This window comes from Rhinatrema bivittatum, chromosome 8 (assembly GCF_901001135.1).
Source record: "Rhinatrema bivittatum chromosome 8, aRhiBiv1.1, whole genome shotgun sequence".
NCBI lineage: Eukaryota > Metazoa > Chordata > Amphibia > Gymnophiona > Rhinatrematidae > Rhinatrema > Rhinatrema bivittatum.
The window spans coordinates 18,556,755-18,698,046 of NC_042622.1; the positions used below are offsets into that span (position 1 = coordinate 18,556,755).

Consider the following 141,292-nt stretch of genomic DNA (forward strand, 5'->3'; position numbering starts at 1 on the left):
TCACAGTCCATTTGTGATTTAACTACTCTGAATAATTTTGTATCATCTGCAAATTTGATAACCTCACTCATCGTATTCCTTTCCAGATCATTTATAAATATATTGAAAAGCACTGGTCCAAGTACAGATCCCTGAGGCACTCCACTGTTTACCCTTTTCCACTGAGAAAATTGTCCATTTAATCCTACTCTCTGTTTCCTGACTTTTAACCAGTTTTTAATCCATGAAAAGTCATCACCTCTTATCCCATGACTTTTTGGTTTCTTTAGAAGCCTCTCATGAGGGACTTTATCAAATGTCTTTTAAAATTCCAAATACACTACATCTACCTTTATCCACATGTTTATTAATCCCTTCAAAAAATGAAGCAAATTTGTGAGGCAAGATTCTTAGTAGAGACCCAGTAGTGCTCTCTCTATATATTTACATATTTATCTATATCTATAGATAGAGTTAAAGAGAGATAGAGAGATATTCAGAGCAGTAAAATGTAATAGCATTGCGAGAAAATCTTGGATTAGTGCTCACCAGTCCTGGCACTTTGATATGCTTAAGTTAGATGGATTCAGAGTGTATGGTTGTGAGACTAAAAATGAAACCTCAATAGCACATTTTGAAGTTGACATGCATATTCCTCTAGCTTCAAAAATGTTATTGATGTTGCCTCTTGCCCTGCTTTGAGTTAGGCTGCAGGACGTCTCCAGTCTCACCTTTCCTAAGGATCAACAGCTGAGTCGCATCCATCTATCTGCAGAGCTGACTCTAGTGGCTGCTTGCCCGACCTTCCTTCCTTCCTTCATATACTATAATCTATCTCCCTAAGGCGAAGAGGCTTTCAGATTGAAGTAAACAAGTGTCTGCTAATAATCCCAGGTCAAAGATAAAAGATACTAATGGAATGGACTTTATTTATTACTTAAACAGATCAACATGACAAATTAGGTCTGCCCTCCACATGGATCCCCATACACAATCGCCTGTTTGCTTATCGGCTCTTATTAAATTAGAATCTTTTGTTCTTTCTCTGCCATGAATTCTCAAGAGATGTAGTTATTTATTTTAGTGTGGTTTTTTTTTTTCAAATCTTTTTTCTATACCGTTCCTCTGAAAGTTCACACTTGTGTATCCGATGTATTAACGTACTCCTGTAGTCCCCAGATAACTATGAAATCTCTAACCTCACAGGTGCAAGGGTGCCAGTCAGCGTGTAGATCTTAGCACCTCATATATCACTTGTTCCTAATCAATTTTGATAGCTTGACATAAGAGGATTCCTGCTCCAATACTTCTTTAAATGCACCATGTGAGAGTGTAAGGCCTAAGAAGAAGCCTCTTTTTCCTTAGCGTCTGGTAAACACAGACCTTCTTTAGACAGAACTGAGGAGGAAGAGCATAGGCTCAGGCTGGATGTCCTACGCTCATAGACAAATGTTTCCAGCTAAATGGAGAAGTTGCCAGTGGTCAATCACTGCAACATGTAAGCCCGAGCATTGCAGATCATCTGCAGATTCGGATTTCTGCACGATTCCCGGGACTCAAGGCTAGCCCATTTTGACGTGAGTTATTCATTTTTAAAGTCAATTATTAAACAGTCGGTAAGCACGCCGGGTGTGGTTTGATGATATCGTCCTGATTTCTGACTGTGATCATTTCAGGTTAACCGTGTTTCTTCAACATCCCATTTTTCCACGGATGAAGAATTAGGTGGCGCCTATGAAGAAATGATAGGATAGCGTTTGGATAGGAAAAAGTCCAGTTCTATTTGATTGCACCTTGTTCAAAAGATGCCGTCGATTCCCGGGTTGAGTCTTTCACTCCCCAAGTCAGCTGGGGCCTGCTGCAGAACAGGCCCCGTGGTAGGGGAGGGAGTCACAGTCATTGCTTACGGGCGACCCCTAGTGGCCGGATTCAGGAGGGTTCTGGAAGGAGCTCTGGTGCATGGCCCCCTGATCCGGAACTGTCACTGCAATGGCCAGCCCAGTGTGCTGGGAGGGCAGGAGAGAAAGAGTATAAAACAGGAGAAACATCCTAGTTCAGTCCAGCCGGCTTTTTCAGGGAGCACTTTCAGCCGGTGCAGCTTGGGGTTCTATTCGTTTATACATTTTTATGTATTTTGTGATTTATTTTTTTTTTTTCAACCTCTCCCCAAAAATCACAGATGACACTTTCATCAGACATTATGACGAGATTTCTGAAACGTATTTGTATTATATTAACAAAGCTTAATATTTCAAAGTATGGGGAGCAGCTTTCCAAACCCTACCTTTTGCTTCAGAGTGGCAGATATTTTCAGCAGTGGGCCTCGCACCAGCTCTGAAAGGCAGAGTTTGAGCAGACCTGTCAGGGGCTTTCAGGATGTGCAGTTTTCTAAAAGCCCTGGGTAAAATCAGTATTGCCAAACACAAGTGACTTTTGAAAATGTCCACGTGGGTGTTTTTCCAGGATTGTTCTGGGAGAGTTGGTGGGGAGGACTGGTGGGCCTGGTGAGGCAAGGCTGCAGATTCGCCTAGGATGCCTAAACACCCTCGAAGCGGCCCTTCCACTTATCCCTCATTACTGCAGAAGCTGGCTGAAGTCTCTTCTTCCCGCAGTGACACCCTCGCACAATCCTGGCGCCAAGAGAGGAAGCAAAAGTGTGAAAGCAGACACATTTGGAAGATTTTCAGTGCCAGAGGGGTTGATGGAGAAAAAATAACCTTGCACAATTCCTGCTTTTTTTTTTTTTTTTTTTTTTGCTGCAGCCGAGTGAAGAGAGTCAGGAATATTTCCAGATTTAGTCATGGATCAAGCTGACATAAGTACATCTCATTCCAAAGAATTTACCCTTGTGGAAGAGGAAGAGGAGCTATTGACATGCACTGTGTGCTCTTTATTTTTCCCTCTGGTATCTCTGAGAAGGCCCGCTGTAGTAAACTGTGAGGGAAAACTGTGCACGTTTTCTTTATTCACAGGCTAAGAAAACAGGTTAACTCCTGATGCAATAAGCTAGCGGCATGCAACTGCGTGGGGAGTTTTAAAAAAAGCATGCTAGCCCAAAAATGTGTGTGCACTGGAGTAAAATGTGCGCTCAGTCTGGGGCACCGTATTTCTTTGGCTCCAATATGAATAGCACACATACAACGTGATTTCTGTGCATAAAACTGAAACGGCTGGCAGGAAAGGTAAATATGGGGGGGAGGGGACTTTTAGGGTGGGGGTGGGTTAGTGGATGGGTGGGTGGGGTTAGGTGGATACTGGGATTTGAATGAGTGGGTGAGGTGTGGGCAATTCAGTGAGGGGTGTTAGCAGGTAGGCGTGGGGAGGGATGCCTGGGGCAAAGTCCTTCTGACTTAGAGGACCTGGAGCAGAGAGTCTCTGGCTTGGAGGTCCTAGAGCACTCTACCTCTGACTCAGATGTCCAGACTCCGGTAAACCAGTGCATAGCCAATTTATTTTGTACTCAGAAATGTAGCTTTTAATCCATCTCTGACCCAGAAGATAAGCCGCCTTTCTGGAGGCAGTATCAGTCCAGGGTGCTGTGCCAGCATGGTCCTAAACTTAAGGTTTTCAGGTGCAGGGATCCACCTTGGGTCAGGAAGACCCGAGTGCTCCAGGTCCAGGACCACACTGTCATAGCACCAAACACTAACAGTAGCCCCAGAAGTGTGAATTAACTTTACTCCACCTCTCACCCAGGAGTTACATTTCCAACATTAAAAACACATGCATGCAAATCAGGCCATTTATCTTAAACTGAATGCAAATCAAACAACATGGCTTGCTTTAAAATTTGCAAGCTGCATTATTTGATTAAAAGTTAGCAACACCTCTCTCATCCCAGAGCTGTCCCCTGAAGTGGTCAAAGTTGGTCTAAATGTGATTGACTGTCTGAAAATGACCTTTACTGTGTGAGAAAGTCAATTTAACTGCCTGGAGTTCAAATTTAAATTGTCTTTGGGACAGCAATATTGCAACTATGTGAACTGTGGTATATGTTTCTGTTTATTGCAGTTTGATATACCACATTACTAATGAAACCAGTGTGGTTTACAATAGAAAATGCATGCACAATTTCACAATTCACAAAATAAACACAGAGAAATATCACTTAAATCACAGTATGGGATAAACTGATAGAACTATCTAATGATATCATATTAATAATATTTAAAGGATGCAGTCTACAAAAATGGGAAGACGTAATGGGGCAGAGTTGGCTGAATGGGGACTTTGTTGGCTGAATAATAATTAGCAAGCACCAATAATTGTTGAGAGGAAGAAACCTGGGATGTGTTTTTGGTTGCTTCGTGCCATCCCTGTGGGTGCCGCGCTGAATATTTTGATTCACCATATTTACTGGCATTAGGGAGCCTCACAGCTGTGAGTCATGTTTAAAGTGGGAACAAGGAGATTGAGTATTGCCAGTTCTAGGCTAACCAGCGTCCTGGGTGAAAACTGAAATTGGCATTCAAATGCTTCTGCACACCCCCACCGCCCCCCAGTGAAAAATACCAGCACCACTTGTGCCACCACTTGCAGCCTTTTCCAGGATCTCTCCCACCCAGTGCGTTCCCTACCCAGCCCTGCAGGCCGCATCTAGAGGGGGCAGGGGTCATCGGCACTCCAGGATGGGTTGAGAGGAGGGGTGGCTTCTCTCTTCCTCGGCTCTGCAGGTTGCTTTCAAGGGGGAGCAATGGTGCCCACCTCGTGCATGACACCCCGAGCAACTGCACAAGTCGCACATCCCAAAAGCCAACCCTGAATATTGCTCAGCCGCAGAGCGCAATCTGGAGCTCCTAATATCTTAGATATATGTTTAGGGCTAAATTCAATTTTAAACTAACGCAAGCCAAAAAAATCACCAAAGAGCCTGCAGGCCAGTTAGCTGGCATGATATGGAAACAGCGCATCTTTTTACGTAAGGAGATGTTTTCGCAGTTTCAGGAAAGGAAAATAATCCGCAGAATTGGCAGGGGGGAGATCCAAAGTCATTCCCCTCCCCCTCCTCCAATGCCTCCTGAAGAACTGGCTGCTTGCATGACTTTTTCTGTGGAATTTTATTCCCCTTTTGGAAGTTGCATCCTTAAACAAAGGATGCGCTGGGCTTTTCCTTTTCTTACCCCCCACCTTTGCCTAAAAATTCATACCTGGCACTTAATGTGTGCTGGGTTAGAGTTTCCTATCCCAGCCCAGTGCATCTGTTGTGCTGGCGGACCCTTGGACCAAGGGGGATGACGCTACCTGTAGGGAGGAGCCCCACTGGTGCCCACTGTCTGTAGGCGAGGCTGGTAGAAGCAGAAGCCCAGCTGGAGCTTCACCAGTACCAACCCACGTTCCCCTTAGGTTGTGCCCTCGGGTGCCGGGGCCGGCTCGACTTAGGTGGGGCCTCTGCAGAGATGGAAGTCCAGGAAGCTGGAGCGTTTGCAGGCAGCACGCCGGCGGGTCAGATGCGGAACAGCCGGGGTTCAGAGAAGAGAGAGAAGTGGTGAAACAGACCGAGGTCAGGGGTAGGCAGCAAAACTCAGGTTCAGAGACCAGGCAAAGACTGAGGCAGGCAGCGAGAAGCGAATGTCGATGTCCAGTCCAGTCCAGTGTCAAGGCAAGATCAGTCCAAAGAGAAGGAAGGAAGGAAGGAAGGCGAGGAGCATGGAAGGCAGGAATGAACTCAGGAAGCACGGCAAACCACAGCTCCAGAAGGAGAAGACCTATTGCCAAGGCAAAGGCTGAAGGCAGGAACCAGTCTTACATAGTCCCGGGGCGATGATGTCATCAGCAAGGGCCGCGGGGCTTTTCCCATCACAGGCCCTTTAAATTCTGCAGAGAGGCACGCATGCGTGCCTAGGACGTTGGGTGCAGGAGCAGGACAGCGGCGGCGTTCTCAGCCATGAAGAAAGGCAGCGGCAACAGCACCCAGAGCCGCAAGGAATCAGCAGCGGCCCGACGGCGGCAGCGGCACTCAGGGCCGCGAGGATGAGGGACAGCGGTGGCGGCTCCCAGCTGGCTTAGGCCGCAGTGGCATGGTGGCAGGTGAGTGAGGCCGCCCGCGGTGCTCCGCAGGTGGCAGACGCAGCAACATCGCATGGAAAGATCCGGAGTTTTGACTGCTTTCTCCAAGTTGCGCCCATTCCAAAAGTGACTCTTCAGTTTCCACTGAAAGCTTTTTTTAAACACATTCCTTGGCTTTGACTTTTCTGGAGGGAAGGGTGCAATATTCTCGCTTCCAGGCAGCAGGAGTCCTACCTTTGAACGTTATTTCTGCCTGAGGTCACGCTGGGTTTCCTGCTGTGCTCGTTCACTGCCAAGGTTGGAAGCTCCCCCCTTGCTATTCAGACCGCACCATCTGCCTCAGCCAGAAAAAGCAATGCAGTCCTGGCAGGGCGATAAATATAAGAAAAGAGATAAACAAAAAAAAAATGTAAAACGCCAAAAGTTTTTCACCTGACGCAAACCAGACTAGCTGCAAATGGATGGCAGATAAAGACCAAAACAGTTCATGCAGTCTGCCGCGCAGGCGTTTGGAGTTGTTACAACTTATCCCGCACAACTCCATCCCGAGGTTCAGAACCGCTGAAGATTCTGCCTTGCTCTGCCAAAATCATGACCGAGCACATAATTGAGGAGGCTGAATGAATGACCGAATCGTAAAATCTCAGGATGCTATTCCAAGACCAACGTCCATTTCAATTCATGGGGATACAATGAAAGTAAGCTCCCAGGCTCGAAACCTCGGGGTCATTATCCACTCAACTTTATTTTTTTGCCCTTCAGATGAAGGCTGCTGTAAAATCTGGTGGTGTGTGCAGTCAGCATGAACGAATGAACCCGCATCAAGCATGCCGCACACCTCCCCCTCTCAGTTCTTGGCCTGTCTCTGTCCCACGACGCTTTCCTTTCTTGCTGTCACCCAGTGATGTCTCAGGATTCAAGGGTTTATGACTCTCCCACCAAGATATTTCAGCGCACTCTCCATTTTTTGATTCAAGGTCTTACAGGCCAAAGCCCTTCACCAGTTTAGTCACTTGTCTAATCTCTGTTGGCATTTCATAGTGGATGCGCGGGAACGGGCGTTCTGGGTAGCGGCAGCTGCTTTCTGGAACTTATTGCCTCGGGAGTGAAGGATGATCAAATGCATATAAAAGCCTTTAAGCTCCATTTGAAGACTTTCCTATTTAAATAAGCTTTTCTAGACAACTGGGGGTTTGAAAGACAGTGAACACTGGAAGTCATCTTTTCTGCTTTCTGAGTTAACTTTCTTCTGTTTTAAGTATATACAGTATTTTATGTAATGTTTCTGTGTCTGTTTCACTCTAACCCACCTAGGGCGCTGAATAAATAGATAATAGTCTGACTCAGCATCCTGGTCAGGTAGAGAGTAGTACACCCCCACAACTAGACTCTTCACTATCACGTATGGAATTTCTATCTATAGAGATTTCACCGTGCATTATCCTACTCAACACCATGCCGTCCTGAACATATAGTGCCGGCCCACCACCCATTCGATCCGTCTGGTCGTTTTGATGTATTTTGTACCCTGGTATTCTTGTGTTCTCTCAGTATCCTCTTTCCACCAGGTCTCTGAGATGCCCCTGGAGGGTCATTTCCAAAGGGTCTTCTGTGTATAAAATACTGCATTCCCTGCAGCAGGGGCCCTTTAGAAAATCACTTGACCGGTACATACATGAAGGTACGGGCGTACACACTGTGTGCATGTCCTTTTGCATGCCTACGGGGTGGAGTCTGGGCAGGGTCAGGACACTTATGCATATACTTTTTGATTTAAAAAATTCTGCTCATACATTTTCTTGGCAAAGCGGTGTGCGCCAAACAGCTGCTGTAATTTTGTGTGTGTGCAGTAACCTGCCATGATGGGGTGACCCTGTGTCTCCTCTTTAACCTGTGTGGGACCAGACATTTAACCCGGTCCACCTTAAATCCTACAGAGAGAGGACCCTGCTGGGACAGGGATAAGAGTGTAAGCCCAGCTGGCATCAGGATGCCCCCCCAGGTCTCCAGGAGCCTCTCTGAGATTGTGTTGGAAGGATACTGCAAAGGCAGGCACTTATTGTTAGTGTGGGTTTCTGTTTATATTAATACACGTTGAGATCGCATTAGAAAAGGCTGGAGTCAGTGTGGTTTCCTGCTCCAGCCCAGAAGATTTGCTCGGTCATCCTCACACCTACATATGCACATATTTGCCGGCTAACTTACGTGTACTGTTACAAAATCACCCCCACTATGTCTATATTTTTACTACCATACACTCCAGTTGCCCTCTTTACACTTCGGGCATTTGCATATAGACACCTAACTCCCAATCAAAACCTGATAGTATTAAATAAAAGCTGAGTCGGGTTATTTTGAATCATTCATATTTGTCTCCTCTTTATTTAAATCTACCTGGGCTTTTTGCACCTCTTCTCTTTCCCGATATTTTGGTGGCCTTGTCGGAAGTATCCTCTGATGATACCTCAGGCCAAGTCATGTGATCCTGAGCAACGCTGGGCTCTCCGCCATGATCCACTTTAGAAAGGCAGGACGAGCCAGCACTCTTTCAGGATATTCAGCTCCGAAGGGCGGGACTCTACCCTTGTGGTATTTTTATTGCTTTCAAAGGCATTTTTTGCTTTTATCCATGCGTGGGCCCTAATTCGTGGCCGAATTGGAAGTTGCTCTGCACATCTGCCTTGCTGGTTTCATTCTGAAGTTGCAGGAGGCCTTCGGCCCATTAGCCGACCGGGTGGCTTGGCCTAGGTTAAGCTCTGCGGGCGGTCGTGCGTCGGGACGCTGTGGCCGTATTCTCCCCCCGCGCTCTGGCGCGTGTCTCTTCCACCTGCAATGAGAAAAGACCCTAAGAGGATTGTGGGGGGAACCAGGTCTGCAAAGGAACAAGGTGGTAACAGAGGGCTGTAAAGGCAGTGGCAGCTGCGAAATGGAGGAACCGGGGAGCCCTGAAGCACGAAGCGAGTGGCAGTAAATCCCTCAGAAGTGTCTGTAAAAGGAATATGGAGATTATAATGTTTTTTTTATTTTTTTTTAATGTGGTCTCCCATCTGAGATGAACGAAAAACATTCCTGGGCCTTCCCCAATTCCCTCCAGCTCTCTTGCCTCCCTGAAAAACCTTCACCCGGCAGGAGTGACCCCCCCCCACCTGTGCTGCAATTACAGACTGAAACCAGAGCCACTGGTAATTTGTGCCGTGAATCGGGGGTCCCCAAAGGCCACGTTCCACCTGCCGAGCTACTGAGAGGGCTGAGGAGTTTGCAGTGGGGGTGGGGGAGGGGGCGGGAATCCTCTTCGGGGTTTCCCATTGCGGTTTTCTGTAGAGGAGATAAATAAACCATAGGTACAATCTATTTATTTACTTCAGTTCGGCCCTTTCACTTTGGCCACTCCCGGCAATTATCTTCCCTCCGATCTCTATCGCCCCCCACCTCAGCCATTGCCCTCCATCTCATCTTCCCAACTGGCTTCCTGCCACTGGCCCCAGACCTCCTTGGTGCTCCAGTACTGGGCCCTGCGGTTCTGGTCCACGAATGTCTGAGAGGAGGGGCTCTCGGGCCTAGAACTGGGCATCTCTGCAGCCCGCCCCTCCCCCCTTCATGATTATCATTGGTGAAGCGACCAGGAGGGGAGTGGGGAAGAGGAGAACTGGGAGCAGGAGGCTTCCCCAAAGCGAGTAACGTCAGGCTCAGTGGCCTGGAAAAATGGTATCCAGGGGACCCCCCCTGCCATAAAAAATGGCAGTGATCTGGACCACAAAATAATCCGTCAGGAAAGTAATATTTTCTCATTTTAAAATATTTTGTATGCAAAAAAAGAAATTAAAAAAATATATAATGGTAGAACCTATGATTACTATTCTAAAAGGATAACTTTCAAAGATCTCCACATGACCCCATATAGGAGATCTACTATAGTATTTTATAATCTGCGCATATCTCTTCCTCCTAGATTATAAAATATGCACATATCCATCCCCCAAAATACATGCATATGTCTCAGTACACACAAATGTTTGCAAAGCATTGAAAGCATGTGCTTTCTCTTCCTATTTTATAAACATATGTGCATATATATTTTAAGTGCAAACAAAAAAATCTAAATTGTATACATAAAACTCTGATTTATATGCAGAAATTGGTATATTTTAAAATATATGCACTTACCTGAAATCACCAGTTTGCCAAAACTTCCACCAGTTCCCCAGTTTGTTTCCAATTCACTGAGACCCTCCTCCTACGTCACCTAGACCTCCCATCCAAAACAGCAGACCACAGACGAGTCTGATATCGATTGAGCTAGTTAGTTAGCAGATGTAAAATAAACCTAATGCATTCTCATCAATCTCTTGTGAAATAGCAGCTTTCGCAGGTACCTCTCGGCCTCACCCCTAGACTACACCTTTTTTGTGCAGTAAATGTGTGCACAAAACCGAAAAAATGTGCATTTTTTCTGTTTATAAAATAGCACATCTGCAAATGCAAGCTACTTGCATACATATATGTTAATTTTATGTGCATACTCTTTTGAAAATTAACTCAGAAGCAATTATAGGGTGCAAAGTCAATACCCTTTGCTTACTCTCTGTTTGTCCCTTTATAAATATTTATAATATATGAATGTGTGTATAGGTGTTCCCACTAGCTGAATCTATGTGAACCATAGTGAATACTTTCTTTTTACCATATTGGCTGTGATTATAGAAACATACAGCATGAGGGCAGATAAAGACCATATGGCTCATTCAATCTGCCTATCCACATCTGCTCGGCGTTACAGCCCCTTCCTCTGCCTCAGAGATCCTCTGTGCTCGTCCCCACGCTGGCTTGAATTCCCAGGGAGGCTGTGCCGTGTGCCCACCTCCCATTCTGTAAAGAAGTATTTCCCCAGATTATTCCTGAGTCTAACCACTTTTACCCTCATCCCATTACCCCGACCCAACCATATTCCAAAATGGCACTGACCTTTGCAGGGCAGGAGTGCTGGAGGCCCTGGGGGCGGGAGAGTGACTCTTAAATATTTAGGGAACTTTTCATTCCTTACCTGACTACCAAGGAAGGTAACTGCAAGTTCTGCATTTGATCGCTATTGTTTAAGATGTAAAGCAGAAACTGTGGTCTTCTCAGGCGTTAGGATGAAAGAACCGCTCTCTGAAATATTCTACCCATCCTTACGGATTCTTGACGGGTGACCTTTCAGTTTGGCTAAGGTTATCATCTCCAAGAGCAAGAGCAAAGTCATCCGCATAAACAAACTTAATTAACAATTTAAGGCACATCAGAGGTGTATAGTGCTACAGTGAAGGCCTCCTGGGGATCATTAGAGTACCAGGATTATTGTCTGTAGAGGCGGAGCACAGCTCCAGGGCCCTACAGGCTTAGCGAGCCACCATTCTTCACACAGGATGTTGTTCCAAGGAAAGGTTCTTTACTCAATATTATCAGGCCCGGCACTACAGGGTGTGCAAACTGTGCAATTGCACAGAGCGACACACCCAGGAGGGCGGTAGTCGGGGCCCACCAGGAGCTGCAAGAAGCCCATGCAGCCGCCGGTGAACTCCATTCCACCGGCAGAGGAAAAAGACAGAGACCCGTGCTGCCGCCAGTGGATTCCATCCTACCAGGGGCAGAAGAAGAGAGAGATCCATATGCCGGCTGAAGAAGAGAGAACTCATTTTGCGGCTCCTCCTTGAGTGCCGGACAGCTGACCCCGCGGTAAACATCAAGCTGCTAGCACTTCCTGTCTGCTCATCTTGTGCATTGCAAGATGAGAACACAGGAAGTGCTAACACCCAGAGGGACCAACCGACACGCAAGGAATAGTTGTAGAAAGGACTTCAGCAGCAGTGCAAGCACTCTTATCCCCTCCCAAGGAGTAAGACACAGGTGGTGGCGGCAGCAGAAGTGGAATAAGAGACCCCAGCAGAAGTGGAATAAGAGACCCATGGATCCTGCCTGCATAGAAGTTGCAAACAACACCAGAACCCTATTTAACATAGTAAAGAACCTAACAAGTGACAATACAAACAATCTTGTAACCCTACAAGAGAACCAATGCAATGATGTAGCCCAATTCTTCAAAGACAAAATTGAGAACCTAAGAAAAAAAATCCCTAACAATACAAAACAAGAGATTAAGATGCCCACTAGAGACGTCAGCATCTGGTCAGAATTTGATAAGGTATCTCAGTCTGAAGTCGAAAAAATGATTAATCAACTGAACCCTGTTACCCACGTAATCGACACCAAACCCATTTCAGTACTAAAAAAACTAGCCAATACAATAACCCCTATATTAACTAAAATCATCAACCTCTCACTAGATGAAGGAGTAATGCCAGATACATTGAAAGGAGCTATAATCAAACCAATCATTAAGAAAAAGAACCTCGACTCCCTATATCTGAGCAACTATAGGCCAGTCTCCAACTTACCCCTAATAGCCAAGCTAATCGAAAAAACAGTACAAAAACAACTGTCAAACCACCTTGAAAGTACAACATACTATACCCAACACAACATGGATTCCGAAAATACTACAGAACAGAAACTTTGCTATTAGCTCTATTAGATAATATCTTAAGAGGCTTTGACACAGGAACACACTACATTATGGTCTTACTGGATCTCTCCGCAGCATTTGACACAGTAAATCACAGAATACTAATCGATAGACTGAAAGAAATAGGACTCACAAATAAAACAAGAAAATGGTTCGAGTCATATTTAAACAACAGATGTTTCTAAGTACAAATCAAAAACACACTTTCAGACAAAGTCACACTGCTAACCGGTGTCCCACAAGGATCAGCCCTGTCTGTAACACTCTTTAACATTTATCTCATAGAAACATAGAAATGACGGCAGAAGAAGACCAAACGGCCCATCCAGTCTGCCCAGCAAGTTTCGCACTTTTTTTTTTTCTCATACTTATCTGTTACTCTTGGCCCTTAGTAACCCTCCCAGTATGTCACCTACTAGTGGGACTCGGAATCATACATTAAATATACGCAGATGATATGCCAATATGAATCTCGAAATAATCAAACAGCTCCTAAACCAGATTTATTTATTTACTTATTTACTTATTTAAAAGCTTTTCTATACCGTCGTTAAGTTAGATAACCATCACAATGGTTTACAGCAAGGCACGATAATGAATAAAGTAAGTGGTATAGATTACAATTAATCATGTGCCATCATAGTGCGGTAACAATTTACTTCAATAAACTATGTGTGTACATTAAGTTTGTCTGTAGGGAGCATATTAGACGGAAAGAATTTAACTTTAATGTGCATTTGTGGGTTACAAATAACAATTTCTAGTTTGGTACATCCTAATCAATCAACTGTTTTTTTCCTTCTCTTTATCTATATAAAAAGCTTGGAACTAGTAATAAATATAGATAAAACCAAATTCTTACACCTTGAACGTAAAAACATACACCATATACAACCAACATTCACAATCAAAAATATTCAACCTGTTGTGTTAGCATTAAAAGTACGGAATCTAGGAGTAATAATTGACCCTGAGCTAAACATGAAACAACACATCTCACAAAAAAATAAAAGAAGGATACACGAAACTAATGATCCTGAGAAGACTAAAACCTCTACTAACACTAAACAATTTTCGCACAGTTTTACAGGCAATGATATTCGCAAGCACAGATTATTGCAACTCCCTGCTATTAGGACTTCCTCATTCCACGATTCGGCCACTGCAAATTTTGCAAAATTCCGCTGCTAGAATTTTGACTGGCAAAAAAAAGAGTGACCACATTACAGGAACACTTGCCGAACTACACTGGCTTCCAATTGAACAAATAATACAATATAAGGCACTATGTATAATCCATAAACTAATCCATGATGAAAAGGCCGACTGGCTTAACACTGCACTGTGCGTACATGTCCTGCAGAGAAACCTGAGATCTGCAAACAAGGCTCTTCTATCTGTCCCCTCTGTCAAATCAGCACATCTCACGCAAGTAAGGGAAAGAGCACTGTCGCTGGCTGGTCCCGTACTATGGAACACCATGCCACTCAAAATAAGGCTGCAGAGAAATCTGAAAATATTCAAAACTAATCTGAAAACCTGGCTCTTTAAACAAGCTTTTTATAAAGTTAAAGAGAAGGAGAAAAACAGTTGATTGATAAGGACGCACCAAGCTAGAAGATGTTAGTTTTAACCTACACATGCATATTAATGTTAGATGGTCCAAGAAAACAAACCGGCAACCGATCCAAAACGGATGATAGCAACAACCACAAGGAGTAGAATTGGTATAAAAATGGACTTTATTGAATCTTGCCCGACTCTGGCCGAGTTTCGCTCATCGAGCTGCCTCAGGGGCTTGAGAGCCACTTGAGTTGGCTCAGATCTTTACACCATTTTGTGTTGAGCAGCGAGTAGTTTTTGTAAGTACTGAATTGCCATTGCGTTTACAGCGGTGTTGTTAAAAGTGGCTGGTTCAAAAAGAGATTCCATTGGTAAAAACAGATTCAACAGTTTATACTGCTAGTTTTTGCTGATGTTTCTTTAAAGTATGATATGAGAGATCCTTGCTAATCTGAGCCAACTCAAGTGGCTCTCAAGCCCCTGAGGCAGCTCGATGAGCGAAACTCGGCCAGAGTCGGGCAAGATTCAATAAAGTCCATTTTTATACCGATTCTACTCCTTGTGATTGTTGCTATTAATGTTAGATTCCAAACGCCGAATATGTTCCTAACAAACAGGCTCAACTTACACACTTTGTTATTATATTAACTTGTTATCGTACTATGTTGGCACATGATTAATTTGTAATCTATACCACCCATATTTTCATTATAGTGCCTTTATGTAAACCATTGTGATGGTAATCCAACTTAATGATGGTATAGAAGAGTTTTTAAATAAATAAATAAATAAATAAATAAATAAATACGTTTGAATGGGAGCTTGGGGGTGTGTGTGTGGGTGTGATTGGGAGCCTGACTGGGAGGATGAGTGCTTGTGTGTGTGTGTGAGAATGGGAGCCTGACTGGGGGGATGAGTTTTTGTGGGTGTGTGTGAGAATGGGAGCCTGACTGGGGGGATGAGTTTTTGTGTGTGTGTGTGTGTGTGTGTGTGTGTGTGTGTGTGTGTGTGTGTGTGTGAGAATGGGAGCCTTTCTGGTGGGGGGGATTCATTTATGTATTTTATTTATTAAAATACTTCTATTCCACCTATAATAACACTTGCTAAGCTATGCGGATGACAAAAGGAAAACATAAAACAATATTAAACAAAAGTAACATACAAACAATAAATTGAATTCACATAAAAGAAAAAAAGTCACTAAATAATGCTGCTTTTACAAGTTTGCAAAACATTTTAAAATCTGATAGCTCTGGAAGGGAATCAGGTAGACTATTCCAAAGTGTGACACCCGTAATCAATAGTGCCAGAAGCCTAGTATCCTGACAATGTATCTCCCTCACTAATGGCAAAGCTAATAGCTTCTTACCAGCTGAGTGCAACACTCTGGCCAGGTCTCAGTAAACAAGTCGGTTCAATACTTTGCAGCCGGACCATGAAGCACCCCATACTTAAGTGCCAAGGTTTTAAACTGAATCCGCTGATCAACAGGTAACGAATGGAGTTGATACAATAATGGAGAAATATGCTCTCGCTGCGGGGCGTGGAAAAACCAGTCTGGCTGCAGAATTCTGCAAAAGCTGTAGTGCTCGTGTCCTATTTCCTGGGAAATCCTAGCTATAAGGAATTACCATAATCCAAAATTGTCATAATAAAAGCTTGGAGCTCAATCAAAGGCTTGGGGATGGGTGTGTATGTGTGAATGAATAGGAGCCTATCAGGTGAGGATGGGGGTGTGTGTGTGAATGTGAACCTGCCGGAGGGGGGATGGGTGTGTATGTGTGAATGAATAGGAGCCTATCAGGTGAGGATGGGGGTGTGTGTGTGAATGGGAACCTGCCGGAGGGGGGATGGGTGTGTATGTGTGAATGAATAGGAGCCTATCAGGAGAGGATGGGTATGTATGTGTGAATGGGAACCTGCCGGAGGGGGGATGGGTGTGTATGTGTGAATGGGAACCTGCTGGAGGGGGGATGGGTATGTATGTGTGAATGGGAGCCTGCTGGGGGGGATGGGTGTGTATGTGTGAATGGGAACCTGCCGGAGGGGGGATGGGTGTGTATGTGTGAATGAATAGGAGCCTATCAGGTGAGGATGGGTGTGTATGTGTGAATGGGAACCTGCCGGAGGGGGGATGGGTATGTATGTGTGAATGGGAGCCTGCCTGGGGGGGATGGGTGTGTGTGTGTGAATGGGAACCTACCGGAGGGGGGATGGGTGTGTATGTGTGAATGGGAACCTGCCGGAGGGGGGATGGGTGTGTATGTGTGAATGGGAACCTGCCGGAGGTGGGATGGGTGTGTATACGTTAATGGGAACCTGCCGGAGGGGGGATGGGTGTGTATGCGTGAATGGGAACCTGCTGGGGGGGATAGGTGTGTATGTGTGAATCTGCTGGGGGGGGGGGATAGGTGTGTATGTGTGGGGGATGGGTGTGTGTGTGTGTGTGAATGAATAAGAGCCTATCAGTTGAGGATGGGTGTGTGTGTGTTTATGTGTGAATGGGAGCCTGCCTTGGGGGGGGGGGAATGTCAAAATTATGCCACGCCCACCAATCCACCACAAGCTCAGAGTGACTGGAAATCAAACGTTTTCAGGTATGCGAAGCAGGAGATTTATTCCTTCTTGTTTTAAGTATTGGGTGTTTCATGTGTCTGCTATTTTGAAATATTTTATCGCTGTTTGGAAATTTTAAAAACATTTTATATGACTTCTTAATTATTAGGTGTTATTCTATTTATCTGGCAATATTCTTTTTTATAAGTATGGTTTATTATGATTGATTTATATTTCTTGATTTTATTGCTTGATGATTTATGAGGATTGTTGATGTTTTATGATGTTTGTTCATTGCTTCATTGCATATAGAGTCTAGCTTGTTGGAGTTTCCAGTTCACTTTCTGTCTACACATTTCAATTTCTTATTTATGGACTCTTTCTTCTGTATTTGGTGAGGGTCTGTCTGTGTTCTGCATGTGTAAGTGAGGTGAGAGATTCTGCCAGCATGTGTACAGTTTCCATGTAGGAATTTAGAGCAGAATGGTTTGGTCTGCTTCCCTAATAGGAGGTGTTTAGGGCCAGGTATAATATTTACCTTTTTATAGATAGGGTTGTTCCTGTTTGCAGTTAGTACTGTTTTGGTGTGGGATTTTTATTTTGCAGGGTTTTTGGGTGGCACCATAGCAGTGCATGTTTTTCTGTACCACAAACTGGTGCCGGTAGGTGGGGGAAGGAGCACCCGGGGATCATTGCTGCGCAATATAGAAATTTTGGACCTGTAGATGAGGTAAAATAGGCTCACGGGTACCGAGCCCTAGTAGAGCCCCGATGGCTTTCCCTGTTCCCTCGGAGCGGCCTCGGAGGAATCTTTCCTTCGGCCCCCCCCCCCCATCTTCCCTTATCTAACCCGCCCCCCAGCCCTACCTAAACCCCTCACCTAACCTTTGTCTTGTAAGTTGCGCCTCCCTTTGGGCAGGCATAGGTTGTGCGCGCCAGCCAATGGCCGGCCCACAATCTCTGGCACAGCGGCCATTTGCCCCGCCCCGCCCCAGACTTCCCCGCCCACTCCCCGCCCCTTTTTTCAAGCCCCAAGGCATATGTGCATCCCGGGGCTTGCGCGCGTAGCCAGGCCTATGCAAAATAGGCTCGGCGCATGCAGGAGCGGATTCTCGGGGTTACACGCATATATTACAAGCGTAACCCTTTTAAAATCCGCCCCAAAAAGAATAATTAATTAAAAGAATATACAAAATTTCCAAAACACCAATAAAATATTTCAAAACATCTGATGAATAAAAAATCCAATAATTAAAAAATGTTCTATTCCCCCCCCCAAAAAAAAAATTTAAATATTTCCCTGCATATGATTTTCTGATTTTCAGTCACCCTGAGATTGTCGTAGATTGGGGGAGGTAGGGCCGCACAAATGTTATCTTCTCTCTCACACACATGCACAATAACACATTCATTCTCTCACACACTCCCTCTCTCTAACATACACAGGCTCCCTCTCCCTCACAGGCACATTATGTGTGTGGGTGCCTGTGAGAGCCTATATGTGACACATGGGCTTTCACAGGCATACAAACACACAAGCACACAGGCTCTCACACAGACACACACATACACAGGCTCTCATACACATACACACACACACACACATAGACTCTCATACACACACACACATGCACAAAAACAGGCTCTCAGATATACACTGGCTCTCTCTCTCACACACACACTCACAAGCTCACACACATACACACATAGCCTCCTGTTGTCTTTGGGCAGTGGTGGGATGAGCTCCACCATGGTCTACTGACATTCCTGCTTCACGGGGGGGGGAGAGCAGAAGCTGTGCATGGGTGCATGCACAATAGAAGACCTGAGCCTCTCACTTTCAGGTGCCGGCAGGTTGAGCGCCGGTGGCCTGGCAGCGTCTCTCCTTCAGCTGCCAGCAGGTTGAGCACTGGCAGCCAGCAGCCTCTCTCCTTCTTCAGCTGCCAGTGGGTTAGGTTCTCTATTGCTGCAGCCAGCCCACCACCCCCCTGTCGTGCCTCCCCATGCAACTGCACAGTATGCAGATCTGGTCGCACCAGAGTTGCTTCCATATTTATTATTGGCTGCCAGACAGTTGTGTCCGCAGGCCTGGCTATTTGGATCAAGCTCTGCATGGTTGTCCTTGGAGCGAGAGCAGGCTGATATAATCAATTTGGCTGTTCTTCCTTTTCTGACGTCTGCTTCACCGCAGTGTTGTAGGGTTCGTAGACCCAGTCCAATGTTGGTACATACGCTTCACATATGGCAGCAGGTTACCAGATTCCTAGGATTAGTTGGGGAAGACTTATCATCAGTTTCTCCTATATATAGCAATCCACTGCTGTCTGGATACATTTTCTCCCCAGTCTTCAAAGAATGGAAAGAACAGGGCTCAGGTTACACCAGCTCATTTGTGGGATGATATTGGTGTGCAGGACTATGAAGTTGAGTTGCATGCTCAATATTTGCAAATATGTCAGGCCCTGTTGATCTGAGTAAATGTGGAGAGCTCTCTACGCCCTTTAAATGGCATGGAGACATTTATTAGGGGCCCAGATGCACAGATATGTGGTGTTGCAATAATATATCATGGTATCCTTGAGGGTAAAAACAGGATCAAGGTGCTGCAAGCTCTCAAAGATGCATGGAATGCGGATTTAGGAACAACACTCGTCAGCCAGGATTGAAAAACCATATGGCCCTCTGCTCATCGTGTCTCTGTTTGTGCAAGGAGGGTTGCCCTAAGGATCGTACCAAACTCCGGTATTTTATTCTAAAATCTTTCCCACCTCTGATAGTACTTGTTGGAGGGGTTGTGGGGAGCTAGGTACGTATATGTGGTTGTACTGTCAAGGTATTCAGTACTGCTGGTCCCAAGTTACACAAGAAATTGCTGATATTATGGGCTTCCCAATCTATATCGGTCCAACAGAGCTGTAGCGTGCCTATGATCAGTTTGGCCTCGGCCATAGGCGCCGCTATCTGAAGGGTGCCATAGTGCTGCTGGTAATGCCGCCCCGAGGAGGAGCAACACCGCAGCCCTGCCAGAATCACCAGTGGGGGCCTAAAGAGGAGGAGCAATACCGTGGCCATATCGGAAATGCTGACAGGACCTGGGGAGGAGGAGGATTGGTATTACCTGCTCTGCAGGAAGGAGCTCTAGAACAAAGCTGGGTCGACCCCAAGAAGAATCCCTTTGGCTGCAAGGGATGAAGAAGTAGACTGCTGATGCTATTTTAATAGGGGAGAATGTTAGAGTGTGTTTGAGAGAGAGAAAGAGAGAGAAGGGGAGCATGTGTGTGTGGGAGTGAGAGAGAGAGCATGTGTCTGAGTGTGGGAGAATGAGAGGGAGCATGTGTGTATGTGTGAGAGAGCATGTATGAGAGAATGAGAGAGTATGTTTGTATATGTGTGCATTCGCATGTGTGAGAGAGTGTGGGCCTATGTGAGAGCATGTGTAAGAGAGAGTGAGGAAGAGCATATGCATTTGTGTGCGTGTGTGTGTGTGAGAGAGAGAGTATATGTGTGCAATAAACCTTCACTCTGTCTTCCTGCTAATCCATGGCAATCTAAGGGCATCTAGAAATCAAAAGTTCCCAGGTATGGAAAGCAAGGGATTTTTAAAAATCCTTATGTGTTTTAATTATTGGATGTTATTTGATGTGTCTGTTTTGAAATATTTTATTGGTGTTTAGAAAATATTTATATGAGTTTTTAATTTTTGGTTGCTATTCTATTTGTTAGCTGTTTTGAATTATACTCTTTATTCATGTGATTTTACTAGTATTGATGAAATGTATATTTCTTGATTTTATTGTTTTATGAGGAATGGTAATATTGGTTTTTTCCATTGTTGCACTGCATACAGATTCTGGCTTAGTTCAGTTTTTGTCAGCACATTTCCATTTATATTTTTTGGTCTCTTTATTCTGTATTTGGTGAGGGTCTATATGTGTTCTGCATGTGTGAAGGAGGTGAGGAATTCCATAAAGGCCTGATTTTAAACCCCCCCCCCCCCCGCCTCCACGCGTAAAAAACGGGGGTTATGTGTGTGGCTGGCCTTGCATGCGCTGCGCACATTTTAGAAGAAGCACAGCCGCGTGCGTAACCCCTGTTACGTTCACAAGATCCAGGCCTCTATCAAGGGGTGGGGAGGGGGTGGGGAGGGGCAGAGCTGGAGGCTGCCGCTTTAGCAGCCATTTGCTGCTGTGCTGGGGGATTGTGCGCAGGCGTAAGTTCCGAAATAAAGAAATCTACAAAAGGTAGGGCCTTCAAAGGAGTCGGGGAGGAGAGGGGAAGAGGGAGGGAGGCTAGGTAGGGGGGGAGGAAAGTTCTCTCCCAGTCCGCTCCTTAACTGGAGCGGCTGGGAGGGAACAGGCAAAGGCCCGATCTCATCGCCGCACGTAAACTTGGGAAATCTACCCCCCCTGTGCGTGCCGGCCCGGATTTTATAGCATGCACGTGCCGGCACGCACACGTTATAAAATCGCGCGTCCATGTGCGCATATTTTTTAAAAATCTACCTGTTAGTGTATAGTTTCTGTGTAGAGATCTCTAGCAGCTGGGCTTGTTATGTTTTCCTAATAGGGGGTGCATTGGTGTTTTAGGGCCTGGTGTAATGTTTGCATTGTTACCTTTCATAGGTAGGGTTGTTGCTGCTTGAGTGCTGGCAGTTAGTGCTCTTTCGATATAGAACGTTTATTGTATTGTACTTCTGTTTTCTTGTGTCTTTAAGAAGGCCAAGCCCATGCCCATGGGGTTGTATAGGAGATCCAAGTGTCTGTTTTGCTTTTTTGCAGGATTTCTGGTTGGCACCGTAGCAGTGCGTGTAAATATAATGTCCATATTGTGATATTTTATCTCAGACGGCTGTACTTTGAATATCCTTTGACATGTAAAATCTGTTATTATACATGTATAATCTTTAATTGTATGTAGGGAGGATGTGACAGGATAGGTTATGGGTGCAAGGCTGTACTGGCCTTGAGCAGTGCTGTACAAACATGTGACAGAGTCTCCTAAGTTATGGTGTCATGTGTTGTTGAATGGGTGAAGGTGCGGCTTTTCAATTGGCTATAGGCGCCCAATTGCCTGCCTACAGTTCTGCGGGCCAAAGCTGGGACTGTTAGGTAGCTGGGTTGGCTCCTCAGTGCCAGATAAACATAGGGTGTTAGTGGGGCAGTTATTTTTGGCGGCTAGATTTACCATTGCAACTTTGTGGAAAGTTAACCCAACGTTGGGACTATTGGAGGGATCAAGTACATGAAATTGCTGACATTGAAAGATTGCGCTCTGACTTGAAAAATGCGCATTTTAAAGATGAGCAAATCTGGGGCCCTTGCTTGGAATTTGTAAGCAGGTTAATTGTTAAACTACTGGATTGGGATTTTGTCTGTATTGCCGTGATGTTAATTCTTGAGATTCATGTCGCTTTAAGCTTGAGCTTTCTATAATGTTGGATACTGGGAAAAGTTGTTACATAAGGAGTAAAAAAAATAAAAATGGAGTGGGTGAGCCAGATAACCATCTGGGGAGCGAGCTCTCCTCGTACAGGGGCAGAACGCCAGCGGTAGAGCTCTTCTGAACTTTTATGTGGCTACCAGTTTGTAGCCACATCATTGGAAGGGGTTCCCTCCCGTGACCAGTACAACTTCAAAAAGGGACACCTCCCCTTGGTTGGTCCAGTGACAGGCCTGGGTGGAGGCATTGCTGAGGGTTTGCATTAAATATGGAAAGTTGTACGCTCAGCTACCCAGGATGGAAGAGAGGCAAAGAAAATGAGTGTTCTCACCAAAAATACAACACAAAAATATGTTAAAGGTATATGAAAATGCAAACATCACCCAAAAAAGAAGGGTTACCATACAAAAAACCCAATCAACAAACATATAAACACAGCTGCCTTCTTAAACAAAATCTCTTACTTCAAATAATATCACATTCAACTCCAAGAATCTTCCCCGGTCCAAATAATAAAACTTGGTAAGTTTGTTCTTTTATTATTTGGGCTGCTCTGTTGAATTGGACCGGGGAATATTCTTGAAACTGAACAGGGTAATTTTATGTGATGATATTTATTTTCTTTCATTTTCACCACTTCATAACAGATTACATGCAGGTACTGGAGGTATTTGCAGTAAGAGATTTGGTTTAAGATGGGTGATTGTGTGTATATGTTTGTTGAATGTTGTTTTGTTCTATGGTGACAATTTTTTGGGTGATATTTCTATTGTCATGTACTTTTTATATTTTTTTGTTGTATTTTTAGTGAGGACATTGATTGGGGAAGCTAATGTATACTGATACCTCTGATGACGTTTTGTCTGGCTAAACATATCACATTCATTTAAGAATTTATTTTCTGTTTCTACTACTAACTACCACCTGAATATCTCAAACATTTTATATGCTTCATCCAAGATCATTTGTGAAGATTTAATGAACTCTTTAGCATGTTACCAAGCTTGCAAGTTATTTTGGGGATATTTCTGAACCTTTATAGAAGTGGAATTTAAAGGAAGTACATGAACATTTTTTTCTTTTTCTTTTGGTTTTTCTTTTTTTCCCTTTTTGGTTGACTTTTTTTGTTTGTTCTGGTAGTGGTTTTTTTTTTAAGTTATCCTGTGAATATATGTGTGTGTGTGTTTTGGGGCCCTCATCAGCAAATATTTGTTATTTCTTGTTAATTGAATCTATTCTTTGCGTTTTTTTTGCTGGCTAACAATTTATGGTTTTGATTATTTTGTGATTTTGAATTATGTGATTGACTTTTTTTTGTTATGTATTGATGATTTAATAAAAGGTTTCTTGTATAAATTGTGATTTGGTATGGCTTTACACTTTGTGGCAGTTGCTACCTAGGGAAGCTTGTTGGGCAGACTGGATGGACCATTTTGTCTTTTTCTCCTGTCATTATTAATTTACTGTTACTATAAATAGCTATACATTGTTAGACCATTTTGTTAATTCACTAAGGAGCGTTATCCTACAAGCTTCTACAGCTTGGCAGCTGGGATATATCCTTAGCAGTGTGGATAGCAATAACTGGGCAGACTAGATGGGCTAATTGGTATGTTATCAGCTGTTGGTGTGCTGCTTTTATATATTAAAATGCAATTTTATTTTTTTATTAATTTTATTTACTGATATTCTATTTTCTTTGACTTTTAATTTTGTTTGGTTTTATATTGCTTGTATTGTTTTTAGTGATTGTTACTTAATATGATATTATTTATTTCATGACTGTTATTCTGCCTTGGGCATCTTTCTGGAAACAGGTGATTAAGAAAATAAATACATTCATCATGTTACTAGTTTTGATAAGATTTGCCATAACCGTTGTTTTATGTTTGCTCAGCTTGGAAAGTTGAGTTTGTTTGGCTAATGAGTAATGATGGACCATATTGAGACTGTCATTTTTCCCAGTTTTGGGGCTGTGTATTCTGATATCAGATCACAATCCACTGAACCCCACCTGATGGTACGCACCCAGACTATTGGCAGGGTTTATGATCACAATCACAGACTGAGGTTTTTGACTCCACCCCCATGCCCAGATGCTTCCAAAATCAATCTGCATGGAACACAATCATCTGAATGGAAATGGTGAAAATGATCCCCAGGATGCAGCCCAATCATCTGCATGGTAAGCTGCATCTGGAATCATGAACGTCCCCAACTAATGAAAATCAGTTTGTCTTGTTTCTTTCTGAATGTAGCCAACAGTCTTTTAGGGGCACCGTTGGATAGTCCTCATTGTTGTTTACAACCTAGACGGGCACTTTTAACTCATATGCACTGCAGTTAGCTTTGGAAGGGAAACCACCCACGTTGTTTCCTATTGAAAATCAGCAGCCTCAGAACACACGTGCACTAAAAGTGCCACTCTACCCCACCCCCATCCTGCTGTTTCTACAGGCAGCTGAACAGGAACAAAAAAGGTCACATACATATATATCGTTTTACTCTCCTGACCTAAATATGGCCACTGGAATGCCTCTGGAATCTGGCTAAAAGTGTGCACGCTATAGAAGTTGGCGTGGACTATTAACCGTGCGGTGGGGGAGGGCAGCAATTTACCTGGATAAGTGGCTTTGAAAATTGTCCTTCCAGCATCTTATTTCCTCTCTCTGAAGGAGAAATGCTGCAGCTCAGTAACTCAGCTGGGAAGGATGTGCAACACCTGTGGTAGTTCAGCTAAGGGAGAGGAAGAGGTGCGTTCCTGGTGTTTGCTTTCAAACTGCCCCCTCCAAGAGTGCCAGTTTGTTTAGTTATTTCCCAGCCTTTCTGCTAATAAACCCCCATATAATTGAATCTATAGAGAAGCTTGCTCTGATTAGGAAACTGAGCAGGCAAGACGCAGACCAGGTCCCTACATAAATCTGCCCAATGCATGATGTTTATTTTTTCGCGAGACAATTTATTACATCGAGTAAGAATTTTACTATGCAGAGTGGTACTGCAATTTGCAATTGCTTTTAATCATATTTAGATTCTCCTCCACTGCTCAGCCACACACTGACTCTGAGTCTCCTATTCACTCTTACCAGTGATTTCTTACAGGGTGGGAAGAGGATCATTTCTGCCGCCGTGGCATCCCTTACTGCCACAAGAGGGCGCCAGAGGGTTCTGTCATAGCCTGGGTTTCCTTCCAGCAAGGGAGTTTGTTTTGTATTAAAAAATAAAAAACACCACACAGTTTACCCATTCAGTTAGAAATAATGGATGTTTCTGTACTTAGACAAAAAAAAGATTAACCCTAAGGAAAAGGAAAATGCCTATCCCAGAGAAGCTGGATGTAATCGTACGTAGATGATTTATACATAATGCAGGTCGGTTCTCAGTAACGGCAGGATTTGCAGGTGCTCCTGCGTCCACATAAATTTTTGTGACTCTTCAAAGAGAATCTCCCTGCATTGCACCTCATTTCCTAAACTCTTCCCCGCAGACCCAGGAATTGATGAAAGACTTGGTAAAGCAGCACCACAAGTCAGATGGGGAGCTCCTTTAGAAATTTTACCCCAAGATGACAATAAAATGACGAATTCTGGGAAATGCTACATCAGTAATAATTTGCACACCAGCATGCAAAGGAGCTTTGCAATGAGGCAATCTTGTTGGTGGATCGCGGGTCTCTCCCTCTGAGTGCAAAATCTTAGGGGCAATTTCCAGCCCCGCCCACATTGCTGCAGTCATTTTTACCCCTGGGCTTCTCATGGGGGTGAGGAACGTCCCTTTAAAGATTGCCCTGTGGGTATTTGCTCCTGCTTTTTGTGTAGGTACTTTTTTTTTTTTTAATGGAAAAAGAACCCATAGCTTTGAAAATACAATCCATGCCCATTGCCTCTTCCCCTCCCCTCCCCTCTCCGCCCTGACCTGAACACACCCTCAGGAATCCCTGCCCTTCACGCGGAACCCTGCGCCGGCTTTTAGCTGCGGGTTTCAGACACCCCGGCTTCTACCCCAGTAAACGTGACATCGATGAATTCAAGTTGGCCAATTCTCCTGGGGGAGCCAAGCCCGACTTTAATCTGTCAGCGTACAGAGAGAAAAATGACCCCAGGAAATCAGTAGCCCCGGGCTACCTGGTGCGGTAATGAGGGGGCTTCAGGGCAACGGTCCCTGCCAGCAGGGCTTTCTCCTTGCTTAGACATTAACTTCATCAATTGGCTTGTACGTTTTCTTTCCCCAGTTGTCGTTGCGTCAGAGAGCCTGGGTGATGTGTAGGGTCTCTGGATGCTCACACATTGACAGGTAGAAAGGGCAGAAGCATTTCCTACTACAAAAATCACAGAAGACCTGCCGAGTCACTCTTTGAAAACCGGTTCTGTCGTTCCGCTTATTTATTTATTTCCGATTTAGCGCCCGCATTTTCGTTGGCAGCTGAAGGTGAGTTACGTTCAGGTCCTGCAGGTTTCTCTCTGTCCCCAGAGAGCTTATGATCTAAATTTGTACCTGAGGCAATGGGGGGGGGGTAATGTGATTTGCCCAATGCCAAAAGGAATGTCAGGAGGATTTGAACCCTGTTTTCTCTGGCTCTGGGGACCCCTCAGCTAGTCAGGTTTTCAGGGTCTCCACAGCGAACACGCATGAGAGAAATCTGCATATCATGGAGGCTCGGTGTATGCAAATTTACCTCATGCATATTCATTTTGGAGATCCTAAAAACCCGGCTGGCTGTGGAGTCCTCAGGACAGGTTTTGGGAAGCCCCGCCCTAGAGCACTCCTCCACTCCCACTCCCACTCCCGTGTGTCTGACTCCAGGCAGACGTCTAGTGCTTGTTGTATGGATTGTCCTGAAAACCGAGGCAGCAGTCACAGGAATTGTGATGTGAGAAATGGATTGGAGGTTAGCCTGGTTCACAAATATTATTTTCTATAAGAGAAGAAGATATGAATGAAACTCACTGGCAGATATTCCAAAGAGCAATCAAAATCTCTATGTTACAAAGTGCCTGGAAATGTTTCAGGGCCTGATTTATGAGGAAAAGTTCTGCCAGAGCTGAAAAGTTGGCTGCAAAGGTTTGTCGTGTGTAATAACTTGTGAATGATTTATTAAGTCTGTTAAAATTATAGGCATCAAACAACAAAAGTAGAACAGCCCGAGTCTACAATCCCAAATACATTATATTTTATTCAATCAAAGAAAAAAGTTTTCAAATTCAAAAAGCCTGTAAATAGGCACGACAGCAAATGTTGTATTATTTACGACGGCTGTCTGAGGAAGTCACTAGTGCTTTCCTTGGGTGCCCTGTGATAATGCTTTGGAATAGTTCGCTACATTTCTACTTTTGGGAGTAACAGGCACGCCGTCTGTCACCAGTAAGTCCTGGGTGTTTAGCATCCGTCCTCTAGTCAGAGCAGGATGGTTAATGGGAGGGTCCCTTCACATTCAGACCCTCCTCCTGTGGAGTCTGGAATGGCCGTCCCACTTGCTCTCAAGCTGCAGCTCAGGAGGCAGAGGCCTTTTTGCTTAGTACGAAGCATGGAAGTAGAGTTTTTGTTACTTTACAGGCCCTGATTGGTGGTCCTGACCAGGGTCGGGAGGGTTTCTGCCCAGCCTGCCTGGTGGGAGTTTCCCTCTCAGTGCAGTTTTTGGAATTTAACTTTTTTTAAGTGGCAGGAGTCTTACTGGAGCCCGTTCAGCTCCTGGGCCCAGGGAACGGGGAACCCTGGGTCTGGGCCTGGGCGGGTTAGGGAAGACCTGCCCTCCATACCCTCAGTGAAGAAGGAGGTGTCAGTGACCTGCTGTAAGGGTGCACTCCGGTGTTATCTTCAGCGTTTGAGAAGATTAGTTTTACCATCCAGGAGGAAGTTTTGCCTGCCCTTCCTGCCTAACCGAGGGATTCCTCCCATCAGGGATTCGAACAGAAGAGCAAAAGACTGAACAAGAACAATGAAGGTCTGAATCATCGAACAATGAGTAGAGGCAAATCCTAATATTCAAAAGAACACCCACCCTAAAAGAAACTCTGGGGGGAGAGCGAGAGTGTTTTATCTCTCTGTGCAGAGACAGTAACTTTATGTCTTTGCCAATTGGAAAGCGTAGTTATACCCGAACAAAGGATGCTCTGCCCACCTGGGGACCCTATTTTTCCAGGCTCTGGAAGGTGGGATTCTACCCGGCCTGGCACAGACTAAGGGAGAAATTATAACAAGACATCACACTGTGAGCTGCCGTGGACTTAAAGAGTTGTGCCATTTCCATACATTGTTATCGATAAAGAATTATTTCTGGACACTAAGAAAGCGACTCCAGTAATACACAGTAATATTAATTATTGCATCGCCAAAGGAAGACAGGAAGAGAGAATGAGCCACCCCGCACTGGGAACCGAGAGGACCCCCCTTTCATCCCCAAGTCTATCGAACCTGCATCCTGGGAAGGGAGGGACACAGCGCAGCTAGCCCAGGTCCCTGCCCCGAAGAGTACAAATAGGCTTATGGCCTCAGCCATGCTAGGATCGCAGACCAGGGCGGGGTTACATGGGTACAATGATTCACTTTCCGGCCTTGATCTGATGAACGAGTTCAGGATTGTTCTTCCTCTTTACTCACTAAAGACTGAGAGACCGAGCTCAGCAAGGCACGGAACTAGCCTTTGTTTTATTTTGAAAATGGGCACTTTATCGGACCTTTCAGAACCTAAGGTGCCGATCAGATGGCTACCTGGTCAAAGAAACGGAGTAGAGTAGCAACATAGTGAAGGATGGCGGATAAAGACCAAAATGGGCCATCCCGTCTGCCCAGCAAGTTGCTTAGGGGAATACCCACCACTCCGTTCAGATACTCCCACACAGAAATGCTAACTTTAGATGCATCAGAGGTTACCCCTTGGTATTACTGTTAGCAATTACGACACGTGTGAGAAACCGGAAAACAATTCATAAAGACATAATAAATGGATGGGTCTGTTGTCTATCTCAGCTACATATGAAGAGACAACGCGTTCTCATGATTCACACACAGGGACGGAAACTTTCAGACTGGTGCTCGGGCGTGCGTCCGTTCATCGGCCTTCCCCCCCCCAGGGACGCGGCCATTTTCTAACATAACGCGCGTATATGCATACATGTTATAAAATAGCCGAAACCCCTACGATTTGTCTACTTATCTTTATTTTATAGCTTGCATGTCGTCCACAGCAGAAGTAAAGGTACGCGGCAGGGGGCCCCCGACGCGCAGCCGTGCATGTAAGCATTTTCACGCGCTAATTTCAAGTTAAAATCTAGGAACGCTCTTGCCCTGCCCAGACTGGGTCAGTGCCTCGCCCCTTGTTTATTTGTGTGCACAGCAGGAGATGCGCGCATACTTGGGCGGCTTTAAAAATCCTGTTCGGTGCGCTCCGGCCCAACTTGTGCACGTATCTCCTGGTTTTGGCAGGCGACGGGCTTTTAAAATTCACCTTTAAAATGTTTCATTGTGCTTTGTAAGCTTTATACGCCTGCATGCACTCAATAAAAAAAAAAAAAGATGGAAATGGGAACAATCATATCAAGTCAAGGACATTTATATAACCATTGTTCTCTTTTAATCATAGTCCCAAAATGCATATTTTTGTGTTTAAAATTGTTTGATTATACTCCAATCTCAAGGTCAATAAAGGAATACTTCTCTCTTACTAAAAAAAAAAAAAAACCAAACCAGGAAGCCTGACATAGTCCCGTGTTTCGCTGTTCTACTTCAAGGTCGTTACCTTCACCTCATGGTGCATCGTGCTGGTTCTCTTTTCTTCTTTAGAAGCGGTGGTGAAGTAAGGAGAGCTGAGGCAATGTGTCGTGAATCTTAAAGATCTCAGTTTTCTTAATAAATAGTACTAGATTGTTACCAAGTAGCCAATATGAAATTACCGTATGCTCAGCCCTTTCTGAGGCTGGAATAAGACTGGGGAAGCATCTATCCCCAGTGGGCAGATGGTCTGAACATCATCAGCCTATGCAGTTTATGTATCTGCAAAATCCCACCAACACAAGACCTTTCTGTTGCGGGCATGGACCCTTGTGCCAAGGTGTGGAGCTGGTGCAACCTGCAGGGAGGAGCTGTGCAGGTTCCCCACTGACAGCTGGTGATGCTGGCTGCGGCAGAGTCCCAAATGGAGCCTCACCTATGCCAGCCCTCGTTCCCCTTAGGTTGAGCCCTCGGGTGCTGGGGTTGGCAGGACTTTAGGCGCAGGCTTCTGCTGTAGAGGTGAAGATCCATCGAGGAAGATGAGTCAGATGCCAGGGTCCAGGGCAGGCTGAATACAAGCAGAGGCAGGCGGTCAGGGCAGGCGGCGTTCAATCAGAGTCAAGGTCCAGGCGGTGGTCAGTGGCAGGAAGAATTCAAGCAGAGTCAAGCAGCAAGCCGAAGCTAAAACCAGCGATCCGACTGAGGGGAACTGAGGTGGAGAGGCAGGCAGGGAGATAAGGAACAGCACAGGTGGGCAGTTTTTAAACACACGTTAATTTGAATTGATACACACAAGGAGGATGGTTTAAATGCTTAAAAAATGGGACATTGCATAAAAAATGTGATATTAGTTTAAACAGACCTACAAAAACATCACCCTACCCTGATCTTTGGTTATATTATCCATAGGATTAAATTTTTGGCAATCCTACAAACATTTTTGCTAAAGCACTGATTTAAATCTAGGGATCTGCTTTATACTGGTCCGAATTTTTCCCTGGATATTTTAAATGTAATTCGGCTAACATATGAAGTTTGCCAACCCTACAGAATTTATCCCCAATACTTTATCCTGTTGTTATCTTTGTAATATGAAATTCACATGCAGCATAGGAGACAAAGCTTCCAGATATTGTTTTCTGGGTAGAAAATACCTGCGCAGTAGCAACACAGCTTGATTTACATTGTAAAGCAATAGGCTGAGCTACGTACTGGGTGTATAAGCAAGGTGCAGGTCTCCTAAGGATCATTAAGGAGGTACTTATGGTGATCTTTCTTTTGCGAAGCCTTTTTCAGCATCTCGTCGGCCATCTTATCCCACCCTGATTCCAATTCAAATGGACCTCCCTGAACCTTCAACGACCATGATTTCTCTCATACTTATTAACGTACAGACCGTTAGGAGAAAATATCAATTGATTCATGGTTTGATCCTTGAGAGACAAATAGATTTTTGTCGCATCACTGAATCTTGGCTTTTAGATTCTGATATTCTAATTTTAAATCAAATTTGTCCAGCAGGCTTTTCCTCGGTTTTCTCAACCTGGCAAAAAAGGACGAGGTGTTGGTTTACCCATTATTCATAAAGACTGTAGGAAGCTAAAGATTGAAAACCTCAATGGTAACTCCCCTTACGAAACGCTTGCAGTATCCATGCATTGTTTCTCAATATGTCTAGCCCTCCAAAGAGTTTGCAGGGCATCCTCTCACCGTTTTTTGAACAATTACTGTTATCTGAATTCAATTTAAATAATATGATAATTCTAGGTGATTTCAATATACCTGTTGATGTTGTTCCTTTCTCTACACAATGTTCTCTATTTCCTGATATCTTAAAATCTTTAGGTTGGTTTCAATTAATTCAAATTGCCACCCACAAATTAAATCACACTCTAGGTTTAGTTATTGTTAATGGAGTCCCTTATTACTGTCAGCTCCAAATCTATGTCTATCAATGAGGTCCCTTGATCTGATCATTCCCTGATCGGTTTCCAAATTCATGTTACTACAGTTCCTTTACCTGACTCTAATTCACAAATCAATTCTCTTTGCCATCGTAATATTGATGCCACACTTTTCTCTTCTTGTATTTCACCCCTGTTACCCAACATCTTGATGGCTAATACTTCAGCATCAGTTTCCAAGTGGGACTCCACTTTAGGTTCAGTTTTAGATAAACTAGCTCCATTAGACCACAACCATGGTTGACACCTGCTCTCAAATTGGTACGTCAATCTTTGAGGAAGTGCAAATGTAAATGATGGAAATATTGCACCTCAGAATCAGCAACTTTTTTTTTTTTTATTCTTTATTTATGAATTTTCAACTTACAATAAGTATCATACAAATTTTACATTATTCAAATACCTTTGAATATTCTTTAGGTATACAAGATATTCCGATACAGAAACCAAATAATAGTAAATTCACTAATTAATAACATATTAATAACATATCTTGTATCCAGTTACAAAACAAAGGGGGAGCACTGAGCAAAATATTTATAAATTAACAAGGTACTCAATATTTAACAGAATTGTAGACTTTTCATTCTTCCCAACTAATAATTAGATTACGGCATTATTTTCCTCCCTTGGGTTCCTTCGCTCTTCCAGGAATTTCTCTAAATGAAGTGGATCATAATAAACGTATCTAACTCCATCCACCCGCATGACACACTTGCATGGGAATCTTATCATTATTTGTATACCATATGTCCTTGCCATATTTGCCAAAGCAATAAATCTTTTCCTTTTTTCTTGTGTCTCCTTGGAGACATCTGGATATATCCAGATTTTCTGGCCCAAGTAGAAGGAGGATCTTTTTAACATAAAGGCTTTTAAGACCCTATCTCTATCTAGGGACTTTTCAAACTTAACCAAAAGAGTAGCTCTCGACTCCACTTGGGCTGAATAAGATGTTTCAATTAATTCAGTTAAATTCAAAGATTTATCTGCTTGATCCGGAACATTTAATTTCTTTTCATTAACAAAATACACATTAGTTATTAGTGGAAACTGATCAGGCTGCCATGACAAAATTTCCAAAAAATAATTTTGTAGTTGTTCCCTAGGTGAAACCATCTTACACTTAGGAAAATTAACCAATCTTAAGTTAGCAATATCTAACCTGATTTTCCAATACTTCAACCTTTTTACTTAAAGCAGTTTCTCCTTTAATAATTGATGATTGCAAATTGCAGAATCAGCAACTTTATTTAGAATCTTATTAAACTCCTACCAATCCCAAACCGCTGAAGCTAAAAAAGACTTTTATTCTAAACAAATGCGTGACATTGGTTATAATCCTAAGACTCTTTTCTCTTTTGCAAAAAGTTAACAAATTACACCTCCATCAACTCTTTTTCTGCTGATTTTCCTTCTGTGGAGACATTTCTTATTCATTTCAACCTAAAAGTTGAAAAATTATGTCTTAACTTTTCCAAAATCCCTGTTTGGTATACTAATCCCATCTCCACCATGCTACAATTATGGGATTCCTTCGCTTAAGTCTCCATTAGTGAAGTTAGTTAAATTATTGCCAACTTGAATGATGTTATGTGCCCTTCCATCAGTTGCTCAACTGCCTTATTCAAGGTTTCCAGAGATTTATTATCTCCCACCCTCACTCATATCATCAACCTATCTCTGGAAGAAGGTTTGGTTCCTGACTGTCTCAAAAGAGCTGCAGTTCGTCTTCTCCTAAAAAAAGAGCAACTTAGTTCCAATCCAAATAATTATAGGCCTATCTCTTCAAAATGTCCTCGAGACTGCGGTTTTAAAACAACTGACTGACCATCTAGAAAAGCATGAGTTGGTTATCCACATCAATATGGCTTTAGACGTGCCATGAGCACTGAGTCTTCTTTCAGCGGCCATCGAAACGTACTCGTTTCCCTTGACAACTCATCTGCATTTGATACAGTTGATCATGATATACTCCTTTTTCGTCTTCAGGAAATTGGTTTGGCAGGAGGGATCCTTAAATGGCTCTCTTTCTATCTCACAAATCGATTGCAATATATTAAAATCAAGAATGATGCCTCCTCTTCTTCTTTCATCAGAACTGGGATCTTCCCTCTTGTCCATTTTGTTTAACATCTGCTTGGCTCCGGTTTGTAAAATCCTTTCTAATCTACCTCATTGTTACAAAATTTATGCTGATGATGTGCAGTCTGTACTGCATTTACTTTCTACCTGGCAGAACACCGTTGAACACTGAACATTTGTTTTTCTACTATTAAAACATGGTTGCATCACAACAAAATTTCCCTGAACATGTCCAAAACAAAGTTCCTTTCTGTTCATAGTTCTTATACTTCCTTTTCGGACAATCTTATTCACCTAGAAAACTCATCCTTTTCAATTCAGAATCAAGTTAAAAGTCTTGGAGTCTTATTATATTCAAACTTTCAGATACTTGAAAGGTTTTAATGATCCAAAGACAACGACAAACCTTTTCCGTTGCAAAAAAATCAGCAGAACCAGGGGTCACGATTTAAAACTCCAGGGAGGAAGACTCAGAACCAATGTCAGGAAGTATTTCTTCACGGAGAGGGTGGTGGATGCCTAGAACGCCTTTCTGGAGGAAGTGGTGAAGACCAAAACTGTGAAGGATTTCAAAGAGGCGTGGGATAAACACTGTGGATCCATAAAGTCTAGAGGATGTGAATGAAGAGAAGAGGCACAGGGGTGGCTTGCTTGCGGGAATGACGGCTACTACCTGGAGATTAATATCCTTATTCAATAAACATACACACATAATGCAACTCCAACATTGCTCTATGCTTCAATGGCAAGAGGAAATGTGGGAAAAAAAAGGATTTGCATCCACAAAAAAAGCAGGGGCATAGCTTGCTTGTTACGGCGGTTACTACCCCAAACCAAATAAACCTGATACTTCACTTGGAATACATATCCAGCATAGCTCTCTGCTTCAACGGCATGGGGGAATGAAGTAAATATGATTTATATTCAGACAACAACCAACAAGGAATGAATTACATAGTCTGGGTAAACAAGCATGGGTGTAGCTTGCTTGTTATGGCAGTTACTACCCCGAATCAATTAAGCCTGATATTTCACTTGGAATACATATCCAGCGCAGCTCATTGCTTCAATGGCAGGGGGGAATGAAGTAAAGATGATTTATATTCAGACAACCAACAAGGACTGAATTGCACATGCAGGGTAAACAAACGGGAGTAGCTTGCTTATTACGGCGGTTACTACCCCAAACCAATTAGCTAGATACGTCACTTAGATGCAGCTCCAGCACTGCTGTCTGCATCGATGGTGGGGGTGGATGGGAATTGGAACCAAAAAGTTACAAATAAGGGCCCTGACCTCAGCGGTCAGAGTAACAGATAAGTATGAAAAAAAATAGGTGTGAAAGCTTGCTGGGCAGACTGGATGGGCCGTTTGGTCTTCTTCTGCTGTCACTTCTATGTTTCTATATTATTAGACAGTACCCCATCTTTTCATCCACGATTCAAAATGTTAGTCGGACAGGGCTTTTTCAAATTGCGTGTTTTATCTGGTCTTGAAAAGTTGTTACATGCCTCAGATTTCCACACCGTAGTAGAAGCTTCCATCTTTCCAATTATCGGTTATTGCAATGGCCTTTACCTAGGCCTTCCCAGCTCTACACTGCAACCATTACAAATGCTTATTAATTCATCTGCTCGCTTAATTGCAGGCATTAAGCTTTTGGACCACATCACTCAGGTCCTAATTGGTTTACACTGGCTTTCAATCAATGAGCAGATCACATATAAAACAGGCATGATAACATTCAAACTGATTAACAATTATTCATACCCATGGTCCAACGCCCTTTTAAAGATGTAACAACCATCCAGACCTTTGCGCTCCTCACAAAGAGGCCTTCTAGACACCCCCCTCATTAAAATCAGCACTTCTTCGTATGCCCGGTCTTTGGAATTCCTTCTCATTAGAACTACTCTTATGCGACTCTCTGAAAACATTCAGAGGACTTTTAAAAACCTTTTTATTTAAGCTGGCATATATGTGACACATTTCTTAATTTTATACATTGAAAAACAAATTTCATCCAGATGTCCACATCTCTAGCACCAGAAAGCTTGTTTGTACTGTTAGAATGTATAACACTATTACGTATTTTAATCTTGTATGTTTTTCATTTTGATTTTATTATGCATGTTTTATTGTATATCACTTAGGCCTTTTTAGTGTTAAGCGATTAACAAATATTAACAAATGTAAAATATAAACGTATTAACTTCTATTCATCCTAACCTGAGTTATACCACATCAGTCCTTAAACAAAATATCAGTGCGCATTTGAAATCAACCTGTGTCTCTTTCAATACCAGCCATCAGGTTTAAACCAAAGTAAAACCAGTAATTCTCTACTCCTAGACCTACCCCAGAAATAAATCCCAAATTTCTCTACCCCTAATCTCAACCCAGAAGGAGAAGGTCAAAATTAGTGCTAAGCACAAAAAAGGTTTCAAGATAAATTAAACTGTAAGAGTTAAGAAAATATTGTACTGTAGTCTCTCTCTCCCTGTAATGCATGCAGTAAATTCTATTCAGGAAGAGCGCCAACGCTTGGTAACATCACTAGCAAGGAGGTGTAGTGTCTCTCCCCACCATAATACACTCAGGTAGGTATTCAGAATAATAGTAGAGCAATGTGTGTCCAAGAGGAGCACCAATGCTCCAATGTAAATGATATTTTCATTGATTTTATCTTAGCATCTTTAATGCCATTTTCTTTTTTTCTTCAACAAAATATTCCAAACAAAACTGCTTCATGCACAGCATAACTTTCATATTGCGTAGACTTGTGAACCATGGTAATCTAGGGATAGGCCTGTGCGGTTGGGCAAGTACTTTCTGAATTGTATTTTTAAACTTTTGTGGACTGATCTTTAGGGATTGAAAAGACCGGGTATAAATGTAAATAGCCAAGGAAAAATAGAAATAGAAACATTTAAATAGCAGAGAGCTGTTTCAACCTATAGATTTGTGTTTGCAAAAATCTTATTATCAATTTGACTCAAAAATGCATGTTTGGTTACAGCAGATTTTACCAAATTTTCTTCATCCATATTTGTGAAAAATAAATACTCAAAACTTGATTTCCAAGACACATAAATATTTCCCCAAAGTGATAGCATGTGGTATATCCCAAGCAATGAACAGAACAGCTCACGCACTAGGCCCTTGGAGGCTCAGACTCTCACATGGCGATTTGTGATCTCACGTATTTTGAGGATAAACTCAATTGCGTATGTTACTTGTAAGGTCAGTCCTCTTCCTGTTATTTTCACATTTTCCTGCTGTTCTCCTAATTCCTGATGCAGAGGATAACACGGTTATATTGGTAGTGACATATGTATGATGATATTGGCAGTAGGGGCTCTCGCTTCCTCTCTCCTACTCTGCAGCTATTAGGACTGCAAGGCACAGAGGAACGGCGCCCCCTCCCCCACACACCAAGAGATCTGCCGTCTACTGACGATGGAAAGCAGGCGACAGATAAATCAGTGCACCTACACGCGGATGATGATTGGATAGATACTGTAGCTGAGACTGATTAAGTGATGGACTTCATCGATTGATGTAATGCTCTGTTCCAACTTCTCTAATCTAGGCGTTTTGTCTTTAGAACTCCCTTTATTAAATGCTTGATTGTCCGTTCGGTGATATACTGAATAATTAAATGTTATCATTTTCATTCTCTGATGTTTGCGGCTTTCTCCCTCTCATTCAGCTCTATTGCTGCACAAACCCATCATATGCTGTTAGCAATAGGATGTGTCACAAATGCACGGGGATGGTAACTTTTTAAAAAAGCCAGGTGGGTGTACTTGTACGTGCGAATGGCGGCCCGCACCAATGGACACGGCCATTTTATAACATATGCGCGTATGATATAAAATCAGCTGTATGTGCATACATGTGCGCGCAGTTTTGTATGGACACGTCTTTGTATGCAAATCCCAGTTATACCATGTATGTGAGGGGATTTTATTATATGTGCGCCCATGCAATTACCAGTTTACCCAGTCCTTTCCCAGTTCGCCCAGGTAAAGGCTTCCAACATTTTAACCCCCCTAATTAACCTTCCTCCCTTTTACCCTATTAACCCCGCTGACTATCCCTGATTATTTTATTTTAAAACTTATACGTCATTCATAGCACAAGTAAAGTTAAATGATGGGGGACTCCGGCGCCCCCTTGTGCGCATAAATATTTACATATACCATTCAAGTGCCCTTCTCGGAATGCTCATGTCCCGCCCATGCTCCACCCACACCCCGCCCCTTTTTAAAGTTTTTGATTTGTGTACATATGGGGAGATATGTGTGTACTCTGGCACTTCTTAAAATCTGCGTGGTGCGCATGGCCCAAGACGCAAATATCTCCCAGCTTTGGCGTGCATAGGGCTTTTAAAATTCACCTCTATGTGCTTTTCTATCTTTATTAGACATGAGAATATACAAAGGATTTTCCATGTAATTTATTTTAAATTAAAGTTCTAGTAGCTGTATTGCTCTTGGAGAAAATTGGATTGACTACAGGTTGTAAAACGTTTCATTGGCCCAATATAAGAGTTAGCCAGGGATGCTGAAGTGCAGGGCTTCCTAAACCCATCCTACTAACCCCATCACCAGTTGACTATACATGAGATAAATCTGCATATATTGGGCCTCCAAAGTACACACATGTATCTCATTCATATTCATTTTGAGTAGCCTGAAAACTCAATAGGCCAGGATTAGGAACCACATGAACTTGTGAGATCACATAAACCAGAATATCCCATGTACCACACATCTTTTGATTATTCATACTTTATTCCAGTAAAAGATCTCACAACTTGCCAAGGACTCAGTTCTAGATTAGGTGCTAATACAACTCAACATCTTGGAAATTAGAATGAAAGAAACAGACGTTGAGTCACCCCAATTATGTTTGGCGTGAAGGGGACAGAAGAAGGAACTGCGCCTCATACAAACGCTAAAGTGGGCCGTGAGTCCGTTGAGCACTATTTTCTAAGCTGTTCCAGGAGAACGAGCAACAGTCTATATATTTCCTTCATTCTTGTGCTCAAAACAAATCCATAAGTGCTTGAATGTCTGACTGGAAGGAAGAGTGGATTTTTGACTTGATGTTTTTATGTCCGTTATCTAAGGGATTAGTATTTTCGTTCATCTGTGTGTTTTTCTTCACTGTCAGAAGTTGTTCCGTCCCCTTTGTACAGCAATCTAGTCATTACATTAGATGAGAGAGTCTTCTGTACGCAGCTGTTTGCTTTTTTTCCACTTCTGACAACAGGCCTTTCAAAGAAGACTGGGTCTTCCACATTATTTTTCCTTTGCAAAGCATCTTTGGCGACAGTTAGTTCCGACTTGTATGCAACGTGCATGTGCAGCAGTCCATCAGAGAGCCTCAGCCCACTCTGACAAAGACCATGTGTGCACCCTGGCAGCGTTGCCAGAATGTTAACAAATTATTCATGGTGAATGTGAACAGATAAGGCAAAAAGCAGTTGTACATATTCTCACCAGTGGATTTAATAGAGGCTAGATTGTCAGTATTGCCGGAGCCCAGTCCACAATTAAGAAGCAGTTGACATTGTAGCAAAACAGGGCTTGAAAGCCTGAAAGACACAGAGGACGTTTCTAGTCCAAATTATCTTTTTTAACGCTGGAGCTGTGTCTTGCAATTGCCTAAACATCTGGGCGTAGCGTTACCTGTGCTCGTTTGTGTAAGAGAAGCATAAACACATTTCCCTAGTTAGGCTAGAGCCACAAGGCTTGCTCTGTTTTCTAGCGCCACGAGACAATCCTGAGAATGTCAGTCTTATTTCGCAGTGCAGCAAGTCTGCACTTGTAACAGCTGGGCAGATACCACTGGATTTACAGAACGCTAGAAACAAATCTGCACTGCTGTAAGGGAACGGCAGAATAATACGCTTTTGAAACCAATTCACTCAAATTTTGCCACCTTCATGACCGCCAATAATATTTGCATATTGTAACCATTGTGACAAAAAAAAAAAAGGTTAATTTCAAAACCTTCATGAATAACATGTTTATTCATAACGGTTTTTGTCTTTTCAGTTCTTATAATTATCACCATGATCTCCAATCACCTGAACAAGTTTATTGAAATGACACATCCATGGGTGCATTGGTAGGATCATTGACTGCTAAATCTTCTGGGTAAATTGTCATGAATTGAACCCAAATCTGCCTTCTTTTCAGTTTTGTAAAGACAGTTTACTATCCTTCACCCATTCTCCCTGTCAGGGGATACCACATGTTCCAGGTCACAATGTCTCCTCAGAGTACTTGAAGCTGGCAGTGCTCACTGCATTACTGACCACAACAGGATGAAGAGCAATCAAATTCACAAGCAAATTAGGGTTAGGCTTGTCACAATAAGTCATTGCTCCATTAAAACTTCATAAAATGTCTCCAAGTTACAATGTTTGCAGTATGATCCGTATCCTTCCAAGCAAAAGGGCAGAACAGATCACGCACTAGAACCTTGAAGGCGCAGACACTGGTGTGGTAATTTGAGATCTCACATATTTTGAGGATAAACTTAACTGCATACACGATTTGTGAGGTTAGCCCTCTTCCTGTTGCTTTAATATTTTCCTGCTGTTCTCCTTAATTCCTGATCCAAAGGACTTGTTGGTTGCAGCTTTTTGAAGATTCTGCAACTATTAGAACTGCAAAGCATGGAGAAATCGAGGCCCTCTGAGAGCAGGAACCCTCCCAGCAAGAAACCTGCTATCTACCGGCTAAGCACTGTCCACTGACTCTTAGGTGGTCAAAAATGCCAAGAAGCCTTCTAAAAATAGTGAGTGTGCATGCTAAAGCAGCCCCTTGTCACCACAAGGGCCAGGCTAAAGAGAATGTGGGCAGCGAGCTTCCAGCCTTGTGCATGCTCTGCATATCAGAATCCTCTGTACGCATTGGTCTATAGTGCAAGGGTCAGTTAACATGCAGCGTCCTCCCATCCTGCCCCACACAAAAGAAGCCCACCCAGGGTCCAGCTGCCAACCTATCTCCAATCCCCTGATTCATAGTCCAGGCCCCTCCAGGGTCCAACCAAAACCCCTTCCCTCCTACCCAATCACCCCTAAACCAACCAAGACCCTTCCAAAGACCCATCTGACCTCTCTTCCTCCCTCTCCCCTCATCTAACGAAGCCCCTCTAGGGGCCCAGGCATAACCCCCTCCTCAATCCAGCTAAGTCCCTCCAGGTGCTCGCCCGATCACCCCCTATGCCCCATCTCTCCAGAATGTGGGGGTGCCCAGCCTTTGTCAACAGGAAGAAATGGAGAACACTCCTACTAGTTCCATCACTGCATGCCCAGTGATACTTCACAATATATCAAGCTGCCATTTTTTTTAAATAATTGGTTCTTCACATGTCCTTTGGCCTGTTTATAAGAAAACCATACAATTTATAGCAAATCGTTCATAAAGCAGCCCTTACCACATTTTACCAATCTTAAGCTGAGATCACCAATGTCCAAGTTTATTCAGTTTTTCCATTAATTACAGGGAAATTCATTGCTTAGCCTTGAAAATCACATATCTTTATGCTCCCCATACAATGGCAAGATTTGGCCATTTTGCTCAGAGGGTAGGAGTAGAAGTGACAGTAAAAAGTGCTTTGTTGATGTCACTGAAATGAATGAGTAGGCGAGCCGTTCTGTGCAGACTTAAATACGTTTGAGGTCGATATTCAAAGCCTCCTAGACTGGTAACTCACAAGTTATCCATTTAACTGGCAAGTTTTGACTATTGCCCTTGCTTATCTGGCTAGAAGTCAGCCCGATAAGTCATTATTCAGCTAAGATGTAGCCACATAAGAAAGAGGCATGTTGTGGGCACTCCAGGGTGGGGTTGGAGTTAGCCAAATAAGCTTCGGGTAAATCAAGACATGCTTTCTAGCAGGTCTAAAGTTATCCATCCCCGTTTTAAGTGCCAAGCTGCATTTAAAAAAATAATGTTGTGGGCCTAGTGGCCCTGTCACTGCTCCCCACTGCCACCCCTCCCACATACACACACACAAGCACTAAATCTAGGATCCTGCCAGGCCGAGCCAGAATCCTCCCCCATCTCTCAAGGACCGGTGTGGCCTCCACACTTCTCCCCCACCAAGTCCTTAATCTAGAAGCCACAAATTATTTATTTTGAGGCATGTCTTTTGCTATACTGTAGGTTTGCTTGTGTTTATTTTAATGACTATTTTATGTATTATGTTAACTTTTATGTAACACTATGAATGCGATATTGTAAACCGCCCTGATCCAGCCTGTTTGAAAGTGCGGTATATAAACATTTTAAATACATAAATAAATCTTGCCAGGCCCCCTTTCCTCCCCGCCTACCCTGATCCATCCCAACCCTGACCCTCTCGGTACCTTAGATTTGAAAGATCTTCAGCCCAGATTGCAGTAATAGCCTTCTACGACCCAGGCCCGGCAGTTCAGTGGTTGAAGGATCGGATAACTTTAAACCTAACCAGCGATATTCAAAAGATAGCCAGCAAGGTTTAACGTTATCCAGCTACAGATAGCCGGATAACTTTAATCAGAGATATTCAGTGGGATATCCACAGCTGAAGAGCTTAACCGCTCACTGGCTTACTGAATATGGGTCTCTTTGTGTTTTAAGGGGACAATTTCAGAGAAGGCATAGGGTGGAATGCAGTCCTGAGGTTCACTAGGCAACTTCTTGCCACAGAAAATGACTGGTCATATGGATCAACACAACTTAACGGGGAAGAGCCAGCATGGATTTAGCAAAGGGAAGCCATGTCTTACTAACCTATTAGAATTATTTGACGGAGTAAATAAGCACGTGGATACAGGTGAGCCGAAGGCATTGCATATAATCTCACGTGAAAGACTCCTCAGAAAACTAAAAAGTCATGGGATAGGAGATGTCTTACATTGGATCGGAAACTGGTTAAATGTTATGAAACAGCGAATAGGACTAAATACTCAGGTCTCCTAATGGAGAAAGGTAAATAGTGGAGTGCCCCAGAGATCTGTCCTGGGACCTGAGTTCTTCAACTTATTAATAATCTGGAAAAGGGAGCGATGAGTTACCTGATCAAATCTGCAGATGACACAAAATTATTCAAAGTACTTAAAACACAGGCAGACCTGGGGAACTGCAGGAAGACCTTGCGATACTGGAGAACTGGGCATCTAAATGACCCGTGCAAACTGGTGCCCAGAGGGAAAATGAACCCCAATTTTAAATTCACAACTTTGGTCTCCACATCAGGAGTAACCACCCAGGAAAAGGATCTTGCAGTCACTATGGACAGTACATTGAAATTCTCAGTTCAGTGTGCGGCAGCAGTCAAAAAAAGCAAACAAAATGCTAGGAATTATTCAGAAAGGATCAGCAAATAAAATGGAGAATATTTTAATGCTTCTTCAAAGGTCTACAATGAGACCACACATTGAGTATTCTGTGCATTTCTGGTCACCCCATCTCACACAGTGAGGTTTGCATGTGCTGCCTACATTGTATGCAAAATCTGTCTCATGCAGAATGTAAAACGGTACAGAGAAGGGCAACAAGAATGGTGAAGGGGATGGAATGGGCTCCCTTATGAAGAAAGGCTGGAGAAGAGATGATTGGGAAGGGGATAGGACAGAGGTTTATAAAATCATGGGCAGGTGGAAAAGATAAATAGGGAACAGTTATTTACCCTTTCAATTAATACTATGACTAGGGGACACTCCTTGGTGGTACATTTAAAACAAATCTTTTCACTCAATGCACAATCAAGCTGTGGAATTTGTTGCTGGAGGATGTGGTCACAGCAACAGTGATAGCGGAGTTTGAGTAAGTTTCCTGGAGGAATAGTGCATGGACAGTTATTAACTAGGTGATTTTGGAAACCTCAGTATTTGCTTCTGGGAGTGAACAAAAAGAAATTGTATCTACTTTTTGCGATGGGCCATTGTCAGAGAACATAAGAACATGCCATACTGGGTCAGACCAGAGGTCCATCAAGGCCAGCATCCTGTTTCCAACAGAGGCCAAGCCAGGCCACAAGAACCAGACAGGATGCCGGCCTTGATGGATCTTGGCCTGACCTGGCATGGCACTTCTTATGTTCTTATCTAGCAGCACAATGTCTTAATCACTGTAAAAGTGCTCTCTCTCCCTCGCACCAGAAACCTTGAACCCAAAATGAAGCCCATCAATACAAAAGCATGCCTCATGCCCCCTCCCACCTGTGCCACAATCCACTTTACCCTCCAGTGCAGAAAACTCCTAGCCCCATCTCTGAAGTCTGAACAATACAAAAATCTTCTCCAACTTCCACCCCAACTCAGTCAATCCCCTCATCCCCAACAAGGTCAGTGCCCCTCCCCTTCACTCCCAAGATAAGCCTCCCTGGTGGCCTAGGGGAGCCAGCACAAGACCTCATAGAGGCCTCCCAGGACCCCTTCACCCACTAAACCCATCCCTTACCCTGGGCAGTTCTTTATCGAAAAGCCTGCTGCACAGAGAGAATATGTCCCTCCTACTGCTGCCAAACCTGATTTAAAAGGGCACCAGCTGACCCACAGAACAGGAAATGCACACCTTGCTATTAGAAACCGTTATTTAAAAACATAAATAAATAAATTCATTCCATTCAAAATTGGGATTTAAGTGGGACCATAAACTGTTATTAACCAGGTAGACCTGGAGAAAACTATTGCTTATCTCTAGATGTTAACAGCATGGTATATCCATCTACTGTTTGGGATCCAGCTAGGTACCTGGGAACTGGATTGGCCACTGTGTGTTGGAAGCAGGATGCTGGGCTGAAGGATCCTCGGTCTGACCCAGTATGGCAATTCCTATGTTCTTATGATCTTACCAATCAGGTGTTTGCACCGGCAATGGACCAGCATCCATTGTTTTTCCACCAGTTTTATCTGTCTTCTTCAGTGCACAGCTACAACTATCTGAAGTTCATACCACGGTTTAGGTACTGCCTTAGAATACAAGAAACAATTTGACTGGATCGTAAGCATCAAAGAAAATATTCCAAATTACTCATGTTCAATTGTATTGCCAGTGAAATAAGTCACAGCCAAACCTGTGAATGATTGAGGCCTCTGGACACCGTCAACCAACATTATCAATTCAAGATGTCTGGCAATTTGGCCAAGCATCCAGATCTAAATCTAGATCTTCAAACTATCTCAATATACTGTAGCCTTGGTGACCAAATACAAGAGAGGAAGTAAAGCTGGCATCACAGAAATTTAAAAAAGACAGATTTACATATTGAAATATTTTTGAGACTGAAATCACAGTAGGGTTTAGGATTGTGCGTAAGACACATGGCTGGGATTCCTTGCAGTTGCTTCTTGGATAACTATGAAATTAATTCAGGAATGATCCCAGGGAGGTATCCAGGTTATAAGCTAATGAAAGAAAGAGAACAGGAGAGCAGGGATGATTTGAATGTTAATGGAGTTTGCCCGAAGGAAGAGGGCGTGGTGAGAAACTATAATGGAAGAGTACACACAGCTACGAGCAAAGTGCTTCTTGTTCTGCTTTGGATAGTAGCACAGCATTCGCCATCTGATGCTAGAAAAAGAAATTCCAGAACAAGGGGTCAGGCCAGGTGAGGAGCAAGTCGTTTTATGGCCGTCAAGCAAACGTGTTTTACAGCCATAAAACGACTTGGCACCAGGCAGCCCTTGGAACAGCAACATTTTTAAAGTTCAAATGACGAGACAGGACTGCCTGGGGTTCACTCCTGCTCCTTTCTCCCTTCGAAATGCGCCAAAGATGTCTTCTGACAAATAAAGCAGGCCCACAGGCCAGAAGCTCAAATACCTAACGGGCCGATACAGTAAAAATCGCGGGAGAGCGGGTGAGTGCCCGCACTCCCGGCGCGCGCACAGGACACTCTCCTGTGCACGTGATACAGTAAATTAATTTATTTAAAATAGGGCCGGCGGTAAAAAGAGGCGTTAGGGACACTAGCGTGTCCCTAACGCCTCTTTATGGACAGGAGCAGCGGCTGTCAGCAGGTTTGACAGCTGACGCTCAATTTTGCCAGCGTCGGTTCTGGAGCCCGCTGACAGCCACGGGTTCGGAAACCGGAATCCGGTTTTCAACCCGTGAGCCGCAGGCCTATTTCGGTTTTTACTGCTTTTCTGTGCACTTTCCCGGTGCCCGGAGAAATTAACGTCTACCTTTGGGAAGGCGTTAATTTCTGAAAGTAAAATGTGCGGCTTGGCTGCACATTTTGCTTTCTGAATCGCACGGGATTACCTAATAGGCCCATCAACATGCATTTGCATGTTGCGGGCGCTATTAGGTTCGGGGGGGTTGGACTCGCGTTTTTGACGCGCTATTACCTCTTACTGAATAAGGGGTAAAGCTAGCGCGTCGAAAACATGCTCCAATCGCGGGTTAACAGTGCTCTCCGCCAGAGCACACTGTACTGTATCGGCCTGTAAGTGAATAAAAATGCTTTCAACTGTTTTCTAGTTTGCATGTGATGCCTCCATTGTGTGCAAAATCTGTCTCATGCATATTCATTGTGGATATCCTGAAAACCAATCTAGCTAAGGGTATCCTGAGAGCTGGGGTGAAAGAACCCCTGCACTAGGCAATTCACCTCGATTGTGTGCAGCGTTTGTAATACATGAGGAGTTAACAAAAGGAAAACAAATCAAAAAATGATCACAGGCAGGTGAGAGTGAATGGCCCAATATTTTAACAAGCAAAAAATCCAAATCTGCCCTACTTCATGTGTGACAGATTTAATCACCTAAATTAAAGCCAACATTGCAGTGAGAAAATCATCAGCATGAAGGTTAAAATCAGCTAAAGATAACACATTGGACTCATTCACCCCAAGAGTGGAAATCTTCTCTCTTAGCTGCAATGGATCAATGAGAATATGTCAGACAAGAAGACCAAGTTCCAGGCTGCTGTAAAAGAGCTTTGCAATCTTCAGCCAGAAAGAGGGGGTGCAGGTTAAGGCCTGAGAAGCCTTCAAGAAGGCCAAACCTCTGTCTCAGTGGAAAAGGGTAAACAGTGGAGTGCCTCAGGGATCTGTACTTGGACCGGTGCTTTTCAATATATATATATATATATAAATGATCTGGAAAGGAATACGACGAGTGAGGTTATCAAATTTGCGGATGATACAAAATTATTCAGAGTAGTTAAATCACAAGCAGACTGTGATACATTACAGGAGGACCTTGCAAGACTGGAAGATTGGGCATCCAAATGGCAGATGAAATTTAATGTGGACAAGTGCAAGGTGATGCATATAGGGAAAAATAACCCTTGCTGTAGTTACACGATGTTAGGTTCCATATTAGGAGCTATCATCCAGGAAAAAGATCTAGGCATCATAGTGGATAATACTTTAAAATTGTCGGCTCAGTGTGCTGCGGCAGTCAAAAAAGCAAACAGAATGTTAGGAATTATTAGGAAGGGAATGGTTAATAGAACAGAAAATGTCATAATGCCTCTGTATCGCTGCATGGTGAGACTGCACCTTGAATACTGTGTACAATTCTGGTTGCTGCATCTCAAAAAAGATATAGTTGCGATGGAGAAGGTACAGAGAAGGGCAACCAAAATGATAAAGGGGAAGGAACAGCTTCCCTATGAGGAAAGGCTGAAGATGTTAGGGCTGTTCAGCTTGGAGAAGAGACGGCTGAGGGGGGAAATGATAGAGGTCTTTAAAATCATGAGAGGTCTTGAACAAGTAGATGTGAATTGTTTATTTACACTTTCGGATAATAGAAGGACTAGGGAGCATTCTATGAAGTTAGCAAGTAGCACATTTAAGACTAATCGGAGAAAATTATTTTTCACTCAATGCACAATAAAGCTCTGGAATTTGTTGCCAGAGGATGTGGTTAGTGCAGTTAGTGTAGCTGGGTTCAAAAAAGGTTTGGATAAGTTCTTGGAGGAGAAGTCCATTAATGGCTATTAATCAATTTTACTTAGGGAATAGCCACTGCTATTACTTGCATCAGTAGCATGGGATCTTCTCAGTGTTTGGGTAATTGCCAGGTTCTTGTGGCCTGGTTTGGCCTCTGTTGGAAACAGGATGCTGGGCTTGATGGACCCTTGGTCTGACCCAGCATGGCAATTTCTTATGTTCTTATGTTCTCCTCTCCCCCCACTGCCTCACCGCTGCATGCTGTCTGAGACAATTCATATGCCGGCAAAGATTTGTTTTGTTTCATTTTGGTTTCTAACTGAAAGTGCGTTCATGTAAGTAATATTTAATGCAACGTCTTCAGACAGCCATCGGGGGGCAGTCTAGGGGCCATGGGTAAGACACGGCTCCGAGAAACCTGCTCCCAGGATTGTCACCTAAAACTAATATTTTAACTCCCAGGTCCTCAAACAGTACAGATTGGTTGATTTGGGTCAACAAGAACTTTGCTCCAGCACATCTCGAACAGGTATCTTCATATTCGTGAAGAAAAAACGAAAAGGACTGTTACCTTTAACAGCCCAACCCACCCAGGATCGGAGATGAGGGAAGCAGGGCTAAGGGCCATCCGGGAAACTTCCCTACCTGCGCCGAGCCAAGCAAGATATCAGAAGGAAAAAAAATGCACCACCCTGCACAGGAAGGAGCCACCTGCACTCCCTGCCTCCCTCTTCCCCCTCCCCCCCCCTCTAAGAGCTACAGTGCGGCTCCCTGCGGGAAACTTGTCAATTACCCTCCTTTGTATTTGTGCTGCCGCCTTGCAATAACTTTCTGGAACCGGAATGTCCTCTTTGTGAAAGGTGTTGGGGAAAGGCTCTGGGCAGGGGTGGAGAGAGCAGTGAGATTGATTGCTCTGTGAGATGGCTCCGGAGAAGCGCTTCCCGCCTAACCTGGCAGTGCATGAAACCGGAGCCGCAGTCCGCCCCCGGGGCACATTCTGAGCTGTCAGTCACACAGAAAGGGGGGGAGGAAAAAGAAAGGTTTTACCAGAGTAACTAAGTCTCATAATCCTATCAATTCAACCTTTTAGTTTTACTAATTGCTGCTTTTCTTTTTTTTTCCCTTTTGTTGCTTTAACGGGCCCCTAGTGTTACAGACGATGCCTCTTTTACGGTAACGCGGGTGATGGATCTGCCTCGTTTATCTGCCGCAAGTGCCCGGATGCAGGGTCCTAATCCAGCTCTTCCGGGGATGGCGGAAAACTGTCAGGCTGGCGATGTCAGCCTAGCACAGGCAAACCTGGAGATCTGAACACGGTTTACCGGGGGAGGTGGGGGCAGAGAGGGATTCACACCGTGCGCTGACTGAGCCACTCACATTTAAGCATTTTAAGTAGTATTTCCTGAAAGGTTGTCTTTTGGTGCTGCTCGTCTAAGGAGTGGGCCACCAGTACAGCTGAAGTAAGGGAACCATGACCTCTCTTAGTGCCTCCAATAAACCAGAGTGCAAGGGCATGGGGGAGGACTGACTGTCATTTTTATTCCAGTGCATTACAACTTCCACGGTGCATTAGCATGGATTTTGCCGGCATGAGTCATCTGGTCTCCCCTATACCAACTCTCCTCAGTGATTCAAACTTTAAAAAAGTGACCCTCTGACCCCTAATTCCATCTTACCCTGTCCTGGTTCCAAAATGCCTAAATGAGGCAAGGGCGATCCCCAAGTGCTCCTGTCCCGGCTGCCATGGTGCCAGTTTCCTCCATGGCCAGCACCATATGGTTGTTCAGTAAATACCTAATACAACAAAATAGCGCTGCCCATAGGACCAGCAAGCGGGGCAGAGGCACCCGGGGATCACTTCTGCCCCATTTAGGGTAAGATGGGGTCAAGAAAAGGTGAATGGATAAACGCAGGGCCTATGCAAGGATACTAGGTGCCCTATGCAAAACTTACTGCCTTGTGCTCTGCTCTCCCCTCAATGGCCTTCTCCATTCATAATTAAAAATAATGTATTTTTGACAGCAATTTTATATGACAAAGGACATTCAAAACAAAATCTTCAGAGGTAAAAAATATCACTTACAAAAACATGAATCTCATATTTACATCCATTGCTGTGATGTCAATCAAAAAAACCCTACAAAAAAAAAAAGATGCTTGGAAGCCAAATAGTATTAGGCGTATTTTAACTTGTGTTGGTTGTGAGCTTGGCCCTTAGAAAGCCATGAGTAAACTGAATTACAATATAGTGAACTTCCCAAACCAAAACACCACTAACTGCCAGCAGTGAAACACTAACAGTCTTATCTATGAAAAGGCAAATATTACACCAAGCCCTAAAATACCAATACACACCTATTTGGAAAATGGAACAAGCCAAGCTGCTATAGAACCCTACACAGAGACTGCAGGCAGGCAGAATCCCTCACCTTGGTCACACATGCAGAACACAGACACTCACCAAATACAGAATAAAGAAACCTATGGTATAAATACAAATATGCAGACAAAACCTGACCTGGAAACCGCAACCAGCCAGACTCTGTATGCAGTGCAACAATGGAAACCAGAAATGTCTCCATTTCTCATAAAATATCAAACAATAAAATCAAGAAGTATAAAATATCAATCGTAATGGTAAAATCATACTAATCGCAAATAAAAAAGAGACCAACGTGGTTCACTGTATATACAATATTATAACAGCAGAAATGAAACAATCAAGCTGTCAAAAAAGGCGCCAAGCTGTTCCACCAATCAGATGTCAGAAAACCTGAGCCAATCAAAACGCATATACGATTATGTAAATAAGTTCCACTCAATTTCCTTATTCAATCCCCGAGGGGAAATAGTATCCAGAATGTGTATCCATCTCTGCTCTTTACGCAGAAGAAATTCACACATTCTGGATACTATTCACACATTCACACATTCTGGATACTATTTCCCCTCGGGGATTGAATAAGGAAATTGAGTGGAACTTATTTACATAATCGTATATGCGTTTTGATTGGCTCAGGTTTTCTGACATCTGATTGGTGGAACAGCTTGGCGCCTTTTTTGACAGCTTTAAAGCCCCAATACTCCATTTTGACTTGCGCTCCTGTTGTTGCTAAAAGATTGGAAGTAAATGCTGTTTAAAATATTTACAGGTATGTTCCTTTTCACTTTAGAGATTTTGGATGTATCACAATGGTTTATCGGTATGTTTGGCTTCATTGCACTTAGTCCTTTTTAAAAATTTTGTGTTAACAGATGGTTCTTTGAATGGTTACGTCCCTCCCGAAGCAGCCACCGCGAAACGCGGGTCCGCGTCGGGGGACTTAAGACGTGATTTGTTTAAATACATGGAGCTGCCGCTCATTATAAAGATATATAAAATTTCACAATAAAGTCTTTTGAAGATATCTACGGACTAAGTGATATATTTTTCTACACTCCTTGTTATGAACATGTTCTTATGTTCACCACGCTCCATTTTCAAAGGTGGTTGGGCAGCGTGCTGTGCAGGCAGCATGCAGGGTGGCTGGAAGATGAAGGATTTTACTGGCACTCCTTCCCCACCCAACCCAGAGATGTAGGAGTCAGGACGCCAGTATCTCCTTCAGACATGCTGTCTGTTTTATGGCACTTTGCCAAAACAGGTTGTTGCCCACTGGTTTATAGTGAATTTCTAGATAAGATACCTCAGTAGTGCTAAATTCCAGTATCACCTAAAATGACAAATTATCTGGAAGTTTTCAGCAGGGAACATTTTACACGCGTGCTTTACCTGTATAAAAATGGCTTTTTAAATTGCCACCCCCTGATGCATGTGCTGTTTTAGCGACACGGGTGAAAAGGACATGGGGTTAGGTGGTGATTTTTGTTTGGAGATCACGGCGCAGACTCTCTGGCACATGCTTTGCACTGCGGACCTGCAAGCTGCAACCGGGGCCTGGAAATTGTCCTCTAAAGGGTCTTCTGTTTGGCCCATGGGCTATTTAGCTCTGGGCCCTGGGAATTTGCTTCCGATGCACGGTGAGAGCAGCCCATCCATGCTCCAGATACTGCACCCACAGCGAAAGTGGTTCATCCCGGAAACCTCGACTTCTCTTACCTACCAGTGAGAGCTCCTTTGATACCAACGCTGCATCCCTTCTCCCAAGATCCCTTTTATTTCAGCACCCCCCTTCTCTTCCCCTCTTCTTAATGTGCTAAATGCAGAGAGAGATCCTCCATACCTGGGACGGCAGCTTGCACAGCCAAGTAATTCCGTGCAGATGCTTAGGTGAAATCTCGATTTCCTCCTACATTGTGAACCCATGATACAGAAACACAGGCACGCAGAAGCTGCTCCTTACAAATAAGAATATTTGCATTTACTTTTTTTATTTCCAAAGTACAGTAAAAGTCATGAATATCACATCAAAATTAAGCCATAAAACTCTGCATACAGGATACCAAAATATACAAACTTTATACCTAAAGGCAAGTAAAAAATCTACAACAGTGCAAGTCAACCTAAAATATCAATAGGCCAGAATATGGCTGTGGATATGACTGAAGGGGGTGCGGTGCACTTCTGGACCAGCTGACCTCCCCCACGCCCCGGAAATCGCTAATTCAGTGTATTGGAGATGATCGAAGTGACTGTTTTCCCAGGGCACTTCAGTCCCACCAAAGGAGAGTGGCCCCCCTGGCCAAACGGACCCCGGCATTTCAGATCTCCGCCCTTTGTCGAGACAAGCTGAGCTTACTGGAAGTGCGTCGTCCCTTAACTGGCTCAGGCAGTCCGAAGCAGCATCCGCGTCGCTTCTAATATACTGCGGAGGAAAAGCCGAGAGGTCGGGCTTCAGGAATCCATCGAATGCAAATATGGCCAGATCCAGATATCTGGGCAACTTTATCCAGCAGATTCAGTAGGTCTTAGCTGGGTGAAATTATAGGGCTATATTTGGTGCACTATTTCCCCCCGACCGGCTTTACCTGGCTAGTGCCGAATAACAGTGCTAGCCGGATAAACCTAAACCCCTCCTGAAACGTTCCCCTGCCTTGCCTTTTTTTTTCATCTGGACAACATTTAAGCCAGGTAATGACCCCACCGGGAGGGAAAAATGGTGCTGGTGAGAGGGGCAGGGATTTCAAATCTTGGCTAACTTAAAAGGGGCCGGTGCAGTAAGAGGCGAGTAAAAAACCCCCGCGTCCAAAATGGGTGCCCCCTTTTTTTTTTTAACTTGCGCACAGCCACGTCTCGGGGGCACGCGGTGCAACATTTAAACGAGCCGCCGCGTTAAAAAAGGATGCATTAGGGAAGAGTTCTGCCTCCCTGGCCGCTCAAGTGCATCGGGCAACCCGGGAGACGAGGCCCCGTGCGCCCACGGTTGTGACAGCGCGGGGAACTTTCCTTCCACTCCCCCCCACCTTCCCCTTCCCCTATCTAACCCACCCCCCAGCCCTACCTAAATCCCCCCCACCTTTATTTTGTTTTTTACAGCTGCCTCTGGCAGGCGTAACTTGCGCGCGCCGGCCAGCTGCCGGCGCGCAATCCCCCGGCACAGCCGCTGTGTGGAGGCCTCGGTCCCACCCCCGAACCGGCGCCTCGGCCCCGCCCCTTTTTCAAAGCCCACGTCCCGGGGCTTGCGAACATCGTTGGGCCTATGCAAAATAGGCTCGGCGCGCGTAACCCCCCCTGCGCGCGTAACCCCCCCTGCGCGCGTAAATCCAGCCGGATTTACGCGCGCAGGGCTTTTAAAATCTGGCCCAGAGGATCTTTACTGCACAGGAAGCAAAGCAACAGCCAAAGATCAAGGAGGAAGTTAGGCAGAGAGTGGATGGGCCTTCCGGTCACCACCTGCCATCCTGCGCCGTGTTTCTATGTGAATCAGTTCATTGGTATTCTTTAGTTTTAAGCAGGGGTGTGGTGCACGGTCTGCTCTGTCTCTTTAACAGTCTTGCATAAACGGAAGGCCCTCATGTCTGCTTCTGGTAGAGGGGAGGAAGGTCTTCCGCTGGGTCCACTCTCTTTTGCTGGCATGGAAGTGCGCACTGGAGAAAAGAAATGCTCCTGCTTATTCATACGGTGGATGATTCAGTCAGTCTTTAAGGCCGGTGTCTGCGGTGCACTCCATCTAACTTCTAACCCTTTAACTTACAGCAAGAGCACTTTGGGTGGCAGTGAAGGCACTGCTGGGCCAGGGGAGGTTCGTTGCATTCCTTTTACGGATTCTTGCTGCCGTGCCTCACGGGGCTCTGAGCCAGACAGATCCACTACTGCTCTGTTCCTGCCTCTGTCCCGTTACTGAATAAATATCCCAGCAGCTCTGGGAGACACTGTGCTACTGAGAGTCGCTTTCTGTTCAGGTGCCAAACCAAGGTCCTGCCTACTTGGTGCTAGGGTGGCCCTGTCCTGTGGTTTTACCCCAATCTTAACTTCCCTACAAAAAGCAAGACGTCAGGGTCCGTGCATACGCCTGGGACCGGATCAGCGTCTTGTTAAAAAGTGGACCCAGCTCGCAATCCCACTCCCATGGAAATTCACCCTCCCTTAGAATTTCTTTTGCAAAAACAGGGCCATGGCTGGATCGACTAATCTCCCCACCCCCAATGCAAAAATAACTTAATTATTTAAAGAAAAAGGCACTGCCCCATTCTGATTTAGATTTCCTCAAGTGCCTAATTGTGCAGCATTTTGGAGAAAAGCTTTGTACTGCAGAATAAAGAAGAATAATTTGAATCCAAATGACACCATTAGGTGTTACTCCGAGTGGGTCAACACGGCACCTACTGGTTTAAAGCTAACAGCCCTGGAACTGAACTGGCATTGTCCGGCAAGTAAATGTGCAGGCAGCTGCCGGCTAAGGATGCTCTCATCCAAGCCGCTGAGGGCAAGGCCTGGAAAACTGGATCAGCAGGGTACAGGTGTGTCTGCTTTTTCAGTCTCAGAGAGAGAGGGGCTAAATTTTCACAAAACCGATCAACAAATGTTCATACTGAAGTAAGAGGGAGTCACGATTTGTGAGCCCCCGAAAAGGCACAAAGCACAAAACAGTACATGCTTGAGTCACTTTTCAACAAATAAGCGTCAACTATTTGTGCAACACGTAATGCCGGAAAGATTTCAGCAGACGCATAGGGTCAAAGTGGACGCTTAGATTTCAGAGGCTTATCACTATCAAATCATTCTTAGATAATAAATACATCCACACATGGACTTTGAAATCTGACTGGGGTCTGGTACTGCACACAACGATCATTCAAAGGCTGCGCGTTCTTTTTTCTTGGCGACACTTCAACAGCGTACTGCAAACAGCCAGTTGTAATATTTATCGATCAATGAAAAATGTGAGTGCAAAACCATTATTTGCAAAAAGCACACCAGCGTAAGAGTTCTGCAGAGCTACTCAACGGCATGTCTCAATTTTCTTTTAACCCATATCATTATTTTCATCTCTTTTGGCATCAGACTGGTGACTTCCTTGTGATGCCACAGCATATAAAGACACATCTGTGCTTCACCCGCTTAAAATGTTCCAGGATGTTCACAAGTCAGCAACTGCTCCATTAAGTTTTAGCGAAAAGCACCCCGCCCTCTGCAATCCAGGTACCCTACAGACAAAATGCAGAGAAAGCTCAGGTTGTGCCATGTGTGTAGCTGAAATCAAGAGTCAGGTGACATCATTGTATCATTCAAACTAATGGCGTCGGCTTCAGAGGAGCACATTCTAAGCTTCATATTTAGGAATCTTTGTTTCCAGCTTTTATTTTATTTTTCCTGGGAATTTATCCGTTTTTATTACAAGGGATGCCTTCCCGGAAGAGGAGGTGACGACCGAGAACCAGTAATGGAATTCTAAAGGGCGTGGGATAAATGCAGAGGGGGACCCCTTGTGGTCAAAGGAAGGAAAGGAAGATCAGAGGGTAACCCGCAAGGGGATAAACCTACACGGCATGGCAGATACTCCTTGCTGGGCGGACTGGATGGACCACCTGGGTCTTTTTCTGCTGCCAGTTACTATCTTACTAAGAACAAAAATGATATATATTACCCAATAAAATGACGAGCTTCCTTTTTTTAAAATTTTTCTTGTTGTATTAAGCACTGAAAATTTCCCAGGAAAAATAAAACAACAACTGAAAACGAAGATCCCTATCAATATCTCATCTTCCCTCCGCAGTAATGGAGTATGGGAAAACATTATTTTACCAAGCAACTGAGATGGAAAACGCTGATGTAACTGTGCAGAATGTTAGTGCTGTAAGGGAAAAGCGGCACATCATGGTACTATGAACCCAGAGGGTGAAATGCGATGTAACTTAAGATCTGGACGTTTGTAATATTTCCTCCTGAAGATCGGACTCAGCTTTCTGTGGCTTTTGCGATGGACTGGAAACTGGACAGCTGTTGCCTGTTGGGCTGTTCGAAGGTCTCAGCTTTACAAGGGAATAGGTTCGTCATCAGACCAAAATTCTGAGTTGTTGCAGAGACTTTTCCCAGGACACCTTTCTCGAGTTGCTCCACAGATCTGGTGCCTCCTAGATTTCTATGACCAGTCGGCCCTCGTCGTCACTGCTCGAGTCATTATATTCCACCCGGGTCTGGTTCCTCATCAGCTCCAGGCTGCGTTTCTTCAGCGTTTTAGAAGGCTTTTCTGAGCTGGCGATGGACTCCGGGAGGCTGAAGGGTGACATACGGGACTCTGAAGTGGTCCGTGCCATTTCAGGATGTCTCCTTAGTCTGCTGGACACCCCCGAGGAGGTTCTAAACTTTCCCATGCAAGCCTGGGAAGTGCTGGGTGTAATGACTTTGCTTGCTGCTTCCGTAGACGTGTGTGAGCTGGTTGCAGAGCATCCTTCCACTGAGGTCTTAGAATGCCTCCTCTCAGGGGCGGTCACGTGGCCAGGCAACGTGCCCTGCTGTGGAGATGTGCCTATCTCACTTCCTCCATCTTTCCTTTCCAGCGTTGACTGGGATGGGTTTAGTGCAGTCAAGCTCTGCCCTTGTGACTCCACGTTAAGTTTTCTTGGTTTTTCACTCTTGACTTTTGGCTCCAAAGACGCTAGGCCTACCACTGCTGAGTCAAGAGTTTGCTGTTGTTGGAGCCTGCGTGTCTCTTTATTATCCGGGTAGGAAGGCCAGAAAGATGAGTTCAGAAGGTCGGACTGAGGGTTTTGCTTGGACTCTGCTGTAAGCTCTTGGTGAAGCACAGAAGGCAGAGCTGCTGATCTGTCGATGTCTAAAGTTGTGCCGGCTTGTGGTGCCGAGGCAGCCTCAGCAGAGGAGGCACAGGTGGGGGAGCTCCCGCCTTGCGGTGACGACGCTGCAGGTGGCCGAGGAGCCAGATCTGAGATCATGCCTTCATCAAGTAGCCCCAAGCTCTCCTGGAGGTGTCAGAATACAACAACAACAAAAAAGAACAGGAATTCAATAAACATGAAATTATAGTCAAAAGCAAATGCATGCTAGGATTTGGCTCGGTCGTGAAATAATGTGATTAAAAGGGAGACTAAACCGAAACATATCTGGTCAGTGCAGTTAGTGTAGCTGTGTTTAAAAAAGGATTGGATAAGTTCTTGGAGGAGAAGTCCATTACCTGCTATTAATTAAGTTGACTTAGATAATAACCACCGCTATTACTAGCAATGGTTACATGGAATAGACTTAGTTTTTGGGTACTTGCCAGGTTCTTATGGCCTGGATTGGCCACTGTTGGAAACAGGATGCTGGGCTTGATGGACCCTTGGTCTGACCCAGTATGGCATGCTCTTATGTTCTTATGTTCTTATGTACTACTAATGCTGAACGCTGGCCTGGTCAGGACAATCTCAGCCTGCTGTGATGTAAAGTCCAAGGAGTCAATTTTCAGAGGGTTTAGGCGCATAACTTTGAGACTCAGGCTCCAAAATTGGCCCCTTTGAAACCTGATTAGGGGCTGAGTGGCTAAATTTAAGGAGCTACTATTTTCACGAGGCCCTGCATTTAGCTGTCTAAAAGGTGGGAGGCTGTGGGGGTGCAGTCAGATCAGGGGAGGGGGATTCTCAATACTAGGGCACCTAACTCAGGGGTCTAAGTTTTAGGTCCCTAAGTCTATGCACATTTTCAGCTGAAATTTGAACTGAAGAGCCTAATTTAGGCACTGAGGCTTTTTTGCAAATTGCTCCCCTAGCGGCTGGCGTTTATGGAGTGGAGGAAGAGACTTCTGAGGAGAGCACTAGGACATAAACTGTGTGTGGGATCCTGGGCAAGCCACTTTGTCTATGGGACCCAGCAGGAAACAAGGCCTTAGACTTAACCTTATTAACAAAGAACTCTGTTAGGGGTATCACAGAGCATTAGTGCAGCTCACAGCAGAGCCAAGAGTGTATTACACACAATGCCAGTGCTAGCACTGCCAGCATTTCAAGCCTATAATTCAGCATAATCACTGCTCTTCACCACCGCAACCAATCGCAAACCATGGTTCCTTTGTCCGTGTCACAATTAAGCAATAGGACCCGACAAAGGAGGCACATTCACAGCAAACGGGGGTCAATTTTGCACTCTGGCTAAGCGCCCAACCTGGGTGGCCTGATTTTGGCTAATTTTCAGCCATCACAATATAGTAAATGAAGGCAGAAAAAGACCAAATTGGCCCATCAGCCTACCCTTTGGGTAGATAAACTCCCCCCTCCCATGTAGATTTTAACAGGGCCACTTTGCTACACAAACATTGGAGAGAGAGAGGGGGGCTCAGTCTTATACTCTCTAAAGGGAGCACTTTGAATTGGGGTGAGTTTTCGGGAGTTGGACTGGGGTTGGGAGGGGGTGGTGTTACAGACACATTCAGAGATATCCTTTGTAAAATTAACATCAGTAAAGATTTTTTGACCTTATAAGTGATGAAAAGGAGTTGATTCGTACAATGCAGCTAGCAGAGACTGCAGGATACAAATCAGTTCCTCTTGTTAGAATCTTCATCACTTATAAGGTCAAAAAATCTTTACTGAATATCAGACTGAGCCTTATAAGGAGGCTCTCTCTCTCCCTCTGTCTCTCTCTCCTCTCTCTCTCTCCCCCCCCCCCCCTCCTCTATGTTCACTGGACTCCTGCACCTACTGAGGAGTTGTTGCAAAGTTACGTGCGTAACACGTGTGCAGGGTGAGGAAAATTAGGAGTTACATGCGTCAGTGCAGGTCCCACCTCTGGAATGCCCATGCCCTGCCCCTTTTCCACCTACTATTTCTGGGCACGCATACCTCAATGTACGCGTGCCCTTCCTGGCTATTTAAAATTTGCATGGTGGTGGAGAAGGGAGAGTTACCTCTTTGGACAGCAGCCAATCCAGCACCCATTCCGGGGGTTCCTGGCCCCGACGGTGAGCACAGCTGCTTAATTATTGCCTGTACACGTCATCGGAGAGGGACTGGCTGAGAGTCTTTAAAGCCAGCCCATCAGCGGCGCGCAGCCGACGCCGGCGTGCTGCCTAAGCCACGCGCACCAAAGGGGCGTGCGGCTTTGAACATTTTTTTTTTCTACTTTTAGCACTTGGTAAATGTTCTTGCTCTCCCGTCTATTTCCACCAGCTCGGGTAGCACCCAAGCAATAGATCCAAGACTACAGAAGCTTCCGGCTGTACATGAGTAGTGCCAGAAGGCACAATTATTTCCTTAAAGCCACACCCTGTTAGGAAATGGAGGGCTAAAGAAAAAGAGGCCCTGCCGGGACCACAAATACCAGTTCTGGGCCCGATGTATGCACACTTACACCGGGGTACGCTACAACCGGGTGAAGTCTCGCTGAGTGAGGGAAAGGAGAAAGGATCACCTGACCCATCTTTGGAGTTATATACCACCCTATCCCCAGTAGAGTGGAGCCCCCCAAATAACCCCGCTGAGACGAGGCCTCAAATCCAAACACTGGAACTTCTGGAGGTGGGGGATGCCCGAACTCCAGACGTTCAAGGAGGAGAACCATCACAGGCCATAGTTAGTCTCCCTATGTTTTCATCAGGTATTGGGGGTGTAATCCGCAGCACTTCACCAGAGAAGAAACCTGGCGAGGAATATGTGCTTCCTCAGCTTTCGAAGATGGAGCTGATAAGACCAACAACTATTTCACTTGATTCTATCTGGGATGCTATTCAGGCATTAAACTCCAACATTTATAATCAGATGGCACCAGTGTATACATATATGGGAAAAATGGTCACATGAATTGAGAATATGGAAAAGGAAATTGTAGTTGATAAAGAGTGTATTTCTAAAATTAAATCAGATTTGGGGAATACTTTAGCTTTTCAAAATGCTTTAATGAAGGAAAATCATATATTAAATACTAAATTAGAAAATATGGAAAATGTTGTAAGAGGGAGAAATCTCCGGTTTATCAATTTTCCTAAGAGTCAGTTCATATCTCCGAAGGAAATGTGGAAGAAATATGTGCTAGAGATTCTAAAGATCCCAGACCGGGCTTTACCAGTAACTTCAAGAATCTACTATATTCTGCCTAGTAAGAGTAAAAAGTCTATAAATGGTAAAGAGAGTAATATTACTCCTATAATTGATCCCCTACAGTTAAATCTAACGGAATTATTGGAAACTTCCCAGAAAGATCAGATTACTGCTGCTACATTAGTGGTCACATTCCTGCTTGAAGCAGATAAAGAGTGGACATTAAAGGTGTTCTTTAGACATAGAATAGAGACCTTTCTGGGTCTTAAGGTGAATGTTTTTCCAGACCTTTCAAAGGCCACTCAGAAAAGAAGAAAACAGTTTTTGTTGTTAAGACCCAGAGTTATGGAAATTGGAGCCATGTTTTTGATTAAATTTCCCTGCAAGTGCCTCATAAAATATCAAGGAATGTCATCTGTTTTTTACCAACCTAACCAACTTTCAGCTTTTTTAGTGGGGAAAAATATCTGACCAGGAAGCTCTTCTCCTATAGAGTGAATGCTAAGCATGATATTTAGTCCACTAATGAGAAATAACGTACCTAAATAAGAACATGTAAGCTTCTTTTTCATTCAAATGTAAATTGTAAGTTACAATTTTCTTTTCCTCAGGTTCAAGTCTTGTGATCTATTATTGAGGACTTGATTTGAGTTACAAATGGTTTTGAATATTTGAACTTATGATGTATCAATACCTTTATGTTAGTATAATTACTATGATGTTTCTCTATTTTTCAAACAAGAAGTTTGTCTCTTGATTTTAATTGTTAAACATTAATAAAATAAAATTCGCATAGCTCCTGCATGGCCCACTTAGGCGCATAGGGCCGGATTTTAAAAGGGTTATGCGCGTCGCCGGACCTATTTTAAAAAGGCCCGGCGACGCGCATAAAGCCCCGGGACACGTGTAAGTCCCGGGGCTTTACAAAAGGGGCAGTCTGGGGGCGGGGGCAGGGCCAGAGGCCTCTGACAGAGCAGCCATTGCCGCTGTGTTGGAGGATCGCGCGCCGGCATTGCGCCTGCCCAGAGGCAGGTGTGAAAGGTAAAATAAAAATTTGGGGGGGGGGGGGTTAGAGTAGGGCTTGGGGGAGAGTGGGAGGAAACCTTAGGGGAAGGGGTGGGAAGGTCAGGTTAGAGGGAAGGGAAGTTCCCTTCCAGGCCGCTCTGATTTCGGAACAGCCTGGGAGGGAACAGGGGTAGGCAGTGCGGCTTGGCGCGAGCAAGGTGCACAATTGTGCACCCCCTTGCGTGCGCCGACCCCTGATTTTATAACATGCTCGCACCTGCGCGTGCATGTTATAAAATCGGGCGTACATGTGCGCGCACCGGGTAGCGCGTGCACATGTAGACCACGCACTCCTCTTAAAATCTACCCCATAGGTGGCTGTTTTTGCGCACGCAAGGCTTTTAAAATCTACCTCTAAGATTCTTACAAGAGCAACACTAAATGCAGCACCCAGATCCCTTCCAAGTCTTACTACCAGGTTTTCAAATAATCCACAAAGCTACCAGATCTAGAGAAGCCACTGGCCAAAATATTCTCTTGGATATTTCGTCCGCCTTTCACACTACTGACCACTCAGTCCTTCTTACTCGCCTTGGTTCTTTGGATATTGCAGGTTACTGTCTTTTCCTGGTTCACTGCTCACTTGATTAACCATTCCCAATAAGTCTGTCATGGCTCTCAAATTTCTTCTTGGCCCCTGCCCGCCCCCATATCTGGTATACGCCAAGGTTCAGCTTTTTAATATCGACCTGATCCTTCTCTGTAGCCTGCTTGCGAGTCTTGGGGTACGCTATAAATTATATGCTGACGACATACAATTCTTTTTTCCTTTAAAGACTTCTTGGGTGCTCCCTGAAAATTTCATTTCTTTATGTCTCTCCACTATTCATGATTGGTTAAAACATAATAAATTTGCTCTTAATGTCAATAAAACAGAAATGATTATTCTCTCACGTTTCCTTGCTACTAATCTTACTCAGGTATTAATTTTCAAGATTAAGCCCGACTATTAGAGACGGAAGGTTCAAAATATAACAGTGAGTATTACCGACAAAAAATTGATCGTAATAGATAAGATGAATGTAGATGTAACATCTAGTTGGTGTCATAAAAATAGATTGTGAGTTAAATGCGGTTGTTCCTCATATTGTAGAACCTGTCCTGATGTAGCGTTAGCGAAACGTTGACAACGTTGGCTGAGGAAACATATCGTTTCATGAGGCACTTTCTTGCCAAGAGGAGCAGAAATATCATTCTGGAGCAAGTTGAAAGGTAAGTGCACAATTGGGGGTAGATTTTAAAAAATGGCGCCCTCGCGTACTTTTGTAGGCGCATCAGGCGCAAACAAAAGTACCCTGGATTTTAGTAGATACGCGTGGCCGCATGGAACATAAGAAATGCCATACCGGGTCAGACCAAAGGGGGTTGAGGAGAGAAGGAGAGTATCTGAATTCAAGAAAACATGAGACAAGAGCAGGACATCGCTGAGGGAGAGGAAGGGACTCTAAAGCTGAGCAGGAGATGTGGATGGGAGACTGGATGGGCCGCATGGTCTTTGTCTGCCCCCCATGTTCTTTGTTTCTGTATAGGTTCATCACTCATTCTCTCATTTCCATCTCTGATTTCTCATCCCACTAACTGTCTTTTCATGATTTCTTTTGCTGCAGTCTTCTGTGTCCCAACAACTCTTGAAAAGAAGCTGACTGTATGTCAGGGAACACGTTAGAGTCGGAAGGATGTGGCTGACACAGTGTCAGGTTAATGAAATTACTTCTGAAACGCGTTTGTGTGCTTTGCGAGCTCTGTTCTGATGAACTGAGCACTGAGAAGAGTATGAAGAGAGCTGAGGGGGGGCCTCACTTACTTGCACCTCTGCATTGTCTTTTTCCCTGGTGTGGTCTGAAAATATTGGTCCAAAGTGACGATCACTCCCCTGGACCACAGTCTTAGAGTCAGAGCACGGTTCCACCTGCAGGCTCGCAGCTTTCTCTGAAAAGGAAACTGAAGAGATTTCAGATGGGAGCACGGAAAGCCTGCCAAAAGAAATGTTTCCTATGAATTGAGGTGAGGAGGGGGTTGTAATTCATGTATTTCTTCACACAATGTTTCACTTTTTTAGTGCAATTCATATCATTTATATCCCATTTACCATATAACCTCATTTACAGCTATGAAAACTCTGTTTCCAATATGTTAAAGTTTGCAAGCAGAGCATATAAAAAAGGGTATTGCATGAACATACATGCTCTGTAACGCATTACAGCTCAAAACGGGATGCCTTGGTGATAGATGAAGACACGGGGAAGTATTTCAGCCTATGCTCACCTTCAATATGTAGCGCATTGCAACAAGACCCCCAGTGCAACAGTAGCAACATCGCTTCTTGCACAGCGGTTACATAGGCAGATCTATGTAGCTCCAAAAAATAAAGATTAACTATCATTTCCAAAACATTCTCCTATCCCACTACATTATTTTGACTGGATGCAGCTACTGCTGTTAGCGTGGATGTACTTCCCAGAACCATTGAGTTTCAGGGGACCTTTAAGCTGTCTACTTAAGAGATGAATTGACCTAGAGTAAAAAAAAAAACAAAAAAACCACACACACACAATCTGCAGCTTCATCTAAAGAAAATTATTTCCCAAACTCAGAATATGGCAGGTAAGGACTACAGCCTGCAAAATCCAAAAGAACTTCTACAGCTCAGAGGAAACAGATCCGGTTCATCTTTTAACACAAAGTAACTTTAAACTATGAAGTGTCTAAACTTGCAAGTTTGTTATTATAGGACTGCTTCAAAGACATGAGGCTGCCTCCTGCAGTGTGAAAGATGGTTAAAGCCAAAGACTCGATGGGAAAGCTCCTCTAAAGCTGTGCTTATCCCAGACTGCACTTCTAGTTTGGGTGTCATAGGTGCCTCCTGGTAAATTGGCAGTCGGTGACCCTTCACCGCAGGAAGCAGAGTCACAACAGTCAGCAAGTCAACGGGTGACAGGCGAAGATGACCAAGGCACAGCAGGAAGGTGAAAGGGTTACATCAAGATAAAGGCAGGAAGAAAATCAAAGCCCCGAGACACAGGAAAATTTAATGTTAATAAAGTGACTGAAGCACAGATCAACATTTCAAAGTCACAAAATCAGAAGCTGGGTGTTTTACTTTAAAGATGACCTTTCACGCTTGCTCCAGCGTAGCAAAAACATGAGAGAATAAGCGCGCCAGTGGTCCGAGTGGTGCTTTTCCTACTTCTTTCCCTATGAGTTGCAAAAAAAAAAAAAAAAGAGAGAAAACGAAGTTCACATACGTGTAAAAAAGTAGATTTAGATGCACACCAATCGCCAACTCACCCTGTTTGTGTACTTCCTGCTGCTCCTACATACCTAGCCAAGGTGTCTCTGACCTTCTAAAGAGAAGGAAAGTCGCCCAGTCGCTGTAAAAGTGGGCAGCATGTGCTCAGAGAGAAGCCCCCCCAGGCCCTGGCAGCACAGGAAGAAGGTTTACAGAAACCATTCCTTCCGCGACGTCTTGCAGAACGTCAGGGTTCCAGCGCAGGTGCCATTTTTGGGTGCTTCCTGTTGCCCCAGACGCATGATTCATGCACCTTCAACAAGAAACACCTCCCCCTCCCCCTGGAGAATGGGGAGAGGGAAAAACAGAAGAACCCAGGGAAGGGAAATGGGGGGGAGGGGGAAGAAAGGAAGGTGTGAGGGAATTCAAATATAAAAATATCTGGGAACTTTGCCCTCGAAGTGTTCTCCTATCGGATTATTTACTTCCAAAAATCTTTAAAGATACGAACGTGGGGATGAAAAGGAAACCTGCAAACATTTCAGGTGAAAACTGGAACTTGCATGATATTTTAATGGCTAAGACATAGGAAACATTCCACACCTGACTGCCAGAAATCAATATTTAATCGAGCTTCCGCCGTGATGGTGTCTACATCTCAGCCCCTAAAATGCAGGGCCTCCTGTAAGTAATTAGCACTACAGCGAAATCACACAAAGCAGCCCAGAGAGCCAGCAAAGTGTTCTGCACCAAATATGGACAGCTGGCAGCCATCCAGGAGTTCACACGCGCCAAAACGTTGAATGGGTCGTGCTATGTTTGTAACTCCGAGTTTTTATAGCAAGAATTCCAACACAATACAGACACCAAGAAAAGACATGATTATCCAGTTAACGCAGCAAAGGGTGCCAAGACATGAAAACTAGGTCAGAATCTGGAGCAAATACAAGCCTCAGCTTTCAGGCCGTGCTCAGCCAGCAGAGCGCCTATAGCAGAACCACAGGCAGCCCTTCCACCTTCAAAAGTTTAGCATTAGTGCACCGGGGCCTGCCGCAGGGAACACGCCCTGCGGCACTGGCTCTTAATTCGCCATACCGATCTTCCCAGCACGCTCTACTCAGCTGCACATTGAAGATTCACTAAACCAACAGGGGGGTTCATACCCAATCAAGCTTAGAGTAAAAAGGGTGCACACTGCAGAGATAACAGTAAAAAGTTGGCAGGTTATTCAAAGGAGTACACACTGCACTGATAACCCTGACACGATGCTAATTTATACGTGTACAGTAAAGTCTTTATTTTTTTTCTTAGTATATTATGGTTACAGAAATATGAATGTGATAGCACTGCTGCATTTGGAATGCTTAGCTGGAATTGTTAATAATTTCCATAAATCAGGACCTCGGTAACCATTCAGCTACAATGCACAGGAACGAATGGGAACGTTACCATTTCATGAACGCATTGTAGCCTATCAGTGCTATTAAGAAAGGCACCCAGGTTTGCTTTGACTGGGAAACTTACAGATACAAAGAAGCAGTAATGATGGAATAAGCACGCTGTTTTCCATCTTACTTTATATTATCATTAACTCTGATGAGCTGTTAATAGCGTTCACTGGAAAACAAGTTTTTAGAACAAGGGATTATACTATGTAGCTGAAAGGGGGTAGACTTAGGAGTAACATTAGGAAGTATTTCCTCATAGAAAGGACAGCGAATGCATGGAACAGCCTCCCAAGGAAGGTGGAAGAGGCTGAAACTGTCGCAGAATTCAGGAAAGCCTGGGAGGGCTCCTTAGATGTGAGGTAAAGCCTAAGATGGGGCAAGATCTGCCCGATCTGTTGTGTTTGTGGCACTGTGGACCCTTGGTCGCAATGGAGATGACTCCGCCCATGGGGAGGAGCCCCGTGGGGAACCACTGCGATAGGCTGACACAGATAGCAGGCACAGTATGGACAGAGTCTTTATTGAACTGCTGTAGATAGATGGTGAAAGCAGGAAGGTAAGGCACTGATCCACAAAGTGCCAGTACGTTCCACAGGCTCGGAAGTGAAGTCTCACCCAGATGTTCACGATAGGCGGGAGCCCGCAGTGCGGGTAACGCCGCGGCTGGTGGATGAAGTTGGAGCGCCGGATCGTAGAGGTACTCACAGAACGAAGGCGTCTTCCTGGTGGTAGAGTGGTGGGACCGAAGGTCCACCGAAGGTGGATAGGCCCTCGAGGAGCGAGTACCCAATGGTCCAATATCCCGAAAGTAGAACAGAGAGAGAGAGACTCCCGAGGAGCGGTTGTGTTAGTTAGTGAGGAACCCCGAAGGGAAGTTGGAAGCGAGAGACCCCCGAGGAGCGGGTGTCTAGAGCTTCTTCCTGGAGCGAGGCCCTCAGAGTGAAAGCGGCGTCTAAGCGAGCAGCTTAGAGCAGTCAGAGTAGCGAAGCGAAGTCTTTGCTAACTCAAAGGAGGCTGAGGCGGAGGCTAGATATACCCGGAGGTACTGACGTCATGCGGTGGGGCCGCCCCCGAGGTTCCCGCCATGACGTGTATTTGAGCGCAGGAGATGTGCGCGCTCGCGTTCTAGGAGGCCACGGGAGTGAGCATGGCGGTTGGGGACGCCCATGCTGGTTTGGAAACACCAAGGCACTCGGCACCGGAGGCAGCCATCTTGCCCAAAGAGAGAGAAAGGGAGAAAAAGAGGTAAAGCAGAGCGGTCGCAGCCGTCTGCGACCGACAGACGCAACATGATCAGGGACCCTGTGGCCCTGAAGAGCACTGTTTTCTCTGTTTCTGTGTTTTCTCTCTGTAACTGAAGTCATCAAACATTAGAACAGGTCATGTTTAGCAATGTCACTTAATTGCTTTTTGTTTGTAAAGGGCTATATTTTTTTATGCATTTATGAAACAGGAAAATGAATCCTTCCAAAACATCCCGAGGTCTTTTTTGCTAATTTTAAGGTACATCTTAGTCAACAATGTTCATATTGGTCTGGAAGAGGAGGCAGTGTTTCCTGCCTGGTGCAGACCAATGGCTTAAAGCCAGTCCAGGTCCTTTCTCTGTGAATCGAATCGGGCAGCCGCAGTCCAGAGTTTCTGCCCGGATCAGACCCGAGAAATGACAGAAGCTATTTCTGTCCGGTTCTGGAAGGCTCCTGGGAAAACCCGCTGCCAGGCGGCGGAGGAAAGCTCTCTGCCGCTCAGCGGGACGTTCTGTGGCAAGGGCGCTCCCGTTTCAGGCCTCAGGAAGAGAAGCAACTGAAACAACAGTGCCGTCTGCCTCGTCTCCCTGCTGGAGCCGCTCTCTGGGCCTCCTCAAATACCTGCGAATCCTAAACCAGAGCATTCTCGCCAATAAACGGATCACGCAGATTCTAAATGTTCCAAAGATCAGCTGGAGGAGAGGAAAGCTTTTAATACAATACTGGGCATTTAAAAAAAAAAAAATGAAAAAGATTCTGTGCAACGCTGAGGCACCACCTGGCTATAAAACCATCGCCTTTTCCCAAAGAGGGGAGAGATGGGATGAGCGGAGATCTGGAATCTGGGGAAGGTGCAGGATGAACGGCCCGAAAAAGTGTACAGAAAAGCAGAAAGCTTTTCTGTACATCCTCCGACTGAATAATGCACAGGAACTAAACCTTTTTCCATGGAAAGGACTCTGAGAAACGAGTGGTGCGTGAAGGGGGATGTGGGGCTTCAGGAGGAACAGCAGCAGCAGCAGGAAATCATTTTTCACAGAAAACGTGGTGGGTGCCTGCAATGCCCTCCCAGAGCAGCTGCTGGAAACTCAAATAGCAACAGATTTCAAAAGGGGATGAGAGAAACACAGAGGGGTGGATACTCAAAAAGCAGCCGTTTACCTAAGTTAGCCGGATAGACGGGATATTCAGCTGCATGGCTATGCTGCTGAATATCCCCGAATAAATCGCTGTATTATCTGTTGAACTTTAGATCTGCTTTGAGCAGGTCTAACCGAGATGGATAATTTATGTGGCTAAGTCTTATTATTGCTACTTATCCGGATAAGTTATCCAGCTAAGTAGTGCCGTCTCATTATGCCCCACTGCCTGTCCCCAAAGTGTCTGGCTGAGAACTTACAGGCCAATGCTGTAAAGTGCACTCAGCTGAGTGCACTGTTTAACACGCTGTTGGATGTGCGTCCACAACCCCTTATACAACAAGGCGTTTAGCACATACATAATGCTCGTTCAAACCCCCCCCCCCCCCCCCCCCCCGAAACTAATAGCGCTCATCACGTGCAATTGCACGGATACCGAAAAAAATGTGCACCCGATCCGCACATTTTATTCTCAGAAGCTCAATTTTACGAGCCTCTGTCTTCCTAACCCATGACTGGCAGCCGGCTTGGAAAACGGACGCCCGTAAAATTGAGCATCCGTTTTCTGAACCCGCCGACAGCCACCTCTCCTGGGCTTCCGCTGCTAAGGAGACGCGAGCCTCCCTTTTAGTGCGACCCCTCATTTAAATACAGGATCGCGTGCCCAGGAGAGGCGGCTGGGCGCGTGTTGGGAAAACATGGAGAACCCGTTTTCCTGTGCAGCTTACAGTATCGGCCTGTTAGCTGGAGAAGTGACTCAACTGGCTGTGCAGCAGCCGCTAAACGTAGACAGATATTCAGCGGCTGCTACTTAGCCGGATAAGTCTGACTTATTTGGCTAAGTAGGGATTGAATATCGGGCCCAGAGGATCCATACTTGCAAAACATGAAGGGATAGCGTAAGCATGACCTAGTGCCACCACAGGCCATGCCGGGGGGACGGGGAAGGGGACACACACGTAGTTAAGAGCTAGCCTGCATGGAGCAGCAGTTACAACTCTAATTGCAGTGGTGTGACTGCAACAGCCTTCCAGAAGGCACTGGGAAAACCTGCAAGGAGAAATGGTTTGACCCAAATTATGGAGGTCTAGAACGGGTAGATGTGAATCGGTTATTTACTCTAGGGGACACTCCATGAAGTTAGCATGGGGCACATTTAAAACTAATCGGAGAAAGTTCTTTTTTACTCAACGCACAATTAAACTCTGGAATTTGTTGCCAGAGGATGTGGTTAGTGCAGTTAGTGTAGCTGTGTTTAAAAAAGGATTGGATAAGTTCTTGGAGGAGAAGTCCATTACCTGCTATTAAGTTCACTTAGAGAATAGCCACTGCCATTAGCAATGGTTACATGGAATAGACTTAGTGTTTGTGTACTTGCCAGGTTCTTGTGGCCTGGATTGGCCTCTGTTGGAAACAGGATGCTGGGCTTGATGGACCCTTGGTCTGACCCAGTATGGCATGTTCTTATGTTCTTATGTAACTCGCTCCCTGAAGCCTTAAGAATGAGCACAGATGGTAAAGAATTTAAAAGGATCCTAAAAGCGTTCCTCTTTAAAGAGGCCTTCTTTACAGAATGCCCTTGGTACAGCAGATATAAGACTCTTGTCCTAATCTCACAGCATGAGGACTTATCAGGCTCTTCTTTCCTGTGCGGAGTTTGATTTATTTATTTGATCCTTTCCTATTTGTTTTTAGCTATGGCTGTGATTGTCTATGATTTGATCATATTCATTTGTAAGCAGCATTGTGCATTCCATGTAGTCTGCAGTTTATAAGATTTCTAAAATAAAAGCAATCACAGTGGTACGACTGAAACGAGATGGCAAGAATGCCGCTGGGCGAAGCCGCACAGACCAGCGGTTACCACACGCGCAGCAGACAGATGGCTGCAGCAGGCTTCCAACAAGGCATTTTCATGTTCTTTATTTATGATTTTATGTCACATTTACATGACCTTTGTTTTATTTATGATTGCATTGTGTGTTTTATGTCACATTGTTTTATGATCTAGGTTTTTACTGCTTACATTATGTATGTGTTTTGTATTGGAGATAGTGCAGTCTATGAATTTTACAATAACTTAATAAATAAATAAAGGCACAGGCAGTGGCGATTACCACACTGACAGTAGAGGGATGACTGCAGCAGGCTTCCAAGAAGGTACTGGGGTAACCCAATTGGCATTGCCATGATTACAAACCAAACCTCAATGAGCAGCGAGAGGCCGGATCTTTTCGGCAAGCAGCTTGGCTAGTGTGTGGAACATTATAAAACATGGAAGGGGACTTGAGTGTTGGATTTACTGTTTGACTTGCCTTGTAAGAATCTCAGAAGAAAACGACAAGGTCCGAAATGGCCGAGTAGCAGAAGTGATGGAACCCGGTACTTTAAGAGATTCTGAGCTTATTTGGGACTGGTGTGGCGAGCAGTGAGGCGTAGGAAAGGGACTGAAAGTTCAGGTAAAAGCATGGGAAGCTGGGTTGAGTGTGGGAATGTATCTGCTCCTCTATCCAAAGCGGAAGAATCTTAGCTGGGCAGACCGGATGGGCCAAGCTGGACTATAAACACGACATGCAAAAGAGGGCTGAGCACCTCCATAGACGTGCATAAAGAAGGTGCTAAAGCTAGACCCCCTATATTCAGCGAGTACAGACTGCACCTTACACTGGGGCACCCACAGTTAGACCAGGTGTAGAAACAGACTAAGGCGAGGCACCTGAGTGAGGGCAAACAGTGCTGCAACTCAACACTGAACACCTAACATCATTCTCCAACTTTGGCCCTGCCCCTTTTAAGACACCTCAGAGCCCAGCAAATTGTTTTTATTTCTGAAGTCTAAGAGGTCAATATTCAAAGCCATTTAGATGGATAACTCACAAGTTATCCATCTAACTCCACGTTATAGAAATATGGAATCCTGGAAAATGATGGCAGAAAAGGACCAAATGGTCCATCAGTCAGCCCAGAAAACTTATAGTAGCATCTTCTGCACTATACAAGTCACCTCCTTTACTTAGTTTCCCAAACCGTCAAAGTCAGGGCTCTTGTTGGTTGCTGTCTGAGTTCAGTTCCCTGTTACCCCCTGCTGTTGAAGCAGAGAGCAATGATGGAGTTGCATCCAAAGTTATCAGTCTTATTGGTTAAGGGTAGTAACCGCCGCACCAGCAAGTTACCCCCATGTTTATTTGTTTCCTCCCCATGCTTTTTTGTTTTTCCAGACCATAAAATCCAATGTCCTTGTTGGTTGCTGTCTGAATCTAATTCCCCTTTTCCTCTTTTCCCCCTGCTGATGAAGCAGAGAGCAATGATGGAGTTGCATCAACAGCATGAAGGCTTTTTGGTTAAGGGTAGTAACCGCCACCCCATCAAGTTACCCCCATGCACTCTTTTCCTCATTTCTATCCTTTAGTCTTTAGGAATTCACAGTGTTATCTTTCACTGTTTTCATCTTCACCACCTCCTCCAGAAGGGCATTCCAGGCATCCACCACGCTCTCCGTGAAGAAATATTTCCTCACGTTCATTCTGAGTCGTCCTCCCTGGAGTTTCATTACGTAACACTTAGTTTTACTGATTGTTACGCCCGTCGGTCGCTGACGGCTGTGACCGCTGTTGCTCACCTTTTGCCTCACTGCACTGACTCCGTTGGGTAGACTCGCGGCCTCTGCCAGCTATCGCTGACCTGCCCGCCCCTTTTCCCGGGCCTCTCTGGATGGCATGGACGCTGCTGACCGCCATCTTGCCCTCAGCGTTCCTTAGGCGCACGCGCTCTCGGGACAGTCTTAAGCACATAATGGCGGGAACCTCGGGGGCATTCCCCCCGGATGACGTCATTCATCGTGGACTCTTAAGCCGGCTGGCCCTGCCTGCCTACGACTTGGCAACGAGTTTCCTCATTGCTGAATCCGCTTCGCTCACTACGGCATTCCCGTTCCAGCTCCTGCTTCCTCGGCGTGAGATGTCCCAGGTACCCGCTCCTTGGGGGCCCTTTCCTCGTCTCTGGATATCTGCTCCTCGGGGGGCCTTTTGCCTAGGACCCCTGCCTGCCCCATTCCCTGGAGCTTCCTTTGGAACCATTGCTACTTCTACTGTGAGTACTCCGCTTTCGGAGCATTACTGCATCATCTCTACTGGGAAATCCTCATCGGTGTACCCCGCTCTGCAGACCATTGCCATATCATCTCTATAGAATAACCCTCTTGGGTATACCCCACTTGACAGACCCCGTGTTCCCTGTGTCTGTGTTACTTTGCTGTGACACTTCCCGCTCCGCTGGCAGTGTCGCTCTACTTCTCTCTGCTCCCTTTCTCCAGTGCCTGCTGTTCTACACACCCAGCAGCTGACACCTTGCATCCTGACGGAGAGGCTCACGGGGCTCCTCACCTCGGCCCAGGACCCACCTACCCACAAAACCTAACACTGATTTCTTTCCAACGGAAAAGGTTTGTCGATGGTGCATCATTAAAACATTTCAGGTATCTGAAGGTCTATATCATATCTCCCCTACACCTCCTCTCTTCCAGGGTGTACATCTTCATATCCTTCAGCCTCTCCTCTTAAGTCATTTGATGGAGACCCCCCCACCATTTTGGTCACCCTTCTCTGGACCGCCTCCATCCTATCTCTGTCCCTTTTGGGATACAGTCTCTAGAACTGAACACAATGCTCCAGGTGAGGCCTCACCAAGGACTTCCTTTTCCTTACTGATTATTACTCTCTCTGTGCAGCCCAGCATTCTTTTGGCTTTAGCTATTGCCTTGTCACATTGCTTCGCCATCTTCAGATCACTAGACACTTTCACCCCAAGGTCCCTCTCTTGCTCCGTGCACAACAGCCCTTCACCCTCCATCACATACAGCTCTTTTGGATTACCACACCCTAGATGCATGATTCTGCACTTCTTGGCATTGAATCCCAGCTGCCATATCTTTGACCACCATTCAAGCTTCCTTAAATCATGTCTTATTCTCTCTACTCCTTCCGGCATGTCCACTCTGTTGCAGATCTTAGTATCATCTGCAAAAAGACAAACTTTGCCTTCTACCCCTTCTGCATTGTCATTCACAAAGATATTGAACAGGACCAGTCCCAACACCAATCCTTGCAGCACTCCGCTTAACATTGTTCTCTCTTTAGAGTAGGGTCCATTTACCATTACACACTGTCTCCTATCAGTCAACCAGTTTGTAATCCATGACACCATCTTGGCGCTCACTCCCAAGCTTCTCATTTTATTCACAAGCCTCCTATGCGGGACTGTATCAAAAGCTTTGCTGAAATCCAAGTAGATCATATCGAGCGCTCTTCCTCGATCCAATTCCTTAGTCACCCAATCAAAAAAAACCAATCACATTTGTCTGACAGGACCTTCTCCTGATGAATCCATCCTGCTTTGGTCCAGCAATCCTCCTGACTGTAGATAGTTCACTATCCTTTCCTTCAGCAGAGTCTCCATTACTTCTCCCACCACCGAGGTGAGGCTAACCAGCCTGTAGTTTCCAGTCTCCTCTCTGCTCCAACTCTTGTGAAGCAGGACTACCACCGCTCTTTTCCAATCACTCGGCACCAATCCCGTTACCAGGGATCTATTGAACAGGTCCTTCTGCGGAGCCGCCAGCACATCTCTGAGCTCCTTCAGTATCCTGGGATGTACCTCATCAGGCCCCATGGCCTCGTCCACTTTCAGTTTTCCTAGCTCTTCCCATACATTCTCTTCTGTAAATGCAGTTTTGTTTACTCCACCCCCCTCCATGTTCTTGTTAACTAGCTGTGCATGGTGGCTATGTGGGGGTATATTTTATATTATGTCATAGAACACTACACACAATCTGGTGAAGCAAAACTTAGTTTACTAAATGTTGTAAATATATGGATAATAAATCAGTAAAGTAATATCAACATTGAATACAGTATCACTGTAAGCTATACATAAATCAATACAAATAAATAGGAGAAGACAGTACTACAGATAGAACATTAATCAAAGAATACTAAAGAACAAAAGGACGAACACCTCCCTTATACGCCCTCCTCATATAAGTCAGTACTGTTAGGAAATCCGGATGATTTTTTGGGCCCGGAGACTCTGAAGAAAGAACCAGCTATCCCACTCTCTGTTCCTCTTCAGCTCATCTAGGGAGGAGGAATAGCCTAGTGGTTAGAGCAGTGGACTATGAACCAGGAGACCAAGGTTCAAGTCCCACTGTCATTCCTTGTGACCTTGGGCAAGTCACTTTACCTTACCCTACATTGCCTCAGGTACAAAAATTTAGATTGTAAGCCCTCTGGGGTTAGAGAGATACCCACAGTACCTGAATGTAAACCGGTGTGATATCTCGATTGAGATGAATGTTGGTATATAAAAAAAATAAATAAATAAATCTAATTAAAATAAGCAAATGCTAGGCTTTATATATCCCTCTCTGCAAGTTAGGTGCTTCAGTTTGCACTTTTACCCAGGAAGATATTTCAGTACCAGTCCTTTGATCTCCCATTTGGTAAAGGACATCAGTTTTTTAACTTATTATCAGCTCATTGGGATGGGTACTAGGGTTTAGAATTTGATCTTCCCATGTGATAAGAAATACCAAATGTCATGGCCTTTGATGTTTCCAGGGACCTCAAATGTTCCTTGTGGCCATCCCTGCTCTTTATCAGCTCACTGGTGCCAGGAAGTCTCAGAAATGAGGGAAGAAATGGTAATAGTGTCATGCATTTGTACAATCTTTGTACTTAAATTATATGCAATATATTGATTCATATGTATCAATCATTGGAGTCTGTTCTGATCCATAGCTGTCTAGTCGTGTTACAAAGTCTTCCGGAGATCTAACTAGCTTGCCTAAAATTATCCTTTCACACCAGCGACTGTCCTTCTCCAGTATCTTCTTTCATGAACACTGAACTGAAGTATTTGTTTAATATTTCCGTCATTTCTTCCTCTCTCTTCACACATTGATCCCTGACCTTTCTCCTTTCTCTGATGTATCTGAAAAATGTTTTGTCACCTCGTGTTACCTCTCTGGCAATCCTCTCTTCCACTTGACTTTTTGCTTTCTTGATTACTTTCTTCGTTTCCTTCAGTTTCACCAGATATTCTTCCTTGTGTTCCTCCCTTTGGGATCCTTTATATTTCTTGATTGATGTTCTTTCTGCTTTTATTTTATCAGCCACCTCCTTTGAGAACCAGATTGGTTTCTTGTTTCTCTTACTTTTGTTTACTTTTCTAACATAGATTTGTTGCCTTTGTAATTGCTCCTTTTATAGTTTGGCCCACTGTTGCTCCACCTCTCTCATTTTCTCCCAGTCTTCTAGTTCTACCTCCAGGTACTTCCCCATTTCAACAAAGTCTGTGTTTTTGAAATGCAAAACTTGCATCCTTGTGTGATTTCTCCGGATCCTATTTGCAATATCAAACCATTCCTTTGATGATCATTGGTGCTGAGGTGGGCACCTACACAGACATTAGAGATGTTCTCCCTGTTAGGGAGCACTAAATTGAGAATAACTCCCTTGTGGGTTAGCACTAAATCAAGTATAGCTCCCTCCCTCATGGATTTAACTACCTCTTTCTTCTCTCTTTCTTTCTTTCTTTCTTTCTTTCTTTCTTTATTTATTTATTTAAGGCTTTTCTTTACCGACATTCGTCAGGGACATCATGCCGGTTTACATCAAACAAGGGAGAGACTAAGTGGTGAAAGCAGTTACAATAAACAAGGATCAGAAAAACTGGGAGATGATGAAGTAATATGCGTAAAAGAAAAGCAAAGAGGCATAAATAAGACATTATAAAATTAAAACAGAGAATATAACATAATGTAACATAAGAAAACTATTTACAAGTAATGCATCAGTGTTTTACGTAGCAAATATCTGCGGCGACTGCCTGGGTGAAAAGGGCGTTCGATAGTTTTATGCAACTTAGCTGAGGTAGGTGGGCGGGAGAGAGGGTGGGCAGGAGGTATTAGCTGGTGATAGTCGAGGGGGGAAAGGGATGAGCGGGAAGAGATGCGAAGGTTTAAGGGTAGGCTTCCTTGAATAGCCATGTTTTGAGGGTTTTTTTAAATTTCTGTGCGCATTGCTCAAGTCTGAGTTCGGGTGGCATGGAGTTCAGGCGTAAGGACCAGCAATAGATATGGCATGGTCTTTGGTGGAGAGGAGGTGCAGTTGTTTTGGAGAGGGGGTGTGGAGGGTACCTTTATATGATGACCTGGTGGGTCTATTAGATGTGTGGAAGTATATACGGGCTTTCATCCAGGGCATGTTCTGGTTGTGGAGTGTTTTATGTATGATGGTGAGTGCTTTGTATGTTATACGATGGAGGATGGGGAGCCATTGTAGGTCTTTGAGAATGGGGGTGATGTAGTCGAATTTGCGTGTTTGGTAAGTATTCTGGCTGTTGCGTTTTGAAGGAGTTGTAGGGGTTTAATAGAGGCTTTGGGTAGACCAAGTAGGAGGGAATTACAATAGTCTATTTTGGAAAGAATAGTGGCTTGCAGTACTGTCCGGAAGTCGCAAAGGTGGAGTAGAGGTCTGAGCTTTTGTAAGGTGTTAAGTTTAAAGTAACAATCTTTCAAAGTTGAGCCGATGAATTTTTGGAGGTTGAGGTGATTATCGATTATGACACCTAGGTCTCGTGCATGCTGTGAGGAGTCATTTGGGGGAGGGGTACTAATGTTGTGGTGAGTTGGTGAGATTATGAGGAGTTCCGCTTTGGAGGAATTGAGGGCTAGGTTAAGGCTGGTGAGGAGGCTGTTTATCGATGCAAGTGCGTTTTCCCATCTTTTAAGCGTGGAGGCTAGAGAATCTGTGATGGGGATGAGTATCTGTAAGTCATCCGCATATAGATAGTGAGGGAGGTCAAGGTTAGAGAGGAGTTGGCAGAGGGGAAGAAGGTATATATTGAAGAGGGTCGAGGAAAGAGAGGATCCTTGGGGTACGCCTCTGTGGAGGTGGATGGGTTTAGATTCGTAGTCATCAATTTTCACTTTGTAGAGCCTGTTGGTAAGGTATGACTTGAGCCAAAGGAGGAGGGTGTCAGAAATACCAATTTCCTGGAGGCGTGTTAGGAGTATGCTGTGGTTTACCGTGTCAAAAGCTGCAGAGATGTCAAGTAGTGCCAGTAAGTATAAGTGATCTTTGTCGAAGCCTTGCAAAATGGTGTCGGTGAGGGAGAGTAGGAGGGTTTCTGTATTGTAGAGTTTACGGAAGCCAAATTGAGAAGGGAAGAGAATGTTATGTGTCTCAAGGTGATCAGAGAGCTGAGAGTTTACTACTTTTTCAAGTACTTTGGATAAGAGTGGAAGGTTGGAGATGGGTCGGAAATTGGCGAGGTCACTGGGGTCCAGATTAGGCTTCTTAAGTAGGGGTTTGACAGTGGCTTGCTTAAGGGAGTCAGGTATAATTCCTGAGGACAGAGAGCAGTTTATGATGTCAGCGAAAGGTTTTGCTATGGTGCTGGAGATAGATAGTAGAGCTTTGGTAGGTATAGTGTTAGAGTGGTGTTGGGCTGGTTTCATTTTTTTGAGTCTTGTTTCAATTTCAGAGGATGTGGTCAGTTCAAAAGTGTTAAAGGGAGTTTGTGAGGTAGTGGTAAGGGGTGTGGATGGAAGGGCTGTGGGGGGAAAGCGTTGTATGAGTTTATCAACTTTTTCCCTGAAGTAGAGGGCAAGTTTATCTCATTTCGCTTGTGTGTCTGCGGTTGTTGGGGTGGGAGTGGGACCTTTGGTGAGCTCAGATACATAGGAGAAGAGGGCTTTCGCATTTATTTATTTATAGACTTTTCTTTGCCGACATTCGTGAGGCACATCATACCGGCTTACATTGAACTGAAAGGAGGAAAATACAATGAACAGAACAACATATCATAGTTAAAGCAAATGATGTAAGATATAAGCATCGTAAAAACATTCTGAGATTATATATAATAACATAAAAGAACTAAATAGCTATGGAGGAAAAAGGTAGAAAGAAAGAAAGAGAAACTTTGTACAAACTAAGAAAACTTTATCTTTAACAATGAGAACGTGGTATAGGGGTTATGAAGTGCAGCAAAGTTCCAGGGGGGGAGGGTAGGGGCACAGATGGAAAAGGAGAAGAGCAAGGGGGGGAGGGGCACGGCAGGGGGGGAGGAGGGGGGAAACTATTGACTTGTAGATCATGATTCTGATTGCATAAAAGTCTTTTTTAGTTTTAAGTATAGCAGTATGGTATTTGTGTAGGGCTGACTTGTAATTGGACAAGCAGGAAGGAGTGGGGTCTTTGCGCCATTTTTTTTCCAGGAGTCTTAGGGCTTGTTTGAGTTTCTTGAGTTCGGTCGTGTACCAGGGTGTTTTTTGCGTTGTTGGAAGTGTTTAGGGCTTTTGTGGTGAGGGGGCATAGCGAATTGGCAATTTAGATCAGTAACACCCTCTGTCTTAGACAGGCAGCAATCCAAGCCATTACTGAATTTGGGGGGCTGTGAACCCACAGCCTCACTGTTACTAACCCAGCTTTCACAAGTTATCCATCTAACTCCAATTTATCCATTTGAATGTTAGTTTTGAATATTGACCCCCTAAGTGCCCAGACCTTCTGAATATTGGCTCTTTGGTATTATGTGGACATGGATGGGAGGATTTATTTAGGGGAATCAACAAAAAAGAGCACTCAATAGGTCCTGTGATAATCTATGAACAAAACAAAAAAGGCACCTCTTCTGTATTTACTGGTATCGTGGCTCAAATTAAATATATGCTGGCTTCAGTATACAACAATGCACCCAGCTTTATGTAAACGCCGCATCAGCCAGCCTGTCGACGTGTTCAATCTAAAGGACCTGAACCGTCCAATCTGCACATCATTTGCGGCTTAACGGCTGTAGTCTGTATTGAAAAACAAAATTAATTTCAAAGTCTTAAATGGGCTCAGAAGAGCTTGTCTAATGTATAGAATTTGCAACAAATCAGTTATATCTTCCGACTAACCCGGTAGCCTCCTGCCGGTTGCACTTAGGTTCCCTCTGCGTCTGTCCCGGTTGTATGGTCAAGGGTAACCCAAAAAAATATGCAGTCAACTGTTTGAAATATTTAGTGATGCGGCAACATTAGCCAAATTTTGGCTAAATCGGTACAGTCGGGGTACATATGAATTTCAGTGAATGCTTCAAGCAGGCTAATGTTGCTGCATCACTAAATATTTCAAACAGTTGACTGCATATTTTTTTGGGTTACCCTTGACCATACAACCGGGACAGACGCAGAGGGAACCTAAGTGCAACCGGCAGGTGGCTGCCGGGTTAGTCGGAAGATATAACTGATTTGTTGCAAATTCTATACATTAGACAAGCTCTTCTGAGCCCATTTAAGACTTTGAAATTAATTGTGTTTTTCAATACAGACTACAGCCGTTAAGCCGCAAATGATGTGCAGACCGGACGGTTCAGGTCCTTTAGATTGAACACGTCGACAGGCTGGCTGATGCGGCGTTTACATAAAGCTGGGTGCATTGTTGTATACTGAAGCCAGCATATATTTATTTTGAGCCATGATACCAGTAAATACAGAAGAGGTGCCTTTTTTGTTTTGTTCAAGGATTTATTTAGGTACAGTTTTCATGTGATGGAAAGGAGGGAGTGTGAGATTGGTTCTGGAGAGAGTAGACTTGAGACACAGAAATGGAGGGGAAAAGAGAACAAAGAGAATGGGAAAAACAGAGCAAAAGATGAAACGAGATACCCGGGTAATGACTGAGGAGAGCACGGGAAGAGTGGGAAGACATAGGCAGAAGAGGAGATAAGTGAAGGAGGGAAGAGATCAAACTAAAAACAATTCAGCACAGTGTAAGAGAAAAGGCAAAGAAGAGAAGAAGAAGAAGAAACAAGAACAACTTCAGCAAAAAATAAAACAGAACCAGTGAGGAAATGGAGAACCAGATGCAAAGCTTTCAAAAATATTTATTTTATTTTGGAAGTCAGTGCAATACCACATACACACAGACACAGCCATGCACAGAAACTCAGATACACAGCCATGCACAGAAACTCAGAGATACATACATACACACAGTCATGCACACAAAGCTATACACAGACATGCACAGAAACTGTGCATGTCTGTGTGCGTGTATCTCTGAGTTACTGTGTCTAGCTATGTGTGCATGACTGTGTGTATGTATATATTTCTGAGTTTCTGTGCATGGCTGTGTATCTGAGTTTCTGTGCATGGCTGTGTCTGTGTGTATGTGAGTTTCAGTGCATGGCTGTGTGTGCATGGCTGTGTGTGTGTGTATATCTCTGAGTTCTGTGCATGGCTGTGTCTGTGTGTATGTGAGTTTCAGTGCATGGCTGTGTGTGCATGGCTGTGTGTGTGTGTATATCTCTGAGTTCTGTGCATGGCTGTGTCTGTGTGTATGTGAGTTTCAGTGCATGGCTGTGTGTGCATGGCTGTGTGTGTGTGTATATCTCTGAGTTCTGTGCATGGCTGTGTCTGTGTGTATGTGAGTTTCAGTGCATGGCTGTGTGTGCATGGCTGTGTGTGTGTGTATATCTCTGAGTTCTGTGCATGGCTGTGTCTGTGTGTATGTGAGTTTCTGTGCATGGCTGAGTATCTGAGTTTCTGTGCATGGCTGTGTGTGCTTAGGGAGGACTTTTTCCCACAACTTACTCAGTCAGAGCCCCTCCTTCACCTGCATTTTAGATGTAGGCTACATTTCAGAAACCTGCATCCAAATCATCAAAAATGTGGCTCCTCAATGTCCTTTTTGGAGGTAGGGGGTTGGCTGCTCCCCGTTCATCACGCACACTTCTTTCTTTCCGGGGGGAAGGGCTGTATATATAAATACTAACACAGACCAGTTGTCTGCAGTTTAGGATATACAATATTAATCTTCTCACAAACTCACAGCAGCAGTTCCATAAAACTCGGGCCACTGTCAGCGTCCAATGCACAGTGGTTTATTTCCCTCCAGTCGTAAGCACGCAGATGTAACAGAGCCCAGGCCAGCACCCCCCTCCCCCCCCCCGGTTTTAACGGCACTTCAGCCGCACTCCGGGGTAAATCAGCAACGCAGGACCCCAGGTCTGCAGCCTGGGTGGGGTTCGCGGTGCCCATGCAAATCTGCATAAAAGGACCCTGTCATGGCATGAATGCAACGAAACGTAGCCCATCCCCCAGTATTTTAGGATGGGGGAGGGGAACAGGTGGTGGCATTAGAAATATACAGCGAGTGCACTCCCCCGCCCAACTAAGCAGCCGCTCCGCTCTGTCTGTCTGAAGCGCCCCCTGCAGCCAGGCTGATGATGCCTCTTTCCTCTCCTGGGTTCCTGCAGCCAGGTCCTGTCTCCCCCACTCCTGGGCCCTTCAGCCAAGGCAATGCAATCGCCCCTGCTCGTTGGGATTGTTCTTGAGAACCAGGCCGGGTGGTGGCCCTAGAGGACTGGAGCTGTGCCATAGCCTGCCTCGGTTTTCCCAATCTGTAAATCCCCCCACCCGAGCACAGACTGCACTCCAGGCTCCCTCCCCGCACCTCAGGTCTGGCCTGGCAAGGTTCAGCTCCCCCCCCCCCTCCCCCACCTACGCAACCTGTACCATGGGCAAGGGGCCACGGGCTGAGGCTGAGCACAATCGAACAGCTCGGAAGCAGGGGCCATCTTAATCTTAGCTGGGACCGTTCAGAATTATTCCGGGGGAAAGGTGCGCACGTCCCCAGAAACAAGAAGCAAAAGCACCAGGTCACAAAGGCTCACGGTTCCCGAATGGCTTCCACAAATCATACACATTAAAAAAAAACCCAATGAAATAACGTCGATCATTCGAAGCCTACACTTTGGGACCTTAACAGCTGCCACGAAGCAGCGGGAAACTGGGAGCTCCACGCAGAAGGCCAGGGTCAGCCTGCAGGGCGCAGCGGCCATCGCTGAAAGAAGACGGATTCCTACCAGAATATGGAAAGATTACAGGAGATTGTGATGTTTGCCCCTCAGGCCCAGACTGAAAGCTGTCAGGCTGAAGTGGCTTATTCACAGCTGCTTCTGCTGTGTAAATCCTGTCTGGGAGGGGAGGAAAGGCATCCAGCTGCCCGGGGAGTGCTGAGAAGCCCTTTAAGATTAATTAAAAAGCACATGCGGGCAAAATTGCACACAAGAAGAAACAGTGTGCAGTGTAAGAGAGGGTGTGAACGAAAGGGGGAAAGCTGCTTTGCATGAGGGTGGGAGTGATGTGACAGCTGTGCAGGAGAGGACAAGCGGCACTGGCTCTTTAAAAGGACTGCCATACCCATATGCACCCTAACTGTGCCCGTCGGGAAGTGCCATGCTAGCTCAGACCCAGGGTCCACCGAGCCCGGCATCCTGCCTCCAAGAGTGGCCAAGCCAGACCCCCATAAACTAAATCTACTTGTCACGGCTATTGTACGCCAGACGTAATGCCTATTCCTGTGCAGCCTCTTTCAGGGGACGCACCTCACTTCTGTATTCAGAGCAGATAGGCAAAGGAGACGCAATAGCACAGGCCTTCCCCAACCTGCCTGCTCGTAGGTTTCGACTCCGCTGGGGGCCCTGTTACCCATGCGTGCAGCACGCGTGCATTCACAGAACTGCCTGCCCATTCCTCACGCAGCGCAGGCCCGAGCTTTGCCTCACGCTTTTCACTTGGGGTTTGCAGTTCTTGATTCACAGCGGGCCAGACGCAATAAGCATTTTTCCTGCAGAGACAACGTATTTTGGTTTGGTTTGTATTCCGCTTTTTGGCACTTCAGTGCCTGAATGTAATGAGGGGAAAGCCCTTTGCTGCATCTGTCCCCGAAACCAAAGAGTTTTCTCTGTATTCTCTTCTTTGACGTTTTGGGATGGTCGCATCGCCTTCCATGACCCTGAAGCTTCACTTTATTGCACGCACCACATTTCAGGCTTTGGGAGCTGTGCACCTGGTAAAGAGAGCCTCCTGTCTTCAACAGCTCCCGAGATACAGAAATGCCAAAATACCTGCAGATATTCAGCATGCAATATGGGGCGGATTTTCAGAGCCCTGCTCGCGTAAATCCGCCCAAAACCGGGCGGATTTACGCGAGCAGGGCCCTGTGCGCTGGGAAGCCTATTTTACATAGGCCTCCCGGCGCGCGCAGAGCCCCGGGACTCGCGTAAGTCCCGGGGTTCTCGTCGGGGGCGTGTCGGGGGCGTGCCCGGTCGTCGCGGCGTTTCGGGGGCGTGTCGGCAGCGTTTTGGGGGCGGGTACGGGGCGTGGCTACGGCCCGGGGGCGTGGCCATGCCCTCCGTAACCGCCCCCAGGTTGCGGCCCGGCGCGCAGGAGGCCCGCTGGCGCGCGGGAATTTACGCCTCCCTCCGGGTAGAACAGAGGGTGGGGCACCATCGAGAGGCATGGCTAAATCTTAAACCAGGTAGAACAGAGGGCGGGGCACCATCGAGAGGCATGGCTAAATCTTAAACCAGGTAGAACAGAGGGCGGGGCACCATCGAGAGGCGTGGCTAAATCTTAAACCAGGTAGAACAGAGGGCGGGGCACCATCGAGAGGCGTGGCTAAATCTTAAACCAGGTAGAACAGAGGGTGGGGCACCATCGAGAGGCGTGGCTAAATCTTAAACCAGGTAGAACAGAGGGCGGGGCACCATCGAGAGGCGTGGCTAAATCTTAAACCAGGTAGAACAGAGGGCGGGGCACCATCGAGAGGCGTGGCTAAATCTTAAACCAGGTAGAACAGAGGGCGGGGCACCATCGAGAGGCATGACTAAATCTTAAACCAGGTAGAATAGAGGGTGGGGCACCATTGAGAGGCGTGGCTAAATCTTAAACCAGGTAGAAAAGAGAGCGGGGCACCATCGAGAGGCTTGGCTAAATCTTAAACCAGATAGAACAGAGGGCGGGGCACCATCGAGAGGCATGGCTAAATCTTAAACCAGGTAGAACAGAGGGCGGGGCACCATCGAGAGGCGTGGCTAAATCTTAAACCAGGTAGCACCAATACCGAACACTAAGCAGATAAATTTACACCAATAAGTCTGGTCAGAGAAAACGCTGGCCTAAGGTTACCCCAGTAAGTCCCACTGAATTTCTCACTTAAAGTTACACGGATAAATTCCAGCTCCGCCCACTGCTGAATGTGGACCTCCAAGTATGTAAATAAGCCGGGAGCATTTCCAAGGGGCGCAACCATATGGCACGTGAAAGATCTTTCTTCACATTTGTAAACCTGCTGAGAGAGGACGATAGGAAATGACTTCATCTCAATTAAAACATTAACTATATTTCATGTACTTTCCTAGCGATGTCGTAAAATAGGTTTTATTGAGATAATAAGTCTTTTTTATGGATTTTTTTTTCCTGAGAAACGGATCCACTCATAATCATTTTACAGCTTTTCCTTCCTAAAAGTCAGGAATTTGAATCTATCATGAAAGATACCTGTTGCATTACATATTCAGTATATTTTATTGCAAATAATAAAGCTGACACATTTTACAATAAAAAGATTTTGTTAAAAAAAAAAAAGCAGATAAAAAAAACTGAACAAAGAAATGGTTATTTATTACCTAAAGCAAAAAGGTTTCCCAGTATCAAATCTTGTGATCTTCCCCTTTATGAATATCTTTCCGTAATGCACCTGACAGATTGCAGAAAACATCTTAACGCTCTCTGCTCAATGGACAGACTGGAGAGAAGGGTGGGGACCTGGTAATCCTCATAGCATGAGCCTTTACCACCCTCTTGTGGGTAATTTCTCCAGTATTTTTGCAGACTTGGTTGTCCTTTTCCTAAATGCAGGGATGGCAGCTCTTAATACTGGCGCACGTGTGCGTGCATTTGCTGGCTCGCGTCCAAAGATGCCTCCGTTCTATAACATATGCAGGTATATGCGCACATATTATAAAATAGGCTGGACGTGCGACCATGTGCGCGCAAATGTCGTCATCTAAGAACATAAGAAAATGCCACGCTGGGTCAGACCAAGGGTCCTCAAGCCCAGCATCCTGTTTCCAACAGAGGCCAAACCAGGCCACAAGAACCTGGCAATTACCCAAACACTAAGAAGATCCCACGCTACTGATGCAATTAATAGCAGTGGCTATTCCCTAAGTAAACTTGATTAATAGCAGTTAATGGACTTCTCCGCGTAAGTCAGGAAACTTTATGAGGGACAAGCGCCGATGCTATTTGCCGTTTTCCTCGTTCGTTCCCAGTTTGCCCAGTTTAGGGATAGGACTTGCAAACCCCCCCTAATAGCTTCCCTAACCCCCTGTTAGCCCCGACCTTTAAAATCTCACTGGTTGCCCTAGATATTTTTTTGTTTTATGACTTACACACGCCACCCACAGCAGTGGTAAAGTTAGGAGGCAGGGGACTCCGGCGCGCACCTGTGCAGATAAGTATTTACGTGCACGTCTCCTGGCCTTTCCCCCGGGCTCGCCCGCTCCCCGCCCCCTTTTTGCAAACCTTTTTCCTTGTGCGTGCAGCCGGAGACGCGCGCGTCCTCGGACAACTTTTAAAATCCACTCGACGTGCTGCAGCCAGACTTGTGCGCCTGTCTCCCCCCAGTTTCGGTGAGCCCAGGGCTTTTAAAAAATTTGCTTTTAAGTGAGGACAAAGCGTTAGGTGGGATGTTATTTCCTAGAACTCAAGAAGGAAATTTAAAAGCGTTTCCCCTTTTCCATTTTCCCCTCAAATCTTTAAAAAAAAAAAAAAAAAAGAAAGCTGTGTTAGACTTTTACACCGCATTCCTTGAAACGAGTTCGTGATTGTAAACCGTTATGATGGCGAAACCGAATGACGGTGAATAAAACTCGATAAATAAATGGTTATGATTATTGCTCCCCAGCAACTCTAAGTCAACAAGGGACGAGTGCCGTGCATCCGTAAAGACAGGGACACAGACACGCAGGGGTGAGGACCCAGCACAGCTTCCTGGTGACAGAGGCATCCCTACTTACTGTTTATCTATTAACAATACTTAGAAACCGCATATATCAAATAAATCGGTCTAAGCGGCATACAAAAGAACTCGAAACATCATATGACAAACGTATAAGAAAATAAACAAGCAGACCTTCAAGAGCAGACTTACATTAAAATCCCAGGTCATCCCTGAACATCGGTAAAAGGCCGAGTAAACAAGGAAGCTTCCAATTGTTTTCGAAAAGCTTTTACATCCTGAATCCGTCTTGACTGTTTAGGTGGGGCCGGGGACTGGATTATGGGCACCTGGCACCCTGGGCGAAGAGCACCCCCCCAAACCTGATGGCAACCCCCCCCCCCCCCGGGACTCTCTTTGGCTGCGGCAGGGCGGCACCCGCAGTGGTCACCAGGCCTCTCTTCAGCCATGTCAGGATGGTGTCCGCCGAGGTCACCAGGACACTCTTCGGCCCACAGCTGGATGGGATTCAATGCCGCCGTGCCATCATGGGACGAGGGATGCTGGCGATGCCCAGGACCCCCCCCCCCCCCCACCCCCCAGCTCAACCATCCCAAAATCCGGGCTTGGGGAGGTGCTTCTATAGTCGGGCCCTAATCGTGGAAAAAGCCCTTCCTTGTGTTTCCACATCTCAAACTAGCTTTTGGGGGCAGTACATGGTGAAAAGCAGATCATCTTGGGAGCAGAGAGACCACCATGGAGGCTCATTTATAGTTACCAGCGATGGACCGGTTTCCTGGATGGTTTTAAAGATCAGTACTAGAATTTTAAATATTGTAACCAATGTAATTTAACCAGCATTGAAGTCAGATAATCTCTAGGCCCACCCCGAGCACTAGATGAGCAGCAGCAGCTTTCTGTAACAACTGGATAGCTCGTAAGTGATATTTGAGAAGACCTATCAACAGGGCATTGCAACAACCATCAGCGGTTAAAAGATAGGCCTGAACAACTAATTTAAAATCAGAACATGCTAAAACATCGCTTACATAGCAACAACAAATGTAACTTATAAAAATCCCTGAACATGCTAACATGTTTCAGTGAGGCACATAGCTTAAGAGAGAGATAATCTGACAGCCTAAATCACAAACTGTTCTACTAAATGAATCGATCCTGAACACTTACTAGGAGGCGGCTGTTTCAAAATCTACATGGCCTCTGTTTTTGTTAGGTTACGTTCCAATTGATTAGATGACAGCCATGATTTTATTTTTAATAAACAGTGTGATTAACGTCAGTGCAGCTTGAAAACCTGATGTTAAAGGGAAAAAACATCAGTATGTCATCTGCATATATTTTGTAAACAGGAGCATACTGATCTAACACTCCGGCCGATACAGTGAAGTCCACGGGAGAGCGGGCGAATGCCAGCTTTCCCGGCGCGCGCACAGGCCACTCTCCTGTGCGCGTGATTCTCTATTCAAATGAGGCCCGGCAGTAAAAACAGGCAAAAGGAGGCGCTAGGGACACTAGCGCGTCCCTAGCGCCTCCTTTTGGACCGGAGCGGCGGCTGTCAGCGGGTTTCACAGCCGACGCTCAATTTTGCAGGCGTCGGTTCTCGAGCCCGCTGACAGCCACGGGCTCGGAAACCAGACGCCGGCAAAATTGAGCATACGGTTTTCGACCCGACAGCCGCGGGCCGACTTCAAATTTTTTTTTTTTGCTTTTCAAAACTTTCGGGACCTCCAACTTAATATCGCCACACCTGCAGAGTGTAAACGATGATGCCAAGCTTATACTGAACACAGAAAGTGAAAGGAAGGGAATAGAGAGAGAGATTGCAGAATGGGAATGATATAATGCTGGAGATATCACCCCTGCAGGAGGGATAATTATTTCTTATTAGAAACGTGGCCCCCAGTGGAGGCCAGACATGTGCTTCCTTTCCATGTTTTCAAGCCCTCAGACTGTCCAAAAAGGAAATACTTGTAGCCACCACCATCCCCATACACACTCTCTCACACACACGGCTTCAAGAATAATAAGTTCATCGATTGGTAAGACCCTGGATCCAGACCAATTACTGGGTCCCAGAAGACTTGCAGGGGAATCACATGGGAAAGCTACCTTAAAGGAGTGGCTCTACAATCCCTCTTTAACATGTGTGGGACCAGACATCTCACCTAGTCCACTTTAAAAGCCATAGAGAGAGAGAGAGCTCTGTGGGCGGGTCCCTTGGGAGGAGGAATAAGAATGCGAACCCAGCTGGGAACATGAGGCCCCCGGGTCTCCAGGAGAAGGCAGCTCCTGAAACATCTCTGTCCTGCAGTAAAGCTGTGAGTACGCTGCTGGAAGTCAGCATTCTGCAGATTGTGAATGCTTGTGTGGTTAATAAAGTGGAATCCTTTTAAGAAAGAAGGACTGAGTCAGTGTGATTCATGCCTCCAGCCTACAAAGGTTACTTGGCTATCACACAGCCACTGTGTGGCTACCTGAGCAGGAATATGAAAAACACAAAACCGAAGACCAAGACTGGAATCTGTAGCAGCACTGGCGGTATTAGCACCACGTTGTGATTTGTGTTGTGGAGCAATTTCATGTGGTGGTGAGTCCCCTGGTAGGTTCATTGTGACTGAAAAGTGAATCCCAAATGGGAAGGTTCAGGAGCTGCCCTTAAGCACTTCCCAGCATGGTGCAATTGTAGAAACAGAGCAAGCCACCCGTAACCATGAGTGGAACGGAGGGAACTTATACAGAGAATCAAAGGAGAGTTTTCTCAGTAGCAAGGAGCGGTCCTGAGTCATCTGACCCAACGATGGGGGACTGAGCTCATGTGCTAGTCCAACAGTTTAGGGCATAATACAGTTCAGAGCTATTCCACTCTGATCCCAGAAAGCACATTAAACCCAATGATGTACAAGTAACGCATACCTTTATCCCAAAGTGCTCTTCCACTGGCGATCTTGGCTGCGCTCGCTGGGGTCTGCTTTCTGCTACATCTGGGCACCAAGGTCCTCTTTGAAACCATCCCTGTTTACAGAATAGCAGCAATGCACTAGATAAACCATCTTTTAACACGATCCTGTTTCATCCTGTCAATTCATTGCCAAAGTATCTTCAGTCTCATCCCCGGCATGCTGTACTCAGTAAATGAATGCACGATGGCTCTGGCCTTCTGGTGTGAACATCTGGTCCAGTGTAAATTAAGGAGTAAAGAAAGCAAACAGGGTCTACAGTGCTCTTAAAGGAGTTCACAAGCCATCAGGTTAATAAACTGCACATGAAGGGGTTTGATTAGTACAGGTTTGAAACTTATGAGCAGTAAGCACCAATCACTGAGATCTCGACCTCAGCTGCAGCAGTTAAGATTGAAGCTTTGACGACTGAGTGATAGGCAAGGTCGAATTCTTCACAACTGGATACTAACTAAGACTGAAGCCTTGGTGACTGGACTGTGGCTAGGGTTGAAGCCTTGATAACTGAACAGTAGCTAAGATGCAAGCCTTGATGAATAAGATTGAAGCCTTGACAACATGGCTGCCCACAGAGGAGGGGTGGGCAATGGGGGTCATTTACTGCTACTCCATGAATTTTAATGACTAATTGTTTTTTAAACTATATCATTTTGTTTTTCTATATCCCTTTATTTTTGCTATGCCTCGTCCCCATCCCTGAAAAAGTTTCTGTAGGTGCCCCTGGTTGATAATTGCATGGTAGCTAAGGCTAACTTGGGATTTTATTATGCACCTTTCCAAACCCGTACGCCAGATAAGTTCAATTCAGGTATAGTAACTAGGTCCCTGTCCTAGAGGGCTTACAATCTTAATTTCGTACTAGATAAAACAGAGAGCAAAATGGCTTGCCCAAAGTCACAAGAAACAGCAGCAGGAGAAATGAGATTTAAAATTTGATTTCCCTGGTTCTCAGTCTACTGCTCCAACCAGGCAAGTCAGGCTACTCCACTCATTCTTGATGACTGGACAATAGCTACAACTGAAGCCTTAACAAACCGTCAGTAGCTGTCAAAGCCTTGATGAGTAGACAATCACTAAGACTAAAGTTTTGACAGCTAGACACTAGGTAACGGTGAAGCTTTGACAACTGGATAGTAGCTAGGGTTGAAGATTTGACGATCGGCTGCTACTGCTCACAAGTTTCAAATTTGTGCTAACTCAGCCCTTTTGTGTGTATGTACTCATGTGTGCCACACGCGTGTGGGTATTTAACCAGGTTAAGATATTGCAATAACTGAAAGTAAACAGAATTTCAGCTTGGTTGCTGAAGAGGGCAATTTTTGTCTTAGCTCAGTCTCAGGATATCTCAAATTCATAGGCCTATTTACTAAGCTAAGATAAAGTCTTAATGTGCATTAAATGCCAAAATCAGGACTCAACGCAGGTATTATTGTGCAATATCAGTAACGCACATTTCCATGTTCCTCCCGGGGGGGGACCGCGGGCTTCCAAGGGTGAAGTCTCTCCTGACCTCCTGGGCGTCTCATCGTTGGATTACCTCGACAGGCTGCTCTTCTGATCCTTGGTCGCATAGGATCCACCTAAGACCAAGAGGCCCGGGTCCCTATGGGCTCCTCCTGGGGGGACCTCAGGCTTCCAGTGGAAGCCGTCTTCAAAGTCTCTCCTCAGCGCCGCCTCCCAGCTGTGACGCCCACTGTGGGTATCCACAGCACGACACCTGCAGTCTCAGCTGGCCCAAGGGTCCACGAATAACAGTTTACAATGCCATGGACCCGGTGGACCTCTTGACCTTGAAAGCCATTAGGGAATTGCATAGAGGTTGCAAAAGCAGCAAACTTGCCTCGACTCACTGGTGGCAACTGTGCAGAGGTTAGCGGACCGGGTGGAAGGAGTCACCACTTCTGGTTCCCCTGTACTGGTAGCCATCCCTAATGCAGGGCTGTCTGCGCACATACAGATGCCAGCACCTTCGCAGTTCTCAGGGATCACGAAAATGTGTCGCGGATTCTTGAACCAATGTTATATCCGTTTCAACCTATTACCAGCGCAGTTTCCCACTGACCAGATCAAAACGAGCTACATTATATCCCTCTTGGATGGGAGGCCATTGGCTTGGGCCTCTTCCCTGTGGGAGCACCAGGATCCTCGCTTAGCCAACTTAGTTCAGTTCGTCACTTCTTTCCAACGGATCTTTGACGAGCCCTCCCGCGGACCCACGGCCACGTCTGAATTACTCCAGCTACGGCAGGGTAACCGTCCCTTGGCAGAGTACGCCTTAGAGTTTCAGACCATGGCTGCCGAGCTGAACTGAAGAAGCGATAGCCTGCACGGCATATTCCTGGAGGGGCTCTCTCCACGACTTCAGGATGAGTTGGTGGCCAGGGATCTCCCGGATGACTTGAATGATCTTATTGACCTGGCTGGCCGCGTAGACTGCCGCATCCAACACCGGTTCCGGAAGAGGAGACCCACTCAAGAACTCGGGGGCTCCGGAATCACGCCTCCCCAAACCAGGCATTCTCCTCTGGCCTCCCCAGGGCTACACGATGCAGAACCCATGCAGTTGGGCCGGGGTCTGATTTCCCAAGAGGAGAGGAGAAGGCGCCGGGCCCATGGCCTGTGTTTTTATTGCGGGGGCAAGGGGCAATTTCTTGCCTGCTGTCACGAGCGTCTGGGAAACACTCTGACCTAGAGTCAGTCGGGGAGTTAACTCTAGGTAACACCACCTCTGCCTCCCCATGTACTGTTCTAGTAACCTTGATTCTCCCGGACAAGAACTTCGACACTCTAGCCCTGGTGGACTCCGGAGCCGGGGAGAACTTTATCCTCCGGGACCTGGTAGAGCAACTCCAGCTTGGGGTCCAACCTCAGAAACCCGCCTTACGTGTGTCTTCGATTTAGGGGACCCCACTTCCAGGAACCATTTCCACTCGTACTCAGCCGCTAACGTTCCGCACCAGTCTCCTACACCTTGAGGAGATCTCGTTCCTCATCCTGGAGAAATCCATTCATCCAGTCGTGTTAGGCCTGCCATGGCTTCGGAAGCACTCTCCCGTGATCAGTTGGGACTCCCTCCAGATTACGTCCTGGGGGCCGACCTGCTTTAATGAATGTCTGTCTGCCCGGCCTCGACCGCTGATACCACTCTTGACAACCCCACTAGCGCTACCACCCCAGTACCACGCCTTCCGAGACGTATTCTCAAAAGAGAAGGCCGAGCAACTCCCCGAGCACCGGCCCTTCAATTGTGTAATCAACCTGATCCCGGGCACCACGCCACCTCGAGGAAGGATCTACCCACTATCACTCCCGGAGACCCAGGCCATGTCCGCTTAAATCAAAGAAAAAGTGGACCGAGGGTTCATCAGACCGTCCAACTCCCCAGCTGGAGCTGGGTTCTTCTTCGTAGGTAAGAAGGACGGGTCTCTCCAACCCTGTATTGATTACCGCGGTCTGAACAGCATTACGCGGCATGACCTCTACCCACTACCCTTGATTCCAGAACTATTGGATCGGCTACAAGGAGCCAAGGTCTTCACGAAATTGGATCTCCGGGGGGGCATATAATCTGGTGAGAATTTGGCCCGGGGACGAGTGGAAGACCGCATTCAACACATGAGACGGCCATTACGAATATCTCATCATGCCCTTCGGCCTCTGCAATGCCCCGGCTGTGTTTCAGAACCTCATGAACGAGGTACTCAGGGAAATGCTGCACACCTCAGTGATTGTTTGCCTTGATGACGTCTTAATATACTCCAAGGACTTGGAAGCACATCGCCAAGATATCCGTCAAGTACTTCAGAAACTGCGAGAAAATCGGCTTTATGCAAAATTGGAGAAATGCCAATTTGAACGGGAATCATTACCCTTTCTGGGATACATTGTATCCTCCACAGGTTTCCATATGTACCCAGAGAAGGTCGCCGCCATCAAGAATTAGCCTCAACCTGTGGGAGGCAAGGCGCTGCAGCGGTTCCTCGGCTTTGCTAACTTCTACCGGCAATTTAATCCCCACTATTCCAGCATGGTGGCCCTGCTGACAGCCCTTACAAGGAAGGGGGCCGAAGCTAAGAATTGGTCGGCCACGGCCATATTAGCCTTTCAGGATCTGAAGAATGCCTTTCTCCAAGACACCTGCCTCTGGCACCCGGACCCTCAACGCCAATTCATCGTGGAGGTTGACGCCTCCGACATGGCAGTCGGCGCCGTCTTAAGCCAGTTGTCCAAGATTGGTAAATCCCTGCCATGCTCCTATTTCTCACGCCGTAGTTTCTCTCCCCCGCAGAGAGAAACTACGGCATAGGAGACAAAGAACTACTGGCCATCAAGCTAGCGTTCCAGGAATGGCGCCAGTGGTTGGAGGGAGCCCAGCACCCAGTGGTCGTCTACACCGACCATAAAAATCTGGAGTACCTGTGCCGCGCCCAGCGCCTTAATCCACAGCAGGTGCGCTGGTCCCTCTTTTTCAGCCGATTCAATTTTTCCCTCAGCTACAGACTGGCAGCTAAGAACATCCGAGCGAATGCCCTTTCCCACACGACGGAGACTGACGATACCATCGACACGCCTCAATACATCCCCGACCCAGCCAAGGTTCTTTTAGCCGCATCCGAGGTGGCCCCCGTGGGTAAGACAGCGGTGCCCGCTTATTCATGGAGAAAGGTGTTAGCATGGGCCCACGATTCCCTGACCACAGGGCACCTAGGTACTGATCGGACACTAGAACTTCTGACTGAGTTCTACTGGTGGCCGCAGGTCAAGAGAGACGTCCAGCTCTACGTACAGTCATATCCTACCTGCGCCCAGCAAAAACCCTTGCAGGGTCATCCCTGGGGTCTCCTTCAGCCGCTACCCATACCTACTGAGCCCTGGACCCACCTCTCCACGGAATTTATCGTGGAATTGCCACCCTCTGATGGGAAGACCGTGATCTGCGTCACGGTCAACTGATTCTCAAAGATGGCTCACTTAGTGCCTCTCGCTAAACTACCTACAGCACCCGAGTTGGCCAATCTCTTTACTCAGCATATCTTCCGACTGCACGGACTTCCTTTGCACATCACTTCAGACCGTGGTCCTCAGTTTACAGCGAAATATTGGAAGGCCCTTTGCAAGAAGTTCGGAGTGCAATTGGATCTGACTACCGCCTTTCACCCTCAGGGCAACGGCCAAGCCGAACGTACCAACCGAACTCTAAAAGCCTTCCTCTGGGCCTTTGTCGGGGATCTCCAAAATGATTGGGTCGCCTTGTTACCCTGGGCAGAGTTTTCATATAACCACCATAAACACTCTGAAACCAACCGGTCCCCTTTTCAATTGGTCTATGGGAAGACTCCCAGATCTCCATTACCGTTGCCTCTGATAGTGCCGTCTCCTGCAATACAACTTACGGCCCGATAACTGCCCCACCTCTGGCGCTCAACCCAGGAAAAGCTTTGTCGGACAGCTGCCAAATCTAAAGAGTATGCTGTCAGGTCCTGACGACCGGCACCGGTCTTCCAACCAGGGAGTAAGGTATGGTTAAGTACCAAAAATATTCAGCTATGCATCCCCTCCATGCGGTTGGCGCCCCGCTACGTCGGCCCCTTCACTGTGGCAGAACGTATTGGGGCAGTGTCCTACCGCATACGATTGCCATCCACCCTGAGGATCCATAATGTGTTCTATGTGTCCCTGCTCAAGCCAGTGGTCCTCTCCCCATTTCAGACCAAGCCTCCGGAACCAACCACCTCTACTGCCAAACAGGGTGATACGTATACCATGAAAGACGTCCTGGATGTCCGATTCCACTGTCGTCGGTGGGAGTATCTCCTTTCCTGGGAGGGCTACGGCCCCGAAGAGAATTCCTGGGAACCAGCCACCAACATCTTGGACAAAGGCCTTCTCCGCCAGTTTCATGTGGATCACCCAGGTAAACCCCGGCCTCCAGGAAGGGGGCATAGGTGGGGGGGTACTGTTGTGATCCTGGGTCGTGCCCCGGGATCTCCACTCACCACCCGGTCCGCTCTGTCTGCGGGAGCCCCCTCCGGCCCGCTGAACCCAAGACGCGGCCGCCCAGGCCTGAGACGTGGCCTACTGCGGCGTCCCCCCTGCGAGGGAGACGCTGCCGGCGATCCGCTGCTGGCCCTGCCCCCTAGGCGCGTGCGCAGGGGCTCTCTATTTAAAGGGGCCAGCGCGGGGAAACAGAGGACGCCTCCCTGCTGACGTCAGACGCTGCCGGTTTATTTAAACCCGGAGCCACAGCTAGCCAGTGCCTTGCAATGAGGTTGACTCTTCGGAGTAGCTAGTTGTGCTTCCTGCTTCCCGGTTCCTGCTTGTTCCTGACGTCTAATTCCTGGCTCCTGACCTTGCTTTGTTCTTCGACTCCGGCTTCTGCTTCCGTCCCTGGTTTTGGCATCTGATATCTGACTTCTGGCTCCCGACCTTGGCTGGTTCCTGGACTTCGGTTTCGTCTCTTCCTACTGCTGCAATTACTTGTTCATCCCTGCCCGGAGGGTTCTCCTAAGCCCCAGTGGCTCGGGTCCTCACGGGCTCCTCCCGGGGGGACCACGGGCTTCCAAGGGTGAAGTCTCTCCAGACCTCCTGGGCGCCGTCTCATCGTCAGATACCTCGGCAGGCTGCTCTTCTGAACCTTGGTCGCATAGGATCCACCTAAGACCAAGAGGCCCGGGTCCCTACGGGTTCCTCCTGTGGTGAAGCCCTCTTCGAAGTCTCTCCTCAGCGCCGCCTCCCGGCTGTGACGCCCACTGTGGATATCCACAGCACGACACCTGCAGACTCAGCCGGCCCAAGGGTCCACGAACATAAGCCATATACACCTCAGTGAAACAGTAAGATCTCAAAATAAAGGACCACCGACTGTCCCCACAACACGGAGCACACATGTGATGCAATTATGAGATCGTGTGTTTTCCATTGCGGGCCCTAAACCTTGCAACTCTCTACCCGAGATGTTACATTTGATACCAGATAGAAAGAGATTTAAATGTGAGGTAAAACCATGGCTATTCAAAAATGCATATAATCTAACTTAAAACATCAGAAGGTAGACATCTACAATAATAAGAAAGACAATAGAAATTCAATTGAAGCATGAGGTATAAATTTAACGAGGGAATGTAAGAACCCCAACACAACCTACTGTCTAAAATGTGATATCCGTTATATTATTAAATGTTCTCTTCTCCATGCCCTATACCCTAGATCTTTAGTTAATATGTAATGGAACATTCATTTGATGCCTGTTGGTGAATGCTACCTCTGTAATCCCTCCTTACGTGTTGATCCTAGCTATGTGCTGTAAACCGTTGTGATCTTGACAAGGAATGACGGTATATACAAAATGCCTAAATAAAATAAATAAATAAATAAATAAATAAATAAAGGTGTCGCAGTTAACTCAAGAGGTGTAGTTAGTTACCCACAACTTTCAACCACCAGCCCTACTTCATCTCTCACCTCTCCCTGGCATTATTTCCTCCTCCCCAAAACAATCCCCCTTACCCTCCCACAGACGTCTGATGATGGAAAACAGGGTCAGAGCTTTCTCTGTTTAGAACCATACTGTTGGGAGCCTGGCTCACTCAAGCTTTTGACCCATTCTGTATCCTTGGGGAACTAAAGCTTAGTAAATCAGGCTCCTAGTGTACAGACAGGCAAGCAGGGGACACGGGTTCCGTTTCTACCACAGTACAACCGGGGTTGGGAGCATTACAGAGATAGCAATCTGGCTGCCACTTTCATAGCGATAGCTGGTGAATGGCTAAAAAAAACCAAAACCCAAAGGCAGGTTCTGATCAGAGCTGCAAGGCTCCGTTTCCTACTCGGCCTAAGAAGATGGAATATGATGACAAAATCCCACATGCCAGGAATAAGGGCTCTGCGGCACTTATCCTTTCTGGATCCCCTCTCCGCCCAGCAAGAGGACAGACAGCTGCCTGAGGTCTGGATGGGCAGGGACAGGGTGCAGTTTGTGGGGTTAAATTGAAAAAAAACAAATCAAATTAAAAATCAAATTCAGTTCTGAATGGAGCTGAAGGATCAATAGGCGCAGCAGAAGTTATGCGTGGAATAACACTGTCTTCTCCGCTCGCTCCTGACTTACTGCGTCCTTTTGAAGTGGTGATGGCAGAGGTATTCTGATGTTTAATTTGTCCTGCCAAGGCAATAAAATGTTACAAACCTCAAGCAAGAAAGGAAGACCCCAAAGCCCATCTGAATAAGTAACACGCAGCATCGCTTTACCTCTGGCTCTGGACGTCGGGAAGGGGTATCTCCTTCGCCGGTTCTGGCCAGCGAGTGGAAGGCCGGAGAGATTTGGAAGCCGCTGTTTGCCCAGCCAGCGCGCCTTGAAATGAGCAGAGCCAGGTCTCTGTCTTCTGTATCTAGGCACAGAAGAAATTGTAAATATACCTGACTGAAAAGACCAGCAAGAGCCCACGGGCCAGCTCACAGTGCGAGTGGCCTCAGAACGCACGTTCCCTTCCGCCGACGGCCCTCACTGCCTCAGAAAACTCTTCTTTCCACCTTGTCCAACAAGCTCTTCTTGGGGCCGACTAGACTGTGTCCCATGGAAGGCTTTTTTCAAAAGCCGGACTATTTTACAACTCCCCAGCTTGTATGTGGATGAAAGCTGGTGCACAGTGGATCAATGCACCTACCGTTGCCTTTATTTGCAAGGAGGCATTCCCGGAGCAGGGTTAGGCTGGGGAGGGCAACAACTCGTGCAATTATCACAAAACCGCAGGCATAGTCATGGCCAGAAAAGCACCCACAGAAAAAGCCAGGTGCCAATCTCTGAGGTAACTTTCTCCCCCAGGCAATCTTCAAAGAGAAAGAAGGAATGGACAGTCAAAAAGATTTTGGATGCGTTTGTATTTCGGGGTGTGGGTTTTGTTTTGTTTTTTGGTCATTTGTATTTTTTCCGATTCATTTTAGTGCGCACTAAAAATAATGAAATGAAACAAACGAATGCACATCCCCCGCCCAAGAGAAAAAAAAATGTTCATCCTTTCTCTTTGAGAACCTGGTGCAAAATCCATGGGTAAAAGCGCCTGTGGGCTTTGCACTGTTGCAGGCACAGCCTTGAAAACGACCCCTTAAAGCAGCAGCATGGAAATACCTAAAGGCAACCTTACACCCAAGCTGCAGGTGGGAAACCAATCCTTACCACAATGGGACAAGGATGAGGGGAGGCAGGAGAAAGAGAGGGAGGATGGGGCTCTTGCCTGCAGCAGTTCCATTTTGTTACAGATCTAATCAAATTAATAGGAAATACAAATATGAGATTCTCAGCCTCCTCCTTCCCCTTTTATTTCCATTTAGATTCAACTCAGAAGTATCCGGCAGATAGTCGGGGGCGGGATGACAAGCGACACACAATGAAATAACCCTATGGCTTCAGCTCCTTTATTACAGAAAAGCTGCAAGTCGCACAGCTTTGGAAAAATTATTCTTAATGTTCCCTTACAGCAGGGCAGGCAACCTCAGGCCTGGTTTTCAGGATATCCAAAATGAATATGCATGAGATAGATTTGCATGCCCCGCCTCCATTATATGCAAAATACCACATGTATATTCACTGTGGACCTCCTGAAAACCAGGCCTCTCTGTGGCACTCCAGGACTGGGGTTGCCTGTCCCTGCCAGTAGCTCGTGGAGGGCTAAAGATCGCATGTGCAAAGCGAACCTACACGCATAAGTCCGCTTTGCAAATGAGCACTTATGCGCTGAACACACAGCACGGATTATATGCGGCAGGTGTACATGTCTGCAAATAGATGTATGAAAATATTTTCAAAAACAAAAAGTATGCTTGTAAATGCTTCTACACATACTTCTGCACGTGCAAGCCCAGGCAATTTTCAAAAGCCCATTTATATGCTGAAAACCGTGTTTTATGGACATAAATGCTTTTGAAAATTCAGCCCTTAAAAGCAAAGATGTAGACTAAGAACTGTCGGGTCCTCTGCACTGCTTCCAGAACTGGAAAGGAGCAGTACTGATATTCAGCACAAGGACCCACTGGTTGATGGCCGAGCTTGCCAAGCTCCTTCCTCCCAGAGACAGATATTCTCTGGCCAAGTGTAGTTCTGCAGCGCAAGAGACAGCAGCTAACGGAAGGGATGGGGTTAACCATCTGGTCTGGGAGCTCTGCCTCTTCCTGACCTGGAACAGTCACTTTCCCTGACATACACAATTAGTGATGGCTTTTGCACTGCCCTACACCCACTAAAAGAAACTTTGGAAGAGATTGTTTTTTAATTAGGAATAATTCCTAAAGAAGTGTTAAGTCACAAACTGCAAGTTTATTGCTAACTAAACTCAGTGCTCTATGATCCTGCCCCCATGCATTCCCTTAATTATTTCACCTGACCAGCACATGCCCTGGTTTCATTCTTCCTCATTTTATAAAAAAGATGGGTAACATGATATACAGTCTAGTGCCTGGCAGAAAACAAAAGATGCATAAAATGGTTTGCATCCGTTAATTCATTTCCGGGGACAATTCAAAGCAGTGTATAAACAGGAACTGAAATAAAAAGTCAATTTCTGTGGTACAAAAAAATTCCCTTCCTTATCCTGTAGGGCAGAGAACAGCACAAGCGCTTCTGCTTCAAGGCCACCTGCACAGGAAGACGAGAGACCCAGATCTACCCCGGCCAAAAGACTGGCGCTCTCTGCATGTGAAACATATCATTTTGGAACCTATTCATGCTGTTTTACAAAGCAAGGAGATTGGAGTTTGATTAGATGCGTCTAATTATATTATTGTACCGTCAAGCTGTGTTATAGCACTAAACCCCTAAAAGATAAAAATTCAACTTATTTATCTTTGTACAGGTTTTGCGCTAGCGATGTGTATTCGTTTTAAACAAATGCACAAAATACAAAGGATAAAAATGTTTTCGGATATGCTCTGAATAGAACAAACAAAAAATGCCCCCCCCTACAAAAATGCTCAAAATGTTTGTATTTTCATATTTGTTACATTAAAAAAAGAAAACCCAGGCCTCCCGCAGCGCTCTGCCTCTCTACCTCTCTACCACACTCCTGCCCTTCCACGATTTAACCCAAAGCTCAGGCCTGTCTGGCTGAACTTCCCAGGCCACCCTAAGAGTAGTAACTGATACATTGTACAGGTTTCTCACATGTTTCTACTAAGGGTAGTAATTGCTGCTCCAGGAAGGTTAAACCATGTTTCTGTTAAGGGTAGTAACTGCCGCTCCAGGAAGGTTACCCCCATGTTTCTGCTAAGGGTAGTAACTGCCGCTCCAGGAAGGTTACCCCCATGTTTCTGCTAAGGGTAGTAATTGCTGCTCCACGAAGGTTAACCTCATGTTTCTGTTAAGGGCAGTAACTGCTGCTCCAGGAAGGTTAACCCCATGTTTCTGTTAAGGATAGTAACTGCTGCTCCAGGAAGGTTACCCCCAAGTTTCTGCTAAGGGTAGTAATTGCTGCTCCACGAAGGTTAACCCTATGTTTCTGTTAAGGGTAGTAACTGCTGCTCCAGGAAGGTTAACCCCATGTTTCTGTTAAGGATAGTAACTGCTGCTCCAGGAAGGTTAACCCCATGTTTCTGGAAAGAGTAGCAACTGCCGCTCCGTGCAGGTTTCCCCCCATGTTTCTGCTAAGGGTAGTAACTGCTGCTCCATGCAGATGGACCCATCTTGCAATAGCTGAAAAAGAGGACTCTTGGGCCATCAGAGTTTGTGGAACCCCCTGCTTCCTCCTTAAATTCCATGAGAGGGAGGCCCAGGTGAGAGGGACAGAAGGAGTGTGAGTGTGTCTATGAGAGAGAGGGAGTGTGAGTGTTTATGAAAGAGAGAGTTTGTGTGTATGTGTGAGTGTGTGTGAGAGAGAAAGGGAGTGTGTGTGTGTGTATGTGTGAGAGAGAGAGAGTGTGAGTGTGTATATAAGAGTTTGTGTTTATGTGTGTGAGAGCATGTGTGTGTGTGTGTCAGAGAGAGGGAGTGTGAGTGCATGTATGAGAGAGAGGGAGTTTGTGTGTATGTGTGTGAGAGCATGTGTGAGTGTGTGAGAGAGAGAGGGAGTGTGTGTGTGTGAGAGAGAGAGAGTGTGTATATGAGAGTTTGTATGTGTGTGTGAGAGTGTGTGTGTGTGTCAGAGAGAGGGAGTGTGAGTGTGTGTGTGAGGGAGTGTGAGTGTGTATGAGCTAGAGGGAGTTTGTGTGTATGTGTGTGAGAGCAAGTGTGTTTGTGTGTGTGTGTGTGTGTGTGTGTGTGTGTGCGCGAGTGAGAGAGAGGGAGTGTTTATGTGAACATACATGTATGAGATAGAGGGAGCATGTGCTTATGTGTATGAGAAAGAGGGAGAGTGCATTTGTCTGAGAGACTGTTTGTATGAGAGAGGGAGCGTGTATGTGTATAAGAGCCCATGCGTATGAGAAAGAGGAAGTTTGTGTGTTTGGGGGGGGGGGGGGGCCTTGTGCATATGAGAGATAAGGAGTGTGTGTGTGTGAGAGAGAGAGAGAGACAGAGAGCCTGTGTGTTCAGTGTGTGAGCCTGTGCATATAAGAGAGAGGGAGCATTTGTGTGAGCATGCATACATGAGAAAGAGGGAGCTTGTACATATGAGAGAGAGGGAGCTAGGCACTGCCTAGCAGCGGGCCAAATGAGAACCTGCTGCCTACTGGAAGGCTTTCCACATCTGGCCAACAGGAGGAAGAAGACAATGAGGACCACCAAGAGGGGGCAGAGGGGGGAGGAGGTGTGAGTCATATGGTGGGTTTTGACTGAGGGAAGGGAAGGGAAGAAAAAGGGATAAGAGTGAGGGATGGAGAGAGGGTGGTAAGTGACTAAGGGCAGGGAGGATATTGAGTGACTGGGAGAGGAGGGAAGGCAGTGAGGGAGAGGGAGGGATGAATGCTAAGAATGGGGTGAGTGAATGCGAGGGGAGGGGTTAAGCGACTAAGTGAGTGAAAGGAAAGGGGGGAAAGGGAATGAGAAACAGAGGGTAGAAAGGTGCCTGTTTGTGAATGAATGTGTGTATATATGAGAGAGAAAGAAAATATTTTGTGTATTCCCTTTTCTCCTGTCTCACCACCTCCCCTCCACTAATCCAGAATGATTTCAGGGTGACTGGAAATCAAAGGTTCCCAGATACGGAGAGGGGAACAATTTTTTATTCTTATTAGTTTTAATTCTCTGAGAACAAGCAGGATGGTAGTCCTCACACATGGGTTCCACCCTTTGGAACTCTCTGCCTCCAGAGCTTCGTCAAGAACCTTGTCATCAAACATTTAAGAAACACCTCAAAACATGGCTTTTCAGACAAGCCTTCCCGGATTCCCAAGACCATTTTGACACAAGTCAAAGGACATAACAGAATATAATTGTCCTTCAGGGTCCCCTTTACGCTCCATTTGATTTGTTCACTTGTTCTCATTTTTATTCTCATATTTATTCTCATATTTATACTAGACCCTATGTTTTAATGTAATGCCTCAGCTGCCACTGTTATGTTGTTCTATTTACTCGATTAGAAGCTTTGTTTTAATGTAACGCCTTAACCGCGATTGTTCTGTTAGATTGTAAACCGATATGATTTGTCAATTGTACAAGAATGTCGGTATATAAGAATTCTAAATAAATAAATCAATCATCAGATGGAGCCCCCAACGCAGAAAACGTATGTCAAAGTTTCTAGAACTTTGACTAGGCCCACTGAGCATGTCCAGCATGCCCTACATCATGTCCAAGCAGGCTCCCCCTCCATTCTCTCTTTTTCTGTGGAGCTGTAAGCATCGTGGTGTGAGTGAGCTCACTTTGGCTGTTTTTTGGCCTTGTGGAAAACTGCATTTTTTTCGTGTTTTTCATGGGTTTTTTCACATTGTTCCATCGCTGGGTCCCTCTTGGTGCCTCCCTGTAGTGTATCCTAGTCAGGGTTTTTGGTGATTCAGATAAGTTTCCTTTCATGATCGATTCCCCAGTGGTGGCAGTGCATTGGTGCCCGATGACCATTGACACCCCGCCGCCATTGTCTTCCGTTAGTGTTCCTTTTGTTTCGTCCGTCATGGCCATTTCTGGTTTTTGGCAATGCCCCCCGGTGCCTAAAGACCATGTCCATTATGGATCTGCATGAGACACGTGTCCTCTGCCTAGGGGCATTGCATGACATCCGAGGTTGCCACTTATGCAGCCAGATGACCCTGAAGGGACTTCGACTCGACAAGATGGAGCAACTCTTCGGGTCGAAGAAGTCCGATCCATCAGCATTGGCAAAGGTAGCATTGACATCAAAGGACCAAGGAGTTGCACCAATGGACACCAAACCATCAACATCAGCAGGACCGTCGGTTCCATCGATGTCACCGGTGGACAGGGGTGCTGGAAACTGATCATCGTCAATCTCATCCAGGCCAAGGACATCGGGTTCCTCATCATCGGCCTCAGAACCGGGGAAAGACCGGGCTAAGCATTGAGGAAAGCCAAAGAAACATCAGCACCAGTCCCCATTGATGTACGGTACCAGGCCTGGGGATGCACCAGCTTTTGCCATGATGCCTCCGAAGCGATCCCTTGGTAAGGATTGCCATCGATGCTGGGGGTCCGTGTTGGTCTCTACCAGTCTTTAAGCCAGTCACTGATCCACCTCAAGGGTCCAAGGAAGATCTGGCTACCCCTTCTTCCTCTAAGTCAGTCTTGGCATCAGCAACATTTGAGGAGGAGCTGGAGCGTTGAGTCCAGCTAGCGGTGGACCGAACACTGAAGGGTTTTGGTCCTGTGGCACCGACAGCACTGGACCCTGTGCCACCCATCCTCGTACAGCTTCTGGAGAAGCTCAATGTGTTCATCAGTGCGTTACTGACCCAGCTGGTGTTGGTTCCTGGGACAGCATCGGTGCCCAGCGGGGAACCGAGGCCTCTCCCTACCGATATGGTGGTCGTCGCTGGTTCCTCCAAGGAGGAAGAAGCTCTACCGAGGCCAGCAGAGACGCCAAGGCCTGCTGCCCCTCGTCCAGTTCTACCAGTGCCTGCACCTCTGGAAATAAGCCAAGCACCTAGGAACCTATCCCCTGTAGCTTATAGTAAGGATGAGGAACTCTATGACTCCTGGGGCTCCTCTGAAGGCTCCAAGGGTCTCCTTTCAGAACCTTCTCCTTCAGTGAAGCAAACGAATTCTCCATCTGAAGACTTATCCTTCGCAGGTTTTGTGAGGCTGATGGCAGAATCCATCCCATTTCAGTTATTGATGGAGGAGGATGCCAGGCACAAAATGTTTGAAATCCTCCAGTTCGTGGAACCTCCTAAGAAGATCGTGGCATTTCCGGTACACAAGATCCTTACTGCTGAAGATATGGGAACACCTTCTCACAGTACCTCCCATCAATAAGGCAGATGGGGTTTACCTCGTCCAGAAGGCTGCTGGTTTCAGTAAGTGTCAGTTGCCCCACCAGTCAGTGGTGGTCGAATCCACCCTCAAGAGGCCAAGTGCTCTCGGACTCAGCACCCCCAGGGAAGGACCATAGAGCGATGGACACTCTTGGGAGGAAGGTATTTCAATGCACCATGCTTATTATCCACATTGCTGCCTACCAGCTCTGCATGAGCCAGTACTCGTGGGACATCTGGAAGCAGGTGCAAGAGATAGCTGAGCAGCTGCCTCAACAGCAGCAAGACACCCCTCATGTCGCTGATGCATATGGGCCTGGAGTTCGGAAAACACGAGGTCTGTGTGACTTACGATGTTTTCAAGACAGCATCAGGAGTCTCTGCAGTGGGAAACAGCACCCGCAGAATGGCAAGGCTGTGGGCCTCGGATCTCCGACCAGAGGTACAGGAATGACTCACTGATGTGCCATGTTCTGGAAAGAATTTCTTTGGAGATAGGGTGAGGGATGCTGTGGCCCAACTTCAGGACCACCAAGAAACCATCCAACAACTCTCCACCAGTACTCCAGACCCGTCCTCCTCATCCAGGAGGCTGGTGAGACCAGAGCCAAGAAAGTCTTTCTTTCACCAAAGGAAGTACTATCCTCCGCCTCCTCACTCCCATCAACACCATCAGGGCTCCTGCGACCAACCCAGGCAGCAAAGAGCCCCCAAGTCGGGGACGGGATTTTGTCTGGGCTGTAGGGAGCATAAGCCAGTTGCCCATACCCAGGATGATAGACCCTCCAATTGGAGGAAGGCTGTGGTTCTTTGCAAACTAGAGGTCCAGTATAACCTCGGACCAGTGGGTTTTGTCCAACGTCCATCAGGGGTACCAATTGAATTTATTGGGTGTCCCGCCAAATTGATCTCTGTGCCCATTTTGGGGGCTGGTAGCGCATCAGGAGGTATTACTAGCGGAGGTCTCCTCCCTGTTAACAGCCAGCGTGGTCAAGCCCGTACTACCAGGGCAAAGAGGGCGGGGATTCTACTCCAGGTACTTCTTGATTCCAAAGAGAATAGGAGGTCTCTGTCTCATCCTAGACCTCAGGGCCTTGAACAAAGAAACGTTCAAGATGGTTTCCCTGGGCACCTTGATTCCCCGCTTGCAAAAAGAGGATTGGCTATGCTCCCTTGACCTAAAGGATGTATACACCCATATCGAGATCTTCCCTGCTCACTGGAAGTATCTCCAATTTGTGGTGGGAAAACAGCACTTCCAGTACTGGATGTTGCTGATCATGCTCACGTCAGTCCCAGGGGTCTTCATAAAAGGCCTAGCTGTGGTGATGGCGCACCTCCGCAAGTTGGGGGTACATGTTTTCCCGTATCTGGACAACTGGCTGGTCAAGAGCACATCTCAGGCAGGGGCCACCAGGTCCACGTGCTTGACCATCTGAGTGTTGAAGTCACTAGGATTCGTTCTAAACTACCCAAAACCCCATCTCAGTCTATCACTTCAATTGGATTTCATATCAGCCCTGCTAGACACAGCTCAGGCCAAGGCCTTCCTGCCTTGCCAGAGAGCTGTCACCTTAACGACCATCACGACATGTTGAGGTTGTTGGGCCATATGACCACAACCGTCCATGTCACTCCCATGGCACATTTACACATGTGCAGAGCCCAATGGACCCTGAGGTCACAGTGATGCCAGTTACACCGAACCTCCAGGATCACATCAGAGTCATCTCGTCTCTCTGGGACTCATTATCCTGGTGGTGGGTACTTTCTAATCTGGAATGGGGGATCTTGCTTCAAAGTCCTCCTACACAAATTGTCCTAACTATGGATGCATCCATCCTGGGGTGGGGGAGCTCATGTAGATGGGCTTGGCTCCCAGGGTCTCTAGTCCACACAGGAACGCTCTAGTCAAATCAACTTCCTGGAGTTTCGTGCTATCAGGTACACACTATGGGCTTTCAGAAATCAGCTGTCCAACAAAGTTCTCCTGATTCACACCGACAACTGAGTAGCCATGTGGTATGTTTACAGGCAGGGAGGCACGGGATCGTACCTCCTGTGTCAGGAAGCGGTCAAGATCTGGTCATGAGCCCTGTCTCATGACTCAGGGCCATGTACCTGGCCAGGGCGGAGAACATAATAGCGGACAAGCTGAGTCGAGCTTTCAGACCCCATGAGTGGTCCCTGGACTAGAGGGAAGCAAATCAAATATTCCACCTCTGGGGGAGGCTGAAATATTGATCTGTTCATGTCCCCCTGCAACAGGAAGGTACCTCAGTTCTGCTACCTGTACAGCGCAGATGGCAAACCAGCCTTGGACGCCCTTGCCCATCATTGGAGCAAGGGTCTTCTGTATACATATCCTCCAATTCCTTTAGTGGCAAAGACTCTCTTGAAGCTTCGCAAGGATAGAGGGACTATGATTCTCATAGCCCCTTATTGGTCGAGACAGGTCTGGTTTCCACTCCTTCAGGAGTTGTCCATCTGGAGACCAATCAGACTGGGGACTTCCCCAGATTTCATCACACAAGATGAAGGCAGGCTGCAGCATCCCAACCTCCAGGCCCTGTTGCTCACAGTCTGGATGTTCAGAGGTTAATCCTGCAGCTGCTTGATCTCTCAGAGGATGAGTCTCTGGGCCTGGTCGCTTCTAGAAAGCCTTCCACTAGAAAGTCCTATGGACTGAAGTGGAAGAGGTTTTCCATGTGGTGTGAGCAGAAGGCCCTAGATCCATTCTCCTGCCCCACACAAAAACTGCTTGATTACATTCTACACCTATTGGAAATTGGTTTAAAGACCAACTCCATTAGAGTTCATCTCAGTGCAATTGGCACATACCACTAAGGTGTAGATGGTATACCCATCTCTGTACAGCCTATAGTTGTATGTTTCATGTGGGGCCTGCTTCAATTGAAGCCTCCCGCTGTGTCTTGGGACCTCAACCTGGTGTTAGCTCAGCTGATGAAAGCTCTTTTTGAGCTGCTGCGCTCCTGTGACCTGAAGTACCTGACCTGAAAGGTCATATTTTTGGTGGCGGTCACTTCAGCATGCAGGGTCAGTGAGCTTCAGGCCTTAGTGACTTATCCACCTTATACTAAGTTTTATCATCACAGGGTGGTCTTGTGTATGCACCCTAAGTTCCTGCTTAAGGTGGTAACGGATTTCCATCTTAACCAGTCAGTCATCCTGCCAATATTCTTTCCTAGGCTTCATTTGCACCAAGGCGAGCGAGCCTTGCACAGTTTGGACTGCAAGCGAGCCTTAGCCTTCTACCTGGAGCGGACAGAAGCCCATAGACAGTCCATCTAACTTTTCATTTCTTTTGACAGGAATAGGTTGGGAGTTGCCATTGCCAAACAGACACTATCCAGTTGGCTAGCAGATTGTTTCTCCTTCTGTTATGCTCAGGTGGGAATCATCTTGGGGATCATGTTGAGGCTCATTCTGTCACAGCCATGGCAATGTCTGTGGCCCACTTGCGAGCAGTTCCTGTGGAGGAGATCTGCAAGGCTGAGATGTGGAGTTCTCTCCACACATTCGCATCTCACTACTGTCTGGATAGGGATGGCTGATGCTACAGTAGGTTTGGCCATTCTGTCCTTCGGAACATGTTTGAGGTGTAGAACCAAATTCTCCCTACCTAGGGCCCGTTGTTTGGGTTCAGGCTGTCTCCCCCCTCCTATACCAGCAGCAGTATGGCTGTGCCTGTTGGCACCTGGTTGGTTCTTGTTGGTCCCCTTTTGTGTTAGGGAGCAGCCTTTAGCTAGAGATTCACCCATGTATGAGGACTAGCATCCTGCATGTCCTTAGAGAAAGCAGAGTTGCTTACATGCAACAGGTGTTCTTTGAGGACAGCAGGATATTAGTGCTCACTAAACCCACCCGCCACCCCACGGTGTTGGGTTTATTCTATTGTTTATTATTTTATTTTTATTGTAATTATTTGTTACGAGACTGAAGAGGGACCCCGCATAGATGCGCGGTATAGGGCATGCTGGGCATGCTCAGTGTGCCTAGTCAAAGTTCTAGAAACTGATGATGTCACCCATGTGTGAGGACTAATCCTGTCCTCAGGGAACACCTATTACAGGTAAGCAACCCTGCTTTATTGGGTGTTATTTGATATGTCTGTTATTTTGAAATATTTACAGGAAAATTAGTTTCTTACCTGATAATTTTCGTTCCTGTAGTACCAAGGATCAGTCCAGGACACCTGGGTTGTGACCCCGCACCAGTAGATGGAGACAGATTAAAACTTGTGGGCGGAGCCATATATGCTCCTGTGCCAGTCACAGCCCCTCAGTCATACGTAATGTCAAAGTAGATAAAAAACAGAACAACCAAACTAAATAACTAACCTTAACAGGGAGCCATTCAAGGACCCCCAACCGGAACAGAACCCCAAAACGAGGGAGCGAAGCAATAACCGGAATAGTTAACAAAAGAAATGAGCGGACTCTCCGATTCTTCACAACAGCACGGGCGGGATCCTGGACTGATCCTTGGTACTACAGGAACGAAAATTATCAGGTAAGAAACTAATTTTCCTTTCCCTGTACGTACCAGGATCAGTCCAGGACACCTGGGATGTACCAGAGCTAAATTACCGAGGGTGGGAAGCAGAGAGTCCCGCTCGGAGTACCCTCTCTCCAAAACCCCCGGAATCTGCAGCCTGAACATCCAACCGATAGTGTCTAATGAAGGTATGTAAGGACTTCCAGGTAGCTGCCCTACAAATCTCTTGAGGCGACACCTGAGAAGATTCCGCCCAAGACGCAGCATGAGCTCTTGTGGAATGAGCCCTGAGACTGTTTGGGATAGGCTTCCCTCGTAACACATACGCTGAGCCGATGGCTTCCTTAAGCCACCGTGCGATTGTCGTCCTGGAAGCCGGACCCCCTTTCTTTGGACCAGAGAAAAGGACAAAAAGATGATCGGACACCCGGAAAGGGTTAGTGACTTCTAAATAACGGAGGAGGACCCTCCGCACATCCAACTTCCACAGATCCTTCCATTGCAGGTCCGAGTATTCGGCACCTGCGAAAGCAGGAAGCTCAATAGACTGGTTCAAATGAAACGGTGACACCACTTTTGGCAAAAAAGTCGGAACCGTCCGCAGGGAAACTCCCGCATCAGAAATCCGCAAGAATGGCTCCCGACAAGACAAAGCCTGTAATTCCGAGACTCTCCGAGCCGATGTAATCGCAACTAGGAAAACAGTTTTCAAAGTAAGATCCTTAAGAGTAGACCGTTTTAAGGGTTCGAACGGAGCCGCAGACAAAGTAGAAAGGACCCAATTAAGATTCCAGGAGGGACACGGATGTTGTAGTGGCGGGCGAAGATGCTTAGCCCCTCGAAGAAAACGAGAGACATCCGGATGCAGGGCCAAAGAGGAACCGCGAACCTTACCCCGCAAACAACCAATCGCTGCCACCTGTACACGAAGGGTACTACATGAAAGCCCTTTGGCTAGGCCGGCCTGAAGGAAAGCCAGAACATCCAAGACGGAAGCTGAAATGGGATCTAGCCCTCGGCTGACACACCACTCCTCAAAAACTACCCAGACACGTACGTAAGCCAAGGACGTAGACTGCTTTCTGGACCGCAGTAACGTGGCTACCACCGCATCTGAATAGCCTTTTCTCTTTAGGCGTTGCCTCTCAAAAGCCATGCCGCGAGACAGAAGTGATCCGCATCCTCCAAACAAACGGGGCCTTGACGGAGGAGCCCCGGAAACCCCTGTAGCCGAAGGGGAGCATCCACCGACAGCTGAACGAGATCCGCGAACCAAGGGCGCCGTGGCCACTCCGGTGCTACCATGATCACGTTGAATGGGTGCAACTCTATGCGCCTTAAGATCTTGCCTATCATTGGCCACGGAGGAAATACGTACAGCAACACATTCGGTGGCCAAGGAAGAACCAATGCATCGACGCCCTCGGCTCCTCGCTCTCGACGTTGACTGTAAAACCGAGGAGCCTTCGCGTTGTGCCACGTGGCCATCAGGTCCATGTGGGGCAGCCCCCACCGTTCGCAAATGAGACGAAACGCATCGTCCGATAGCTCCCATTCCCCGGGGTCGAGGTGGTGTCGACTGAGGAAGTCCGCCTGAACATTGTCGACCCCGGCAATGTGAGACGCTGCTATGGAGTTGAGATGGCACTCTGCCCAGCTCATCAGAATCTTTGCCTCTTCCGCCACAAGTGGACTTCTTGTCCCCTCTTGGCGATTGATATATGATACTGTTGTTGCATTGTCCGACAACACACGGACCGCCTTCCCCTGGACCAACGGGAGGAAGGCTTGCAGAGCCAGGCGCACCACTCTGGTTTCCAGACGGTTGATGGACCACTGCGACTGGACGGAGGACCATCGGCCCTGTACCGACTTGTCTAGGCAAACCGCTCCCCAACCGGAGAGACTGGCATCCGTCGTCACCACTGTCCAGTCGGGGACCAACAGAGACACTCCGCAAGTAAGATGGCCCGAATCGAGCCACCAGTGAAGACTCTCCCGCGCCTGTGCCGTGAGTGGAAGTGGTAGGTGGAACTCTTCTGACAACGGCTTCCAACGGGAGAGCAATGCAAATTGTAATGGTCGTAGATGAGCAAAAGCCCAAGGTACCAACGCCAGTGTGGACGCCATAGACCCTAGAACCGTCAGATAATCGCAAACCAGCGGCAGTTGAAGACTTAATAACCGACGCACTTGAGACTGAAGCTTGCGTGCACGATCCGTGGACAGAAAAACCTTGCCCTGCTTCGTGTCGAATAGAGCTCCCAGGTATTCCAAGGACTGGGTAGGAACAAGCTGACTCTTGTTGAGATTGACAACCCAACCTAAGGTCTGCAACAACTGGAGGACTCTGGCCACCGCCTGACGGCAACGGCTCTCGGACTTGGCCCGAATCAGCCAATCGTCCAAGTAGGGGTGCACCAGGAACCCCTCTCGTCGAAGGTGAGCCGCCACTACTACCATCACCTTTGTAAATGTTCGCGGAGCCGTGGCGAGGCCGAAGGGAAGAGCCCGAAATTGGTAGTGTCTGCCCAAGATGCAAAATCTGAGGAACCTCTGGAAAAACGGCTGAATTCCGACGTGGAGGTACGCCTCCGTGAGATCTAAAGAGGCCATGAATTCGCCTGGACGAACTGAGGCAATCACTGACCGAATTGTTTCCATCTTGAAGTGTGGAATGCGCAGACATTTGTTTACCCCTTTGAGATCCAAAATTGGCCGGAACGTGCCGTCCTTCTTTGGCACGATGAAGTAGATGGAATAACGACCTGCGCCTTGCTGATTGGGAGGTACGGGGACGATTGCTCCTAAGTCCTCCAGGCGCCTGAGAGTGCTTAGCACTGCCATCGTCTTTTTCGGGCACTTGCAGGGCGACATCAGGAACTTGTCCGTTGGAGTCCGTACAAAATCTAACGCGTAACCGTGCCTTATTACATTGAGGACCCACTGATCGGACGTTATTTTGGTCCATTCCTCGAAAAACAACGTCAACCTCGCCCCTACGTTTGGAACGGAGGTCCTTGGTTGCCGTAAGGAATGGACCCACCGTATCTCATTGAGAGGCTTTGGGGCCCGTGCCGGACGGGGTGCCTCCCTGTCTGCCGTAACGTTTCCCACGAAAGGACTGTGGCCACGAAGAGGCCCGGGAAGAAGTCGAGCGATAAGAAGGAGCCGAGGACCTCTGTGGACGAGATCTCTTGTTACCTCGGAACCGGGATGTGGACGAATAGGAGGATCGGGCTCTGGACCTGTCTTCTGGGAGTTTAAAAGCTCTGTTCTCTCCAAGAGAAAGCATGAGATCATCCAACTCTTTGCCGAATAACAACTTCCCCTTGAAGGGCAGGGCTCCAAGGTGAGCCTTGGAGGATCCATCCGCCGACCAATTGCGAAGCCAAAGCAAGCGACGCGCCGAGACTGCAGACACCATGGATCTTGCTGAAGTACGTAGTAGGTCATAGAGAGCATCCGCACTATAAGCAATGGCAGCCTCTAGACGATCCGCCTGCGTGGCCTCTTCAGGAGAAAGACCTGCATTCGCCTGTAGAACTTGGGCCCAACGCAAACTAGCCCGCATGGCATAGTTGCTACAGATGGCAGCCCGGACCCCCAACGCTGAGACCTCGAAGATCTTTTTGAGCTGCACCTCTAGCTTCCTGTCCTGTATGTCTCTAAGGGCCGTGGCCCCAGTGACCGGAATCGTGGAACGTTTCGTTACCGCCGACACCGCTGAATCCACCTTTGGAAGCCGAAGAAGTTCCAGTGCGTCCTCTGGCAAAGGGTAGAGCTTATCCATTGCCTTAGATACCTTCAGCCCTAGCTCAGGAGTATCCCACTCCCGAAACAAAATGTCAGACGCCGAGAAATGGAATGGGAAGGCTACCGCTGGACCAGTGAGTCCTAGCAGGACCGGGTCCATAGTTGCTCCGGGGCGCGAGACTGTCGGTGGGGCTTCAACCCCTAACTCGTTGAGGATTGCCGGGATAAGCGGGGACAGCTCGTCCCTTCGGAAAAGGCGTACCACCTTCGGGTCGTCCCCATCACCGGCTTGCGAAGGTTTGCCCAGCCCCGTCTGGGCAGAACTGTCCCCTGACGCGCCATCGGCCCCCCTCAGGGGCTCGTCGGGCGGATCTACCTCATCTTGTGAGGTGGACTCGGATTCTGTATCCTGCAGGATACCTCTTGGTGTCCGATTTCCTGTCGCAGGGTCATCCCGAGATTTTTTCTTCCTTGGAGTATCCCTTTTAGAGTGGCCATGAAGCTCCTTGCGCCTGCGGCCCTTATATTTTAAAACTTTTCGCAGCAGGAGGGCAAAATCCGCCGAAAACGAAGACCCCGAATCTGAGGAGTCCGTTTCCTCGCCAGCCTCATCCGGGGACTCAGCCCCCCCAGCGGAAGCCCCCCCGAAGGCCGTTGTTGAGGCGATAACGCGGGAGGCGCGGCAGAAACCCCTGCAGGTTCCTGCACAACTTCGTGAACCGATGCCAAGATGGCCGCCGCTCCTGCACTGAGCGGGAAGGAGTTAGCTGGCGTGACAGAAGCGGCGGGAGTGCGCGACGGCGACCGTACCGACCGGGAACGGACCCCCTTGCCTGACTTAGACGGTCCCTCCCCGCCCGGGACGCATGCAGAACAAATTCCCTCACGTGAGAGCCGCGCGCGCGCCGAGCCGCAACCGCGGCAAGTTGTGCCCCTAGGCATTCTTGCGGCCGCGGCGGGAAAACGTGAAGAAAAATGAAAAATAAAAATAAAGATTTGAATGCCGAAAAACTCCCCTCCCCTTGCCGAACCGAGGACCTTTTCCCCCCCCCCCCGGCGAAGAAGAAACGGAGAGCCGGCACAAACAAAAGAAATTAAAAACACACTTTTTTTTTTTTTTTTTTTTAAATCAAACCTGCCGCTGTCCAGGGTCCTGGGGTTCCTGCTCCTGTTGGGGGTGAGTGAACCGGGCTCCCCGGTGTCACCCCCGACGCTGCTGCTTTAGTAGTTCGGGTCCTCGACCCTCAGCAGCGGCCTCAACCAGGGGGGGATGGTCCTCTCAGAACTTTCCCACCCCCCTGGGAGGCAGGACGGACAGCTTCTTTTAACTACTCTAACCAGAATTAGAATCAAAAAATACAAACAGAGCTTAAAATAACCAAAATAAGTAAAATAACCCTGACTAAACTAAGTATCAGTCCTCAGGGCACCCAGAGGCTGTGACTACACCTGCACCACCTACTGGAGACAGAGTAAGACTGAGGGGAGGGGCTGTGACTGGCACAGGAGCATATATGGCTCCGCCCACAAGTTTTAGTCTGTCTCCATCTACTGGTGCGGAGTCACAACCCAGGTGTCCTGGACTGATCCTGGTACGTACAGGGAATTACTTTTTGGAAAATGTTTAAAGTTGTTTTTATCCTTATATTTATTTGATGCTCTATTAGTCATCTGTTCTGAAACATTGTTTTTCATTAGCATGGTGGTGAAATTATACTTCTTGAATTTGTTGAACAGGAAACATTTTCCCCAATCTCAGCCAGAGACTTCTGTAGTTCTTTTAAAGTAATCTTAAGCCTTTTTCGACAGTTTCCTTAACCTAGGCCAGCCAAAGATTTCTGCAGGCTCAGCACTTTATTTGGATATATATATAAAAGAAATGTTTAAAATCAATGCTTAAAATATGGACAAAAGGAAGGAAAAGAGAAAAATTCTCTTTAGCCATTGAGACGTGACTAATAAGCCCTAAAGTATGCGAGGTCCAAACATAGTTTATCATATCTGCATATTTAGTTAACATTTTGGTGTGGCAAGGCTCTACATGAGATATTGTACGTCACAGGAGATTTTATTGACAGTGTCTTTGTAATGCCAAACTGTTTCCTCTTTAACGATGCCACAAAGGATATTCAAACACGTTGAGGTTTTCTTTTAGATAGCAGAATTTGAACAATACACACAAGCTTGTGCAGACTTTTGCAAATACATTTTGTAAAACACTTTCTTCAGAAGATGTCATGTATTTGCACACAGTTTGGAAGTTCAATAAATAAAGAGAGGACACCCATTCAGACTAAAGACCACGCTTTTATATCGCTACGTTTACACTGAGTTATTATAAAATGTAGTGCGTGCGACCTGATAAATGACAAATACTTTTTATTCCGTTTTAAACAAATGCGTGTTTTCCAAAATGGGAGTGGGGAGAGAATAATAGTCACGTGTGGAAGTGGAAGGACACCATCGGTGAAATCTTTACTCTGCGCATCCAAGTGTCTGGAATCTTCATGACTGAATGTAGGCAGCCCTGATGCTCAAACATAAGGGAGAAAGCACAGGACGGCACCTACGGCCAAGTCCATGAGCTGAGCACATCAAGCAGCACTGTCTCTGAATTTTCTCAAAGGCTCACCGCCCACTAAAAATGTTACTAGCAGTAAATCTTTATGGTTTATCATAAGGCTTGGCAACAAATGCACGGACCCTAAGGAGAAACATGGGGGTAACCTGCACTGCGCGGCAGATACTACCATAAGAAGTTTGCAGGGCAGTCTGGATGGGCCATTTGGTCCTTTTCTGCTGCCATTTCTATGTTACGTTTCTATGTTGTACAGCTGTCTGTCCTAGTTATGTCACTTTGACACTTTCTTCCAGGCGGATGGCGCCATTTTTAAACTTCCAGACCCAGGGCAGGAACAAGTGGCCTTCACTCCTGCCCTTTAAGCTTTTTATAGGATCGGGAAGGAAGGAGGCGGGGGCGCAGGGTGGAAGCTATGAACGGGGAAGCTGGACAAATGCCTGTGGGCTGCTTTGTGCTGACGGGACTTGGAACCTCAGTGGAAGAGCAAGAGCTGAAGGAAGCCTTCTCTGGAGGATGAGAGCCGGACCTCTGCATCAGAAGAGACATGGTGAATCAGTCCAAACCTTCTGTGAAACATTCTGAGGCTTTCTCGCACGTGAACAGCCGTGGAAAGCCCAGGCCTCATCCAGCGGTTCGGACTGAACCGGCCTCCCACCTCATTCATTGTCGTCAGTCCCAAAACCAGAGGCGGGGGTTCTCCTACACCATCCTCTCATTTTAACTAGGGAAATGGGATTTTTGCCAGGCACAAGAAATCTGAAGCTGAGCACTTACCGGGTTTTGGTGACTTTCATTTCTTGTAGTGTCCGCTCCCCACTTGCTCCATTCCTTGGCAGTTTTTCCTTCCTACAGGGAATTCCTTCTTCCTCAGCCAAGGCCCCAGCTGTAGATTCTGAATTTGCCTGTTGAATGCGACAAATTAAAACCTTAGCGCACAGTTCAGAGTGCAGGAGGGGTACAGACAAGCCTTTTTTTTTTTTAATCTAATTTGTTTATTGCAACCTCATCCTGGAACGTAAAGAATAGAAGAGCATGAGAATTTCCACACTGGGCCGGACCAAAGGTCCATCCAGTCCAGCTTCCTCTCTCTGGGAGTGGCAAGCGGTAGGCGCTTAGAGGATGCACACAAGAAAGAAGCTCCGTATAAAGCTGTCCAGCCCATCATACCCTTCCAGTTTCTGGCAGCCACTGGCGCAAGAATCTATTGAAAGCGGACAGACATCCCTCACTATTCTAATGATAAAGATCCTTTGATTGAGCTCTCTTCCGTATCACAGCTCACGGAAGCTGGATCACGGCACCCAGAGATTTGGATCTGCACGTTCTGTTTCTGTCTTGGGGACAGGACCCAGCATCAGGTGATGCATTCAGTCCATCGTTCTGCTGTCAGGGCTCACTTAATAAACAGACGAACAAGCTTCTTGGGGGACCGCCAGCCACCACCATATGCAAGAGAAGTCTGCCTACAAGTCTCCCAACCTCTTCTCTTCCTACTTGAATCTCACATCTCTGATTCCCCTGTACTATGTGTGCACAATATAAATGTAAGTACCCTGAAAGCCTCTTCTCTTTCAGTTCAAGCAGCCCAAGGTTCTGTGTGGCCGACACAATCAAGTGCGCCCAGCCCAGCACATGGGTCTACATGTGGTTGGGCGTGCATTTTAGACACGCTAGACTAGCGCCCGATGCAATAAAGAGATTAGCGTGTCCAAAACACACACCCAAACAATTGTGTACCCAATAGCCCTCGTCAAATGTTAATTGCATGTAGACGAGGACATTAGCTATTAACCCCTGATGCATACTTTTTATTGCGGCAAATTTATCTCCAACCTCCTAGGTGGAAAAGACAACTTGCAGTCAAAGGCTCATGAAAAACATTAAAAAATAGCTTCTCTGTGTTGTGATATGTGTGTCCTCCCCCTTAGTATCTTTGTGACACTGTACTGCTTTTGGTGGAGAAAAATACTTGTATATTTTCACTTCGTTGATGAAAATGGATGCTCATATTGAGCGCCCGTTGCAATTGGGTATCCGATGCAATAAACCACTGAGTGCTATAGATGCACAATTTTCTTTTGGTGCACCCTTTTTAACACTGCGTCTCATTTAAATATTGCATCGGGCGCCCAGAGGATCTGGCTGCACACACATTAAGACAGCGGGCGCTCAATACTGGCACCCGTTTTCAACGCGCCTTTTACTGCATTGGCCCCTGTGACGGAGAACACAATAAGAGTTACCACTCCTATTATTCCACTTTTTCATCAGTGAAGTGAAAATATGCAATTATTTTTCTCCACCAAAAGCAGTAAAGTGTCACAAAGATACTAAGGGGGAGGACACACATATCACAACAGAGAGAAGCTGTTTTTTCATGAGCCTTTGACTGCAAGTTGCCTTTACTCCACCTCCAAGGCTGGAGATAAATTTGCCGCATTAAAGTATGCGTTGGGTGCCAGCGCTTTACTGCACTGGGGGTTAATAGCTAATGTCCTCATCTACATGCAATTAGCATTTGAAATTTACTAACATCCCTCTTATCTGTAAACTGACTTAAACTGGATTCAGCCGTCTAGTCTGGCACACATTCAAACTTCAGCTTTCTAATGTACCTTTTTAGAACCTACATCTCCACTGTATTTATTTAGCTTTTCCCATGTGCTTCAATCAAAGGACATGGTTTCTTGAGCTCTGCACCACCCCGTGATAGAAAATGAAAAAGTACAATACCCTTTGTTTTTGTGGTCCCAGAGACAAGGAGGAAACCAGTGTCTTCAGACTTCCAGTTGCTGTCAGGCTATGACTCACAGCCTTGCTAGTGATTTTCACATCAAGAACAGATGTATTATGTCTTGGTCTTTGCTCATCTGCATTTTTCCTGCAAACTTGCAAAGCAGAATAGGCAGAATCGGCTTTCTCCTTCTGTTCTGTTGGCAAGGGGAGGCTCCTGGTTAAACAGCACCAAGTGATCCTAGGTTCTGTGTTTAAACACGGGAAGGAGACCTTTGTGGTGGAGACCCTGGTGTTGCCCGAGTGAAAAGTCAGACTCCTTTTAGGCAAGGAATTGCTGCCTCGCTGTTGGGTGGTGACTGTGTGACAATAGAAGCTACCAAACGAATGGCCAAAATAGCTGGGCTTCTCCAGCTGGCTCACGGGATACTGTGAGCTCAGAGGACGGTCAACAGCAGTGCAGGGGGAAGTGTAACCGGCCCGCCATCCATCCGCCGGGTGCCTCTTGTTGCTTTTCCTTGAGCCAGATGTTACTATGAACACACTGTTTGCCTTCTGAAGGTGCGGAGTCTGCCCTGCACCGCTGGAAGATGTTACAAAGCTACCGGCATACGCAGAGGAAAGGGACAAATCTTCTCCAGTGCCTTCCATTGAGCAGGCTTCCGTGATCACGTTTTCCATTTCTATTTTATCCTCATTCTTAATGTCCCTGCTCTCTGCTTGTAGACACCCGCTTGATTCTAGCTTTTTTGAGTTTTTGCCATCAGAGCAGGTAGCTCCGTGGCCTGGAAAGCTGGCTGACTTTGCCTTACTTGGCATGGAGAGTTCTGAAGGTGCCTGTGGTGGCCATGCGTCCCCTCTCAGCTCCTTTGGCCTTGGCTGGTAAGATAATTGGGACTGCACAGGGAACAGAGAGCCAGCAGCAGGCTCAGAATAGAAGGATGCACTTGGGCTGCTGTAAGGGTCTTCAGACGCAGAAGGTGACTTCTCTTGCTCTCTTTTCGGTATCATTTGTAAATCTGAAGGTGCTTCAGCATGAGGCAATTTGAGAAGATACTTTGGAGAAAACGTTTTTTCCTCAGGAAGGGACTCCTCACCAAAGTCCTGCTGCTTGATTCCTGCTGATAGGCATTGCTGTACTGGTGCAGGACTCTTACAATTTCCAGCCTCATCTGCTGAACGATGTATACTGCAAGAACTAGTCCTCCCTCCTTGCTTTGTAGAGACCTGGTCACTCTCCCTCGGTAGCACAGGTGCCTGAAAGGCAGAACAGAAAATGGATGATAAGGTATCATCTGAGTCTAGAACAGGCTTCAGGTCATCCCAGCTATCCAGGGTCTCACTCATGTTTTTGACTGGGTTTTCACATGCCAAACCTTCAAAATTCCCAACACATACATCAGCCTCTGCTTCCAGCAATTTCTTTTCTTCATTTTCAAGGACTTCTGATGATGCCACAGAGTCTATCAGAATGGCTCCATATGTTCCACTGCTTTCTTCTATTGTGGGAGCCGGCTGGAGGGGGGCGTTATTGCCACTCTGCAGCTCCTCCACTTTCAGCTTTTTTCTCTCCGAAGGTAACTTTTCAGATTCCTGATCATTACCCAGATGGCTACTGTCATCATGAAGCATCAAGATCGTTGATGCTTGATGGCAACCCTCCTGGGCAATCTTTTCTCCACGACAGCATGGAATATCTGATGGATTTAGATTAAGGATATTGAGGTCAGGCTGTTTCTCAGGATGAGAGTATTGCAAATCAGTATGGCGCAGAGGTGCATTCTCAATATCTAACGACTTTGTATTTGGTGGGTTTGGTGCCTGCTGAGGCTGCGATGCCAGCACATTGCTGCTAGTTGGAGAGGAAGGTCGGCTGCCTTGGCGTTGACCTGAACCAACTGCAGTGACGCGCTTTGGTTCTTGTACTGAAGGGGTTTTCTTCCTAGTCCTTCCACCGAGATCTGTTGGCTGAGATGTTTCCATCTGCTCAGTAAAACCACCTGCAGCGGTCTGACTGCCTCCAGAAACGTGCTTGGACTGGACTGCCTCGCTAAGTGAGGAGGAAATTTCCACCGAAGGAAGGAAGCTTCCAAGTCCGGGGACGCTGCCATCTGTGTGCTGGCCAACAGCAGTGTCCTGAGCCAGCTTCTTCAGATCAGGATGCGATGATGTGAGCTCTTTACCAGGAATTTCATCATGGTTCGACTTCTTTGCACTTTCACTATTAGTGATTTTTTGGTACAGTTTTTTGAACGTTTCGTCCCCGTATATTTGCCATTTATCCTGTGAGAACATTTTGGATTTCTTTTGGCTGCATTTTCTACTAGTTGCTTTACATTTTGAGGTTGATGCCTCACCTCCCTGTTTCTTGCTATCTCTTGTCTCTTCAGAGGGAGGGTAGTCGCTGGCATTATTCAGTTGCATCTCGTCTACAGCTGCCTGCCGTACAAGCCCTCGAGGATGGCTATTAGGGGTATCAACCGAAAGGGTGGGCGTGCGATTGCCACATAGCAAAGTGGAAAAGCTGGCATTGAGGGGATGCTGCGTTAGGAATGGGGGCTTCTCCAGCAAGGTCTTGGTGCTCTCCACAAGTGGCACGGAATTGCTCCTCGCCACGGGCACGCAGTCAATGGTGGTGGAAAACTGGGTGGGCACGGAATGAAAAAACAAGGCTTTGCTCTTGCCCAGGGGCGCAAAGGTAGACTGGGCGGCACAGAGGGATGCTGGCTTTTTCCTGCCGCCGTCCAGGGGCTTAATGTCAAAGTGAAAGGAGTCCTTGTAGGTGTAGGGCATGGGCAGGTCAATGCTGCCCTGCTTGGAAAGGGCCGTCTTGCGGGGCCTGACATTGTCTAGCTGGGTGTCGTCCACCAGCGCCTTGTTCTGGGAGATAAGCTTGGAGATGTGCTCCTCCAACTTCTTCTTCTCCAGGGGCAGGGTGTGGGTATCGGGGCCATGCTCGGAGAGGCTGTGCAGGGGGCTGCAGGCCCAGCCCTGCAGCTCGGCGCTGTCAGCGTGCGACAGGTAGCCCGAGTCGGTGCTCTCACACTTGCGGGCCGGGGGCCTGGGCCTGGGCCTGGGTGGCTGCTGCTGCTCCTCGTTCTCCTCCTCATCCTCCTCCTCGTCCTCATCCTCCTCCTCCTGCTCCTCCAGCTCCTCGCGCCCCCGGGGCTCGGCTGCCAGCCGCGCGTTGTGCACGTGCGTCTGCGTGCGCCGGTGCTTGTACAGGTTGCTCTGGGTCTTGAAGGCCACGCGGCAGGTGGTGCACGGGAAGGGCCGCTCGCCCGTGTGCGAGCGCACGTGCTTCTGCAGGACGCTGGGCTTCAGGCAGTCACGGCCGCAGTGGGGGCAGCGGTGGCGGCCGGCGCTGCGGGGGCCTGGGCTGGGCTGGGTTAGGGCGGGCAGGAGGCTGAGGGCCAGGGGCTGCGGCTCACAGCCCTCTGCCAACGGCTGCAGGAGCACGGGCAGAGCAGGCGGCGGCAGCTGGAGCTGGTAGAAGGGGACGGTCAGAGCCTTCACGTAGACGGCCGGAGCCGGGAGCGGGGGGGTGTCAGCCGAGCTGAAGATGCAGCGAGTCCTCTCCGCCTCCATCTCAGAGATTTTCCATGGTCCCTGGCAGCAGACGGCGGGGCTGTGTGAAGAACAGATGTAGGGAGAGAATCAGATCTACAATCTCGAAAGCAGGGCTGAGCTACATAGCAGCAATGTGCATTGAAATCAACCTGACAGGCCTGGATGATAAGTGAGGGAACCGAGGAAGGACTGTGCGCTTTCTGGAGCTGGAATTTACCTTATTGAAAATCTGTTGAGCCGAGCTCACTTTCTAGAGGGTATAGTTGAAAAGCCCTGGAAAATTCTCGCCTATGTATGGTTTTCTCTTCCTTCTTGGGGGTTTTGATTTTTACATTTATTCAACATTGGTTAGTAACTACACCTAGATCAGATTACACAGGAACCATTTTGTTCTTTGTAAAAGCAGACCTATCTGTGAGGTAAAGACTACTAATTACTAACCAATCAGAAAGTGTCACTTAAAATACCAGCATTCAGGGGAAAGCCAGAAATGAGGGTGCGTTGACAAAGCCTGAGCTTCAGGCCCTGGTCTGTCCTGCACTGGGAGGTAAGGACAAGTGAAAGCTCACCAGAGATGATCTTTTGTAAGCTCAGGACCTGCTACTGGAAGTCACAGCCGGTGCTGGCAGGGCACAGTTACAAGGAAACCTAAGCAGAAGTCTGCCCTTGCGCCAGAACGGGGCACAACATCGTTTAAAAATACACTGCAAGCTCCAAAAATGCAGCACACATTTACAGTCATATAGGATGAATGATTTCCCAAGGACTTAAAACTAAGATTAAAATCAGATGTCACGGTGCACAGATTGTGACTCTTCACGTTTCCAGGTAAGTAAATCCCTTTCTTTCACAGCACAGCTTGTAATTTACATCTGTGACTGATGACCGTTGCCATCTACTTCCAAGTGCAAAGCCCTCTGGCTGCAAACCCTGAGGATCTGAGAAACACTTTTGGCAGGCAGGCGGGAGGGAACGAGTAGGCAGACCCTGATGAGGCAGCTGATGTCCAGTCTTCAGGGACCTTCGTTTTCTCTTTTTATCAGAGTTATTTTAAACAAAAACAGGAGAAATCAGTGCTGTAAAGCATCCTTTTTCCAAGTACGTGCTTGTAATAAGCACTGAAAAATTCCCAGGAAAAATAAAATAAAAACTGAAAACAAAGGTCCCTGCCCATCTTGGACGGTGACATGACAGAAAACACCTGGATTGTAGGCGGGGCTGTAGGTCTCAGTCACAGCTTGAGACTTCTTTGGCTCCTCTCTGCTCATTATCTCTCTTTAAAAGGGATATTTTTATTATTGCATTTCAAAATGGCCTTTTTTTTTTCTTTTACTCCACCTTGATTCCACAAGAGATGTGCAAGAGAAAAAATTGTGTTTATTTTTTTCTTTTCAAGTGGGGGGAGGTGTTATTCAAGTTTCAGTTTGATATTTATTTCAGTTCGGTTTGTTTGCTGAACCGAAATTACAAAAGAAATGGTTCCTGGCTCTTTCCTTCCCAAAAAACATATAGGGGTAGATTTTAAAAGCCCTGCGCGCCGGCGCGACTATTTTGCATAGGCCGCCGGCGTGCGCAAAGCCCCGGGACGCGCGTAAGTCCCGGGGCTTCGTAAAAGGGGCGGGAGGGGGCGTGTTGGCAGTCCGGGCGTGTCCGGGCGTATCCGGGGTCAGGGGCGGTCCGAAGCGGGTCCAGGGGCGTAGCAACGGTTCGGGGGCAGGCCGCGAGGGCGGTCCTGAGTCCCCCGGCACAACGGCGAGGCGGCGCGCGCAAGTTACACCTGCTTCGAGCAGGCGTAACTTGCACAACAAAGGTGGGGGGGGGGGATTTAGGTAGGGCTGGGGGTGGATTAGATAGGGGAAGGGAGGGGAAGGTGGGGGGACGCGGAAGGAAAGATCCCTCCAAGGCCGCCTCGATTTCGGAGCGGCCTCGGAGGGAACGGAGGCAGGCTGCGCGGCTCGGCGTGCGCAGGCTGCCGATTTTGCGCAGCCTTGCTCGCGCCGACCCCGGATTTTATAAGATATGCGCGGCTATGCGCGTATCTTATAAAATCCAGCGTACTTTTGTTTGCGCCGGTTGCGCAAACAAAAGTACATGCGCGTGTACTTTTTTAAGATCTACCCCATACCTTCTGCAGGGGTCCCTAATGAAAAAAAGAGGCAGGAAGGGCATCCAGTTATGCCTGCCCCTCCCCCCAGCTCTGATTTAAAAATGGCACTGGCTGGCCCGAAGGTTGGCACCATTTTGTTTTACGGATTTACGCTGACCTGGATTTTTAGCCACTTGTCTCCTTGTTTTGTTTATTTTATAATTTTGTTACTGTATTTAGTTTTTATTATTTTAATTTGCATAGGGATGTGTACATATTTCACACTGTATTTATTTCAAGGTATATGTTGGTTGGTCTTGGCGTTTGTGCTCTAATGTTTATTGAATGTTTGCATCTACTGTAAAATCTGTTGCATGTTTGTAATTCCACTTTGGACCTTAAGGAAAGGCAGTTTATAAATATGAAAATAAATTGAAATGCAAGTGCTTTGTTGGGTTTCTGCATTTTGTTCGAAAACTAATGCATGTCTAGATTCCAGTTGGGGCTTAAGCCACACCCCTGTTTCATCTTCTCTATGTCCATTATTGTTATGCATGACCTTTGACCTAACCCAATTTCACAGTCTGTGTGTTCAAAACTAGAGATTCCTGGTCCAGGCAGCGTCATCAGCTCTGTTTCTTCTTTTCAATGTGTCAGACATTATTAGAGTTTCGCTACCCCTCAGTTAGTAAAAGAAAGGCCGCAGAGAAGGAAGATGTCTATGACACCTCCTGCAAATGCTGTTATTATTAGAGAGTCCTCTCTAGATGTCTCTGGGAACTATAGCTGTTATTGCCTCTAAAGGCTATACAGATGTTTATACTCAAAAAATGCTTATTCGCTAAACCCATGAGAACTGTTAGTCAAGGACAAACAGAAACCGGGAGTTGCAGGGCAGGGGAGACAAAACACCAAATAGTACGAAGCAGATGTGCTGGAACTGAGATAAGAACAATCAGGCCGATGCAATACCGTACACTGGCCATAACCCCCGATGCAAAACAGGGATTAGCGTGTCCAAAACACGCGTCCAATCCAGCGCACAGGTAAATGCATGCTGATGAGTCATGATTCAAAAAGAAATGTGCGCCTGACCCGCACATTTTAACCCGCAAAAATGAATGCCTGCCAGGAGCTGGCCTCAATGCTGGAGCCCAAAAAAATGGAGGAAAAACAGAGAATTGAAAGGAGACTTAAAAAAAAAGAAAACGGGTGCCACCGGTCAGGTTAGGAAAAGGGACCCTCATAAACCTGAGCGCCCATTTTCCTAACCCTCTGACCGCCACCTCTCCTGGGCGCCTGCTGCCGAGGAGGCGCTAGGGGTGCACAGTTTCCCCTAGCGTCTCCTTTTTACCACGGCAGCCCATGTAAATATTAAATCGGGCGCCCGGGAGAGGTGGATCGGCACTTGTTAAGGGAGCGGGCGCTCAATCACGAGTGCCTGCTTAACGCTCGCCGATACCGCATCGGCCCGAATGAGAGGAAGGGGGAGTCACTCTTGCTCCAAGCGATGTCAGAAAAAGTCCAGTAAAAGTTAAGCAAAGCTGCAAGGATGAGCATCGTTGTTGCTACTTGTTAGCCATCTGGAGCTGAGAGCGCAGACGGATTTGTTGGGCCCATTTCAACTGTCATTAGAAACGTAAGATTTGCTGTCTTTATATGCACCTTTTAATAGTTTTCTAGTAGTTATTGTTGTTATTATTTGCTTGCAATCAACTCTCTAGTGCTTGCTGTTATTTATCTTTTCTGTTATTATCCTTTTGCTTAGCAAGGGCTCAAATAAACTTCCATCAGATATCTGGACCCTGGTGTACTGTCTCAGTGTACGTGTGCATGTTTGCTTGTGTGTCGGAGAAGCCTCGAAGTATAGAAACCGCTCTGTACTTCCCTCTTTCCTGAGAATTATCCCCAAGGTAGGCTCTCATTTTGGAAAATACCTCTGTGCAGACAGAGGTTAACTTTCCAACAACTGTACGTGCAGGCATCCTCGCGCGTCTACGGCTGCACGTAGATCTACGATAGAATTTTATAGCCCACACGTATCATTTGCATGCACCCCGGAACATACACGCCTATGTATGCTTAGGCGTGAATACATGCAATGCATCGAAAGGGCATACTTTCCCGATTCTAAAAATATATGCGGGTAAACTTTACACACGAAAATAAAATAGGACTGACAGAAAACCCAAATTACCTGCGTAACCTGTGCACGTAGCTGAAATTAACCAGTTTACCAATTCGGCCAGTCCTTTTCCAGATCATGGAGAGCCTCCTGGTTCTTCAACCCTGAACTCCTCCCAGTTCACCCGGACCTCCCACCCAGCCAATACTGCACAATAAACAAGTCCGATATCAATTAGGACAGATAATTAGCAGGTGTGACGTTACGCGAGCCAAGTTGGCAGATGTACGCCGAGTGTCTTTTAAAATAGCGACCCAGGCGCATAACGGTTAGCCCCACCTCAGAGTATCCGAAGTCCGCCTCCTTCTTATGTGCGTACATGTAAAGTATGCCCGTACTACCGCGATGACGCACGTATATCCTAATTTGTATGCACACAACTCCTTGAAAATTCACCCCACAGTGCACTGGACTGAGGTCCTGGACGTGCATAAGCCAAGCAAAGGGAGGGGGGGGGCGGGTTTCGTCTTTGGAGCAAAGTCGACTCAGTTGAATAATAATAAGAGGGATTGCAAGCTGCAGGGACCGGGCTTAAAATGAGGGCATCCTGCTGAGATGAGAAATGCTGTTGACAGGAGACAGCACCGCAGGAAATCCCCAGAAATACAGTTCACGTATTCGCAGGGCAGAGCACAGCAACTACTTACATGAGTCAGCTTTCCGAGTAACGAAGTTCCCGGGTACTCGGCCTGCAGAGTTCTGTGGAAACGCGTGGACAGTCCCGCGTCACGCCGAATCCACGGCGGGCAGAGGAGAGAAGCTTTAGCCCTTCAGCTCTCAGCTCTGCAGGAAACTCTAACCTGTCCTCAGCAAGTTATTTATCATATGCAGAATGGCGTCCCAGGATTGGCTGATTGTCATCACACGGGTATGCTAATACCCTGCTAGGACAGCCTAATTAGGAGGCCCAAGTGCACTTCTGGAAGCTTTTGTCTTGAAGTCCCACTTGACCTGAGGTAGTCCAGTCGTCCCCCCCCCTGCCATTATTTAATAAGTGGAATATGTATCCGGCTCGCATGCATTCGTTATTTTCTGCACGGGTAACAGGTAAAAGGAATGTAATTATTATTGCGCTATTATTTGCAGGGCTCCCCTTAGATTCTGAGGAATGTGCCTGGGAGGGGATATAAAGAGACCCCCCGCCCAGACGCTGCTGCAGACCCAGAGCCAGGGGGCCTGGGAGCTTCCCCCCCCCCAAGGGGAGTCCAAGAGAGAAAGCAAAGCGGAAGCTTTTCCTCTGCCAAAGTGGTTCCCCCGCGAGGCGGCTCTGCCAGCGTTCAGGGCAGGGAAGGATACGATCCTGGAGCGAGGAGGGTGCCCCATCAGCGAAAGCTCGGCAGAAGAGAAGCCGCGCAGCAGGGCGCGCAGGGAAAGGGGAGGAGCTAAGCCAGTTAACGCGTTGCACATGCGGCTGGCCCAACATCTAAATTTAGGCAGATTTCCAGTCAGATTTAGGGGCCTAGGTTTTCAGCTGAAAGTGCCTCTCCGTTTTTAGGCCTACCGTTTGTTTTCCCAGATCCAGACCCTTAGGTTAGGTGCCTAATGCTGAAAAGCAGTGCTCATCCCTTAACTTTTTTTTTTATCACTCTCCCCCCTCCCCAAACTCCTTTTTTGAGGGACATAAATTTAGAGTCCCAGCAAAACTAAGATGCTAAATTCAGATGCTCATACCTAGGCCATTTTCAGAAAGGCTGATTTAGGTTCCTAACAGACACGCCCCCCCCCCCCCCCCCCCATATCACTATTATTTCGTGCCTGAGCGTGGGGGCTGTTGGCAGGGGATTCTGGCTTCCTTTCACTCTCCTCTCAAGACCCAGGAGGCAAAGACCAGTTCTGGAATCCAAGAAAGCACGGGACAAGCACAGGGCATCCCTCGTTGCAAACTACGCCCCTGCAACAGGAATTAATTTGGGCATGCGAGATGGACCGCCCTTGATCCTTACATGCACCATCAGATTCTACAGCCCTCCAGAGTTTCTTACATTCAGCTTTCCTATTACTAATTGGTTACTAAATGTTTCCTTTTTCAGTAACAAGGCTCATCTTATCTGCCCTTCCAAGTCATATCCTGCCTTACACTTCAGCCTGGATGATAAGATCTATTCATTCTTGGTTGCATATCTCAAGTACCTCTACTGCATTGAAACCACCGCTATTCTGCAACGCGAATTATTACAAGCCAGGCTGCAAGGGCTTCTCTTAGCAACCAAACCTGGGTCCTTCTCATTTCAAAAGACTGCCTTACCCCACAACAGCAGCTGTGTGAGCGGCAGAGAACGTCACAGGCTTAGCAAAAGTGAGGCCTCTGTGAACACACAAAGAATCCTATTGCTGGGTTGTGTCGTGCCATTTCTTTTGTTTTTCAATTGAATTTTTCACATCCGGTTTTTTTTTTTTTTTTTTTAAATCAACTATTTCTATGGATACGCTGGTATTTACCCCAGGGAGAAAAGCCTTGCCCACATCCTGTCCATGCCCTCCCCATGGGCATGCGTTTAGTAATTCAGCTAAGTACTGACTGGTTACATGTTGCTTCAAATGCCTAATTATTATAATCTTGCTATATAGCAGCATTGACCCTCAATTTGCCAAATGTGGAAATGTACAGAAAGTCATACACTTTGACGGGGGGAGGGGAGGGCAGGGCATCAATGAAGAAAACAGTCTGAGTTATCCGACATGTAGTTGAGCTTATCAACTGGCTCATCCAGTCCTAATTTTACTCCCATCGTGAACCTGGACTTCTCATTAAACCATAAGGCTTGGGGATGACTGCTCGGACTGCCAGTTGTTATCCTTAAGAGAAACATGGGGGTGACCTGCACGGAGCGGCAGATACTACCATAAGAAGCTTGCTGGGCAGACTGGATGGACCATTTGGTCCTTTTCTACTGTCATTACTATGTTGCTATGTATATGAATCATGCATGTGATGAGATAACACTCATCAACCTTTCCTGAACTGGTTAGTCTACTTGTAGGGTCAGCCCTTAATCTTAGCCCAGAGTACACCGTTGGCCTCAATTCACTGCTCTTCAGCAAAGGGAAATACATTTCGCTGGTGGGTCTGCAAGAAACTCTTGGAAAATTTGTCTAGGAGATGGGGCAGACTTGAGGGCACATATCAGAGTCCCCCAGAACTGACCTATTGACCCCCTTCTGTCGGGGCTTTCAAGCTATGCACAATAAGCGTGCATGAGGTAGATTTACCACTGGCTGTGAGATCAATAGGCAGGTGTGAGAATTGCTGGTATATAGGACGTCTTTCCAAACAACCCAAATATTTTCCCATAGCATTTGTCCAGTATCTAGAAACTCAAGCCCAACATCTATTCAGCGGGAAGAAAAAAATCCCAGAGAACTTCAAGCATCTATTATTTGCCCAATTCAGCCCCTCATGATTTTGATGGAACTGAATCTCAAGTACACAAATGACGCAAGGCTGGTGGCACCTTGGATTTACTGAGGCTTAAGCATTTGAGGACAAGAGTCCATTTCGTCAGACTGCATGAATGCCATGGAGGAAACGGGCAAATATGCACGGCAAAGGAGCAAATAGCGATGGAGGGGACGCTTGCAATGCCTGTCCATAGTCCTCCTTGTACGTTGCATCCTGCCCTCCAATCTACTCCTACTCCTTCTACTTTTATATATTGCGAGTATTGGGTCACCCCAACTCATAAAAGGATACAGTGGAACAAGAAACGGAAGAGAAGAGCAACCAAAATGATAAAGGGGACGGAACAGCTCCCTTATGAAGAGAGGCTGAAGAGGTGGTAGGATAGAGGTTTATAAAAGCAGAAGGGAAGGGTAACGGATACATAGGGAACGGTTATTCACCCTTTCCAGCAGGGCTGGATGAAGGCCTAAGCTGTGTCAAGTTCAAGAGGCCCGAAGCATTACCAAAACAATGTAACACTTGAAATGTAGTCTTTTTTTTTGTTTGTATTTAAGGGCTCCTCATAATCTGAGGCCCCGAGCTATAGCTTTGGCACTGTAGCTCATTCCTGAATCCAGTACAAGGAATAGGGGACACCCGCTGAAACTAACTGGTAGCAGTTTTAAAACAATTCGGAGCAAGCACTTTTTCCATTTAACGCTTAGTTGTGCTGTAGAATTTGTTGCCAGAGGCTGTGGCCAATGCAACTGGGCACAACCGGGTTTACCAGGGAGGTCTGGACGAGTTCCTGAAGGAAAGGTCCATAAACAGTTATTAGCCCCGGCGCTGATTCCTGCTTCTGTCCTTTGGAGTACTTCCTAGTGATCTGGACTGGATCAGAGACAGGATGCCGGGCTTCATAGATCCTTGGTTTGACCCAGGATGGGGCTTCCTAAGTTCACCTCCTCCACTGCCCCGATGCATCCTACAAGGTGGACTCTTGTCCTCCAAAGCTTGTGCCTCAATAAATCTTTTAGACCATAAGGTGCCAGCAGGTCGAGTGCTTTTCATTACCACCCCTCACCGAGGGAGGGGGTCACTGTGCTTACGATTGAGGTGTTCCATTCTGAATCTGCTTTTGTCCGGGTAGGGCAGGACAGCATTCAGGCTCAGTATTGTCTGCCCTTGTTTTGTTGTTCATAAGAAACGCTTTTTAATCCAACCCTAAATTGTACACATCTGTTTCTAACATCCTAAATTACAGAAATGCTCGTGGCTCTGTTGAGAGTGCTATAAAAACCACAAACAATAAAGAAATAACCAAAGAGGAGAGGCGTATTTGTTTGCCTTCTCCGCACCAGTGCAGTGCGTTTCCTCTTTTGCTTTGCAGTTTTTCACGTACCTTTTTTTTTTATTTTTTCAGGCGAGCGCTCTTCAGCTACAGCAGCAGCAGCAGCATTTTCTTGAGCAGCCTGGCTAGTCTGCGTTTCTAGGTAGGGAAAAGAAAGAAAGCGATTCAGTTTCTTTTTTCCAGCGCGGACCGCAGGAAGTGTCCTGTGAAAGGCAGCTGAGCACAGGTTCGGTGCCTCTTCCAGATCTCAGGGCTGACGGCAGGTACCTCTGGTTCTGGTTTCTTATACTGCATTGCTAAGTTAGGGAAGCACTTTAACATCCCCCTATGCAAATCAATGAAAGACAAGGAAGTGACGGCTTCTACCTTGCTGCACGTCTATCACAAGCTGTAACCCTTCTAATAATGCTTATTGAAAAGGAGAGAGAGCAGAAAGAATATCAGAGAGAGGCGAAATGGTCGGGAAATAGGAAACAGACGTCCTGCACACACTGGGCTCTAACTGTGAGGGGCTCGTTCTCAAGCTGTCCCCCTAGTGGCGAGGTCAGTAGCCGCAAGATCTTGGACCTAAGTTCCTGAAGGGAAAACCAGGCTCAGACTTTCCTTTAGGACACACAGGACCGACAAGACGTCGGCACGGGCTTCTCCTGCAGGTAACATTTGTAAGGAAAATAACGCACACAGGCTCGAAAATGGAATCCACTTGCGTTATTTATCAATCCCACCCAAAGCACCCTCCCACCCCCTCCCCAGAACAGCTCCCCTAACTGTAGCTACCGCTCTCCACAAAGACAGGAACTGGGCAGGGAAGGGGAGGGTGAGATTTGCGTTGCGTTTCAACCAGTTTCGTGTAATGGTGAACAGAATCTTTGCTGCTGCCCGGTGATATCTGTGCCTGATGGGCTGCTGGCTAAGATACCCTTGTTCTACCAGAGAAGGAGCTTGCCCTGCTTGTGAATTAGGCCTGTCAGCGCATGACATCTGGAAGCCAGCTGCCAGAAACACGATGCTAGGTAGTGTTACACTTGCACACGGCCTCCTTCAAGGAAAAGCCAGCCCCCAAAGAGGTTCACAACAGGAATGATCCAATAATCAAATACGACATTATCATCATCATCATCATCATCATCATAATAATAATAATACGGTGGAAAGAAAGCAGCATTTTCAGTCCCAGAAAGCGGCCGGCAGCACTAGATGCGGACTCCGGCGTCCTGAGCTTCATGATTTACACTGCAGGTTATGAGGGGGGGGCAGGGATCTCAGGCAGGCGAGCGACAGACTGCCAGAGAGAAAAGAATTAGACCACTCTTCCACACTCAGGACTTCAGAACCATTCTACAAGCTATCATTTTTTCTAAGATCGATTACTGTAACTCTATCCTTCTGGGCCTACCTTCCTCCTATACTAGACCCCTCCAGATGTTACAAAACGCTGCGGCAAGATTACTGACAAACTCCAGGAGGAGGGACCATATATCTCCAATCCTAAAAGATCTCCACTGGTTGCCTGTTCACTTTAGAATCCTCTACAAATCTCTTTCCATAATATACAAAACCATCCATCAACACACCCCACTCGACTTACAAGTCCCATTCCAAATTTATAACTCCTCCAGACCAACAAGAGACACACTCAGAGGATCTCTTCAAGTGCCCCCAGCCAAAACTACCAAACACATTACCTTGAGAGATCGGGCCTTTTCAACAGCCGGCCCCCTTCTATGGAACTCCATCCCACCGGACCTTAGACAGGAGCCCAGCCTCCCAACCTTCAGGAAGAGACTTAAGACCTGGCTGTTTAAAAAAGCTTTCCCGGACACCGATTAATTCTATTCAGCCAGATTCTACCACTTCCACATGTAAAAATGTTATTACTAATGTAAATACCTATACCTAATGTTATTCTCTTTCTTTTCTTCTCTCCTCCCAGTTCTATTACCTTGTTATTTGTAACTGCTTCCTTCTACACAAATAGGTTATTGAATTGTTTACTGTACACCCCTGTTATATGTAAACCGGCATGATGTGTTTGCAACATGAATGCCGGTATATAAAATTTTAAATAAATAAATAAATAAAATAAAACTGTGATATTTACAGCAGCAATGCCTGCCGCTCATAAAGGAAAAAAAAAAATCTAAAATATACAGCAAGTAAGACGAAGGGGATGGGGAATCTTTTTTTATAAAAGGACCGGAAATGCTGAAAGTGGAGCCTCGGTTGTAGAATCAGTGCTGTCGTGAGAGTACACTGGGAAGACAAGCCACCCTATCCCCCTCTCCTCCCCCCTCCACCGGGAGCATCTGATGGGCATTTATTTACTTGTGCGGGAGGCTGAATCCTCCCACCTCGGCCAGGGTCCAGATGGTTTCACATTCAAAATGAGGCCAAGCGGAACCATCATTGGCGCTCCCTCGCCTCTCCCACCTTGTCCAGATTTCCATCCGCAGCCAAAAGGCCGAGGAGGAGCTGCCCTGAACTCACAACTCAGACCCGACACCCGATTTTAGCCCAAAAGGCCGACACGCGGCACCTTGCCTACCAGCTCAGTCTTGACCAGTCACTGGGCAGAGACGTCTGCCTCATTCTGGACCTGAAGATCTGGTTTCTACTTTATGGTCTGAGAAAGAAAATATACCAGCAACTCTTCTCTTACCCCCCCCCCCCCCCCATCTAACTCAGACCTCAGGTACAAGGCACCCTGCATGCATTGCAGGAAATAGGGACCTCAACCACCAGGGAGGCTGATAAACACAACAGGAGGACTCCAGTTCTGGAGAAATGCAAGCAGAGCTGGTTTTCAGGATACCCACAATGGATATCGTCAGACCCAATCAACATGCGCGCTCAGAGCATCCGCTTTGCAGACCTCCAGAAGTAAATGGCCATCATCACTGCTGTAAGGCATAGACAGGACTCAGTATGCACAGTGTTTTGAATGCTCCATAATGGATTCTCTTGGCTGTCTATGGACTTCTCTACAATATACTCAGACAAAAAAAAAAAAAACCCCACAGGAAACATATGAACCCAAACACTAATGAATGGCAGAGGCGTCTGGGACCTATTTCCCAGGACATAATTTTAATTCTGGGACTGTGAAAAAATCCTTTGAAAACAGGAACCAAAATTTGATTTTAATATTTTCCTCATGGATTCTACCCCAGAAAAACATAAAAAAATATTCTCTTCTGATGCAGAATTTCAATTCACTGTCTGGGTTTATCCCAGTACGAAACACAATAGTGATAAGACAGGCTCAAACACTATTTCTTTTTCTTCACTTTTTTCATAAATATGTCTCATTTAAGCACTGACAAAATCTGCTGGACTTAAGTGACTTCCGCATTTAAGATGTCAAGTATGCATTTGATTTTTCCGTCCTTATGGCGACAGGATCGTGGTAAGCTCTGCTGGGACATGTGCCAAGTGCTGCAGAAGGTTTAGGCAGCAAAATGAAAGTCTTTTGTAAAATGTAAAAGATGCGTATTGCGTAACATTTCCTCTTCCCTGGGTTGCCTTTCCATGGCCACAGTAACGGAGGGCAGGCTCCTTGCTGTGCATTGTTACAACTGGACATTCACACAGACCTTTTGGTGCAAAATCCAAAAGAGACCTTTTGGGTCTGACCGTGTCGTTTCCGGGTGACAAAGACAGGGATCTGCTGTGCTTCTACAATGGCGACATTTGTTTTGGATCGTTTCCCGCCCGAAACAACAAAAAGGACTCCAGAATGCTTTTTTTTGTTTCTCTTAGCAGATTCTAAAATGCGCTAAAACAAGATAACGGCCTGTAAAATAAAGCAGCATGAAATAATGTAGTGTCCTCTAAAATCAACGTAGCGAGAAATAAAACCATGTAGTGTGTTCTGAAACAGAGTTTCTCCACCTTTTTTATATCAAGACATACTTTCCAGTTGCTTGATTCTCGTGGCACACCGAACCAAATTTTACAACGTCACTGGTCAAGTGACTGTGAAAAGGCCAAGACATGTACTTTTAACTAAAGTGAACAGCACTACCTTCCCTCTCCAACAACACTCTTTTTCTCTCTAAACCCAACTCCTCTCAAGATCCATTCCCAATGGATCTTGAGAGGGGCCTCCGACTTAATATCATAGCGATATTAAGTCGGAGGCCCCAAAGATTAAAAAAAAATTTAAAAATCTTAAAAACAAAAAACAAAAAAAACTACCCGTGGGTTGGAAGACGGACGCTCAGTTCTGCCAATAAGGAAGCGCTAGGGATGCTAGTGTCTCTAGTGCCTCCTTTTAACTGCGGGCCCTCATTTGCATACTGAATCGCGTGCCCAGGAGAGTGGACTGGGCACGTGTTGGGAGTGCGGGCGCTCGCCTCAGAGCACCGGCTCTCCCGCGCGGTTTACTGAATCGGCCTGACTGTGAGCACTACTTTCTTTGATGCAGAAAGCCTATCACTTTTATGCTCAGAGCAACCCAATCCTTAGAAGGAACATTAGCTAAGTCCATCCCTTGCTTAAAATAATCCCTAGTATCTACTAACAGCAGTGAAAATAAAATGTGTATGAAAAAATATTTTCAGCAATAACTTTCAAAACCACTTTCTGCATGCAGGTGAAATTAATAAAGAGTAAACTTTTGTTAAAATAGAAATGAAGAAGGAATGGCCATAATATGGTAAAAGCCAGTGATAACAAGTACCATCATTTTCACAGCAAGAATTAAAGTTACACAAGACAGACCCTCACCAAAACAAAATAGAAATGCGCCAACAATAACTGAGCTGGAAGCCACAAGCCTGATATTATGCAGAGCAACAATGGAAAAACAGAATTATCATTCGTCACAAAACATAAAGCAATAAAACCAAGACATAAAACATTCATAATATTAAAATCATACTAATAAAAAAAATGTTAAAACAGCCAACAAATACCCAATAGTTTTAAAAAAACTTGTTATAAATTTCCCAAAACGCCAATAAAGTTATTTCAAAACTGCAGAAACATCAACCACCACCCAATAATTAAAATAGTAAGGATTTTTAAAACTCCTGCTCTCCCTACCTGGGATCTTTTGATTTCTAGTCATCCTGAGATTCTCATGGATTGGGGGAGGGAGGGCCACACCAACTTTATCTTCTCTTTCTCACACAAACACAATAACGCATTCATTCTCTCACACACTCCCTCTTTTATACATGCCTATGCTCTCACACACACTCCCTCTCTCTCACATACACAGGCTCTCTCTTCCTCATAGACACACTATGTGTGTGTATGTGAGCCTGTGAGAGCCTGAATGTGACATGCATGCTCACACAGGCACACATAAGCAGGCTCCCAATCTCTCTCACACAGCCACACATTCAAGCAGGCTCTGAACCTCTCTCTCTCACACTCTCTCTCTTTCACAGAGGCACACTCACAAGCAGGCTCCCAATATGTCTCTCTCTCTCGCACTCACACACAGATTCTCTCTAATGCTCTCTGGCCCCTATATGTTCTTGCATGCTCGCTCTCTCTCTCTCTCCCTGAAACATGCAGGCAGCAGCAGCTACCTCCTTGGACCCATGCACACACACACAAGCTCTCACACATGCAAGCTCCCACACACCCAAACTTTCTCACATGCTCTTGCTCACAAACACACCTCTTGCACACATACTGCACATATACAACCTCTCGCATATGCTATTGCTCACACTCACTCACACAAGCTCTCAAACACTCTCTCTCCCTCCCCCCGAATGTGCATTTTGTCAGAGGCAGCAGACGCTTCTCTTTGGCCCTGCAGCAGCCACCGCTCTTCCACTGCATGGATCAACATTCTCTCTTTGGCTGCGCAGTCCAGGTCCAATGCGGCAATGTTTTCTCTTTGGCCATGCATCCTGGACATGACGGGGAACCTTCTTTCTTCAGCCATGCGGCCCAGGCCCATTCAGCAGCCTTCTTTCTTTGGCCCAGGCTCATCTGGGATTGGAACAGCAGGGGAAGAAAATGTGGATTTCGTGCCCCCCGAATCTACCCCGTTTCAGGATGAGGACACTGAGCTGTTGAGAGGAGCGACTTCGGCCTTAGAGAGGGAGGTGCAACTGGCCGGAATATCGCCGGTGTTAAAAACGGGTGAGTTTTTGTTAAAACCCCATTTTCAAATGCCCACTAAACCAGATAAAATAACTCTAGAAGCAATTTGGGATATTATGGCGGCGCTGGTGAAATCGATTGGCAACTTTCAGGATAATTTGGAAACTGCAGAACAGAAATTGGAACTATGTGAAAATCAATTAGAAGAAATAAAGCCAAGGTTGGGAATAATTGAGGTTGAAATGAAGAAAAACCAAGAATGCAAAGTGAAGATTATAAAGGACATCAATGCTGTATCAAGGAGATTGGAGTTTTTGGAAAATTTTTCCAGACATTTAGATTTAAGATTCCTTAACTTTCCTAAAATTGTTGGTGAGCTCCCATATATTACATTAAAGAAGTATTTCATTGAAGTTTTGAAATTTCAGAGGGAGAAATTCCCTTTGTAAATAAATTATATTATCTTCCTGTATCTAATAGGAACAGGAATTTATTGCATATAAATACAACTGAAGGGAACTTAACCAAATTCCTAGAGGACTCTGCTATGGAATATTATGAGACTGCTACTTTAATGGTATCCTTTATATCCGAAAAAGATCTTACTGAGATTATGAAACGCCATTTTAGAAATATAGAAAATCAGTTCCGTGGGGCACAAATACGTGTGTTCCCGGATTATGCTCCTGTTACTCAAAACAGGAGACCTGAGTTTCTTGCAACAAGATCTCAAGTAATAGCATTGGGCTTTTCTTATGTTTTAAAATATCCTTGCAAATATGTTGTGAAATCTGCAAAAGATATGTTTGCTTTTTATTATCCTGAACAGTTAAAATCCTTTCTAAACACTTGGAGGGTGATCGTTCCCTCCGTAGTACAGCCTTAGACTTGGAACATAAATGAATATATACCTTTAGCTACGTTAAGCTTAATACATGCAAGATGATGTTTCCTAACCTCTTCCTTTAAATTTCTGTCCCGAACTGAAGAGGTTTCTTTAAGACGAAATGCAATATGTAATTTTGAAGCTGAAATAAGATTGTTTCTTTTGTTTAAATTGAAATTAGATGTAAACATATTGTATTTCCTTTTTTTTTTTTTTAGTAAGTTATGGCTTGCTGTGAATTATGAAAATTAGAAAAATAAAATTTAAAAGAAAACAAAAAAACAAACCACGCGTCCAACCCCCCCAAAACTAATAGCGCCCGCAACATGCAAATGCATATTGATGGGCCTATTAGTTATTCCCGCGCCATACAGAAAGTAAAATGTGCAGCCAAGCCGCACATTTTACTTTCAGAAATTAACGCCTGCCCAAAGGCAGGCGCTAATTTCTGCTGGCACCGGAGAACTGCACAGAAAAGCAGAAAAAAACTGCTTTTCTGTACACCCTCCGACTTAATATCATAGCGATATTAAGTCGGAGGCCCCAAAATTTTAAAAAAATCAAAAATTAAAAAAAAAAAAAAATTGTAATCGGCCGGCAGCCCGCGGGTTGAAAGACGGACATTCAATTTAGCCGGCGTCCGTTTTCCGAACCTGTGGCTGTCAGTGGGCTCGAGAACCGACGCCGAAAAAAATTGAGCGTCAGCTGTCAAACCCACTGACAGCCGCCTCTCCTGTCAAAAAGGAGGCACTAGGGATGCGCTATTGTCCCTAGCGCCTCTTTTTACAGTGGGCCCTAATTTGCATCTTCCTCCCTGAATCGCGTGCACAGGAGAGTGGCCTGTGCGAGTGCCAGGAGAGCGGGCGCTCACCCGCTCTCCTGCGACTTTTACTGAATCAGCCTGATAGATAGTAGCATAGTAATGACAGCAGAAAAGGATCAAATGGTCCATCCAGTCTGCCCAACAAGCTTCTTATGGTAGTATCTGCCACACCGTGCAGGTGTGGCATGTTTCTCTCAAGGGTAATAACTGCCGGTCCATGCAGTTATTCCCAAATCTTATGATAATCCATAAAAAATGTACTGCTAGCAACATTTTTACTGGGTGATGAGCCTTCTTGAAAATTCAGATGGTGCTGACGTACTTGCTTATGGACTTAGCCTTAGTCCATAAGCAAAACACATCCTGTGCTTCTAAGATCTCATGGATTCGTTTTGGATAGTAAGGAATACATAGGTGCTCACCTGCTGTTGCATGCACTTATTTACTTATTTTGTATATATTTTAATTTATTAATCACCTACCCTATAGTTAGGCCCTAGGCAATGTACAACATTTATAAATACCTATAGTACCTGAATGTAATCCACTTTGAAGTGCCTGAAAAAGTGTAATATAAATCAAATAAATAAATAAATACAAATTGATAATACAAAAATAACAATATATGATAATAAAACATAAACAAACAGCAATTAAAATAAAAATGAATAAAACATATCCGCTGGAACAGAAACATCAACAGAAAACCAAAACAAATCATGTGTCACCTGTTAAAATAAGATATCAAAGCACAACTAAGAATGCCTAACTTGCCTCTCATCGACTTACAAGCAATGGGCCGGATTTTAAAAGGGTTACGCGTGCTGGGCCTATTTCAAAAAGGCCCAGCGACACGCATAAAGCCCCGGGACATATGTAAGTCCCGGGGCTTTACAAAAGGGGCGGTCCAGGGGTGGGGTGGGGCCAGAGGCTTCCGCATAGCAGCCATTGCTGCTGTGTTGGAGGATCGCGTGCCGGCAGGCTGCCGGTGCGTGCAACTTGTGCCTGCCTCTGGCAGGCGCAAAAGGTAAGACAAGAGTCGGGGGGGGGGGGGGTTAGAGTAGGGCTGGGGGGGGGCAGAAGGTTAGGGGAAGGGGTGGGAAGGTTAGGTTAGGGGGAATGGAGGAAGGCAGCACGGCTCGGCGCACGCAAGCCGCACAATTGTGCACCCCCTTGCACATGCCGACCCTGCATTTTATAACATGCGCGCGCCTGCGCGTGCCGAGTAGTGCGCGCAGATGTAGGCCGCGCGCGCTTCTTTTAAAATCTACCCCAATGAATTCCTCTGACAACAGTGCAATCTTTCACCGCCAGCAAGACAAGTGGATCAAGACAATTATCCAATACAAAATCGGAAATAATAATTAAAACTCTGAATATGGGCAAAACAAAGTGATCGAGGCAAAACATCCATAACCATTACTTAGCTAAAAAGTGAATACAAGAAAGGCACAAGTTTTGCCAGCTTTCGTAATAGCCAAGTATCCTGTAACATGTCTAATCTCCTTTGGAATCAAGAACAAGCCCTTTTTGTAGATTCTACATAGTTTTTCTCTGCTAAGGATGGCGTGTAAAAGAAAAGATCTCGCAAGGAATGCAGTGACCTGGTTGGAACATAAAAGCTCCATCAGTCCCTCAAATACTGAGGGCCAGCCTTTGAAAGGCTTAAAAGCCACAGCAGGAAGTGAGTGAAGGCACTCTGTGGTCACACAGTCTTAACCTTGATGATCTGCATAGCCACTGAATTTACTTTTTAGGTTCCAGTAGTCCAGCCATCCAGAGACCACAACATGGATTACAGGGGATAGGTTTTCTCGGGACAAGTAAGCTCTAAGATTTAGGATGGTATGAAGTTGCAAAAACCATGTTTTCACAACATTGTTAATTTTTACTTGCAAATGTAACTCTGAGTCCAAAATAATAATTTTCAGGTTTTACCTCAGACATAATTTGCATAATTTGATTATCAAAAATTACTTACAGAGGATCCGAATTCATCGAGAGTTTATTAACCCTCCAAATTTCATCTTAACCCACCACATCAGGCTATTTTGTGGCATTCAGCTCTGCACATGATCCGGACAGTTTTTTGTTTGTTTTTTTTACTTTTCATTATGCGTAATACCTGATTAGGTTACATGTGCATAAAATTAGATAATTAAATCCTGCCTTCTTTATGAAGTCTTCCAGTGGCTGCAAATATATGTTTAGTAAAAGCGGGGAGGTCGCAGATCTTTGAATTCCCCTGGAGCCTTGGAACCCAACGAGCAAGCGAACCACTACCTGGCTTTGCCCTTGGCACCGAGGTCTGCCAGCCCAGGGCGTCCAAGACCACAGAGAGATGTACAGTATTTCTCATTACTGCTTAACTCAGCCTTCTAATGTAGCAAGTGGCTACAGAAGGACGCTGGTCACAGAGTATTTGATTTCCTTCCACCCTCCTGAAACCCCTTCAGACCCACTTTCTTTTCAGCGCTTGCCAATGCTTTCCGCAGTTTTTCCCAGTCTACGTGGTTAACACAGAGCAGAGGTTGCCTTGTTACTTTCTGACTAATCGCATGACTCAGGCATGAAGCCTGTAAACAGCAGTTGCATCAGCTTTAGGAGCTGCGTTTTCAAAGGCACTTTTTAGCTTTTAGGAAAAAAACAAGCTTTACAGTCACCCAACTGAAATGGCGCCCTTGGCTTTTCCAGGAGCTACAACTCTGTGGTTTGCCTTTCCAGATCTTTTACTCAGGTTCCCTTCCATGAAAATGTTTAAAATGAGTTTCTGCAGCTGCAAAACATGCACCTCTAAATCAGATTGAAAAACTCTCGTCTCTCTTTCAGAAAAGAGCCTCTCTCAGGGGCCGATGCAATACAGTGCGCTCACACGAGCGCACACGAG

The 141,292-nt window shown here is 46.2% G+C and overlaps 1 protein-coding gene and 1 long non-coding RNA gene across 4 annotated transcripts in view; both read right to left on the reverse strand.

Moving 5' to 3' along the window:
• Positions 1–53,428: 53,428 nt before the first annotated feature.
• ZNF831 (zinc finger protein 831) lies at positions 53,429–121,683 on the reverse strand. 2 transcript variants are annotated; one of them, XM_029613400.1, is made up of 6 exons: positions 118,060–121,683; positions 116,101–116,228; positions 97,365–97,504; positions 89,074–89,172; positions 63,047–63,171; positions 53,429–57,129 (listed from the first exon to the last, which is right to left on the reverse strand). In XM_029613400.1, the coding sequence occupies exons 1-6, from the start codon at positions 121,645–121,647 to the stop codon at positions 56,284–56,286; spliced, it is 4,926 nt and encodes a 1,641-aa protein (XP_029469260.1). In that variant the 5' UTR covers positions 121,648–121,683; the 3' UTR covers positions 53,429–56,283. The 2 variants fall into 2 exon arrangements, with proteins under 2 accessions (XP_029469260.1, XP_029469259.1); XM_029613399.1 differs by having other exon boundaries at positions 63,047–63,183.
• A 9,037-nt stretch (positions 121,684–130,720) lies between these two features.
• The window catches only part of LOC115098050, a 16,206-nt gene continuing 5,634 nt past the window's right edge, over positions 130,721–141,292 (reverse strand). For both annotated transcript variants that reach the window (XR_003858401.1, XR_003858400.1), the window contains exon 3: positions 130,721–130,768. This is a non-coding gene — a long non-coding RNA (uncharacterized LOC115098050). The remainder of the gene's footprint in view (positions 130,769–141,292) is intronic.

What these genes read in the sequence shown, in the direction of transcription:
- ZNF831 (XM_029613399.1), bottom strand. Translation starts at nt 121,647, where the DNA reads ATGGAGGCGGAGAGGACTCGCTGCATCTTCAGCTCGGCTGACACCCCC. An exon ending in CCCGACGTCCAGAGCCAGAG is followed by an intron (nt 89,173 to 97,364) that starts GTAAAGCGATGC and finishes TTCTGTAAACAG; the next exon opens with GGATGGTTTCAAAGAGGACC. An exon ending in AAGACAATGCAGAGGTGCAA is followed by an intron (nt 57,130 to 63,046) that starts GTAAGTGAGGCC and finishes TGACACCTCCAG; the next exon opens with GAGAGCTTGGGGCTACTTGA.